The 121,896-nt window shown below is 52.3% G+C and overlaps 1 protein-coding gene across 4 annotated transcripts; it reads left to right on the plus strand.

The window, feature by feature from the left end:
* Window positions 1-15,665: 15,665 nt before the first annotated feature.
* On the plus strand, window positions 15,666-119,048 carry LOC140386578 (hepatic and glial cell adhesion molecule-like). Of its 4 annotated transcripts, XM_072469019.1 has the most exons (7): window positions 42,318-42,581; window positions 49,902-49,967; window positions 85,107-85,254; window positions 88,503-88,847; window positions 109,183-109,452; window positions 112,940-113,065; window positions 113,212-119,048. In XM_072469019.1, exons 3-7 carry the CDS (start codon window positions 85,197-85,199, stop codon window positions 113,247-113,249), a joined length of 837 nt encoding a protein of 278 aa, XP_072325120.1. In that variant the 5' UTR covers window positions 42,318-42,581; window positions 49,902-49,967; window positions 85,107-85,196; the 3' UTR covers window positions 113,250-119,048. The 4 variants fall into 4 exon arrangements, with proteins under 4 accessions (XP_072325122.1, XP_072325120.1, XP_072325123.1 ...); XM_072469021.1 differs by lacking the exons at window positions 42,318-42,581; window positions 49,902-49,967 and adding an exon at window positions 15,666-15,801; XM_072469022.1 differs by lacking the exon at window positions 109,183-109,452.
* Window positions 119,049-121,896: the final 2,848 nt, after the last annotated feature.

Here is a 121,896-nt window from a genome sequence, read left to right on the forward strand (position 1 = left end):
TGGTTAGACCACACTTGGAGCACTGTGCACAATGATGTTCTCCATATATCTTGGTTAGATGACACTTGGATGCACTGTGCAGAGTTTTGGTCTCAATATGCCTTGGTTAGACCTCACATGAGCACTCTCCACAGTCCCAGTCTCCATATACCTTGGTTAGACCAGACCTGGAGCGCTGTGCACAGTCCTGATCTCAATATGCCTTGGTTTGACCACAGTTGGAGAGCACTGTTCTCAGTCCCGGTCTGCATAACCTTGGTGAGACTACATATGGAGCATTGTGTACAGTTCTCGTCTCCGTATACCTCGGTTAGACCCGGCCTCCACATCCCATGGTTAAACAATGTGTTTAGCTCTTTGTATAGTTCTATTCTCCATATCCTCATTAGAGCATAATTTGAGAGCACTGTGCATAATCCTGGTCTTCATACCTTGGTTCATCACACTTGGAGCAATGTGCATAGATCTTGTCTCCATATATCATGGTTACCCACACTTAAAGCACTGTGCACAGTTCTAGTCTCCCTTCATTTTGTTAAACTATACCTGAAGCACTGTGCTCAGTTCTGGTCTCCATATAACTTGGTCAGATCACATCTTGAGCAATGTGCATAGTTCTGGTCTCCATATACCTTGGTTAGACTTCACATGGAGCACAGTGCACAGTTCTGATCTCCGTAAACCTTGGTTAGATGACAGACTGAGCACTGTCCCGGTCTCCATATACCTTGTTTAAACTACACTTGGAGCACTGTGCACCATTTTGGTTTTCACATACCTTGGCCAAATCATGCATGGAGCACTGTGCACAGTTCTGGTTTCCATATACCTTGGTTAGACCATATGTGGAGCACTGTGCACAGTTCTGGACTCCACATACCTTGGTTAGACTACATTTGTGGCACTGTGCACAGTGCTAGTCTCCATATACTTTTGCTAGAATACACCTGGAGCATAGTTCTGGTCTCAATATGCCTTGGTTAGACCACACTTCAAGCAATGTGCATAGTTCTATTCTCCATGCACCTTGGTTAAGCCACACTTGGTGCACTGTGCACAGTTCTGGTCTCCACATTCCTTGGTTAGACCACACATGGAGCACTGTGCATAGTTCTGGTCTCCATATTCCTTGGTTAAGCCACAGTAGGAGCACTGAGCAGTTTCCATATTCCTTATTTAGACCACAGAGTGAGAATTGTGCACAGTTCTGGCCTCCACTTACCTTGGCTAGATTGGAGAGAGAGTTGACTGCGAAAAAGAGACAGCAGGCTGGAATGGTATTGGACACGGGGTGAGAGAGAGAGACAATGTGTGAGGGTGGTCAACAAGGAAAGCAGGGATCAGCAAGAGAGAGAGAGAGATGAGAAGATAGGGACAGAGAGCGAGAAAAGAGGGAAGGGAAAATCAGGAGGAAGAAAAGAGATGATGAGGTGAGAGAAGTGGAAGAGTGAAAAGTAGGAGCGGAAGAAAAGAGGAGAGGAGTGGAAGAAAGGCCTGATGGGCAGGGGAAAGAGATGCAAGAATTGGGAAGAGAAGGGAAGAGAGTATAGTGAGGAAGAGGGGGAGTGGGGAAGGAGAAGTGGAGCGAGGAAGAGAGTGAGAGGATGGGAGTGAAGGGGAGAGTGGAAGTGAGGGAAAGAGGGATGTGAGGGAGAGAGGGAAGAGGGGAGTGAGGCAGAGAGGGAGGAGGGGAATGAGGGAGGAGGGAAGCGAGGAAGAGAGGGAAGTGGGTAGAGAAGGGAGGAGGAAAGCAAGGGAGGGAGGTTGAAGAAGGGAACAAGAGAGAAAGGGGAGAGAGAGAGAAGAGAAGAGTGAGGGGGAGAGAGAGAGACAGAAGAAAGGAGAGTGAAGGGGGGAGTGTGAGGGAGAACAAAGTGAGAGAGGGGCGGAGGAAGTGAAAGAAGGAAAAGGATTGAAGTTAAAGAGATTTCCTCTTTATGAAGAGAAAGAATGGTGCAGGTCATCCCCCATTCCATCAGGAACTAACAAACGCACATAATGCAAATGCAGAACCCTGGGTGCAGACAAAGTCACCCAACCCACTGACACCCCTGACCTGGCTTGGGAAAAACCTCGAGCTCTGTCAGTTGACATTCACCCTGAAGGAGTCTCGGCTCCTTCTGCTCGATTTTGTCCAGTAAGAAACCAGGCAGGAATTTGCCCATTGAGTCATAGGGAAACATTCAAAAATTTCCTCCTGCCTCATCCATTCATTAAACTGCTTGCTTCAGAACAGCCCCTCGGAAAATGTCCACGCTTAAACAATGGGGATTTCCAGTACATTGGACAGAAGTAGTCCTTGTGTGAATAATATTCTCGAAGCCTCTTCGCTGATGAGATTCTTCTCTTCTTCTCTATTCCTTCATGGGATATGGGAATCGCTGGTTAGACCAGCTTTATTCCCCATTCCTAATTGCCCCTTGAGAATGTGGTGGTGAGCCAGAATTTGACCCAGCGACAATGAAGGAACGGTCGATATATTTCCAAGTCAGGGTGGTGAGTGACTTGGCGGGAGACCTCCAGGTGGTGGGGTTCCCAAATTTCTGCTGTTCTTGTCCTGCTAGATGGTAGGGGTTGTGGGTTTGTAAGGTGCTGCCGAAGGAGCTTTGGTGAGTTTGTGCAGTGCATCTTGTGGATGGTACACATGGCTACCACTGTTTGCCGGTGGTGGAGGGAGTGAATGTTTGTGGAAGGGGAAGCAATCAACTAGGACTGCTGTGCCCTGGATGTTGTTGAGCTTCTTGAGTGTTGTTGGAGCTGCACTCATCCAAGCAAGTGGAGAGTATTCCATCACACTCCTGACTTGTGCCTTATAGATGGTGACTTGTGCCTGAAGATGCTGCACAATTGTCAGGCAATGGCCATCTCCAAAAAGAGAGAATCTCTAACCTTGACATTCAATGGCATTGTCATTGCTGAATCCCCCACTATCAACATCCTCATGGTTACCATTGACCAGAAACTGAACTGAACTAGCCATGTCAATACTGTGGCTACCAGAGCAGGTCAGAGGCTGGGAATCCTGTGGCTAGCAACTCCCCTCCTGACTCCCCAAAGTCCGTCCACCATCTACACAGAAATTACATGTTGTCATGTGAGAGTACCTTTCAGACATGGATGTTTAAGCAATGTACCTTTAAGAAAACTGTGATGTCAGAGAGTGGGTGGGGCTGGGCTCAGGTCAGCCATTTTGTAGTTTAATTATGCAGTTTAGTTTTGCAGTTTTGAAAAGAGCTTGTGAGTGTCTGTGTTTTGCAGTGAGCTGGATTTGCTGTGATGTCTGCCATAAAAGACCATCTCTGTATCATTTGGGTGATTTAAACTTATAACAGTGAAGTCTTTAACGTGATGTGATTTTGTTTAAAGGTGTTAAGTCTCTTGGAAGTTTGAAGGAACATTTTAAGGAATTATTTACTTTTGCAATATGTTCTGAGTTATCTTTGAAGTAAGGGGTGTTAAGAGATCCAATATTTATTTAAGATGTTAAGTTGAGTTCATGGAATAAACAATGTTCTGTGTTTAAAAACCCACGTGTCCATAATTGTAATCCCACACCTAGGGGACAAGCCGTGTGCTCGGAAAAGCAACAAATCCATTAAAGGGAGAGGTTGGTTGAACTCCATGATACATTTTGGGGTTCTGAAAACGCCTCGTCCATAACAATGTCTACAGGGGAAACAGTAGTGTTTGAGCTGCTCTTGCAATGAAGTGTCGCTGACACCAAAGACTGAATGGTCTCCCTCAATGCTGCAACCTTTCTATGATTCTATGGCTCAGAATCCTTGAACTCCCTTCCCAACAGCACTGTGGGCGCCCCTAAACCATATGGACTGCAGTGGATCAAGAAGGCAGCTCACCACCACCGTCTCAAGGGTAATTAGGAATGGGTTAATAATTGCTGGTTTAACTGTAATGCACACGTATCCCAAATACAGATACAAAAACAAGATGTACATCCTCACGCACACACACACACACACACACAAAAAAATACATTCTCTCTCACTCTCACTGACTCACTCACACTGAGGCAGAATCACACAGTCACTAACACTCACTCACACACACACTGTCACACAATCACTCACATTTGCCCACACACAGACACTCTCACACATTAACACACATTCATAGACATACTCACAAATACACTCACACAGACTCACTCTCACACAAACACACCCCCACACATACTCATACCGGCACATTCACAAACATACACAGGCATAAACATCCACACACACAGAAACAAACACACATTCATACACACTCTCACATGCACACACATACTCATGCTCACAGAAACATGCACACACACACTCGTGCACAAAATCACACACACACGGAAACACACACATACTCACACTCATGCACACAATCTCAAGCACACACACACGCTTGTGCACTTACAAACACGCAATCACAGAAACATACATACTAACACATACCCAAACACACACGTTCGCTCACAGACTCACGCACCACACATCCACATTCTCACTGACTGACCAAACCACATTCCTCAGTGTACTATCAGAGTGGGAATGCCTAACATTTCTCAGAAGTAAACCGGAAATCTGCGGCCCTAGTTGTGGGTTCTCCAATACCACACTCAACCTGATGGCGTCAATGGGTTTTTAAGCGGCCACAGACTCATCCTGAACATTTCCTCTCACTTTATTGATGTTGAAACCATTTGTCAGAGGCTTCCTGCTCAAAGGGATTGCCTAATTCAGTTGCAGAGCTGGAAGCGTCGTGATTCGGTAGGGCGCTGAATTCCTGAGATGAGGTGGCGGCCTGCAGATCGCAAACACAGTGATTCTGGCTGCCCGTGTAAGACAGCTCTCAATGTCTGACCGGCAGAGCAAATCCACTCGCAGGAACATGACAACTTAGGGCTGAGGAGTGGGAAGGGGCCTTTGAGCCCGCTCCGCTGCCATTCAATAAGATCATGTCTGATCTCACCACCACTTTCCTGCCTGCGACTCCCTGCCCATCAGATATCTGTCTCACTCAGCCTCGAGTATGTTCAGTGATCCCCACAGTCTCCACTGCTCTGCCAAAGACAAACCACCCTCTGAGGGTGGTTTTGATCTTGGCCGCGAGGTTTGCTAGTGTCACACGGGAGGGTTTAAACTAGTATGGCAGGGGGATGGGCACCGGAGCAATAGGTCAGAAGGTGAAAAAATTGAGGGAGAACTAGGAAATAGGACCATTTTTCATTTCATTTAATTTTCTATGGCTCTGAGGAAGAGCAGACAGGGAGATGTTGCTGAAAACAGCGGGACTGGTGGCCTGAAGTGCATGTGTTTTAATGCAAGAAGTATAACAGGTAAGACAGATGAACTTAGAGCTTGGATTAGTACTTGGAACTATGATGTTGTTGCCATTACCAGGGGCCTGGTTGAGGGAAGGACAGGATTGGCAGCTAAACGTTCCAGGATTTAGATGTTTCAGGCAGGATAGAGCGGGAGGAAAAAGGGGCGGAGGAGTTGCGCTTCTGGTTAGGGAGAATATCACAGCTGTACTATGGTACATCGGTTCATCGGTACGCTCGACTCATCGATCGACAATTCCAACGCGCCACAGCAAAAACCCGCACCGACCTCCTCAGAAGAAAAACATGGGACACAACCGACAGACTACCCTTCGTCGTCCAGTACTTTCCTGGAGCGGAGAAACTACGACATCTTCTTCACAACCTTCAACACGTCATCGATGAAGATGAACATCTTGCCAAGGTCATCCCTACACCCCCACTACTTGCCTTCAAACAACCGCGCAACCTCAAACAAACCATTGTTTGCAGCAAACTACTCAGCCTTCAGAACAGTGACCACGACACCACACAACCCTGCCATGGCAATCTCTGCAAGACGTGCCAGATCATCGACATGGATACCACCATTACACGTGAGAACACCACCCACCAGGTACGCGATACATACTCGTGCGACTCGGCCAACGTTGTCTACCTCATACGCTGCAGGAAAGGATGTCCCGAAGCGTGGTACATTGGCGAGACCATGCAGACGCTGCAACAACGAATGAACGGACATCGCGCGACAATCACCAGGCAGGAATGTTCCCTTCCAGTCAGGGAACACTTCAGCAGTCAAGGGCATTCAACCTCTGATCTCCGGGTAAGCGTTCTCCAAGGCGGCCTTCAGGACGTGCGACAACGCAGAATCGCCGAGCAGAAACTTATAGCCAAGTTCCGCACACATGTGTGCGGCCTCAACCGAGACCTGGGATTCATGTCACATTACATTCATCCCCCACCACCTGGCCTGCGAAATCCTACCAACTGTCCTGGCTTGACACAATTCACACCTCTTTAACCTGGGGTTACCCCATCTCTGGATCTGTAAAGATTTAATGACCTGCTGATGCTCACATTCCGAGCATTGTCTGGCATCTTTGAATTTGTCTATATATATGTTTCTGGAACATACCTCTTCATTCACCTGAGAAAGGAGCAGTGCTCCGAAAGCTAGTGATATCGAAACAAACCTGTTGGACTTTAACCTGGCGTTGTAAGACTTCTTACTGTGCTCACCCCAGTCCAACGCCGGCATCTCCACATCGTACTACGGTAGGTCACCTAAGAGGGCAGCGAGGCTATATGGGTAGAGATCAGGAATAAGAAGGGTGCAGTCACAATGTTGGGGGTTTACTACAGGCCTCCCAACAGCCAGGGGGAGACAGAGGAGCAGATAGATAGACTGATTTTGGAAAGGAGTAAAAGCAACAGGATTGTTGTGATGGGAGACTTTAACTTCCCCAATATTGACTGGGACTCACTTAGTGCTAGGGGCTTGGACGGGGCAGAGTTTGTAAGGCGCATCCAGGAGGGCTTCTTAAAACAATATGTAGATAGTCCAACTATGGAAGGGGCTGTACTGGACCTGGTATTGGGGAATAAGCCCGGCCAGGTGGTAGAGGTTTCAGTAGGGGAGCATTTCGGGAACAGTGACCACAATTCAGTAAGTTTTAAAGTGCTGATGGACAAGGATAAGAGTGGTCCTCGGATGAATGTGCTAAATTGGGAGAAGGCTAATTATAACAATATTAGGCGGGAACTAAAGAAAAAGATTGGGGTCGGATGTTTGAGGGTAAATCAACATCTGACATGTGGGAGGCTCGCAAATGTCAGTTGAAAGGAATTCAGGACCGGCATGTTCCTGTGAGGAAGAAGGATAAATATGGCAAATTTCGCGATCCTTGGATAACGAGGGATATTGTAGGCCTCGTCAAAAAGAAAAAGGAGGCATTTGTCAGGGCTAGAAGACTGGGAACAGACGAAGCCTGGGTGGAATATAAGGAAAGTAGGAAGGAACTTAAGCAAGGAGTCAGGAGAACTAAAAGGGGTCACGAAAAGTCAATGGGTAAATAGGGTTAAGGAAAATTCCAAGGCTTTTTACACGTACATAAAAAGCAAGAGGGTGGCCAGGGAAAGGGTTGATCCACTGAAGGACAGGGGAGGGAATCGACGTGTAGAGCCAGAGGAAATGGGCGAGGTACTAAATGAATACTTTGCATCAGTGTTCACCAAAGAGAAGGAATTGGTGGATGTTGAGTCTGGCGAAGGGTGTGTAGATAGCCTGGGTCACATTGAGATCCAAAAAGACGAGGTGTTGGGCATCTTGAAAAATATAAAGGTGGATAAGCCCCCAGGGCCTGATGGGATCTATCCCAGAATACTGAAGGAGGCAAGAGAGGAAATTGCTGAGGCATTGACAGAAATCTTTGGATCCCCACTGTCTTCAGGTGATGTCCCAGAGGGCTGGAGAATAGCCAATGTTGTTCCTTTGTTGAAGAAGGGTAGCAAGGTTAATCCAGAGAACCAGGGGCCGGTGAGCCTTACGTCAGTGGTAGGGAAATTACTAATTCTTCGAGACAGGATCTACTCCCATTGGGAAGCAAATGGACGTATTAGTGAGGCAGCATGGTTTTGTGAAGGGGAGGTTGTGTCTCACTAACTTGATAGAGTTTTTCCAGGAGGTCACAAAGATGATTGATGCAGGTAGGGCAGTGGATGTTGTCTATATGGACTTCAGTAAGGCCTTTGACAAGGTCCCTCATGGCAGACTTTACAAAAGGTGAAGTCACACGGGATCAGGGGTGAGCTGGCAAGATGGATACAGAACTGGCTAGGTCATAGAAGGCAGAGAGTAGCAATGGAAGGGTGCTTTTCTGATTGGAGGGCTGTGACTAGTGGTGTTCCGAAGGGATCAGTGCTGGGAGCTTTGCTGTTCGTAGTACATATAGATGATTTGAAGGAAAATGTAACTGGTCTGATTCGTAAGTTTGCGGACGACACAAAGGTTGGTGGAATTGCGGATAGCGATGAGAACTATCAGACGATACAGCAGGATTTAGATCGTTTGGAGACATGGACGGCGAGATGACAGATGGAGTTTAATTCGGACAAATGTGAGGTGATGCATTTTGGAAGGTCTAATACAGGTAGGGAATATACAGTGAATGGTAGAACCCTCAAGAGTATTGACAGTCAGAGAGATCTTGATGTACAGGTCCACAGGTCACTGAAAGGGGCAACACAGGTGGAGAAGGTAGTCAAGAAGGCATATGGCATGCTTGCCTTCATTGGCCGGGGCATTGAGTATAAAAATTGGCAAGTCATGTTGCAGCTGTATAGAACCTTAGTTAGGCCACACTTGGAGTATAGTGTTCAATTCTGGTCGCCACACAACCAGGAGGATGTGGAGGCTTTAGAGAGGGTGCAGAAGAGATTTACCAGGATGTTTCCTGGTATGGAGGGCATTAGCTATGAGAAAAGGTTGAATAAACTTGGTTTGTTCTCACTGAAACGAAGAAGGTTGAGGGGCGACCTGACAGAGGTCTACAAAATTATGAGGGGCAGAGTCAGAGTGGATAGTCAGAGACTTTTTCCCAGGGTAGAGGGGTCAATTACTAGGGGGCATGGCTTTAAGGTGCGAGGGGCAGGGTTTAGAGGAGATGTGCGAGGCAGGTTTTTTACACAGAGGGTAGTGGATGCCTGGAACTCGCTACCGGAGGAGTTGGTGGAAGCAGGGACGATAGTGACATTTAAGGGGCATCTTGACAAATACATGAATAGGATAGGAATAGAGGGTTACGGACCCCGGAAGTGTAGAAGATTTTAGTTTAGACGGGCAGCATGGTCGGCGCAGGCTTGGAGGGCCGAAGGGCCTGTTCCTGTGCTGTACTTTTCTTTGTTTTTTGTTCGTTGATGCAAATCATTTCCCCGCATCTCCACCTTATTTCTGAACCATGTCCCCTACTTCCAGTCACCCTCCCTCCACTTTGACTCCCACAAAGGGAATAGGGTTGCCAACTGTGATTAAACATATTCCTGGAGGTTCATCACATGACCCGCACCTACATAAGCTCCAGCCATTGGTCGGCCAACTCGTCCATCTTTGTAGCGCGCTGCCCCCCCCGTACCAACTGGAAAACACTAAAACCGGTGGCCCCAATTGGATGATGCTCAACCGTCAACTGAACAGTCCTTTATTCCCCCATTTTCAATATTTTCACAACAGATGTCAGAAAATGGTCAAAAGCCGGATGATATTTTTCCCGGGTCGCACCCAATATTGTCCTGGAGGTTGATCTTCAATTCCTGGAGACTCTATGCCAGTCCTAAGAGGAAAAGTCCTTGCTTCACCCACTCCTCTCAGTTCTCCGTCTCGGTTCCCCAGTTTGGTCTCAGAGACTGTGACAAACTGTGCCTTCCTGCTAACACCGTGAAAAATTAACCTGGGGCAGTCAGGTGTGTGGGTGCTGCTGGATAGGCTAGGCCAGCATTTATTGCCCGCCCTTAATTGCCCTTCAGAAGGTGGTGATGATCCACCTTCTTAAACCACTGCAGTCTATGTGGTGTAGGTACACCCACTGTGCTGTTCGGGAGTCAGTTCCAGGACTTTGACCCAGTGACAGTGAATCATAGAATTTACAGTGAAGATGGTGGTCATTCAGCCTGATGAGTCTGCGCGGCCCTTGGCAAGAGCAGCCTACTTCAGCCCATGCCTCCACCTATCCCCATAACCCAGTAACCCCACCAAACCTTTTGGACACTAAGGGGCAATTTATCATGGTCAATCCACCTAACCTACATATCTTTGGACTGAGGGAGGCAACCGGAGCATCCGGAGGAAACCCACGCAGACACATGCAGAATGTACAAACTCCACGCAGTCACCCGAGGCTGGAATTGTACCTGGGTCCCTGGAGCTGTGAGGCAGCACTGCTAACCATTGTGCGACAGTGCCACCCAGAGAAGGGACGCCGAATATTTATCCAAGTCAGCCTGGTGCAAGGCTTGGAGGAGAACCTCCAGGTTGTGATGTTCCCAGTTATCTGTTGCTCTTTTCCTTCTAGATGGTAGCGGTCATGGGTTTGGAAGATGCTACCTGAGGAACCTTGGTTTTCAATGGCTTCAACTGTGAGACTGAAATATTAAATGTGTTTTACAATTTAATTGTGCATCATATTTCCCTGATTCAACATAAAATAACACTATATTTGCAATTCACTCATTTGAAATCATGCAAAAAATAATTCAGCAAATATAACGCAACCCAAAGACCGTGCAGTACTTGCCCTGTGAGTGTTTGATTGGGACAGTGTAGAACAGTGTTTTTCAAACTTTTTTCCCAGGACCCACTTTTGTTAACCGGCTGATCTTTGGGATCCACGCCAGCCGACCTTTGCAACCCATGCAGGCCGATGTTCGCAACCCACACCGGCCATCCTTCGCGATCCATGCCCGCCGACCTTCGTGATCCACGCCGGCCGACCTTAATGATTCATGCTTGCTGACCTTCACGACACATGGCAATTGACCTTCGTGACCCACGCCGGCTGACCTTTGAGACATACGCCGGCTGAGCTTCACAACCCACGCCGGCCAACCTTTGAGACATGTGACATGTTCGCTTCCCTTTAGTAAGAAAGGGGAGCCTGCTTGGTCCTCACGATCACACTCCAATCAGGTTCACAGGAGAGGGCAATGCACATATCGGGTGCAGACTTCAGCCGGTTCCTTTGTGCTGTCTTCATCTTTATTTAAACGGAAAATCCAACCTCACACATGTAGGTGGTCATGAAGGGCAATAGCAACATTATGCCTGTTTTACTCAGCGTGGATACTCCTGGGAGATACGATACCAGAATGCTAACAGCCTCATCGGCTTTTGGCATGTTTTTAATCTGCTTTCACAGATCAGGTACAGTAAATGTTTTAATTTGGAGTCAGCTCGAAGTTAATAACTGACTCTGGGGTTTCAAAACCAAAAGGAATTTTTCATACACCGCTTCTTTTCAAAATCTGAAACTTCTCCTCTCATTTTCCGGTACTTCCCAGCATACAGCTTTGTATCTGTATTTGCATTGGCGCAATTGACAAAACCATACCTTAAGAAATCACCTTGATGCTGCTTTGTTCCCAGTCAAGTTTCTTCTTTGGAGGCTGTTAACCAGAAGCCCTGGAGCTTTGTACAAAGCTAACACTAGCACTGTTCCGTCCTGTCCTGGACCCTGCTGAGCAGCTCTCTCCAGCAGATTCTGTTGTGAGATCCTGTTCAGTGGGTACACTGCCTATTTGAGTTTCTTGCCATCTCTTCATCTCTTGCCATCAACCTAACCTCGGTTGTTGGCAAGATTCTAGAATCCATTGTTAAGGATGAGATTTCTAAATTCTTGGAAGTGCAGGGTCGGATTAGGACAAGTCAGCATGGATTTAGTAAGGGGAGGTCTTGCCTGACAAACCTGTTAGAGTTCTTTGAAGAGATAACAAATAGGTTAGACCAAGGAGAGCCAATGGATGTTATCTATCTTGACTTCCAAAAAGCCTTTGATAAGGTGCCTCACGGGAGACTGCTGAGTAAAATAAGGGCCCATGGTATTCGAGGCAAGGTACTAACATGGATTGACGACTGGCTGTCAGGCAGAAGGCAGAGAGTTGGGATTAAAGGTTCTTTTTCGGAATGGCAACCGGTGACGAGTGGTGTCCCGCAGGGTTCAGTGTTGGGGCCACAGCTGTTCTCTTTATATATTAAAAATCTAGATGACGGGACTGAGGGCATTCTGGCTAAGTTTGCCGATGATACAAAGATAGGTGGAGGGGCAGGTAGTATGGAGGAGGTGGGGAGGCTGCAGAAAGATTTAGACAGTTTAGGAGAGTGGTCCAAGAAATGGCTGATGAAATTCAACGTGGGCAAGTGCGAGGTCTTGCACTTTGGAAAAAAGAATAGAGGCGTGGACTATTTTCTAAACGGTGATAAAATTCATAATGCTGAAGTGCAAAGGGACTTGGGAGTCCTAGTCCAGGATTCTCTAAAGGTAAACTTGCAGATTGAGTCCGTAATTAAGAAAGCAAATGCAATGTTGTCATTCATCTCAAGAGGCTTGGAATATAAAAGCAGGGATGTACTCCTGAAGCTTTATAAAGCATTAGTTAGGCCCCATTTAGAATACTGTGAGCAATTTTGGGCCCCACACCTCAGGAAGGACATACTGGCACTGGAGCGGGTCCAGGGGAGATTCACACGGATGATCCCAGGAATGGTAGGCCTAACATACGATGAATGTCTGAGGATCCTGGGATTATATTCATTGGAGTTTAGGAGGTTGAGGGAGATCTAATAGAAACTTACAAGATAATGAATGGCTTAGATAGGGTGGATGTAGGGAAGTTGTTTCCATTAACAGGGGAGACTAGGACCCGGGGGCACAGCCTTAGAATAAAAGGGAGTCACTTTAGAACAGAGATGAGGAGAAATTTCTTCAGCCAGAGAGTGGTGGGTCTGTGGAATTCATTGCCACAGAGGGCGGTGGAGGCCGGGACGTTGAGTGTCTTTAAGACAGAAGTTGATAAATTCTTGATTTCTCGAGGAATTAAGGGCTATGGAGAGAGAGCGGGTAAATGGAGTTGAAATCAGCCATGATTGAATGGTGGAGTGGACTCGATGGGCCGAATGGCCTTACTTCCACTCTTATGGTCTTACTTTTAAGAAAATGATCCATCTTCACAGTCCTTGCCAGCAGCTAGAAAATGGAAGTAGCTCTGCTCCGTAATTTGGCATCATAAGCACGTCCATGAAGGGCGTTTGACGTCAGGTATACGTACTGGGTGTGTGACCTGCTCTCAGCTGCTACTTCCAGCTGGTAGACGCCACACAGCATCATTTACTTCTCATTTAAAAGGAGAAGTGGTCATTGGTCGCTTATCCCATGATCGGGACGACCATGGGAATAGCGCAACCGATCGCACTGCGATCCTCACGACACCTACCCATGACCGGCACTTTGAAAAATCCTGGTTAGAGGGAGCTTTACTCGTTATCTAACCCCGGGCTGTATCTGTCCTGGGAGTGTTTGATGGAGACAGTGTAGAGGGAGCTTTACTCTGTATCTAACCCCGGGCTGTATCTGCCCTGGGAGTGTTTGATGGGGACAGTGTAGAGGGAGCTTTACTCTGTATCTAACCCCGGGCTGTATCTGCCCTGGGAGTGTTTGATGGGGACAGTGTAGAGGGAGCTTTACTCTGTATCTAACCTTGTGCTGTACCTGTCCAGAGAGTGTTTGATGGGGGCAGTGCAGAGGGAGCTTTATTCTGTATCTAACCTTGTGCTGTACCTGTCCTGGGAGTATTTGATGGGGACAGTGTAGAGGGAGCTTTACTGTGTATCTAACCTTGTGCTGTACCTGTCCAGAGAGTGTTTGATGGGGGCAGTGCAGAGGGAGCTTTATTCTGTATCTAACCCCGTGCTGTACCTGTCCTGGGAGTGTTTGACGGGCCGGTTTAGAGGAAGCTTTACTCTGTATCAAACCTTGTGCTGTACCTGCTAGCCACAATCGGTCTGCCCATTGACAATATTGGATTATTACCCCTTCATCTGGAACTTAATTTGTGGTTTGGATTGACCTGGGAACGTCAACATAATCCCTGTCCCTCATTTCGGTAAGAAGAAGAATTGGTGTGAGTCAGTCATGTGGTGTGTCTGTGAGAGCATCAGTAACATGAGCAACAGGCCATTCAACTCCATCAGCCTGTCGATCATAGCCCATCTTTGAACTCAATTGCACCTTCCTATCCTGTGTCTCGATTCTCTCTCAGTGCCCAGAAAACGATCAATCTCAGTGTGGAACATACTCAGCGACTGAGTCGGCACCTCTCCCTGGGGAGAGAATTCCAAAGATTCACAATCCTCTGAGTGCAGATATTTTGCACAATCTTGATCCAAAATGCAACACCCCCCTCCCCCTTCCCACCCACCAGCTCCAGACTCTCCAGCCAAGTGGGGCGAGGAACATCCTCTCGGCATCTCCCATTTCATCAGGATAGATGTGTACATACACACTATCTGTATATATATGTATGTCTGGACACTTATATTTGTTGAATTCAATATATAATGGGCTAGGTTCTCCAGTCCCCCAGCCGTGTGTCTGTCGGCCACGCAACGTTTGCGAGAAGGATTCCTGGCAATGGGATTTCACATTGTGGCCACCTTTTGCCGCTGGGTAACCCACAGGTGGGGGGCCGGGGGATGGGGCAACCCTCTCTCTTAGCCATGGCGTGCACAGCAAGATTCCAAAGAGAAAACAGCCATATGAGGATTCATGGGTCATTTGTCCGTGTCTGTTTATGTTTCGTGATGTTGGCTGAGGAGATCGGGGGGTGGGGGATCTCCTCTTTCCTTTAGCCCCCGTGCACAGCAAGATCCCACAAGCAGCAACTGGACACCGTGCAGATTCCCTGTGTGTGTGACTTTTTATCTCTTCCTCTCGCTCTCTTTCATTCAGCTCTTACAGCTTCAGGGCTAATTATTTTTTTTAAATAATGTTTATTGAAAGTTTTCATAAAATATCAATAACAAAATGAGAAAGAAAAAAGAACCCAACAGGGTTAAGTACAAAACACAATCTAAAAAAGCAACCCCCCAAACCCCCTCCCCCATATCTAAATAATAAATTAACATTCACACCCCGACTTAAGACAACAGGTGTATACACCCCCTCAGACGCTACCCCTGTAAATAACATAAACAAAAATAAAGTAAACCACCCCCTCACCCCCGACGTGTGCGAGAACTCTCCGGCTTGGTCTAACTTGGCATGAAGCCAGCTGACCAGGCGCCTGAATTCAGAGTTGCTGCTTTGCCGGATACACTTCTCCTTAGGGAGCTGTGCCCTCCGCAAACAGACAGCAGCTCCCTCTCTTGCTTTGTTTCCTGTTGGCTTCGAGCACGCACGTCCTTGGCTTCACTTCAAAGTTGACGTTGTCTACATTGTAAACAAAAACGTTGATTCATACTCTTGGAAAGGCTCCCTTGGTGAAGTGCTGGGTACCGGCTCAGGTTTGTGAAACAGCTGGCCAACTTCCCCCACCCCCTTAAAGAGGCCAGACACCAGACTACCTGGAACCAGAACGCAGAGAGACAGAAAGAGAGAGAGAGTATGTGAACACTCAGAGTTGAGGTTGTGGGGAATTTATCATTGGGAGTTCAGCAAGCAATTAATGCAATACTTCCTTCATGCTTTAGGCTGGGATTTCACCTGACATACACACGCAAACTTACAAAATACCCATGAGGGAAGAGAGAAAAAAATCCCTCCCCTGCACAGCGTGTTATTCTTAAGAGAGCAGATGTGGGATCGAGGTGTCCGAACCAGACGAAGATTTGAAAAGGGAGGCAGTTTCAATCCGAGATACTCTGTACTTGAGCTGACGGCCTAAAATGGGGTGGTGTTTCTGAGTGAGGGGATCCAGGTGCATCTCCCCAGGAAAAGGTATGTCTCCTTTTAAGCTTTGAGCTTTGACAAAGGGCCATCCAGACTTGGACCGGAAGCTCCCTTCTCTCTCCACCTATGCTGTCAGATGCTGAGATTGTCCAGTATTTTCTGTTTTTGTTTCAGATTCTGCAGTAATTTGCTTTTGTCTCCCTTTTAACCCTGCCCAGTTCTTTGCAATGACTCCCTCCTGCCCTCCACCCACCCCCCACACTGCCTCTGTGATGAACCTGACACGGGCCAAGTGGGTTCGATGTTGCCTGCGAGATAGGCCTGCAACATCTCCAGAGTCTCCTCGGCTCCCTCGCCATTGGGCTTCCGTCTCCCGGGCCAATCTGGCAAGACAGGAGATGGCTTAAATGCAAATTGCTGTGGACGCTGGGACCATAGAATTATAGAATTCCTCCAGTGCAGAAGGATGCCATTCAGCCCATCGAGTCTGCACCGACCATCTGAAAGAGCACTCCAACCTAGGTCCACTCTCCCACATTATCCCCGTAACCCCACCTGCACATCTTTGGACATTAAGGGGCAATTTATCATGGCCAATCCACCGAACCTGCTCCTTTGGACTGTGGGAGGAAACTGGATCACCTGGTGGAAACCCAGGCAGACACGGGGAGAATGTGCAAATTCAACACAGACAGTTATCCAAGGTCGGAATCTAACCCCGGTCCCTGGTGCTGTGCGGCAACAGTGCTAACCACTGTGCCATCGTGCCACCCCACATATCTGAATCAGAAAAAACCAGAAAATACTCAATCTCAGCAGGTCTGACAGCTTCTGTGGAGCGAGAAGGGAGCTCACGTTTTGAACTGGGATGACTCTTTGCAAAGCTGAAGAGGACTGGCAATTGAATTCAATTTGGGGGGGAGCAGACACGTGGAGCAGTGGGGCTGGATAGAGGGCCAATGATAGGTGTAGATTGACAAGGATGTCATGGACAGAAAGACAAAAGGAATGTTAATGGGGGTGATCCTGGCTGTGAAGCACTGCTGCCTCACAGCGGCAGGGATCCGGGTTCAATTCCAGCCTCGGGTGACTGTCTGTGTGGCGTTTGCTCTCTTCCCGTGTCTGCGTGGGTTTCCCCCGGCTGTCCAGGCTTCCTGCCACAGTCCAAAGATGTGCACTTTAGGTGGATTGGCCATGCTAAATTGCCGCTAAGTGTCCAAAGGTTAGGTGGGTTTAGGGGGATAGGAAGGTGAGTTACTCGCCTCAGGATCCCTAGGCTTTGACCTGCCCTGGTAGCCACAGTATTAATATGGCTCGACCAGTTCAGCTCATGGTTAATGGTAACCCCAGGATGTTTATTGCCCACCTTGGGTTTGGTGAAGAAGGAAGTAAAACCTTGGAGAGGGGCAGAGGGATTTACTGGAATGGTTCCAGTTAATGTGGAAAGACTGGGAGAAGCTGGGATTGTCCTCTTTGGAGCACAGGAGGTGAAGGGGGAGATTTAATCAAGGCTGTTCAAAATAACGAGGTGGGATTTAAATAGAGTAAATAAGGAGTAAGTGTTTCCAGTTGGCAGGAGGACAGATAACCAGAGGGGACACAGATTGAAGAGAATCGCTAAAAGAACCAGACGGTAGGGCGATAGGAGAGAATATTTTTTTCTACACAGCGAGTTGTTGTGATCTGGAAGGTGCTGCCTAAAAGGGCGGTGGACGCAGATTCAAGAAGAACTTTCAAGAAGAGGGACCGGACAAATGTTAGACCCGGACAAATTTGCAGGAACAATTGCGGAAAGAAAGGTGTCGGGGGGGGACGGAGGGTCGGGACTAATTGGATAGATCTTTCAAAGGGCCTGCAAGGGCATAAAGGGGCTGAATGGCCTCCTTCAGTGTTGTACGATTATCTGATTCTAAAGCTGACACCTGAAAGTGGGTCATGGGGCCCTCAGTATTGTCATTGTAAACCGTGTCAGGTTGTCAGGCACAAAGTTCAGTTCCTCCCTTACGCAAATGCTGGTAAATGCTTTTGGAACATTTCCCAACAGGAAAGCACTCTCACATAGGTTAATTCCGTGAAGTTCTTTGGAAATGTATTTACAGTTGAGGCTTGCTGGGAGAGGCCCGGTATTTCCTGAAGGCCGAGATGCCTCAGCGTTACTGCATTGTCATACAGTAACTGAATAGAAGAATTATCTGGAATTTGCTTATACTCCCTTGTCAGGGGAATTATACTCAACGCTAGTCAGAATGTGCCATGTCACGCTGACCCGGAGTTTCTGTGGGAAGACGTGCCTGCAGTAAGGACAGCCTGATATGGTCTAATCTGGTCCTTCCTGTCAGTCGCTGACATCCCGAGGGCTCTTCTGTGCCTCGAGCTTTCCCTGTCATTCATTGAGACCATGCTTAATGTGAATCTTAACTCCGTCACCCTGAGATGTGCTGGCTCCAATTTTAAAATGTGGAGATGCCGGTGTTGGACTGGGGTGGGCACAGTAAGAAGTCTTACGACACCAGGTTAAAATCCAGCCAATTTTAAGGTTATTTCCCCTCTCCACCTGTTCTGGACACTTCCCCTTCCCCCAAGCCCCTCACCACCAGAGGCAATATTTTCTCTCTATCGAACATGCCGACATATGAAATAGGAGCAGGAGGAGGCCATTGAGCCCCTCGGGCCTGCTTCGCCGTTGAATAGGATCATGGCCAATCTGTTTGTGTTTCAAACTCAACACTGTTTGTCTGCCACCCCCCCCCCCCCCCCCCCCCCCCCCCTCCCCACCAAGATAACCTTTGATACCCTTGCCTAACAGGAATCCATCTACCTCCGCCTGATAAATATCCATTGACACCTGCCTCTACTGGCTTCAGAGACAGGAAGATCCAAACTCGCACATCCCTCTGAGAGAACAAAAATTCTCCTCATCTCTGTCTTAAAAGGGCGGCCCCTAATTTTAAAACGATGTCCCCTAGCTCTGGACTCAATCACAAGAGGAAATATTGGCACAAATCAGCCACCGCGTTGCGCAGGGACCAGGACTAGCCTGGGGCCCTGGATTCCTAGTCCAGTAACTACTACATACTATTATTACGGTCCCGGACCAAACCCCAACAATGGCTAGAGTATTTGACAGAAACCTCAATATTAAATTTAAAATTTGTAAGAGAGGAAAGGATACCATGTTCCAGGAGTGATTCCACACAAAATATGGATATTATATCAGAGAATCCCTACAGTGCAAAATGAGGCCATGAGGCCCATCAAACCTACACTGACTCTCCAAAAGCGCCCCTACCTCCAGTCTATTCCCGTAGCTCCACCTAGGGGCAATTTAGCATGGCCAATCTACCTAGCCTGCACATTTTTGGACTGTGGGTGGAACCGGAGGAAACCCACCTAGACACGGGAAGAATGTGCAAACTCCACACAGTCACCCGAGGTCAGATTTGAACCTGGGTCCCTGGTGCTGTGAGGCAGCAGTGCTAATCACTATGCTATCCTGCCATAGATATATTAAAACCAACTATGTTTTCTTAAATGAATTTAGAATACCCAATTATTTTTGTTTTCCAATTAGGGGGCAATTTAGTGTGGCCAATCCACCTAACCTGCACATCTTTTTGGGTTGTGGGGGTGAAACACACGCAGACATGGGGAGAATGTGCAAACTCCATCCGGACAGTGACCCAGGGCCAGGATTTGAACCCGGGTCCTCAGCGCTGCAGTCCCAGTGCTTACCACGGCGCCACATGCCGCCCTAAAACCAACTATGTTGCGAACACAGTATTAAAATATTTTTAACATCACCCAAGAAAAACAACTTACAATTAGCTCTTAAGCAATGCTACTCAATACAATGACACAATAACCCTTAACTGCAATCTTTATTCCCACTCAAACACCAAAACCATTTCAGCTCTCAATCCACTTTTAAATACTTTTAGCACTCAGGAATACTTGTTGTACAGAGATGTCTTGAATGCTCCAATTTGAGAAAGAAAAATCTTTTGAGACTAACACCCTGTCAGAACAGTGCAGAATCTCTGGCTGTAATTTTTTCAGAAAACTGCTTCTCAACTCGCTTTCCACCGACAGATGAAGTCTGAACCTTAACAGCTAACTGCTTCAACTCCTGGCTCTTCCCATTAACAACATTATCTCACGAAACTGAACATAAAGTCTCTGATTAACTATTCTGCATGGAACCTTCTTAATATAAATAAACGTCCATTAGCCCAAACTTTTCAGGTGGTTTAATTGCACCTCTGGCTCCAAAAACACTAGCTGGCTTGAGAACCAGGATTTTAAAAAACTCTACTGCAGCAGTCAAACACACACCAACCCAGGCTTTTAACCTTTACTGCATCAAATACATATAATACAATATATTTAGAAAATTCATATAGTCATCACAGTGTTAACTCCAATCAGAGTATTGGCACAGACAATGATGTACGCAGGGTTTTGTGAATTGTGATATCAGGACTTACACTATAAACTTAAAAAAAAAATTTAGAGTACAAAATTCATTTTTCCCAATTATGGGGCAATTTAGCGTGGCCAATCCACCTAGCCTGCACATTTAGGATAATTGAAGTCCACCATTAGCACTACTCTATTCCTTTTACGCTTTTTGAAATTAGGTCCTCCATCCCCTTCGCACACACTGACATCTAGCAGTGTAATAGCTGCTGTCCTGTTTCTTCATTCCAGCAAAACAGACGGTTCCAGATCTGTTCCCATATCATTGGTCAATACCGTCTTTTATTTCTTTCCCCATGTTTGACATTAAACTGAATCTGGACTGCAAAGCTGTTAAGTGAATTGAGTTAAACACTGGTGTGTGGGAGAGGGATTCTGAGCTTGTTGTAGCTAATTAAGTGCTGTTCATAATCTCAGCTGATTCTTCAAGACTGTTGAGAATGTCTTTACAATTCATATAGTGACTGTCTTTGTATTGGGTGTCTAATATAGAAAGAACTAATGTGGCAATTAGTGATTTGGGACGCATGCGGATGTTTTATTTATTACCCTTTTCACCCTTTACTATGTTCCAAAATTCTAATTAAAATATATATATTTTTTTTTTTTAAATTTAGAGTACCAAATTAATTTTTTCCAATTAAGGGGCAATTTAGCGTGGCCAATCCACATACCCTGCACATCTTTGGGTTGTGGGGACGAAACCCACGCAAACACGGGGAGAATGTGCAAACTCCACACGGACAGCGACCCAGAGCCGGGATCGAACCTGGGACCTCGGCGCCGTGATGCAACAAGGCTAATCCACTGCACCACCGTGCTGCCCCTACACTATAAACTTGAAGCCTATCAGGCAGTGGCTTTCCCCAAATCTGTCCCCTGTGCTGAAGCCCCGTTGGGAATATCACCAACATTATCTTAGAAGGATCCTGTGAATCAAGTGGGAGGATGAAACATGAGCATCCTCCAAGTTGCATGCCAAACAAGTAGAGGTGATGATCATCTCACATCAGCTGGGCTGGACACAATGTGTCGTCCAAGTCCACGCTGCCTGAAGTGAGTGCCCTTGAGGGGGTTGGGTGGTGGTGGGGTGGATTGGTGGTGACCAATCGAGTAAAAAATGGTGCCGAATTGACCAGAGCAACAACTGTGTGAGAGAGACCACACAACCCTGCCATGGTAATTTCTGCAATACGTGCCAGATCATCGACATGGGTACCACCATTACACGTGAGAACACCACCCACCAGGTACGTGGTACATACTCGTGCGACTCGGCCAACGTTGTCTACCTCATACGCTGCAAGAAAGGATGTCCCGAAGGTGGTACATTGGCGAGACCATGCAGACGCTGCGACAACGGAAGAACGGACATCGCGCGACAGTCGCCAGGCAGGAATGTTTCCTTCCTGTCGGGGAACACTTCAGCAGTCAAGGACATTCAGCCTCTGATCTCCGGGTAAGCGTTCTCCAAGGCGGCCTTCAGGACACGCGACAACGCAGAATCGCCGAGCAGAAACTTATAGCCAAGTTCTGCACTCATGAGTACGGCCTCAACCAGGACCTGGGATTCATGTCGCATTACATTCACCTCCCACCATCTGGCCTGGGCTTGTGAAATCCTACCAATTGTCCTGGCTTGACACAATTCACACCTCTTTAACCTGCGATTATCCCTCCCTTCAGTTGCTCCATCTGGACCTGTAGACTTAATTACCTGCAAAGATGTACATTCAAAGTATCATATTGCATCTTTGATTCTATATATATGTTTCTGGAACCCACCTCTTCATTCACCTGAGGAAGGAGCAGTGCTCTGACAGCTAGTGATTCAAAACAAACCTGTTGTACTTTAACTTGGTGTTGTAAGACTTCTTACTGTGCTCACCCCAATCCAATGCCAGCATCTCCACATCATGAGAGAGAGAGAGACAGACAGACAGACCAACAGACAGAATAAGCGGGCAGGAAGAAGGCAAAGAATCCATCCCCACTTGGATTGGCTAACATCAGAAGTGTTCACTGCGGGTGCACCTGGAAGGCTAAAATAGGCATCACAAATCACCTGCAAACCCACACATAGCACATACATCTCATTTGAATCCAGCCATCTGAAAAGAAAGAATCGCCCTCGACATCTGGGGCGAAATTCTCCGTTATCGGCGCAAAGTCCGCCGATCGGCGCAAAAAACGGTGCAAATCCGACCAGCATCCCGCCGCCAAAAACATCGCGAAGTCTCCGGCCCGAAATGGGCTAGCAGCGACGTGACGGGATCCGCGCTTCCTCACGTGGTTCACACCGTGCAGCGTCATACACGCCGCACGGCGTGACGGCTCATAAGGACGCGCTGCTCCCCCCCACCCGACCGGAACACCCGACCGGAACACTCGACCGGATGGCCGGCCGCTGCTCAGCCCCGAGGTTCCAGTCACGGGATGTGGAGGCGCTCCTGGACGCAGCGGAGCAGAGGAGGGAGGCCCTGTATCCCAGGCACGGCCGCAGAGTTGCCCCACGTCACAGCCGGCGTCTGTGGAGGGAGGTGGCAGAGGCCGTCACCGCTGTGGCCCTGGCACCACGGACAGGCACCCAGTGCCACAAGAAGGTGAACGGCCTCGTCAGAGCAGCCAGGGTGAGCCCCCCCCCCCCGCCCGATATTCAAATCCCCCATATCCCCCCTCCCCCATATCCCCCATATCCCCCACCCCCCATATCCCCCCTCCCCCATATCCCCCCTCCCCCATATCCCCCATATCCCACATATCCCCCCTCCCCCAGATCCCCCATATCCCCCTCCCCCACATCCCCCTCCCCATATCACCCCTCCCCCATATCCCCCCTCGTCCATATCCCCCCTATCCCACATATCCCCCCTCCCACAGATCCCCCATATCCCCCTCCCCCACATCCCCCTCCCCCATACCCCCCCTCCCCCAAATCCCCCATATCCCCCTCCCCCACATCCCCCCTCCCCATATCCCCCTCCCCATGTCCCCCATATCCCCCCTCCCCCATATCCCCCCTCCCCCATAGCCCCATATCCGCCCTCCCCCAAATCCCCCTCCCCCATATCCCCCATATCCCCATATCCCCCCTCCCCCATATCCCCATCCCCCATATCCCCCCTCCCCATGTCCCCCCTCCCCCATATCCCCCCTCCCCCATATCCCTCCTCCCCATATCCCCCATATCACCCTCCCCATATCCCCCATATCCCCCCTCCCCATATCCCCCCTCCCCCATATCCCCCATAACCCCCTCCCCCATATCCCCCATATCCCCCCTCCCCCACATCCCCCCTTCCCATATCCCCCGTATCCTCCCTCCCCCATATCCCCCCTCCCCCATATCCCCAAGTGAATCCAGCCCTAACCTTAACCTCTGCAATACACGCGCAACCAATGGCGTGCATTCATATACCTGCCTAACACTGTTGCCTTTTACCCCTGCCACCACCCCCCACAGGAGAAGCGCGCACACAACAATAGGGAGCATGTGAGGACTGGATGAGGCCCCGCTGATGAGAGGCCACTGACCGAACACGAGGAAAGGGCCCTGGAACTGGCTGGCGGACCTGAGGACCGGGAGGTTGCTTATGCAGAGGTCGGGGCGTATTAGCAAGTGAGCCACCGACAGCCCGTCCCCATATCCCCCCTCCCCTATATCCCCCTCCCCCATATCACCTGATCACTGCCTGCGTGTCTAACCATGCATGCTTCATTGTGTATCGCAGGAGCAAACGTCGAGGCACCCATCCCCGCAGATGCACACCGCCCGCAGGCTGCCCCTCGGAGGTTACGGGAGACGGAGAGACCCGGACCCTCCGGCATGCGACGCCCGCAGGATGCCCCTCGGAGGCCACGGGAGGCGGAGAGACCCGGACCCTCCGGCATGCGACGCCCGCAGGATACCACTCGGAGGCCACGGGAGACGGAGAGACCCGGACCCTCCGGCATGCGACGCCCGCAGGATGCCCCTCGGAGGCCATGGGAGACGGAGAGACTCGGACCCTCCGGCATGCGACGCCCGCAGGATGCCCCTCGCACACCACGGGAGATGGAGAGACTCGAACCCTCCGGCATGCGACGCCCGCAGGATGTCCCTTGGAGACCACGGGAGACAGAGAGACCTGGAGCAACAGGGCGACGACGCCCCCGTCTCGTGCGGGTGCGACGACACAGGCGTGTGCCACCCAGCGACGAGAGGGGCAGCCACAGGCCCCTGTCACAGCCGAGCCAGGACACCACTACCCAGGACACCACTACCCAGGACACCACTACACAGGACACCCCTACCCTGGACACCCCTACCCGAGACAGCACTACCCAGGAAGACGAAATACCGGACAGTGACACAGAGTGGATGGGTGGAGACGAACCCCCACCCCAAAGTGCCATGGACTCAGAGTGGGACGAAGAGCACGACACAACGCCACTGCTGTCACCAACACCCTCCACCATCGCAGAAACACTCACCTCGGTTGGGCACTTTAGTGATGAGGCGTCTGGTACACTCACTGGTGCGCACAACACAGCCGTCCCGGTACAGCAGGTGGAGGTAGGAGCAGCAGAGGGGCCGGGGGGTCGGAGGGCAGCCCAGCTCATGCGAACATCTGCCGCCCAGATGGATCCCGGGTTCCTGGAGTTACCACACCCACCCATAGATCCGATGCAACCACCGAACCGGAGACGAGGGAAGAGGGTGACGGCCGGCTTGCGGCGGCTGCAGTCGCAGGTGGAGGAGTCCACCCGCGTCCAGGAGCTGGGAGTGGTGCCGGTCATGCGTGCCACCCAGGCCGACACCGCACGGGTGGCGTCCGCGGTGGAGGCAATGGGTGCGACGGTGTCAGGCACGGGGAACGGTTTGCGAGGCCTGGGGCTTTCCGTGCAGGCGGCGTCTGTGGCCCAGGACATGGCTGCCCTCTCACAGGAGGCCATGAGCCAGTGCCAGCGCCAGATGGCAGAGGCACTCAACGCCATGGCCCAGTTTCAGTAGGCCACAGCCCAGTCTCAGCAGTCCATAGCCCAGTCTCTGCAGGCCATCGCTGAGGGCATCGGTTCCATTGGCCATGTGCGAGCCGGCGTCGCACAGTCACAGACAGGGTTTGCCAATCCCCTGGGCTCCATGGCTGCAAACCTGCAGACCCCTGTCGATACCAGCACGGGCCTCCAGAACTGGCAGCGCCAGATGTCGGGGGGACGTCGGATGGCCAGTCCGTTCGCATCCCCCACCCATGTAGAGGCCTGGGGGCCATCAGGCACCCCGAGGGAGGAGGAGGTGCTGTGGTCCGTCCCGGGTCCCCCTGTAGGGGAGGTCCCGGAACACCGCGACACCTCCGTCTCCCCCCCTTCCGTCCCAGGTGCATCGGGTGGGCAACGGGCAGGACAGACTGGCAGCTCGCCATCCCAGTCGCTCGGGCCGCAGCCTGGCCCATCTAGGCCAGGACGCCCCAGGATACGGCCGCCAAAGGGATCCCGTGTCAGAGGGCAGGAATCACAGGAGTCCACCTCCAGTTCTGCTGTACCGTCTGGGGAACCACGTAGACGTAGTCAAAGGGCCCGTAAGTCCAAACAATTAGACACTGAGTAAGTTGGCACGGGTGCAGGGCACAGATGTGTTTTAGGGGCTAGGGCACGTGCATGAACTCCTTTGGTTATTAAAGTCAATGTTACACCTACAGAAGCTGCCTTTGTGCTCTGTCCAAAGCGTGCGTGGGTGTCATGTACGTTGAGCGCAAGTGTGTGTGTGTGAGGGGTGGTCTTACCTCAGCCCCAGGTGAGTCTGCCCCCTTCCCCCTGGGCCGCCATCAACATCCCCCCGGGCAGAGGACGGGACCGTGCGCTGCAGTGTCACAGCCGCATGCAGGGATGGTCCGGGTGGATGGTGGTACTGTGGCCATGGGTCAGACATAGTCCAACGATGTGGAGCCAGGAGCTCATCGCAGGGCGGGTTGTCATCATCCTCCATGGCCTGCAATAGACACGCGTCCGCCAGCAACTGTGTGAGCCCAGCCGTTGTGCCGCAGGTAGATCGGCAATGGGGGGGGTGGTGTGCATGCGGGTGGGGTGGGTGGGGTTGGGGAGGGGGGTGAGGGTGCTGGGTGGGTGGATGGGTGGGGTGTGTGGGTGGTCGGCTGTTGCCATGGTGTGCAGTCTGTGGCCATACTACTCGATTCCCACGCCCATCTAGTCAGTGAAGCGGGCGGCTATCAGCCTGTCCCGTGCCCGCTGGCCCAGCCTGTAACGGTGGACAGCCACCCGCCTGTGTCTAGCCCATCTGCCCTGACCATTGCCCCCATCCCCCTCATCTGGGGAGGACTACGCCTCTTCCTGCTGCTCCTCCACTCCGCCCTCCTCTGCCTGCGGCACATCGCCCCTCTGCTGGGCTATATTGTGCAGGACGCAGCACACCACAATGATGCGGCCGACCCTATCTGACCGATACTGGAGGGCGCCCCCAGAGAGGTCCAGGCACCCGAAACGCATCTTCAGCACGCCAAAGCAACTCTCTATCACTCCCCTTGTCGCTACATGGGTATCATTGTAGTGGTTCTCCGCCTCATTGCGTGGCCTCCGTATAGGCGTCATCAGCCACGATCGCAATGGGTAAGCCCTGTCGCCCAGCAACCAGCCCCTCAGCCAGGGATGGCGTCCCTCGTACATGCCGGTGATGGATGACCGCAACAACACGTATGAGTCGTGTACACTGCCTGGGTAACGGGCGCAGACGTGCAGGATCATCATGCGGTGGTCGCAGACCACCTGTATGTTCATCGAATAGGTCCCCTTCCTATTGGTGAACACGGCCCTGCTATCTGCAGGTGGCCTCACGGCGACGTGCATCCCATCAATCGCGCCCTGGACCATGGGGAACCCCGCCACGGCAGAGAAGCCCACGGCCCGGGCATCTTGGCCGGCACGGTCCACAGGGAAGCAGATGTAGCGGTGCGCCATGGCATATAGGGCATCTGTCACTGCCCGGGTGCACCGGTTCACCGATGTCTGCGATATGCCGGACAGGTCCCCACTCGGTGCCTGGAATGACCCCGTTGCATAAAGGTTCAGGGCCACCGTAACCTTGACGGACACGGGGAGAGGGTGTCCCCCGCCAGTGCCACGCGGTGACAGGTGTGCCAGCAGGTGGCAGATGTGTGCCACAGTTTCCCGCCTCCTCCTGCATTCCCGGTCCGTGAGGTCCTGGTATGACTGCCCTCGGGTGCCTCCGTTGCCGATGGGCCGCGACGTCCTCCTCCCTCTCCTCGTCCTGTCGGTCAAGTGTCCCTCCAGCCTGGGCGGCTGCCGCCTGCCCCTCTGCGGCAGCCTGCGCCGCCTCTCTGGCACGCTCCTCCTCCTCCTCCTCCTCCTCATCCAGGGCAACATAGACATTAGCGGCTGCCGCCACGGCGGCCAACATCGCTGGATGATCGGAAAACATGACGGCTCGGTGGGGGTGGGGGAGGGGGACGACGACGACATGTCATCATTGCCCATACCCCCTCCTTCCCCCAGCCAGGTAGCATGGACCGCATGGGTCCAACTGTTGGAGGCTGGCACCTGGCCAGGTGGACCAACTCACTTGCCCTCGCACCCCCCCCCTCCCCGGCACGGACCCCCCATCCCCCTCCCCGGCACGGGCCCCCCATCCTCCTCCACGGCACGGACCCCCCATCCTCCTCCCCGGCACGGACCCCATCCTCCTCCCCGGCACGGACCCCCCATCCTCCTCCCCGGCACGGACCCCATCCTCCTCCCTGGCACGGACCCCCCATCCTCCTCCCCGTCACGGACCTCATCCTCCTCCCCGGCACGGACCTCCCATCCCCCTCCCCGGCACGGACCTCCCATCCCCCTCCCCGGCACGGAACCCATCCTCCTCCCCGGCACGGACCCCCCAATCCCCCTCCCCGGCACGGACCCCCCATCCCCCTCCTCGGCACGGACCCCCCATCCCCCTCCCCGGCACGGACCCCCCATCCCCCTCCCCGGCACGGAGCCCCCATCCCCCTCCCCGGCACGGACCCCCCATCCCCCTCCCCGGCATGGACCCCCCATCCCCCTCCCCGGCACGGACCCCCCAACCCTCTCCCCGGCATGGATCCCCCAATCCCCTCCCCGGCACGGACCCCCCATCCCCCTCCCCGGCACGGACCCCATCATCCTCCCCGGCACGGACCCCCCATCCCCCTCCCCGGCACGGACCCCCCATACCCCTCCCCGGCACGGACCCCCCATCTCCCTCCCCGGCACGGACCCCATCCTCCTCCCCAGCACGGACCCCATTCTCCTATCCGGCACGGACCCCCCATCCCCCTCCCCGGCACGGACCCCCCATCCTCCTCCCCGGCACAGACCCCATCTTCTTCCCCGGCACGGACCCCCATCCCCCTCCCCGGCACGGACCCCCCATCCCCCTCCCCGGCACGGACCCCATCCTCCTCCCTGGCACAGACCCCATCCTCCTCCCCGCCACGGACCCCCCATCCTCCTCCGCGGCCCTCCCCGGCACTGACACCCCCCTCCCGGCACTCCCCCGGAGCCCAGCCCACTCTAACCCCCCCACCCATCCGCCACACACACACACACTCACAACCCTAGACACACCTCTTCCCACACATTCAGACTGCGGCCACGCCATCGCCTGCCCAGCGGCCAACCCCCCAGGCCATCACCCACCTCCACGCTGGTCGGCGTGAACCTGGAGCACAGGTTGACGCCGATTAAAAGGAGGTTTGATTTATGTCGGCGTGACCCGTCATCACGTCGACGGGACTTTGGCCCATCCGGAAGGGAGAATATCGGCAGGCCCAAAATCGGCTGCCTTGCGCCCACCCGAGCCATTCTCCGACGTCTGCAGCGCCATTAACGCCCCGCCGACTTTATCCCTTCGGAGACTTCGGCAACCGGCGGGGGCGGGATTCACGGCGGCCAACGGCCATTCTCCGACCTGCTGGGGGTCGGAGAATGACGCCCCAGGAGTTTGTTGCATGATGGGTTGGACCATGTATTTCCTGACCTTCTTTCTTGTCTTGGCAACAAGGAAAGGTTTACATTTCTGTATAACGTTTCCCCACCTCAATGCATCTTGTAGCCTTCTAGAGCCAATCAAGGAGTTTTGAAGTGTCGGCAGTCTTGTAGTTTGAGAAATGGGGCAACCATTAAACACACAGCAAGATCCCAGAGACAGAAATGTGATAATGACTAAGTACTCCATTTTTGGAGAAGGTGGTGGGTTTATTCGTCATCCCACTACTCTGGGGATGACACCTGAACACTTTTTACAATTAGAGTCATGGCATCCTCTGAGATCAAATGAGAGGACAGAACCACTTTAGTGGTTCGTACAATAATAATAATAATCTTCTTTAGTGTTGCAAAAAGGCTTACATAAACACTGCAATGAAGTTACTGTGAAAATCCCCCAGTTACCACACTCCGGCGCCTGTTCGGGTTCGCTAAGGGAGATTTCAGAATGTCCAATTCAACTAACAAGCACGTATTTTGGGACTTGTGGGAGGAAATGGGAGCACTTGGAGGAAACCCACGCAGACATGGGGAGAACGTACAGACTCCGTACAGTGACCCAAGCTGGGAATCGAACCCGGGCCCCTGGCGCTGTGAAGCAACAGTGCCAACTACTGTGCTGCCGTGCCGCCCTTAAAGAAGGCACTTTCAAAAGTGCAGCAATCCCTCATTACTGACCTTCTGACAGTGCAGCACTCCCTCAGTACTGACCATCTAACAATGCAGCACTTCCTCAGTACTGACCCTCTGACAGTGCAGCACTCCCTCAGTACTGACCATCTAACAATGCACTACTCCCTCAGTACTGACCCTCTGACACTGCAGCACTCCCTCAGCACTGACCCTCTGACAGTGCAGAACTCCCTCAGTACTGACCCTCTGACAGTGCAGTACTCCCTCAGTACTGACCCTCTGACAGTTCAGCACTCCCTCAGTACTGACCCTCTGACAGTTCAGCACTCCCTCAGTACTGACTCTCTGACAGTGCAGAACTCCCTCAGTACTGACCCTCTGACAGTTCAGCACTCCCTCAGTACTGACCCTCTGACAATGCAGCACTCTCTCAGCACTGACCCTCTGACAGTGCAGAACTCCCTCAGTACTGACCCTCTGACAGTGCAGCACTCTCTCAGCACTGACCCTCTGACAGTTCAGCACTCCCTCAGTACTGACCCTCTGACAGTTCAGCACTCCCTCAGTACTGACCCTCTGACAGTTCAGCACTCCCTCAGTACTGACCCTCTGACAGTTCAGCACTCCCTCAGTACTGACCCTCTGACAGTGCAGCACTCCCTCAGTACTGACCCTCTGACAGTGCAGCATTCCCTCAGTACTGACCCGCTGACAGTTCAGCACTCCCTCAGTACTGACCCTCTGACAGTTCAGCACTCCCTCAGTACTGACCCTCTGACAGTGCAGCACTCCCTCAGTACTGACCCGCTGACAGTTCAGCACTCCCTCAGTACTGACCCTCTGACAGTTCAGCACTCCCTCAGTACTTGCACTGGGCATGTCGTCCTGAATTTATGGGATTTGGGAATTGATACGGGGGTCAGTGGTGTTTAAATGGAAATTAGATAAGGAGGAGGCTGGTTGTGGTTGTCAACGCCAACATTGACCTGTCGGGCTGAATGGCCTCCCTCTGTGTTGTGGATGCTGTGAAACTCAGGTATATTGTTATCTGAGGGAGGTTGGTCTGAGATCCCCGTAACCTTACCTTTAGTGTCCTGCCAAACCTCAGCGATATTGATTTAAAATGAAACACAGACTCTGTGGGGTAGTGCAGGTTAGGGGACGGCAGGGCGCGGAGGGGTTCCGAAGGGCTTGCCTCCCAAAGCATCTTTGCCAGACTGGGAGAATCCTGCACTTCATTCACTTCGACCTCTTGACGAGTGAATCAGCAGGCTATTAATAGCTGGTTGTCTCACCTTCGACGTGCGTGGGCCCTCTGTTGTCACTTGTGACTACAGTAATCTCCAGCATGACTCAGACTTCTCCCTCATAAGTCAGAGCAGAGTTTGCGTCGAACGCGGGCACAGCTCCAGCTGCAGAGAATGAGGAACTTTCAGATCTCAAGCACGCGCGCTCGGACGCAGTGTCCCAAAGGGACACACAGCCCAGTGAGTACTTCAGGAAGTGATCTGATCATGGTATCAACTCCACTTTTCTGCCTGTTCCCCCTTAACCCTTGACTCCCTTAGAATCATAGAATCTCTACAGTGCAGAAGGAGGCCATTCGGTCCATGGAGTCTACGCTGAGCCTCCGAAAGAGCACCCTAAATTCGGCCCATTACCCCTCCCCCTCCCCCTGACCCCACCTAACCTTTTGGACACTAAGGGGGAATTTATCACGGCCGATTCACCTAACACACCCACCTGTCTTTGGACTGTGGGTGGAAACCGGAGCACCCGGAGGAAACCCACGCAGACACAGGGAGAACGTGCAGGCTCCGCAAAGACAGTGACCCAGCGGGGAATGGAACCCGGGACCCTGGTGGTGTGAGGCAGCAGTGCTAACCACTGCACTACCACACTTGTCGATCAAGAATCTGTCCAACTCGGCATTGCATCTGTTGTGACTTGCAGCGACCTCCCTCCCCCCGCATTCCACAGAGAGAGTTCCAAAGATTAATGACTCCTGAGTGACAACATTCCTCCGCACCTTTATTTCAAACCGAAGACTTCCTACCCCAAAACTGTGTCCCTCCTTCCCATTCTCGATCCCCCACCGCCACCAGGGGAAGCATCCTCTCAGCACCCACCCTGTCAAGCACCCCCTCAATATGATCACCTCTCATTCTTCTAAACTCCAATTAGAAAAGGTCCCGACCTGCCCAAACTTTTCTCATCAGACAAACCTCTTCATCCCAGGAATCGGCTCAGTGAACCTTCTCCAAACTGCTTCCGATACGAGTTTATCCCTCTTTAAATAAGGAGAGCAAAGCTGTACACAGTACTCCAGGTGCGGCCTCACCAATACCCCTTACAGGTGTCGAAAGTCCCTATTTTTATCATCCGACCTCCTTGGAATAAATGACAACATTCCATTTGCCTTCCTGATCACTCGCGGCGGACTATCCTTTTCATGATTCACGGACGAGGACACCCGGCACCCCGATAACAAACTGGTAACTTGTTTTAGCGAGGCTAGTTTACGGGTTGCATATTGACACCAGGCGATTAGGAAGGCCTGCTACCCCCTCCCGCCCCTTCCTCTCACCTCCTGTTAGTTCATTGCCCATTCCCCGAATGCCCTGAGGAGGTGACGATGGGGTCTCCTATTGAACGCAGTTCTGCCTTGACCAAGGCAGAGAATGGTGAAGAGAGGGAGGTGGCATAGAGAAAGAGGGAAGTGAAAAAGAAAGAGAAAGGCAGAACAGAGAAAGATAGATTTAGAGCGAGAGAGAGAGAGCGAGAACTGGAGCGTCCTGGAGGAATTGGGAACAAAAAAGACAGATAGAGAGAGAGAGAGAGGGGAAGGAGAGGGTATTTCAGATTGGGAAAGTGGGAATTGAGAATGGGAGAAGGATAGGAAGAGAGATAGAGAGTGGAAGGGGAGGAGCTAGTGGGTGAGGAGTTCAAACCGAACAGTACACCGAGTGAATGCTGTCATGGGATGATGCAGATAAGCCTGAGATGTAAATGACCGAGGGAGCCAGAGAAGATTCCGGAATCTCGCCTCTCCTTCAGACTTCCCAACGTGGTTACGGTCATAATGTGGTGAACCTGTGGGAGTTTGTTTTGAAACCTCGTGCTCAGCAGAAAGCTGAAAGTGACTATATTTTAGTTCCCCTTGCCCCTGTTGATCACTGCGACCGGCACACTGCCCTGTCAAAAAGTCCCCAACCTATCTATCCCTCTGGTAATCAAGACGACAGCAGACAGGCAGTTATCTTCTCGGCAGCCCTGTTACTCCACGCGGGACCCCTCTCTGTAAGTGAAACAACAAATCTATCAATGGGGTTTCAGCCACTGTTGGATTGTTTAAAGGGGGATCTGTGATGAGGAAGGATTCTGTGTCAAGGGAGCGGGCGTGTGTGTCAATGTTTGAGCTCATCTGTTGTAGAAATCCTCACCCAAACACCCTGTCATCACCAGGCTAATTTACTCCTTCCTGAACTTCTCTAATTTTCTCTAAACTTCAGCTAATCCAAAACTGTGTTGCCCTGTATCCGAACTCGCTCTGAGTGCTGGTCACTCCAAGTGCTCTCTGGCCAGGTCCATCATCACCTCAGTTTTAAACATCGTGTCCTTGTGTTCAAATTCTCTGGCCCTCTCCCAATCTCTGTAACCACCTCCAGTCCTTACAACTCGCTCTATCTCTGTATCCTCCTCCAACCCATACAGCCCTCCCTATCTCTGTTGCCTACTCCAGTCCCTACAACCCTCCCTATTTCTGTCACCTCCTCCAGCCCCTACAACCCTCCCTATCTCTGTCCCCTCCAGCTCCTGCAACCTTTCCTGACACTGTAATCTCCTCCTTGCAGCCCAATTTTCCCTAACTCTTTAACATCCTGCAGCTCCTACAACCCTCCCTATCTCTGTTGCCTCCTCCAGCCCTACAGCCCTCCGTATCTCTGTTGCCTCCTCCAGCCCCTAAACCCCTCCATATCTGTGTTGTCTACTCCAGCCCCTACAACCCTCCCAATCTCTGTAACCTCCTCCCTCCCTTTCTCTGCAGATAATGCTGTCCCCAGGCCTCTGCTGATTAGTCCTTCTGCGTGGTACAGGCTGTGGGTTTGGAAGGTGCTGTCGAAGGAACCTTGGTGAACTGCTCCTAGTGCATCTTATGGATAGTACCTTGATTGCTATTTGGAGCAGGGAGATGCTCTCTCTCTCTCACTCTCTATCCATCTATCAAATACAGATTATGCTGTTAAGGCTAGCTGCAAAAACAAATACCCCAGAGTCTCAAAATTCAGGGATTATCTACTCGCCGGGTTTGAGATGGTTAAAGGATTCAATAGGGTCGACAGGAGGATCTGTCTTCTCTGCTGGAGGGCGTGGGTGGAGATCCAGGAAGAGTGGGAGGGCGGGGAATGAACCTTTAAATTTGAACCAGGTCATTCAGGGGCCACAAAGGGGAGTGGAAATACAGAACTTTCTCGTTTCCTCGCACGAAGGGGGTCAATTGGAAACTTCAAAACTGAGATTGGTGGGCTTTTATTGCTCGGGATAAGGAGGAAAGCCCTGATGATGATCTTGAGGTAATGATTAACCGGGGTATTGCCGTAACCACATGTAATAACCCTCACAAGACCCATGGGGACACTTCAACTGATTGCCCCGTGCGATTCGTGGAACACGAGCTCCCCCGCTAGTCCGGCCCACAAAGCTGGGGCCTGTAAATTTGTCTTATGTCAGTGAGACTAGAGTTCTGGTTCACCGCTGGTGTTGTTGCCTTCCCAGGATTCATGTGCTTCTGCCTGTGCCGTGAAGTAGTACCCCCTGCCCTGGAAAATCACACAGAGCTTGGCGGGGTACAGCATCCCGAACTGCACGTTGTTCTTGTATAGGGCCGCATTGGCTGTGTTAAATTCCGCTCGACGCTTGGCCAGGTCTGCCCTAATGTCCTGGTACACATGGATCGAGTGTCCCTCCCACTTACAAGAACGTACGTGACTTGCCCAGTTCAGGATCTTTTCCCGGTCTTGGTACCGGTGCAGTGTTTGTGATGATGGTCCGCAGCTCCTTCCTGGCTTTGGGCTTTCGCCGGAGTGACCTGTGGGCTTCGTCCACCTCTGGGGGCTTGGGGAAGCTTTCTCCTCCAACAAGTTTGCTCAGCATCTGGGCCACGTATCTGTAGGGTTCCTGCCGTCGGTACTCTCCTGTAGGCCCACAATGCGGAGGTTTTGGCGGCGCCACCAATTCTCTTGGTCTTTGACCTTCCCCCTTAGTGAACCTTGTGTCGTCACCAACCTCGCCATCTCTGTCTTCAGTGAGGCAATCTGGCCACTCTGGTCGGTCGCGGTCTTCTCCAGCTCTCTGATCGTCACCTCCTGTGTTTCCAATTGCCAGCACCGTTTGAAGGGGAACCACTTTCACCGTTGCCATCATTTCAAGCTAGCTGGCGTCTCTGAGCACTTGGAGCTTCTGTGTTCGGAGGTCCCTGCATTAATTTATCGGAGGTTGGCCGAGCATATGTCCTGGTGGCCAATCCTGTTCTGGCTTGGTCGAATCCTCGTCGCCCCGCGTGTTCGTCATCGCCTCAATGTTCCCCTCCAGACTTTTGCTGATTGTGCCATCCTTTCAGTTCCTCAGATTGTTGCCTGGCATGTCTCGTTCGTTGTGGAGGAGGATGGTTTATTTTTAACCTGGGTTTAGTGGGTCTCTTTTGGGGCTAAAAGTCCTAATTTCAAGTTTCCAGGAGAACAGCCACCTTTTGTGTGTTTGCTCAGCACGTCTCTGTCACTGGACCCTCATAAAAGGATGGCCTGGACTGGGACCGGCACGGTGGCACAATGGGTTAGCACTGCTGCCTCACAGCACCAGGGACCCGGTTCCATTCCGACCTTGAGCGACTGTTTGTGTGGAGCTTATACATTCTCCCCATGTCTGCGTGGGAATCCTCCAGTGCTCCACTTTCCTCCCACAGTCCAAATCTGTGCAGGTTAGGTGGATTGGCCATGCTACAAATTGCCCCTCAGTGCCCAACGGTTTAGATAGGGTTACAGGGAGAGGGACGGGGGAGTGGGTTTCTTGAATCATGTTTAACTGTGCTCGCAGGGAGCACGGCGGCACAGTGGTTAGCACTGCTGCCTCATGGCGCTGAGGACCCGGGTTTGATCCCGGCTCTGGGTCACTGTCCGTGTGGAGTTTGCACAATCGCCCCGTATCTGCGTGGATCTCACCCCCACATCCTAAAAAGGTGTGCAGGGTAGGTGGATTGGCCACACTAAATTGGCCCTTAATTGGAAAAAAAATAATTGAGTACTTTAAATTTATAAAAGAAAAACTTTGTTCCTCTGGCCTCCTGAGCTTTTCTTACCACAGAAGTAAAAAACAGTTTAGGCAAGGAATCTTATTTCCCCATCTTCATGTGTTTTCTTCCTCCTGGGAGGCCGGCCTGATTGTCCGCTTCCTGTCCCGAAACTGCAGTTCAACTAGCGACCGAAAAAGAAGAGGCCCGTTATTGGGAATGCAGTGAGTGAATGAAGATAAGATATAGGAGCAGAATTAGGCCATTCGGCCCATCAAGTCTGCTCCACCATTCGATCATGGCTCGTCCCCATTCTCCTGTCTTCTCCCCATAACTCCTGATCCCCTTATTAATCAAGAACCTATCTATGTCTGTTTTAAAGACACTCAGTGAGTTGGACTCCGCAGCCTTCTGCAGCAAAGTGTTCTACAGATTCACCACCCTCTGGTTGCAGAAATTCCTCCTCACCTCTGTTTTAAGGGATCGTCCCTTCAGCGTGAGTCTGTGCCCTCGGGTTCTAGTTTCTACTATAAGTGGAAGGTTAAGTTAAAACACAGTCAGCTAGGCTGTGAGGCTCACCCCATGTTGGAAGACACATCCTTGCTGTCTTTGATGTGGGCCTGAGAGTGAGAGATCATAAATCCAACATTCCTCTCTTGTCAAGTTTCCAGTGACTGCCATAAATTCATCAAAGCTGCCAGAAGGCACAATAATGATCCAACACGGTCGGGAAAACTTTGTCACCTCAGGAAGTCCCAAAGCTCAATATCGCCAATTGGGTACTTTGAGAAGTGCAGTCACAGCTGACAAGCAGGAAATGTGCACACAGCAAGATCCCACTAACAGCAATGCATAAGTAGCCTTAACATCGTTATTTCTTTAAGTAGTTTTGCAGCGAAGGGTAAACATTGAGAAAGGACATGAGAGAGGGAGAGTGACCCTTGTTCTCCATTTTAGATAGGAGGGTTGCGGTCCAACTGAGATTTTAGATGGATCCTCCAGTTAATGTCTCGTTTGAAAGACAGCATCTTCAAAAGTGCAGCACCTCCTCAGTACTGACCCGCCGACAGTGCGGCACCTCCTCAGTACTGACCCGCCGACAGTGCGGCATCTCCTCAGTACTGACCCGCCGACAGTGCGGCACCTCCTCAGTACTGACCCGCCGACAGTGCGGCACCTCCTCAGTACAGACCCACCAACAGTCCGGCACCCCCATCAGTACTGACCCACCAACAGTCCTGCACCCTCTCAGTACTGACCCGCCGACAGTGCGGCACCTCCTCAGTACAGACACACCAACAGTCCAGCATCCCCTCAGTACTGACCCACCAACAGTCCAGCATCCCCTCAGTACTGACCCACCAACAGTGCGGCACCTCCTCAGGACTGACCCATCGACAGTGCAGGGCTCCCTCAGTACTGACCCACCAACAGTCCAGCACCCCCTCAGTATTAACCCACCAACAGTCCTGCACCCCCTCAGTACTGACCCACCAACAGTCCTGCACCCCCTCAGGACTGACCCGCCGACAGTGCGGCACCTCCTCAGTATTGACCCACCAACAGTCCAGCACCCCCTCAGTACTGACCCACCAACAGTCCAGCATCTCCTCAGTACTGACCCACCAACAGTCCGGCACCCCCTCAGTGCTGACCCACCAACAGTCCAGCATCCCCTCAGTACTGACCCACCAACAGTCCAGCACCCCCTCAGTACTGACCCACCAACAGTCCAGCATCCCCTCAGTACTGACCCACCAACAGTGCGGCACCTCCTCAGGACTGACCCATCGACAGTGCAGGGCTCCCTCAGTACTGACCCACCAACAGTCCAGCACCCCCTCAGTATTAACCCACCAACAGTCCTGCACCCCCTCAGTACTGACCCACCAACAGTCCTGCACCCCCTCAGGACTGACCCGCCGACAGTGCGGCACCTCCTCAGTATTGACCCACCAACAGTCCAGCATCCCCTCAGTACTGACCCACCAACAGTCCAGCACCCCCTCAGTACTGACCCACCAACAGTCCAGCATCCCCTCAGTACTGACCCACCAACAGTGCGGCACCTCCTCAGGACTGACCCACCAACAGTCCAGCATCCCCTCAGTACTGACCCACCAACAGTGCGGCACCTCCTCAGGACTGACCCATCGACAGTGCAGGGCTCCCTCAGTACTGACCCACCAACAGTCCGGCAGCCACTCAGTACTGACCCACCAACAGTCCAGCATCCCCTCAGTACTGACCCACCAACAGTGCGGCACCTCCTCAGGACTGACCCATCGACAGTGCAGGGCTCCCTCAGTACTGACCCACCAACAGTCCGGCACCCACTCAGTCCTGACCCACTGACAGTGTGGCACCTCCTCAGTACTGACCCACCGACAATCCGGCACCCCCTCAGTACTGAGCCGCCCGCCGACAGTGCGGCACCCCTTCAGTACTGACCAACTAACAGTGCAGCAGCCCCTCAGTACTGACGCACCAACAGTGCTGCACCCCCTCAATACTGACCTACCTACAGTGTGGCACCCCCTCAGCACTGACCCACCGATAGTGCAGAGCTCCCTCAGTACTGACCCACCAACAGTGCAGCACCCCCTCAGTACTGACCCACCGATAGTGCGGCACCCCCTCAGGCCTGACCCATCGCCAGTGCAGTGCTCCCTCAGTCCTGAGCATCTGACAGTGAAGCACACACTCTCTGACAGTGCGGCACCCCATCAGGACTGACCTTCTGACTATGCAGCGCTCCCTCAGCACTGACCTTCTGAGAGTGCAGCACTCCCACAGCAGCACTGCTTCAACATTAACCTTCTGACTGTGCAGCAGTCCCTCAGTACTGACCCTCTGACAGTGTAGCAGTCCCTCAGTTCTGACCCTCCGACAGTGCAGCACTCCGTCGGTACTGACCCATCGACAGTGCAGTGCTCCCTCAGTATTGATCCTTCAACTGTTTAGCGCTCCCTCAGTACTGACCATCTGACCGAGCAGCACTCCCTCAGGACTCACCCTCTGACAGTGCAGCATTCCGAGTTATGACACTCTGAGAACACAGCTTTCCCCCAGTACTGAGCAACTGACAGTGAAGGACACACCCTCTAACTGTGCAGCCCCCCCCCCTCAGCACTGACCTTCTGAGAGTGCAGCGCTCCCACAGCAGCACTGCCTCAGCATTAACCTTCTGACACTGCAGCACTCCCTTGTACTGACCTTCTGATAGTGCAGCACTCCTTCTGTGCTGAATCTCTGACAGTGCAGCACTCCATCAGTATTGATTCTCTCACAGTGCAGCACTCTCTCATTACTAACCTTGTGACAATGCAGCACTCCCTCAGTACTGCTCCTCTGACAGTGCAGCACTCCCTCAGTACTGCTCCTCTGACAGTGCAGCACTTCCTCAGTTCTGACCCTCCTGACAGTGCAGCACTCTCTACTAACTTTGCATCAGTATTCACCAAAGAGAAGGAATTGGTGGATGTTGAGTCTGGAGAAGGGTGTGTAGATAGCCTGGGTCACATTGAGATCCCAAAAGACGAGGTGTTGGGCGTCTTGAAAAATATTAATGTACATAAGTCCCCAGGGCTGGATGGGATCTACCCCAGAATACTGAAGGAGGCTAGAGAGGAAATTGCTGAGGCCTTGACAGAAATCTTTGGATCCTCACTGTCTTCAGGTGATGTCCCGGAGGACTGGAGAATAGCCAATGTTGTTCCTTTGTTTAAGAAGGGAAGCAAGGATAATCCAAGGAACTACAGGCCGGTGAGTCTTACGTCAGTAGTAGGGAAATTACTGGAGAGAATTCTTCGAGACAGGATCTACTCCCATTTGGAAGCAAATGGACGTATTAGTGAGAGGCAGCATGGTTTTCTGAAGGGGAGGTCATGTCTCACTAACTTGATAGAGTTTTTCGAAGAGGTCACAAAGATGATTGATGCAGGTAGGGCAGTGGATGTTATCGATATGGACTTCAGTAAGGCCTTTGACAAGGTCCCTCATGGTAGCCTGGTACAAAAGGTAAAGTCACACGGGATCAGGGGTGAGCTGGCAAGGTGGATACAGAACTGGCTAGGTCATAGAAGGCAGAGAGGAGCAACGGAAGGGTGCTTTTCTAATTGGAGGGCTGTGACTAGTGGTGTTCCGCAGAGATCAGTGCTGGGACCTTTGCTGTTCGTAGTATATATAAATGATTTGGAGGAAAATGTAACCGATCTGATTAGTAAGTTTGCAGGCGACACAAAGGCTGGTGGAATTGCGGATAGCGATGAGGACTGTCAGAGGATACAGCAGGATGTAGATTGTCTGGAGACTTGGGCGGAGAGATGGCAGATAGAGTTTAATCCGGACAAATGTGAGGTAATGCATTTTGGAAGGTCTAATGCAGGTCGGGAATATACAGTGAATGGTAGAACCCTCAAGAGTATTGCAAGTCAGAGAGATCTAGGTGTACAGGTCCACAGGTCACTAAAAGGGGCAACACAGGTGGAAAAGGTAGTCAAGAAGGCATACGGCATGCTTGCCTTCATTGGTCGGGGCGTTGAGTATAAGAATTGGCAAGTCATGTTGCAGCTGTATAGAACCTTAGTTAGGCCACACATGGAGTCTTGTGTTCAATTCTGGTCGCCACATTACCAGAAGGATGTGGAGGCTTTGGAGAAAGTGCAGAGGAGATTTACCAGGATGTTGCCTGGTATGGAGAGCATTAGCTATGAAGAGCGGTTGAATAAACTCGGTTTGTTCTCACTGGAACGACGGAGGTTGAGGGGCGACCTGATAGAGGTCTACAAAATTATGAGGGGCATAGACAGAATGGATAGTCAGAGGCTTTTCCCCAGGGTGGAGGGGTTGATTACTAGGGTGCATAGGTTTAAGGTGCAAGGGGGAATGTTTAGAGGAGATGTACGAAGCAAGTTTTTTTACACAGAGGGTAATGAGTGCCTGGAACTCGCTGCCAGAGGAGGTGGTGGAAGCAGGGACGATAGTGGCATTTAAAGGGCACCTTGACAAATACATGAATACGATGGGAATAGAGGGATACGGACCCAGGAAGTGTAGAAGATTGTAGTTTAGTCGGGCAGTATGGTCGGCATGGGCTTGGAGGGCCGAAGGGCCTGTTCCTGTGCTGTACTTTTCTTTGTTCTTGTGACAGATCAGCTCTCCCTCAGTAATGACCCTCAGCCAGTGCAGCACTCCCTCAATACTGGCCCTGACAGTGCAGCACTCCCTCAGTCCTGACCCTCTGACAGTGCAGCACTTCCTCAGTACTAATCCTCTGCCAGTGCAGCACTGCCTCAGAGTATTAACCCCTGACAGTGGAGCACTCCCTCAGTACTGACCCTCTGACAGTGCAGCACTCCCTCAGTACTAATCCTCTGCCAGTGCAGCACTGCCTCAGAGTATTAACCCCTGACAGTGGAGCACACCCTCAATACTGACCCTCTGACAGTGCAGCAGTCTTTCAATACTGGTCAGATTGCTGGGGATTTTCCCTTGTATTTAACCCCATGCTGTACCTGTCCTGGGACTGTTTGACGGGTACAATATTGAGTTAAATGTTGTGATCTTATGAAGATTTCCATTTGCTAATGTAGGACGTTTAAATAAACGTGCGTGAGCGAATAATGAAGCAGAGTTTGGGATTCTTTGGAATGCAATTTGATTGCACAAATTGGGGTTATTTCATTGACAAGCCATTCCAGGTGTTTCGAGTCATCCTGTAATCTCTGTATAGCGCAGAGAGAACCTTTGTGGAAGTTACCACTTTGGTTTCAGGAAGTTGAGCTATTTATGACCAGTAAACAGACGCTGTTTCGATTGTCCCTTATCAGAACTTTGCAGCAGCCTTGTTATGCATCTTGCAAGCACTGTTGACAGTGAATAGTGGCCCTGCTGTTTTGTCCTTGTTTGCAAAATGTCAGAGCTTAGCGTTGCAGCGATCACACTGTGTGGCGAGGGCGCCGCGGTGGGAATAGCTGCAGCAGAGCCCACGTGGGCACAAGCCCCCCGTGACTGTGCTTTGGGAGCCTCGGGCACTTCCACATGAGCCCCGCACCTCGCCCACGCCTCCCTGCAGCATCACAAACGTCACACCCTCGTGCCCTGTGGCGGACGTGTCAGGGGGCCACCCAGGCTGCCAGGGCCACTCACTGTCGCTCTCGGCAGGGTGATGGTAAGTAGCTGCAGATGGTGCAGGGCGGTTGGGGCACATTCATCCAAGGTGCCGATGCTTTGTACAGTCAACGCAGGGTTTCAAATAGTTCACTGCCGATCAGAGAAAGACAATTAATACTCTTTGGAAGGAGCAGTAAGTGTACAGTGGCTGGACGAAGTGACGGATGGAGACAGCACACCAATTCGCTTTGAAACAGTAATCTGTCAACATAATAGACGACAGGAGTGACAACACTATAAGGTAATAATCTTTATTGTCACAAGTGGGCTTACATTAACACTGCAATAAAGTTACTGTGAAAAGCCCCTAGTCGCCACATTCAGTGCCTGTTCGGGTACACTGAGGGAGAATTCAGAATGTCCAAATTACCTGACAGCAAGTCTTTCGGGGCTTGTGGGAGGAAACCTGAGCACCTGGAGGAAACCCACGCAGACACGGGGAGAACGTGCAGACTCCGCACAGACAGTGACCCAAGCCGGGAATCGAACCTGGTACCCTGGCGCTGTGAAGCAACAATGCTAACCACTATGCTACCGTACCGCCCCATCTCATTGGCTGTTAACCTCCGGACAGCCCATATTGCGAACAAACTTTCTAGTGTTAAAGGCTGCTAAGTGAGGATGTTATTGCTGGTGAAACAGACTGTGCTTGATCAGTGGGGTGAATAACTCCATGCGAAGCAACAGAACTGAGGGATTTCACCCCCCCCCCCCCCCAACCCCATCCACCCCGCCAAGGAAGCTGAAGGCACAATCACCAGTAGCAGAGCGATGGGAGTCGGAGGTTGCTCAAGGGGCCAGAATTAGAAGAGGGCAGAGATCTTAGAGAGTTGTAAGACCGGAGGAGTTTACAGAGATAGGGAGAGTTGGAGGATGTTACAGACATAGGGAGGGTTGTAGGAGCTGCAGGAGGTTACAGAGATGGGGGGGGGGCAGGGTGGTGCAGTGGTTAGCACTGCTGCCTACAGTGCCAGGGACCCGGGTTCAATTCCGCTCTTAGGTGACAGCCTGTGTGGAGTTTACATGTTCTCCCGTGTCTGCGTGGGTTTCCTACGGGAGCTCTGGTTTCCCCCACAGTCCAGAGAGGTGCAAGTTAGGTGGCTTGGCCATGCTAAATTGCCCCTTCATGTCTCCAGGTTAGTTGGGGTTATGGGGTATCGGGTGCGGGATTGGGCCTCGGTAGGGTGCTCTTTTGGAGGGTTGGTGTAGACTCAATGGGCCGAATGGCCTCCTTCTGCACTATAGGGATTTTATGATTGTAGGGGCTGGAGAAGGTCACAGAACCACAGAATACTACAGTGCAGAAGAGACCCTTTGGCTCATCGAGTCTGCACTGACACATGAAAGACCCTGAACTGCCCACCGAATCCCACTGGCCAGCACTTTGCCCATAGCCTTCAATGGTATAGTGTGCCAAGCACTCATCCAGGTACTTTTTAAAGGATGTGAGGCATCCCGTCTCTACCACCCTTCCAGGCAGTGCATTCCAGACCATCATATTCTTTGGGTAAAATAGTTTTCGTCAAATCCCCCCTAAACCTCCCATCCCTCACTTTGAACTTGTGTCCCCTCTTAACTGACCCTTCAGCCATGGAGAACAGCTGCTCCCTATCCACCCTGTCCATGCACCTCAGATTCTTGTATACTTCAATCAGGTCACCCCTCAGTCTTCTCTGCACCAGAGAAAACAGCAAAAGCCTATCCAACCTCTCTTTATAACTTAAATGTTTCGCCCCAGGCAACATTCTGGTGAATCTCCTCTGCACCTCTTCCAGTGTAATTACATCCTTCCTATAATGTGGCAGCCAGAATTGCACGCTACTCCAGTTGTGACCTTACCAAAGTTCTATACAGCTCCATCACGACCTCCCTCCTTGTGTAATCCATGCCTCGATTGATTACAGAGATAGGATAGTAGAAGCTGCCGAGTTTTCAGCGATAGGGAGGATTCTAGGGGCTGGAGGAGGTTACAGGGATAGGGAGGGTTGTAGGAGCTGCAGGATGTTACAGAGACGAGGATTGTAAGGGCTGGAGGAGGGAATGTAGATAGGGAGGGTTGGTTTGACTGGAGGTGATTACAGGGAGAGGGAGAGTTATAGAGGCTGGAAGAGGTTACAGAAATAGGGGAGGTTGTAGAGACTGGAGGAGATTACAGAGATAGGGAGAGATGTAGGGGCTGGAGGAGGTTACAGGGAGAGTGAGGGTTGTAGGGACTGGAGGAGGTTACAGAGATCAGGAGATTTTAGGGGCTGGAAGAGGTTACAGAGCTGGGGAGATTTTAGAGGCTGGAGGGGGATACAGAGATAGGGAGGGTTATAGGTTCTGGAGGAGGTTATAGAGATAGGTTACAGAGATAGGGAGGGTTGTCATTTCTGGAGGCGGTTACAGAGATACTGCTCTGCTTCCTATCTGTTTTCCCCATCGTCTCTCTTCCCTTCCTCTGCCTCGACCTGCATTTCCCCATCACATCTTTATTTTGTTTTATTTTTGTTCAGTCTCTCTCTCCTTATCATTATATAGGTCAATTAATTTCACTTCAATGTAAGGGGGGGTTTCATGGTCAAAAGATTGCAGATGACCAGAAGATTGGCTGTGTGGTTGATTGTGAGGAGGAGCCCCCAGGAAGGTAGCAATGGATGGAATAATGACCAATGAAATTCCACCTGGAGAAGTGTGTGGTCCCAGGCTGTGGAGGCTGGACAAGGCAAGAAATGGTGGGATCCTTAGAGGGTGAGAGACACCGAGGGACCTTGGAATGCATGTCCATAGGTCCCTGACGGTGGCAGGTGAATAACGTGGTTTGGAATGCGGGATTCTTTCCTCTTATTGGCTGTTGTATCGAATACAAGAGCTGGGATGTGATGCTGGAACTGTATAAACATTGGTTAGACCACAGCTGGAGTACTGTCTGGAGTTCTTGCCACCGTGTTATGGGAAGGAAGTGACTGTACTAGAGAGGGTACAGAGGGGGATGGCAGAGAGGGTTGACTGGGCTGGAGTATTTTATTCATGAGGAACAATTGGACGGCCTGGGGTTTTTTTTGCAACAGAGGGGCCCAGACAGAATGGAGAGGAAGCAACTGCAATATTCTGGGTCTTTCCCATTCTCTACTTACTGCCGTGTTTCTCTCACTCTCTCTCAGCTAATTATTTCCTCAACCTCCATCTTTTACCGTCTCCCTATCACTCTCCCTCCTTCATTCCCAGATATTTCCTGCCTATATCCTTGTTTTCCACCTCTCCTCCCAGCAACATCGAGGCTAGACATTAAAGTCTGTTACAGGTTATGCTCAGAGTACATTAAAAATCTTAGATTATGGGCAGTGTTGGCAAGGCTGGCATTTATTGATTTTTTTTTTTTAAATTTAGAGTACCCAATTAATTTTTTCCAATTAAGGGGCAATTTAGCATGGCCAATCCAGCTACCTTGCACAATATTTGGAATGTGGGGGCGAAACCCACGCAAACACGGGGAAAATGTGCAAACTCCACACGGACAGTGACCCAGAGCCGGGATCGAACCTGGGACCGTGATGCAGTGAGGCAGCAGTGCTAACCAGTGCGCCACCGTGCTGCCCCTAAGGCTGACATTTATAACTCATCCTTTTGTAAGAGTGTGGGCCTTTGCGAACCAAAATCGTAAATAAGTGTGTTGTTGGGTCTCTTCAAATGGTCGTTTCGTTTTTTTTTAACCATTCATAGGATGTGGGCTTCACTGGCTAGGCCCAACATTTAGCCAATCCCTAATTTCCCCTTGAGTGGTGGTGAGCTGCCTTCTTCAGCTGCTGCAGTCCCTGAGGTGTAGGTACCCCACAGTGCTGTTGGGGAGGGAATTCCAGCAACACTGTAGGAACGGCCAATATATTTCCAAGTTGGGATGGCGAGTGTCTTGGAGGGAAACCTCCAGGTGGTGATGTTCCCAGGTATCTGTGCCCTTGTCCTTCTATCCCTGGAATCTAATAGAATCCCTACAGTGCAGAAGGAAGCCATTTGGACAATTGAGTCTGCACCGGCCCTCTAAAAGAACACACTACCTCGGCCTACTCCCCCGCCCTATCCCAGTAACCCCATGCATTGGTCATGGCCAATCCACCGACCCTGCACATCTTTGGACTATGGGAGGAAACTGGAGCACCCAAATGAAACCAAGACAGACACGAGGAGAAAGAGCAAACTCCGCACAGACAGTCCTCCAAGGCCAGAATCGAACTCAGGTCCCTGGCGCTGTGAGGCAGTAGTGCTAGCCACTGTTCCAGGTGGTAGTGGTCCTGGGTTTGGAATGTGCTGCCTCAGGAGCCTCGGTGAGTTCCTGCAGTGCATCTTGTAGATTGTTCTTGTGGCTGCCACTCTTTATCGGATATGGAGGGAGTGAATGTTTGTGGAAGGGGGATCAATCAAGCCGGCTGCTTTGCCCTGGATGTTTTCGAGCTTCTTGAGTATTGTTGGAGCTGCACTCGTCCAGGCAAATGGAAAATATTCCTGACTTGTGCCTTGTAGCTGGTGGACAGGCTTTGGGGAGTCAGGGGAGAGTTCCTTACCGCAGGATTCCTAGCCTCTGACTTGCTCCTGCAGCCACAGTATTTATATGGCTGAGTCCAGTTCAGTTTCTGGTCAATGGTAACCCCCAGTATGTTCATGTTCGGCGATGGTGATGCCATTGAATATAAAGGGACGATGGTTAGATCCTCTTTTGATGGAGATGGCCATTGCTTGGCATTTGATTTTTTTTTGGAAGATATTTATTTCAAACACATGTAACAACAACAAAATATAAATTTCACACTCCATACAATCAACCGCCACAGTTTGTACAACTTTTCGCATTTTATGCCTCCCCTGCCACTCCCCGCGACAAACAATTCCTCAAATAGTGTCATGAACAACCCTCACGCAACTCGAAGCCCTCCACTGACCCCCTCAACTCAAACTTAGCTACTTTAACCGGAGAAAGTGGGACAAATCCCCCAGCCAAGCTGCCACCCTTGGCGGCGTATCCGACCTCCAATTTAACAGGATCCTTCACCGGACCATCAGAAAGGCGAAGGCCACAACATTGGCTTTCTCCCCTCCAGAAGCTCCAGCACTTCCGATACCCCCAAAATCGGCACCATTGCGTCTGGCCTGACCTCCACTCCCACTTTCTTAGATAGCGTCCCAAACACTGCCTCTCAATAGCTCTCCAGTTTCTCGCAGCCCCAGGACATATGTGCATCATTGGCCGTCCTCCGCCCACATTTCTCACCCATCGGTCACCCCCTTGAAGAACCCACTCACCCTCGCTCAAGTCATATACCTTATCCACAACTGTGAACTGAATCAAGCTCATCCTCAAGCAGGAGGAAGTGAGTTCACCCGCTGCATCGCCTCACACCACAGCGCCCAAACTCCTCCTCCCATTTATTCTTGATCCTCGCCACTTGCTCCCACAACCACCCTTAGATATCTCCAATCCTGCCCTCCCCAACTCATCCGGGAGCAGCAGTTTCTCCAACAGAGTGTATTCCGGCAGCTTTGGAAACACACTCCACTCCTTACGCACAAAGTCCCACACCTACAGATATCTAAACTCACTGCCCCTCGGCAACTCAAACCTGCCTGCAGCTCATCCAGGCCCACAAACAGGAAGATCGGGGAGGTTCTGAAAAACCTTGGCAACACATTCATCTTTACCACCTGTACCCTCCCTGCCAGCATCAAGTGCAAAGTGTCCCACGTCTTAAAATCCCCCTTAGCCTCCTCCACTAAAGTTGTCCGATTCCACCTGTGCATCGTAGCCCACTTTTGCCAGGCCTGGTAGTCAGTAGACATGCTAATCTTGGAGAGAACCTCTTCCCCTACACCTTCCACACCACTTTTCTGCCGGAACTACCCACTAATGGGTATAAAGTGCCCAAACCAATGCCATTGAGCTGGAGCTGCCCTGTGTGCGACCATTCACTCCATTGCCTGGTACTTGTAGGTGCGAATGTTACTTGCCACTTGTCAACCAAGGCCTAGATATTGTCCAGCTTTTACTGCATTTGGACATTTCTGAGGAGTGGTGAATGGTGCTGAACATTCTGCAGTCACAGCGAACATCTCCACTACTGACCTTATGTTCTAAGGAATTGGGTAAGGATGGCAGGTTTCCTGCCCTAAATGGATATTGCCAAAGCAGTTGGTGTATCAACAACAACCTTACAGCTTCCTGAAAACCTTATTAAACTTTGGATTCCATTCCAACTCTCAGACTGCCTTACAGGGATAGTCACTGAATTATTTGCCCAACTCGCTGTATTACTGGCTAAGGAAGCTAGCTATGATGCCAGCATATCCTGTGTGCGCACAACGCATGATGTGCAATTCATGGAATGCAGAGCAGTACAGTCGAGAAGGAGGCCATTCAGCCCATCAAGCCTATGCATTTCAATTCAGTTTGTCCCCCACTTGTTCCTTGCATCGGCAGAATTGTCCCCACCTTCGACTATTTATTCAATTCCCCCTTTCGAAGGCTCCTGTTGAACATGTATCCATGGCCTCGACTAGAAGCGGCCTTGTAAATCCAAATAATCCGTTATATAAGTTAACACTTCCTCCTAACTTTCGTCCCCAATGTGCCAATTACTCTGTTTATCGATCCTTCAGCTGTTCAAACTAGTTCCTCTTTATTTCGCCTGGAGAAACCCTTCATGATTTTGAATGCGTCTTTTAAATCTCCCCTCACCCTTGTCTGCTCTCGGGAAATAACCCAGTCTTCCCCCATAGACAGTTTTTAAAAATTATTTTGTGGGGTAGGGGTGCAGCATTTTAAAAACTATGTCAGGTTCACTGATATCCCTTTAGGGAACGGAATCTGCCGACCCTTACCCAGCTTGGTCTACACGTGAGTCATGGACCAGGAGGATGGTCAGCTCAGGCCTACCGATTACCGTCAGCATCGCCACAACGTTACCACGGACCTATTCCGTGGAACTTGCCAGGGCTCTCCCAATGGAATTCGCTCAGGTTAGAAAAACCCACCAGAAAATCCCCCAAACTGCTTGACTTAAGAGATCCCGGCAAGCTGACTCACTTCCAACTCGATGACTCACCATTAACTTATGTCCAGGAATCTGTACTGAGGCAAACAAGATCGATACTCGAGATGAGGAACTGGGAGGAGACGAGAAAAGAAGCAGGCAAGGGAACCAGAATTAAAAAGGGATATTTCGGTCTGGGGCCCCACGGCTTGAGAAAAACTCTCAGGCTTTTTGTTTTGAACGCCACCAGGCCTGGCATTAGGGATTCCACACAACCGCAGGCAGAAGTGACATCCTCCTCTCCTCCTCAGGCAGAACGATCACAAACTGGGTGATCCCACTTCTGCATCAGGGGAGGTGGTGGCCTGGTGGTAATACCACTGGACTCAGGCTAATTCCCTGGGGAAAACAGACGGAAAATACTGGGGGGGGGGGGGCGGGGGGGGAAAAACCTCCGCAGGGCTCAGAGAGATATGAAAACAAAACACATTTGTCTCTCTCTCTCTCCAGCTTTGGCGACAAGCCACTCGGAGTGTTAACTCTGTTTTTATCTCTCTCCACAGACGCTAACCAGGCCTTCTGAGATTTCCCAGCACTTTCTGTCTTTATTTTGGATCTCCAGCATTGCGGTATTTTTTGCTTTTATTTTAATGCTCGGTGGGGCACGGGTCTGATCCCACCACGGCAGCTGGTGGAATGTAAACTCAATTCTTTAAATCTGGAATTATAGAAAGCCAATCTCAGTAATTCTAATTCTGTTCCCGTATTTAGTCGTGCACTAAGGCAAACATCAGTCTGCCCCATAGCAATTCCTGGCACAAGTCCCCAGCCTGTAGCTGTGGGCTTTTAACTTCAGGGGCGCCACTCCACGTCAAGTGCGGCTGAGCAGGAGGCTCTCCCACTCTCACTGACAGCCTTTGGCATTTGTGGAAGAATTTGCAGGTTGACGCACCCAACTTGTTTGACCGCGTATGAACGCACCTTCCTTGGCCACCAAGTCCGAGGGTGGGACTCAAACCTGCAGCTTCTGGCTGAGAGGCAGGCACACACTAGCCCACTGCATCACAAGCCATCCAATCTCTGTAGCGGTCACCATGAAACTATTTTCGATTGTCATTAAAAAAGACCCATCTGGTTCCTTTAGGGAATGGAAATCTACCGTCCTTACCCTGTCTGGCCTACATGTGACTCTCGACCCAAGGCAATATGGTCAACTCAGAACTTCTCCCCCGCCCCCCGAAATAGCCCAACAAACTACTCAGTTCAAGGACAATTAGGGTGGGCATCAAATGCTGGCCCAGCCCAGCGACGCCCAAATCCAATCAACAATACAGGGGAAACAAAGGACCACAGGCCTGACTCCCCCAGCTTCCCATCATCGGTCATTTTAGTTCTACGCCCCACTCCCACCCTGACCTCTCTCTTGCCTTCGGCATGCGATGGAGCTCATTGCAAGTTGGAGGAACAACCCACCTCAACCTTTTGACTGGGCACTTGCAGCTTCCGCACTCAATGTCAAGTTGAACAATTCTGGTTTATATCCACTGCTCCCATTTTTTTTTAGAGAGACGGCTAATGGTGCCAATTCCGCTGCTGCCATTCACACCTGGGGCGCGATTCTCCAGCCCAGCGCTGGGCCGCAGAATCGCACAACTACGCCACGCTGCCCTGATGCCAGCAGCGCGATACTCAGGCACGGAGAATCTGTGCCGGCGCGTTTGGCGTCACGCCGGTCGTGGGCCGCTGTACGAGGCCGGGCTGCCGATTCTCCGGCCCGGATGTGCCGAACAGCCGCTGCGGATAAAGCAGAGTCCCACCGGCACGTTCACTACCTGGTTGCTGCCGGCGGGAACTCTGCGCAAAGGGTCGGGATGGCGGCCTGTGTGTGGGTGGGGTGGGGGGGGGGGTGCTCCGATGGGTCTGGCTCGCGATTGGGGCCCAACAATTGGCGGGCCGGCCACTCCCCCCCCCCCCCCCCCCCCCCCCCACCCACCCCCCCGCCCCCCCCCACACACACGAATGTGTGAAACGCAACGGCGTTCACGACGACGCGGACACTCTGTCCTCCTGCGAGCGGAGACCGCGCCCCTGGTCTACCCACCAGCGATTGTTTGGTATAAGAGCAAATGGATGCCCAGTTTGAAATCTGATGTATCATCACAGCTTCCACAGTGACATCGGCTGTACTTCCTCACACCCCACTTCTTTTCAGAACCTTTATTCCTCTCCCAGATCCTCCATCTCTTCCATATCTGGTTGGATGATGCAGCCTCGCGCTCCAGCACTCCTGATTTTTCTTTCTTATTCCTCAATCGAGAGGGAGCTTTACTCTGTATCTAACCCCGTGCTGTACCTGTCCTGGGAGTGTTTGATGGGGACAGTGTAGAGGGAGCTTTACTCTGTATCTAACCCCGTGTTGTACCTGTCCTGGGAGTGTTTGATGGGGACAGTGTAGAGGGAGCTTTACTCTGTATCTAACCCCGTGCTGTACCTGTCCTGGGAGTGTTTGATGGGGACAGTGTAGAAGGAGCTTTACTCTGTATCTAACTCCATACAGTGCCTGTCTTGGGGAGTGTTGGATGGGGACAGTGTAGAGGGTGCTTTATTCTGTATCTAACCCCGTACTGTACCTGTCCTGGGAGTGTTTGTGTGGGGACAGTGTAGAGGGAGCTTTACTCTGTATCTAACCCCGTGCTGTACCTGCCCTGGAGTGTTTGATGGGGACAGTGTAGAGGGAGCTTTACTCTGTATCTAACCCTGTGCTGTAACTGTCCTGGGAGTGTTTGATGGGGACAGTGTAGAGGGAGCTTTACTCTGTATCTAACCCCGTGCTGTATCTGCCCTGGGAGTGTTTGATGGGGACAGTGTAGAGGGAGCTTTACTCTGTATCTAACCCCGTGCTGTATCTGCCCTGGGAGTGTTTGATAGGGACAGTGTAGAGGGTGCTTTACTCTGCAGAAGGAGCTCTTAATCTATACCTAGCCCTGTGCTGTACCTGTCCTGGTAGTGTTTGATAGGGACAGTGTAGAGGGAGCTTTACTCTGTATCTAACCCCGTGCTGTACCTGTCCTGGGAGTGTTTGATAGGGACAGTGTGGAGGGAGCTTTACTCTGGATCTAGCCCTGTACTGTAACCTGTCCCAGGAGTGTTTGATAGGGGACAGTGCAGAGGGAGCGTTAGTCTGTATCTAACTGAGACTTTAACCATTGATGATTTATGGCTGCTTGCCAACCAGAAAGGACAAATTGCTTAATCTATAGAAACTGAGTCTGTGTCTGTGATTGAAGGGTATGTGATCTGGGTTTTTTTTTGTTGAATATTTACCTCTCCCAGGAGAGGCCTAATCTTTGGGGGTGGAGCAGGGGTTGTGGTGTGTGGTGAAGCCAAAAGGTTTCTCATGAGGCAGGATTTTTACAGCACATAGATAATCATCTCTGTGTGTCTGTACCTTGGTCTGTTCATTCACACAGTGCACATCAGTAAACGTGACCCTTTCTCTCTGCTTGCTGATCAAATACTTTGAGGTGAAGCAGAATTGCTCGATGATATCCTTCATTAAATCTTCAAACCTTACAGCACAGAAGGAGGCCATTCTGCCCATGTCTGTGCCGGCTCTTTGAAAGATCTATTGGATTGGTCCGAACACCCCTGCTTCTCTTACCCAAATGGTTCCTGCCAATTTTGCCCCTTCAAATATATTTATTTTTGCAAGTTACTATCGAATTGACTTCCCAGGTCATAACTCACTGTGTAAAAAAAATAGAAAAACGTTCACATGACCATACATTCACTGGCTAGAGATAGATAGAGAGTTAGATAGAGAATGGGAGAGTGGGAGAGATAAAGGGAGAGATGGACAGATAGTGAGTGAGAGAGAGAGAAATAGATAAAGAGAGAGAGGGACAGTGGAAAAGATAAAATATATATATTTCTTTTAAAATTTAGTTTACCCAATTAATTTTTTCCAATTATGGGGCAATTTAGCGTGGCCAATCCACCTATCCTGCACATCTTTGGGTTGTGGGGATGAAACCCACTCAGACACGGGGATAATGTGAAAACTCCACACGGACAGTGACCCAGAGCCGGGATCGAACCTGGTACCTCAGCGGGTGTGAGGCTGCAGGGCTAACCCACTGTGCCACCGTGCCGCCCCAAAAAGATAAAATATAAATAGATTGAGTAAGAGAGAGCAAGGGATAGATAGACAGATGGATAGATATGGGGCGGGATTTTCCAAAAATGGGGCTATGTCCTCATGTCAGCGTAGAAACGCTGGTAATTCACTCTGGACTTTCCTTAAGATTCTCCTACCTGCAGGGGGGCTAGCAGGGCCCCGGAGTGCTTCTCGCAGCTCTGGCTGCGGATACGGAGCCCTGCACTTCCGGTCGGGAATCCGCGTATGCGCACGGCGGCGGCCTGACAGACTCGGACTGCGGAGCAGCTGCAAAAATGTAGGTCCCCCCGGGATCACGTGCACCCACGGGCCTGTGAGGCCCGATCGCCCCGCTGGCCGTCCATGAGGCCCCCAGTGATCGATCGCCCCGCTCCCTACCAGGGCAGCCGCAGACTGTTTCCGCAGCCGTCACCGGCCGTTTACCGCCGGCCGATTATGTGGTTAGAACCACTCCTTCGGGTACTCGGCCAGTTTTCCTTGGCGCATGCGCGGGAGTGCCAGCATGTGCTGGTGCCATCCCCGTGCCTGCTCAGAGGGCTTTGTTTCCGCACTGGCAATGGCGGACTGCTACATCCGCCGGTCCGGAACAATAGAGAGCCGCCACGGCACAGGCCCCGCCCAGGGATCGGTGGGCCCCGATCGCAGGCCAGGCCACCGTGGGGGCACCTCCCGAGGCCAGATCTCCTCCCCCCCCCCCCCCAAGAACCCCGGAGGCCGCCCGCGCCGCCAGGTCCCGCCGGTAAGGACCTACTCCAATTTACGCCAGTGGGACTGGCAAAGAATGGGCGGGACTTCGGCCCATCGCGGGCCGGAGAATTTGGGCGGCCCCGGGGCCCATTGAGTCGCGTTGGTCCCCAACATTCTCCGAGGCGGGCGGCGCGATTCACGCCGGGGCAATTTGGGGGGGGGCGGAGAATTCAGAGGACGGCGGGGGCAGGATTCACGCCGACCCCCGGCGATTCTCTGACTTGGCGGGGGGTCGGAGAATCATGTCCCCATATCAGGTTGCCTTCTTGTTCAATCCACAATCATTTCCATCCTATTTGTGGGTTTATGCTGATATACACACGGGGGAGTATTTATTTGTATTGTGTGCAGTTGTCAGTCTATGGCTGGTGAAGGATTTCAGTTTGAACTCGTTGGTGTTAATGGATGCAGGATGTGAGCTGGGAGTACTCGATGAAAGTGGTTGGGGGGAGAATTGAAGGATAGTTGGTCTAATTTCCTGGTGCTAATTTCACTGACAAGTCACTCTAAAGTGGGTAATAAGCCATTTGGGAACACAAAACAAGATAATGACCTGCTCCGAACAGGACAGGCTCACATGTTCGTGCGGAGCTCACATGAGGCTTCCTGGAAATGATAATAACCTTAACCCTATCAGAGCAACAGTAACTGATCTCTCACTCTCCCACTCTCTATATCTCACACTCTCTGTATCTCCCACTTTTCCTCTCTCGCTCCCTCTCTCACTGTTCCCTCTCTGTCTCTCCCCCACTCTGTCTCTCCCCCCACTCTGTCTCTCCCCCACTCTGTCTCTCCCCCACTCTGTCTGTCTCTCCCCCACTCTGTCTGTCTCCCCCACTCTGTCTGTCTCTCCCCCACTCTGTCTGTCTCTCCCCCACTCTGTCTGTCTCTCCCCCACTCTGTCTGTCTCTCCCCCACTCTGTCTGTCTCTCCCCCACTCTGTCTGTCTCTCCCCCACTCTGTCTGTCTCTCCCCCACTCTGTCTGTCTCTCCCCCACTCTGTCTGTCTCTCCCCCACTCTGTCTGTCTCTCCCCCACTCTGTCTGTCTCTCCCCCACTCTGTCTGTCTCTCCCCCACTCTGTCTGTCTCTCCCCCACTCTGTCTGTCTCTCCCCCACTCTGTCTGTCTCTCCCCCACCCTGTCTGTCTCTCCCCCACTCTGTCTGTCTCTCCCCCACTCTGTCTGTCTCTCCCCCACTCTGTCTGTCTCTCCCCCACTCTGTCTGTCTCTCCCCCACTCTGTCTGTCTCTCCCCCACTCTGTCTGTCTCTCCCCCACTCTGTCTGTCTCTCCCCCACTCTGTCTGTCTCTCCCCCACTCTGTCTGTCTCTCCCCCACTCTGTCTGTCTCTCCCCCACTCTGTCTGTCTCTCCCCCACTCTGTCTGTCTCTCCCCCACTCTGTCTGTCTCTCCCCCACTCTGTCTGTCTCTCCCCCACTCTGTCTGTCTCTCCCCCACTCTGTCTGTCTCTCCCCCACTCTGTCTGTCTCTCCCCCACTCTGTCTGTCTCTCCCCCACTCTGTCTGTCTCTCCCCCACTCTGTCTGTCTCTCCCCCACTCTGTCTGTCTCTCCCCCACTCTGTCTGTCTCTCCCCCACTCTGTCTGTCTCTCCCCCACTCTGTCTGTCTCTCCCCCACTCTGTCTGTCTCTCCCCCACTCTGTCTGTCTCTCCCCCACTCTGTCTGTCTCTCCCCCACTCTGTCTGTCTCTCCCCCACTCTGTCTGTCTCTCCCCCACTCTGTCTGTCTCTCCCCCACTCTGTCTGTCTCTCCCCCACTCTGTCTGTCTCTCCCCCACTCTGTCTGTCTCTCCCCCACTCTGTCTGTCTCTCCCCCACTCTGTCTGTCTCTCCCCCACTCTGTCTGTCTCTCCCCCACTCTGTCTGTCTCTCCCCCACTCTGTCTGTCTCTCCCCCACTCTGTCTGTCTCTCCCCCACTCTGTCTGTCTCTCCCCCACTCTGTCTGTCTCTCCCCCACTCTGTCTGTCTCTCCCCCACTCTGTCTGTCTCGCCCCCACTCTGTCTGTCTCTCCCCCACTCTGTCTGTCTCTCCCCCACTCTGTCTTGTCTCTCCCCCACTCTGTCTTGTCTCTCCCCCACTCTGTCTTGTCTCTCCCCCACTCTGTCTTGTCTCTCCCCCACTCTGTCTTGTCTCTCCCCCACTCTGTCTGTCTCTCCCCCCCTCTGTCTGTCTCTCCCCCCCTCTGTCTGTCTCTCCCCCCCTCTGTCTGTCTCTCCCCCCCTCTGTCTGTCTCTCCCCCCCTCTGTCTGTCTCTCCCCCCCTCTGTCTGTCTCTCCCCCCCTCTGTCTGTCTCTCCCCCCCTCTGTCTGTCGCTCCCCCACTCTGTCTGTCGCTCCCCCACTCTGTCTGTCTCTCCCCCACTCTGTCTGTCTCTCCCCCACTCTGTCTGTCTCTCCCCCACTCTGTCTCTCGCTCTCCCACTCTGTCTCTCGCTCTCCCACTCTGTCTCTCGCTCTCCCACTCTGTCTCTCGCTCTCCCACTCTGTCTCTCGCTCTCCCACTGTCCCTCGCTCTCCCGCTCTCTCTCGCTCTCTCTCGCTCTCTCTCGCTCTCGCGCTCTCTCGCGCTCTCTCGCGCTCTCCCGCTCTCTCGCGCTCTCTCGCGCTCTCCCCGCTCTCTCGCGCTCTCCCGCTCTCTCGCGCTCTCCCGCTCTCTCGCGCTCTCCCACTCTCTCGCGCTCTCCCACTCTCTCGCGCTCTCCCACTCTCTCGCGCTCTCCCACTCTCTCGCGCTCTCCCACTCTCTCGCGCTCTCCCACTCTCTCGCGCTCTCCCACTTTCCCATTCTCTCCCCTGCTCTCTCACTGTTCCCCTCGCTCTCATTCTCCCACTCTCTCTCTCGCTCCCCCACTCTCTCACTCATTCTCCCATTCCCTTTAACTCTCCCACTGTCCCTCGCTCTCCCACTGTCCCTCGCTCTCCCACTCTCTCTCGCTCTCCCACTCTCTCTCGCTCTCCCACTCTCTCTCGCTCTCCCACTCTCTCTCGCTCTCCCACTCTCTCTCGCTCTCCCGCTCTCTCTCGCTCTCCCGCTCTCTCTCGCTCTCCCGCTCTCTCTCGCTCTCCCGCTCTCTCGCGCTCTCCCGCTCTCTCGCGCTCTCGCGCTCTCCCGCTCTCTCGCGCTCTCTCGCGCTCTCGCGCTCTCCCGCTCTCTCGCGCTCTCCCGCTCTCTCGCGCTCTCCCACTCTCTCGCGCTCTCCCACTCTCTCGCGCTCTCCCACTCTCTCGCGCTCTCCCACTTTCCCATTCTCTCCCCTGCTCTCTCACTGTTCCCCTCGCTCTCATTCTCCCACTCTCTCTCTCGCTCCCCCACTCTCTCACTCATTCTCCCATTCCCTTTAACTCTCCCACTGTCCCTCGCTCTCCCACTGTCCCTCGCTCTCCCACTGTCCCTCGCTCTCCCACTGTCCCTCGCTCTCCCACTGTCCCTCGCTCTCCCACTGTCCCTCGCTCTCCCACTGTCCCTCGCTCTCCCACTGTCCCTCGCTCTCCCACTGTCCCTCGCTCTCCCACTGTCCCTCGCTCTCCCACTCTCTCTCGCTCTCCCACTCTCTCTCGCTCTCCCACTCTCTCTCGCTCTCCCACTCTCTCTCGCTCTCCCACTCTCTCTCGCTCTCCCACTCTCTCTCGCTCTCCCACTCTCTCTCGCTCTCCCACTCTCTCTCGCTCTCCCACTCTCTCTCGCTCTCCCACTCTCTCTCGCTCTCCCACTCTCTCTCGCTCTCCCACTCTCTCACTCATTCTCCCATTCCCTTTAACTCTCCCACTGTCCCTCGCTCTCCCACTGTCCCTCGCTCTCCCACTCTCTCTCGCTCTCCCGCTCTCTCGCGCTCTCCCACTCTCTCGCGCTCTCTCGCGCTCTCTCGCGCTCTCGCGCTCTCGCGCTCTCCCCGCTCTCTCGCGCTCTCCCGCTCTCTCGCGCTCTCCCGCTCTCCCGCTCTCTCGCGCTCTCCCGCTCTCTCGCGCTCTCCCACTCTCTCGCGCTCTCCCACTCTCTCGCGCTCTCCCACTCTCTCGCGCTCTCCCACTCTCTCGCGCTCTCCCACTCTCTCGCGCTCTCCCACTCTCTCGCGCTCTCCCACTCTCTCGCGCTCTCCCACTTTCCCATTCTCTCCCCTGCTCTCTCACTGTTCCCCTCGCTCTCATTCTCCCACTCTCTCTCTCGCTCCCCCACTCTCTCACTCATTCTCCCATTCCCTTTAACTCTCCCACTGTCCCTCGCTCTCCCACTGTCCCTCGCTCTCCCACTCTCTCTCGCTCTCCCACTCTCTCTCGCTCTCCCACTCTCTCTCGCTCTCCCACTCTCTCTCGCTCTCCCACTCTCTCGCGCTCTCCCGCTCTCCCGCTCTCTCGCGCTCTCCCGCTCTCTCGCGCTCTCGCGCTCTCTCGCGCTCTCCCGCTCTCTCGCGCTCTCCCGCTCTCTCGCGCTCTCCCACTCTCTTGCGCTCTCCCACTCTCTCGCGCTCTCCCACTCTCTCGCGCTCTCCCACTTTCCCATTCTCTCCCCTGCTCTCTCACTGTTCCCCTCGCTCTCATTCTCCCACTCTCTCTCTCGCTCCCCCACTCTCTCACTCATTCTCCCATTCCCTTTAACTCTCCCACTGTCCCTCGCTCTCCCACTGTCCCTCGCTCTCCCACTGTCCCTCGCTCTCCCACTGTCCCTCGCTCTCCCACTGTCCCTCGCTCTCCCACTGTCCCTCGCTCTCCCACTGTCCCTCGCTCTCCCACTGTCCCTCGCTCTCCCACTGTCCCTCGCTCTCCCACTGTCCCTCGCTCTCCCACTGTCCCTCGCTCTCCCACTGGCCCTCGCTCTCCCACTGTCCCTCGCTCTCCCACTGTCCCTCGCTCTCCCACTGTCCCTCGCTCTCCCACTGTCCCTCGCTCTCCCACTGTCCCTCGCTCTCCCACTGTCCCTCGCTCTCCCACTGTCTCTCGCTCTCCCACTCTCTCCTCGCTCTCCCACTCTCTCTCGCTCTCCCACTCTCTCTCGCTCTCCCACTCTCTCTCGCTCTCCCACTCTCTCTCGCTCTCCCACTCTCTCTCGCTCTCCCACTCTCTCTCGCTCTCCCACTCTCTCTCGCTCTCCCACTCTCTCTCGCTCTCCCACTCTCTCTCGCTCTCCCACTCTCTCTCGCTCTCCCACTCTCTCTCGCTCTCCCACTCTCTCTCGCTCTCCCACTCTCTCTCGCTCTCCCACTCTCTCTCGCTCTCCCACTCTCTCTCGCTCTCCCACTCTCTCTCGCTCTCCCACTCTCTCTCGCTCTCCCACTCTCTCTCGCTCTCCCACTCTCTCTCGCTCTCCCACTCTCTCTCGCTCTCCCACTCTCTCTCGCTCTCCCACTCTCTCTCGCTCTCCCACTCTCTCTCGCTCTCCCACTCTCTCTCGCTCTCCCACTCTCTCTCGCTCTCCCACTCTCTCTCGCTCTCCCACTCTCTCTCGCTCTCCCACTCTCTCTCGCTCTCCCACTCTCTCTCGCTCTCCCACTCTCTCTCGCTCTCCCACTCGCTCTCCCACTCTCTCTCGCTCTCCCACTCTCTCTCGCTCTCCCACTCTCTCTCGCTCTCCCACTCTCTCTCGCTCTCCCACTCTCTCTCGCTCTCCCACTCTCTCTCGCTCTCCCACTCTCTCTCGCTCTCCCACTCTCTCTCGCTCTCCCACTCTCTCTCGCTCTCCCACTCTCTCTCGCTCTCCCACTCTCTCTCGCTCTCCCACTCTCTCTCGCTCTCCCACTCTCTCTCGCTCTCCCACTCTCTCTCGCTCTCCCACTCTCTCTCGCTCTCCCACTCTCTCTCGCTCTCCCACTCTCTCTCGCTCTCCCACTCTCTCTCGCTCTCCCACTCTCTCTCGCTCTCCCACTCTCTCTCGCTCTCCCACTCTCTCTCGCTCTCCCACTCTCTCTCGCTCTCCCACTCTCTCTCGCTCTCCCACTCTCTCTCGCTCTCCCACTCTCTCTCGCTCTCCCACTCTCTCTCGCTCTCCCACTCTCTCTCGCTCTCCCACTCTCTCTCGCTCTCCCACTCTCTCTCGCTCTCCCACTCTCTCTCGCTCTCCCACTCTCTCTCGCTCTCCCACTCTCTCTCGCTCTCCCACTCTCTCTCGCTCTCCCACTCTCTCTCGCTCTCGCTCTCGCTCTCCCACTCTCTCTCGCTCTCCCACTCTCTCTCGCTCTCCCACTCTCTCTCGCTCTCCCACTCTCTCTCGCTCTCGCTCTCTCTCTCGCTCTCGCTCTCCCACTCTCTCTCGCTCTCGCTCTCCCACTCTCTCTCGCTCTCCCACTCTCTCTCGCTCTCCCACTCTCTCTCGCTCTCCCACTATGTCTCGCTCTCCCACTCTCTCTCACTCACTGTCTGTCCCATCCTCTCTCAATCTTTCAACTTCTGTCTCTTCCACTCTCTGTCTCTCCCACTCTGTCTCTCCCACTCTCTGGGCGCGATTCTCCGCTCCCGCGACTAAGTGCCCGCGCCGTTGTGAACGCCGTCGAGTTTCACGACGGCGCGAAACGGCCCCGATCGCGATCGATTCGGGGCCCGAAAATGGGCTGGGAGCGGTGCCGCGAGGAACTCGGGGGGGGGGGGGGCGTGGCGCGAAAGCAGCGTCGTAAGCGCGCGACGCCCGAATGACGCGGGGATGCGCCATAAATGGCACGATCCGCGCACGAAAGGACCAAGGAGGAGGAGAAGGAGGAGAGATGGCTGAGCCCCGACGAGCCGCACCGAGGTTCCGGGACACGGACCTGGACACCCTCCTCGATGAGGTTGAAAACTGAAGGGACACCCTCTGCCCAAGACGTGGGCATCGCCAGCCGCCCAGCACGGTGGCGTGAAGTTGGCACCGCTGTGAGCGCTGTGGGGCACACACCCCGGTCCGGCGAGCAGTGTCGGAAGAAGCTGCATGACCTCACTCGAGCTGCCAGGGTAAGTGCCATGATAGTGCCCGCGGGTCACAACCAACCCCCCTCCCCCTCCCCCGGGCACGAGGGGAGGAAGAGGGGTGGGGTTCAGGGTGCACAACATTGTACTTGACCCACATGAGCACCGTGACCCCCCCTGGAGGCCATGGCGTGGCTCCAACTGTCTCCTTACCCAGAATTAATATAGCCTATATCTGCACGGCCTGGGCCAGCAGCCGAACGTCCAGGGTCGTCTCGGCCAAGACACAGCCGACCATCTCCACCCTCGAGCGCACCCAGGGATGCACGCCACAGGGTGGCAGTCGGTTGGACAGGAGGGCCATCATCTCAGTATGGGACGCTGGACGGGGACGCACATACGACGGACAGAGACAATACTGAGGGGCACAGGACGGACAGTGACGATGACGCACAGAGAACGGCCACACAGTCCACGGATTCACCTGGAGGGCAACATGACATGGGCCGCATGCACCTTGCCAGGCCATGAGGGGGAGCAGAACACACCAGACTTCCTGACGGATGATGACCTCGAGCTAGCGGTACTGCTGTCTCCCACACCATCCACCATCGCAGAGACACTCACCGTGGTTGTGCAGATAAGTGATGAGGCTCCCGGGTCACGGTCTGGTGCGCACCACACAGCCGAGCCGGTACAGCAGGTGGAGTTTGGAGCAGCCGAGGGGCTGGACGGTCAGAGGGCAGCCCAGGCCCAGCAAATAGCTGACACCCAGACGGTTCCCGGGTTCCTGGATGTAATTGACCCACCTGGACAACCGATGCATGTGGACACCGAGCGACTGAATACCGGGATGAGGGCCATCTTCCAGGACCTGCACACGCAGTTGGAGGAGTCCATCCACATCCAGGATCAGGGAGTGGTGCCGCTCATCACAGCCACCCAGGCCGAAAGTGCACGGGTGGCGTCCGCGGTGGGGGCAATGGGTGAAACGGTTGGCCATTGGTCGGGTTCTGCAAGGCGTTGGGCTTACCGTGCACGCGTCATCCATGGCCCAGGAGAGGGCTGCCCTCTCACAGGTAGCCATGCGCCAGAGCCAATACGACATTGCCGCCGCTCTCCGGGCCCTGGCCGAGCCTCACCATGCCATGGCCCGGTCCCAACAGGCGATGGCACAGTCCCAGCAGTCAGTCGCGGAGAGTATAGACTGCCTGGTGCACGTGATGGATGGCGTAGCACACTCACAGGTTGAGATAGCACAGTCCCTGGCAGGAATGTCGCGTTCCCTGGGCTCCGTCTCTGCGAACATTCGGACCATGGTCGATACCGCTGCAGGCCTCCAGGACTGGCAGTGCCAGGTGTCGTTGGTGCGACGGGGCTTGTCTCCAATCGCACCTCCCTCCCACAGTGAGGCCCGGGGACCACCGGACTCCCCGAGGGAGGAGGAGGTTCTGGGGCCCGTCCTGGTACCTCCAGCAAGGGACGTCCCGGCACACTCGGCCTCCCCCCGTCCCATCCCTGGCGCATCTGGTGGGCAGCGGGCAGGACAGGGTGGCACCACGGCATCCAGCATGCCCGCCGAGCAGCCTGGCCCATCGAAGCCGGGCCGCCACAGGAAACGTGTGCCGATGGGGAGCCATGTCGAAGGGCGTGATTCTCAGCAGTCCACCTCCACTCCTGCTGTACCATCTGGGAACACACCTAGACGTAGTGGTAGGGCCCATAAGGCAAAGAAGTTAGGCACATAATAAGTTGGCACGGGTGCAGGACACAGTTTAGTTGTAGGGGGTAGGGCATCTGTATGTGAATGTCACAAATAAACACACTGCTGCACTTAACTTGTAAGACTCTGTGCTATGTCCGGTGCCAGGGGGCTCGTGAGGGTGACCGAGTGGCGCTGTGGTTAACGAGCGGTTCAACGTCGGTGACGGATGTGCTGTCCCTTTCCCCCCTGCCTCCCAAAATCGGACACCGTAGTCCTCGGCACTCCAACGCCAGCTACCCCACACGGGCACGTGATGAAATGCCCGTTACGAAGGCTGTGACCACCGGAGTGCATGGTTCAGCTATAGCCATGAGTCAGACCTTGGCCAGCGAATCTGAGCTCGCAGCTCATCGCAGAGCGGGCCGTCATCATTCGACATGGCACTGATCACAACCGCTTGCACAATCATCAATGTTGTGCAATCCCGTAGTGCCGCAGTGGTAAGGTGATGTGGAATTGGTACCATGAATGCGGTGCAGGGGGGGGGGGGGGCGGGGGGGTGGTGTGTGCTGTGTGGTGCCCGTGTGCAGGACTGATGGTGCAAGTGGCAGTGTTCAGCGAATCCCTCCCCCACGGTGCGTGAACTGTGTGGCCACCAACGCGTTGCGTGCCCGCTGTCCTCGACGGTGAGGTCGTGCAGCCTCCTGGACGTAACGAGCAGCCGGGCAGTGTCTGTGTCCTGCACCCCTCCCCCACCCTGATGCACGCCATCCTCCTCCTCCTCCTCTTCCTCCTCCCCTTCGTTTGCATTAGCTCCAGTGCCGTCGGGTCCTCCCTCCGACTCCTCCACCAGGGCATCTCCCCTCTGCATGGCAATGTTGTGCAGCGCACAGCAGACCACAACTATGCGACCGACCCTGTCGGGCCGGTACTGCAGGGCCCCTCCTGATCAGTCCAGGCATCTGAAGCGCATCTTCAGCAGGCCGAAGCACCGCTCCACCACACCCCTGGTTGCTGCATGGGCCTCATTGTATAGGCTCTCCACGTTGGTGTGAGGCCTCCGTATTAGCGTCATCAGCCATGACCTCAATGGATAGCCCTTGTCGCCCAGCAACCAGCCCTCAGCCGGGGGGGTGGGCATCCATCGAACATTGCGGGGATGAACGACTGTGCCAGAATGTAGGCTTCATGCACACTGCCGGGGTACTTTGCACACACGTGCATGATCTTCATGTGGGGGTCGCATGAAGGACACCCTGGACCATCGGTATCCCAGCCACCTTGGCGAATCCACGTGCCCGTGCTTCCTGCTGTGCTCGGTCCTCGAGGAATTTAATATACCTGTCCGCGATGGCACACAAGGCGTCAGTCACGGCCCTGATGCACCTGTGGACCGATGCCTGTGATATCTCGGATAGGTCCCCGCTCAGCGCCTGGAAGGAACCGGTAGCGTAAAAGTTTAGGGCCACCGTCACCTTGACGGAGACTGGTATCGTGTGTCCTCCACCAGTTCCAAGTGGTGCGAGGTGCGCCACGATGTGGCATATATGTGTGACCGTCTCCCTGCTGAACCGTAGTCTCCTCCTACATGTGATGTCGCTGAGCAGTGAGGAGGTGAGGGCCTCGAACGACATTGTGTCACGGTACACCCTAGGCCTTGCTGGACGCCTGTGGCGCCCTGGCACCACCATCAGTGGCTCCTCCTCCTTCTCCTCCTCCTCCCCCCCCCCCCCCCCCCAGCACTTCAATATCAGTGCCCGCCTCTTGTGCATTCCTCGCCGTCGGGGGGTCAATGTTCCCCTCGGCATCCCCCTGGACATTCCGGGCCTGAGCGCCTGCGGCCTGCACGGCGATGACGGGCCACTCCGTGGCCATCTCCTCTGCTGCAGCAGCAACCGCTGCATCTGCAGCCACTGTGGGCCACCTGACTCTACGCTGCCGGATGGCAAACCCCAGAGCTGCGGCTCCAACCACGGCAGTGAACATCGCTGTCTGGTTGGCATACATGGTGACCTGCAGGAGGGTGGTGGGGGGGCAGAGAAACAAAATGTTACACGGAGGTTCTTCCACACCTTGTCAGCTGGGCTGCATGGGATCCCTGTGTGCCCCGGTGGCCTGGTCGGGCTGCAGACAAGCAGCCAGCCTAACACCTGGTCACTGTCTGCGCCCAAAGGTCAGTTCACACCGTACTGCTCACCAGTGTGCCAGTCGCCTGTGCCCATCAGCCACACGACAACCTGCGGCCGTGTCCTTGTCACCGTCCTGCCATATCAGGGCGGCTGGCATGTGGCATCCGCGAATGGATGACACCCTCCACTCCCTCCCTCACCCCCACCTCCACTCCCTCCCTCACCCCCCCCACCTCCGCTCCCTCCCTCACCCCCCTCCCACCTCCCCACACTCCCTCCCCTCCCTCCCACCTCCCCACACTCCCTCCCCTCCCTCCCACCTCCCACACTCCCTCCCCTCCCTCCCACCTCCCCACACTCCCTCCCCTCCCTCCCACCTCCACACTCTCCCTCCCCTCCCTCTCACCTCCACACTCTCCCTCCCCTCACTCCCACCTCCACTCCCCTCCATCACCCCCCCTCCCACCTCCACTCCCTCCCTCACCCCCACCTCCACTCCCTCCCTCACCCCCTCCCACCTCCACTCCCCTCCATCACCCCCCCTCCCACCTCCACACTCTCCCCTCCCTCCCACCTCCACTACCTCCCTCACCGCCCCACCTCTGCTCCCTCCCTCCCCTCCCTCCCACCTCCCCACACTCCCTCCCCTCCCTCCCACCTCCACACTCTCCCTCCCCTCACTCCCACCTCCACTCCCTCCCTCACCCCCCTCCCACCTCCACTCCCTCCATCACCCCCCCTCCCACCTCCACACTCTCCCTCCCCTGCCTCCCACCCCCACACTCTTTCCCCCCCTCCAACCTCCACACTCTCCCTCCCCCCCACCTCCACACTCTCACTCGACCCCTCCCACCTCCACTCCCTCGCTCGCCCCCCTCCAACCTCCACACTCTCCCTCCCCCCCCACCTCCACTCTCTCCCTCACCCCCCTCCCACCTCCACACCCTCCATCACCCCCCCTCCCACCTCCACACTCTCCCTCCCCCCCCACCTCCACACTCTCCCTCCCCCCTCCCACCTCCACACTCTTTCCCCCCCCCCTCCAACCTCCACACTCTCCCTCCCCCCCCCCCCACCTCCACACTCTCCCTTCCCCCCTCCCACCTCCACTCCCTCGCTCACACCTCCACACTCCACCCCCCCCGTTGTCCGCAGCGTTCTCTGGGAAGCCGACCCGGGCTGCAGGAGTTCCGGAACAGTCCGCTCACCACCTCACTGCTCAGCGTCAGCCAACACGACTGGCTGACGACTTTATTTACCAGGCGTGATCGCGACGGCGTGAACTAGGGTCACGCGTCGGGACATCGGCCCATCCGGGCTGGAGAATAGCGGGGGTAGCGGAGAATCGCCATTTTGGGTGTCTTGGGCGAATCTCCGGCCTGCGCCATGCAGAACCCGACGGGGCCGATCTCGCCGCTTGGGTGCATCGCGGGAGGGCGTCGGACCGGCGTCGCATGGAAAAATGGCGCGATCAGCGATTCTCCCAACCGGCGCGGCATCGGAGAATCACGCCCTCTGTCTCTCCCACTCTTTCTGTCTCTCCCACTCTTTCTGTCTCTCCCACTCTTTCTGTCTCTCCCACTCTCTCTGTCTCTCCCACTCTCTCTGTCTCTCCCACTCTCTCTGTCTCTCCCACTCTCTCTGTCTCTCTCCCACTCTCTCTGTCTCTCTCCCACTCTCTCTGTCTCTCTCCCACTCTCTCTGTCTCTCTCCCACTCTCTCTGTCTCTCTCCCACTCTCTCTGTCTCTCTCCCACTCTCTCTGTCTCTCTCCCACTCTCTCTGTCTCTCTCCCACTCTCTCTGTCTCTCTCCCACTCTCTCTGTCTCTCTCCCACTCTCTCTGTCTCTCTCCCACTCTCTCTGTCTCTCTCCCACTCTCTCTGTCTCTCTCCCACTCTCTCTGTCTCTCTCCCACTCTCTCTGTCTCTCTCCCACTCTCTCTGTCTCTCTCCCACTCTCTCTGTCTCTCTCCCACTCTCTCTGTCTCTCTCCCACTCTCTCTGTCTCTCTCCCACTCTCTCTGTCTCTCTCCCACTCTCTCTGTCTCTCTCCCACTCTCTCTGTCTCTCTCCCACTCTCTCTGTCTCTCTCCCACTCTCTCTGTCTCTCTCCCACTCTCTCTGTCTCTCTCCCACTCTCTCTGTCTCTCTCCCACTCTCTCTGTCTCTCTCCCACTCTCTCTGTCTCTCTCCCACTCTCTCTGTCTCTCTCCCACTCTCTCTGTCTCTCTCCCACTCTCTCTGTCTCTCTCCCACTCTCTCTGTCTCTCTCCCACTCTCTCTGTCTCTCTCCCACTCTCTCTGTCTCTCTCCCACTCTCTCTCTCACTCTCCCACTCTCTCTCTCACTCTCCCAATCTCTGTCTCTCTGACTCTCTGACTCTTGCACTCTCTAGCTAGCCTACTCTGTATTTTCCCACGCTCAAGCGAAACAATGCCGGTGAATAGCGGATTGGGCCAAAAACGAGAAACGCGGTAGGCGCCAAACAGTTTGCGATGCAACCGGCTCGCTCCCCTAGGCGAAATTGGGATCTCGCATTGCGAGAAACCAATTATCACAACTTATTTTTTGATATAGAGTACCCAATTAATTTTTTCCAATTAAAGGGCTGTGGTGAACGTATTCACCTGAATATGAGCTGTCTGTATAGTACTTTGCCCTATGGCCAGGAAATGATAATACGATCTACTTCCAGGTATTGTACTAGAACCCCGGTGGGCTCCGCCTCTGGCTCTGCCCCCCCGGGGCGATATATAGACCTGCCACCTGTGGGCGGCACTCATTTGTACAGCAGATACCGGCAGGCAAGTTCCTGGATAATAAAGCCTTATGTTCACTCGTTCTCATAGTCTCACAGCGAATTGTTGGTATATCAGGGGCAATTTAGCGTAACCAATCCACCTACTCTGCACATCTTTGGGTTGTGGGGGTGAGACCCACGCAACCACGGGGAGAATGTACAAACCCCACACGGACAGTGACCCAGAGCCAGGATCGAATCTGGGAACTCGGCGCCGTGAGGCAGCAATGCTAACCACTGTGCCGCCCCAATTATCACAACTTAAGCCCTATTTCCATACAATTAATGGGTGCGATCCCATATCCAATGGCCTCTCATGATTCAGCTTCACGCTGGTGCCGATTAGTACTCCTTTTTAAAAACGTGAACCTGGCGGAAGGGCTTCTTTGGGGAGCCGAGGAGGTGATTAGCCGTCTTTGCTCACAGGCAAAGAGCCCTGGGGCGCTAGTCTTGCACCCCAGTGCTCGGCGGGGGAGAGGAACCCTCGATTGGGGAACCCTCTGCAGGGGTGGGCCATTATGAGAGGGTGGGGGGAGACACTGGGGGCAACCGCACGCGGCACTACCATGCCAATACCTGGATCCTCCACCCGGCTGCCCCACCAATGACCCATAACCCCCATCAACTGCCGAGGCCTCTGGCCATTGAAGGCTATTGCTGAAAGGGAATTGGTAATCGTGGTTAAGTGAGTACTTCACACAACCCAAGTGGATTCCGTGGGAGGCGGGCCATTTAGCATGTGGAAGTCATTGCCTAGCATCCCAATCACACCATGATAAGCAGCAGCCAGGGGATGGGACACAGCTCCGGGAACATGTCCACGGCCAGAGAGCAAGTGCGTGCCACGGGGAGGGGCGGGAGGGATGCTGGCAGAGACGGACAAAGAGTTCTGAGGTCGGCCCGCATTGTGGAAGAAAGTGACCGAGGCATCATACTGCTTGTGCACAAGGGTGTTTATTGTGTATAGCAATTCCCCCCTCCCCCACTCCCGCCCACCCCCTGGTGCCCTCAGTAATCCTCGATGTGCTTGGCCCTCCTAGCTCTACCACTACATCAAAGTTTGTCCCCGGGTTGCACATCAGAGGTGGAGGCAGCCAGCTGCTTACCACACCCTGTGGCCTTTGATGCCCGTGGCAGGCATCCTCTGGGGGCTCTGGGTTCGGAGGGCTCAGGCTCATGCACAGCCGTGTCGCCCAGTCCCATGTGCTGACTTCAAGATGCAGCCTCATCAGAGGGGTGGAACTCTGAGGAGCTGATGGCCACCACCGCCACTCCATGGGATGGATCCGGGTTGCGATCCAGTGTCCTCTCCTCTTGGTTGGTACCCAGAGGGCCATGGGGTTCACCTTGGGACAGAGGGGCAGCTGGTTCGAGCCCTGACTGCCACTGCATCATCTTGCTCTGCCAGCCCTGGCGGCTCTCCATGGTCTGCACCATTGTACCATCGCCCTCAGTGATACTCCTCAGTGAGCGGGACATGTTCTGCAGCGCTTTGGCAATTCCCACCTCTGACTGGGACAAGGTCCGCAGTGCCTCGGCCATTCCCATTTGAGAGCGATACAGGTCCCCCAGAACCTCATCAAGGTACTGGGTGACATCCCCCAGCAAGGCAGACATTCTGCCGAGACCCTCAGCCATGGCCATCATCGACTGCGCGACACCTTGGACACCTTCACTAATGGCGCCAATGTCATGCACCAGGCTGTCACTGCGGTCGCCACCCTAGCAGTGTTGGCCTCAGTGCCATGCATTGCCGGCGACATCTCCTGCGCCCATAGCCTCTGGTGCTCCTCCAACCAGCTGTGGACTTGCTAGAGTGTCGCTGACATCTCCCTCTTACCGTCATGACCACACCCTGGTGCCTCCATCAGCTCTGGGTCTACCTCTTCCACAGGTTCAGCATCAGGCTGAGACTCAGCTGGGTCCTGGGATCCAGCAGACCTCCGATTGCTGTCTCGCCTGGGGGTTCCTGCCTCCACCAGATATACATCAGCAACTATGTGGTGCTCACCAGATTGTGCACCAGAAGCGGCGGCGTCCGGTCAGCACAGTAGCACAAGTGAATAGCACTGTGGCTTCACAGCGCCAGGGTCCCAGGTTCGATTCCCCGCTGGGTCACTGTCTGTGCGGAGTCTGCACGTTCTCCTCGTGTCTGCGATGGTTTCCTCCGGGTGCTCCGGTTTCCTCCTGCAGTCCAAAGACATGCAGGTTAGGTGGATTGGCCATGATAAATTGCCCTTAGTGACCGAAAAGGTTAGGGGGGGTTATGGGGATGGGGTGAAAGTGAGGGCTTAAGTGGGTCGGTGCAGACTTGATAGGCTGAATGGCCTCTTTCTGCACTGTATGTTCTGTGTTCTAAGCCTGACGACGACCATTTCCCACTGAGGTGCGTGTATCTGTGCTGGTGGAGGGTGGGGATGACAACTGTTGACGCCTTGATCGTGTCTTCCTCGGAGCTCTCCTCCGAGGTAAGCTCTTGGGAGGCTGGAGAGGGGGTCATCCTGGATGGGCTGGCGCTGTTGGCTGGAGGGCCTGCGGGAAAATGGACAGTGGTCAGTGGGAGGGATGGGTCAGTCAGTAAGGCAATAACAACTAACGTTTGACAGGTCCTTTGGCTGGGACCGGTGGTTCCTCACCTCTGCGGCCTCCGCCAGCCTCCATGCCATTGATCGCCCTGTCCTTGGCCACCCCAGTTACCTCCAGGGTTCGCTCCTCAAACAAGGTGAGGATTCTTATGTCTGGCACCCCTCCACCAGTCTGGGCCCTCCTCTGGCGATTGTGGGAGAGCTTGTCCTGAGGTGACAAGAGAGAGCATTGTTAGCCACACATGTGGTTCACTGTGGTGGGGGCATGTGTGAAGGGAAGGTTGGGGGGGTTGAAGGGAGAGGGGGTGGAGGGAGGGTTGGGGGTCGCATGGAGAGTTGGAGGGGTGGATGCTCGCATTGGGGGGAAAGGTCCTGGTCGGGTGGGGGGAGGTGGTGTTGGTGTTTACTCACCCGTGCTGCCCGGTGTAGATCATCAACCTTTTTCCGGCACTGGAGGCCAGTCCTCCTGGTCACACTCTCCAAGCTCAATGCCGCCGCCATCTCGTCCCAGGCAGCACTGGCTGTCCTGTGGCGGACCCTCCAGGATCCTCGGGGGAACAGGACATCCCTCTTGGCGTCCACTGTGTCCAGGAGCCTGGCTAGATTTGCATCCCCGAATCATGGAGCCGATCTCCTGGGCGCCATTGTTGTGAGCTGGCCGGGGTTGGCTGAGCGAGAGCTTTTTAAGTGCTGCTCGACCTTGTTAGCGGGGAGCTATGACACGGCAAGTGAGCCCAGAAGGTGGGAAAGCAGGCAGTGAGGAAGAGGTAAAAATTTTACAGATGGATATAGAAAGGTCAGGAGATTGGGTCAAAATTTGACAGATGGAGTTTAGTGTAAATAAGTGCCAGTTTATCCATTTTGGCCGAAAAAATTGAAAGGCAAATTATTATCTAAATGAAAAGTAGATTCAAAATGCGTCTGGGCAGAGGGATCTGGGTGACTTTGTTCATGAATCACAGAAAGTCTGTACGCAGCTACAGCATGTAATTACAAAGGCAAATGGAATGTTGGCATTTGTTGCAAAAGGATTGGAGTGTAGAAGTAGAGAAGTGTTGTTGCAATTGTATCCAGCTTTGGACTCGTTATTTGAAGAAGGATGTGGTGGCATTGGAGGCAGTTCACAGGAGGTTCACCAGATTGATTCCAGAGATGAAAATGTTGACATACGAGGAGTTTGGGCTTATACTTGCTGGAGTTTAGAAGGATGAGAGAGGATCTAATCGAGATGTATAAAATGCTAAATAGGATTGGCAAAGTAAACGTAGACCAAATGTTCTCCCTGCGGGGCAATCTAGAACAAGAGGTCACAGACATAGGTTGCGAGGCGGTCGATTTAGAACTTGAGAAGCAACTACTTCTCGCAGAGAGTGGTGAATTTGTGGAACTCGCTGTCCCATAGTGCGGTGGAATCAGAGTCATTAAATGGTTTCAAGAAGGAGATAGATATATTTCTCATTTAAAAGTGGGTTAAAGGAATATGGGCAACAGGTGGGGAAGTGGATTTAAGACCAGGAAGAGATCAGCAATGATCTGATTGAATGGCGGAGAAGCTCAAAGGGCTGAATTGCCTACTTCTGTTCCTAATTCTATGTTCCTATGTTCCCCACACCGCGCCTGTATGGCTGCAATGCAAGGTGTTAAAGCTACAACGTTATAATATCAGCGTCGTATAGTAACGCGGAAATGGTCTCTATCTGGTTGCTGCCCTCTTCAGAGCCTTCTGACCCACTGCGGACCAGGCTGATCACGAGGTGGCCGTGGACAGAAGAGAAACAGAGGTGTTGTCCTCTCCTCGCACCCAGGAGCTTGAGCGGTCTCTACAAGCAGACATCACATGCACATGACTGCATAGCATAATAATGAAAGGTTGGCCAGAATCCTCCATTGAGCTTCTCGCGAACTCTGCATATTCCTTTCATTCAGAGAACAACTAACCATACAAGATGGCCTAATCCTGCGTGGCCAATGATTCCCCCTGCCCTCCAACGGTACTACATTAAACAGCTGCACGAAGAGCACCCTGTGTTGGAAGCAACAAAATCCAGGGCCAAAGAATGGCTATACCGTCCCTCAGTGAACAGTGATATAGACCGGGAAGTCTCAAGCTGGTCACCTTGTAATGCGCTAAAGCCTCACCAAGCAACGGAACCGTTATATCTGCATGAGGTCCCAGACCTCATGTGGGTGTTCACAGTGGCTGATATTTTTCAGTAGAATGAGAAGCAGCACTTGGTCCTTGTAGACTCATACTCTGGGTGGTTTGATATCGGCGACCTTCTGACCGCAATCAGCAGTTCGGTGATAATCGAGCTCAAGAAACATTTTTCCGCGCATGGCGTCCGCAGAGGCGCATAATGGATGATGCTCGATAATTCTCCGCTGCGGAGTTTCGGAATTTTGCACACCCTTGGGTCTTGGAGCACGTCTCAAGCAGCCCTCTCTGCCCACAGTCAAACGCAAGCAGGAGGAGTGGTAAGCTCAGCCAAACACCACTGGGGAAAAATGTATGTGAGACCACACTGACTGCTGTACAGTGTTACATAGCCTGTGTAATCATCCATGACCGGGACTGCCCTTGTTCACACAGCAACGTGTTTCCAGGCTCAGTCGGATCATGACCCCACTGCCAAGGCTCTGTTGCATCCCAAACTTGAATCTAATGTACAAGATGTACTGTTTCAACACCGACTTCATGACAAGGCACATTACGATTGACATGCTCATAGCCTCAGCCCCCTAGCACCAGGATAAACCATCTTGATCCGTACCGCACGTAGTCATGACCAGTTGGTGGTGATCAACAGCGAGGCCCCGCAACCCAACAGCTATGTTGTAGCTTCCATCGGAAAGCAATAACTACGCAATCGCCATCCCTTCTTGCGGATATCAGAGTTATCACCGATAGCTGATGCTACGACTCAACCGTCCTGCCTTGACCAAAACTCTCCACACCCACGTTCATGCAGACCCCATTCGGAGTCCAATGTGGTGGGTCCCAAGTCTCTACAACACACAATGGCCGGGATTCTCAAAGCCGGCGCCGGGGGCGTGCGAATCCCGCCATGCGCCTCTGACGCTGGGCCGCCGATTCTCCAGCGACCGGAGAATTGGCGGCAATCGCGCCGGTGCGGTCGGCGCGGCGCCGGTCGGGGGCCGTTGAAAGTGGCCCCGGCGGCGATTCTGCGAGCTCGACGGGGCAAGTGCCCGCCGTCATTTGCGTATCGTTTGCGGGACCTCGGAATTCTGGCTGCGGGAACCGTCATGGTGGGGGGGGGGGCAGGGGGAGCCGACTCCGGGGGCGGCCTCCATGGTGGCCAGGCCCGTGATCGGGGGCAACTGATCGGCGAGCGTGCTAATTCCAGGTGGGGCCTATGTTTCTCCGTGCTGGGACCCTGCACGGTGACGGCCGTAGAGCGCATGCGTGGACCAGCGCCAGCCGTGGCGCACGCATGCGTGGACCCGCGCCGGCCGTGTATGGCCGGCTTTCGGCGTCGGATCAGCGCACAGCACTCCGCCGCTGTTCTAGCCCCCGAAGAAGGGGAGAATTACTGGGCCTGCAGGCCCATTGACACCGGAGTCGCTCGCGCCAGTTTTGACGCCAGCATCATTTCGGAGAATCCCGGCCAACATGTCTCATGAGTCAGCTAAATGGACACAGGCCATAGAGCAGACATTCCTCAACCTGTCGGTGTTATCACACGTTCTGGGTGTCTGAGCAGGCCCAACACATGATATTGGGATTTTGTCACTGTTTGGACATATCGGATTTTCAGGGGATTTGCAGGGTAGATGCTGAGAGGATGTTTCCTCTTCTGGGAGTGGCTCGGACCAGCGGGCGTAGTCTCAGAGTAAGGGGGTCACCCATTTCAGACAGAGGAGGAAGTTCTTCTCTCAGAAGGTAGTGAATCTGGGAATTCTTTACCACTAAGAGCTGTAGAGCTGGGTCGTTAAGCATGTTCAAGGCTGAGATAGACATTTTGATTTTAATCTGTAAGGGAATCAAGCGTTATGAGGATAAGATTGGGAAAGTGGAGTTGAGGATTGTCACATCAGATCAGTCATGATCTCGTTGAATGACAGAACAGACTCAATGGGCCAAGTGGCCTACTTCACCTCCTATGTCTTATAGTTTTATGGTCTTATGGACACGGTGACGTCTCGCGTCGTGTGGTGGGAGGGCCTCGGGCAGAGCCCAAGTGTTTTCTTACAGCTGCAGAGTTGATTCAGTAAACCTTCTGTTATTACAGACCTTGTTGCAGTCAGTGTCACAGAGCGCCGTGGAAACTGTACCCACAGCCCCAACCTGTAGAATCCCTCCCTCCATCCCCTCAAACTCACCCACCTCCCAAATACTTCTCTTAAAATCCTCTCCCAAAGAAAATGCAACCTTTTGACCTATCTCTCTCTCCCTCTCTGACCAATATCAATTGCCCTTCAACTGGATCTCTCATCCTTTGCCACTGACAAGTTTGAAAGGCAGTTTTTAAAACGTCCTGTTTTTTAATTGGGTTACTGATCATATCATTTTCCAGTCAACCAGACTGAATTCCCAGTTGTCAGCCTTTTTCTTTTACTTTTAGTTTCATATTCCTTTCAATCTCAATCCAGCTATTGGTTTCAAGATGAAACAGCTGTTCCTGACTCAGCCCATGTGATATAAAGCACAGGAATATTCTTGGGCAGGTCACCCAGCCTTGCTGTGCCTCCGATCAGGAATCTATCCATCCGACAAGGTGAGGAAGTTGCCTCTGCTTCATGGAGGGAGAGGGGGACGGGGACGGGGTCTCCCACGATCTCCCGAACATTGCTGCCTCCCAGTCGGCACGGGCGAGGGTCACTTGTTCTGAGGGAGAGGTGAGTATGGAGGGTTACTGAGCAGGAGGGGGGTTGCAGGGTGTTTTGGGGGGGGGGGTTACCATACAGCTTGAGTAGAGGGGCTGCAAATTCACGCCCCCCCCTCCTCCCCAATCCCCTTGTGCTGAAGCCTCCTCATTTTGTAACCGGAGGGGGAGGGATTGGGGAGCGAGAGGTGCACAGGAAGATCCCACAAGCCGTAATTCGATCAACGGTCGCAAAGTTTTTTTTTTCTGACCCAGAGATGGCAGAGGAGGAATGTATCTTGGGCCTTCACTCCAACCTCTCAGGATAGCCGGTGAACATCTCCCCCCAGCCCCACCCCATCCTCTCCACTCCACGTGTCCACCAATGGGATTTATTTCAAACCTGGCGGGGGTTGGGGTGCAGACATGACCCTTGGTGTTACCTTTCATCCAAAGGGAGTTTTTAAGATCCGGACCAGCAAGGTGGTCAGTGGCGGGCTCGAGTACAAGGTGATAAGAATTCAAATCTCACAGGTCCAATCTACAGTGCATCTGTCTGCCAGTTAAAATCAGGCTTTACAGTGTGGGGAAAGGGTCTGGTTTCCCATGTGTGCTGTTGGTTTACTGCATCTTTGAACTAGTCAGTGTGGAATTTCTAACTACAACTATATGGAAGAGGAACTGGTTAGATAATTCAGCCTACATGCTTAGAATTTGGACATTGCGGTGGAGGAGGGGAACATCTCGTCATCCTGCCTGTAAATGTGCCTCAGATCTCTCTCTCTCACCCCTCTTTCCCCTCCCCCTCTCTCTTCCTCTCTCCCCTCGCTTCCTCCCTGTCTCTCCCCCTCTCTCGATCCCTCTCTTTCAGTCTCTCTCTTAACTCCCCACTCTCTGCCTTTTTCTTGTGCCCTGCCTCTCTTTCCCCCTCTCTTCCTCCCTATCGCTCTGCCTTTTTCACTCCCCTCTCTCCCACCTTCTCTCTTTCTCTCTCACTCGCTTCCTCTCTTGCTGTCTCTATATCCCTGTCTCTTTCCTCTCTCTCTCTCTCTCTTTCCCTCTTTCTCTGCCTCTCTCTCCACCTCTCCCTTCCTCCCTTCTCCCTCTCCATCTCTGCCTTTCTCTCTCACCCCTTCCTTCCCACACTGCCTACCTCCCACTCTTTCTACCTTTCTCTCCCTGTCTCTCTTCTTCTTTCCTCCCTCTCGCTCTCTTCCTGCCATCCTCCTCTTGCATCTCTACTTATTCTCTCCCTTCGATTCTCTATCCTGCTCTCATCCTCTCTCTCTGGTTTAGCACAGTGGGCAAAACAGCTGGCTTGTAATGCAGAACAAGGCCAGCAGCGTGGGTTCAATTCCCATACCTGCCTCCCCGAACAGGCGCCGGAATGTGGCGACGCGGGGCTCTTCACAGTAACTTCATTGAAGCCTACTTGTGACAAGAAGCGATTATTATATTATTCTCTCTCTCGATCTTTCGACCTCCCATCCCTCTCTCTATCGGCCTCTCTCCGTTTCTATTTCTTTCTCATCAATCTCTCTCCCAGTCTGTTTCTGTCTCTATCCCCCTTCCCCCTTTATTCTCCCACCATCCCTTTCGACCTCCCCTTCAATCTCTCTCCCTCTCTTGCACATTTCCTCCTCCTCCTCTATCTGCCCCTTCCCCTGCTCTTCCCCTGTCAGGCAGGCTTTCAGGGAGCTAGGATGGAAGCTCAGAACTAGAACAAACAGAGTTGTTATCTCTGGGTTGTTGCCCGTGCCACGTGATAGTGAGATGAGGAATAAGGAGAGAGAGCATTTAAACACGTGGCTACAGGGATGGTGCAGGCGGGAGGGATTCAGATTTTTGGATAACTGGGGCTCTTTCTGGGGAAGGTGGGACCTCTACAGACAGGATGGTCTACATCTGAACCTGAGGGGCACAAATATCCTGGGGGGGAGATTTGTTAGTGCTCTTTGGGGGGGTTTAAACTAATGCAGCAGGGGCATGGGAACCTGGATTGTAGTTTTAGGGTAAGGGAGAATGAGAGTATAGAGGTCAGGAGCACAGATTTGACATTGCAGGAGGGGGCCAGTGTTCAGGTAGGTGGTTTGAAGTGTGTCTACTTCAATGCCAGGAGTATACGAAACAAGGTAGGGGAACTGGCAGCGTGGGTTGGTACCTGGGACTTCGATGTTGTGGCCATTTCGGAGACATGGATAGAGCAGGGACAGGAATGGATGTTGCAGGTTCCGGGGTTTAGGTGTTTTAGTAAGCTCAGAGAAGGAGGCAAAAGAGGGGGAGGTGTGGCGCTGCTAGTCAAGAGCAGTATTACGGTGGCGGAGAGGATGCTAGATGGGGACTCTTCTGCCGAGGTAGTATGGGCTGAAGTTAGAAACAGGAAAGGAGAGGTCACCCTGTTGGGAGTTTTTTATAGGCCTCCTAATAGTTCTACGGATGTAGAGGAAAGGATGGCGAAGATGATTCTGGATATGAGCGAAAGTAACAGGGTAGTTATTATGGGAGATTTTAACTTTCCAAATATTGACTGGAAAAGATATAGTTCGAGTACAATAGATGGGTCGTTTTTTGTACAGTGTGTGCAGGAGGGTTTCCTGAAACAATATGTTGACAGGCCAACAAGAGGCGAGGCCACGTTGGATTTGATTTTGGGTAATGAACCAGGCCAGGTGTTGGATTTGGAGGTAGGAGAGCACTTTGGGGACAGTGACCACAATTCGGTGACGTTTACGTTAATGATGGAAAGGGATAAGTATACACCGCAGGGCAAGAGTTATAGCTGGGGGAAGGGCAATTATGATGCCATTAGACGTGACTTGGGGGGGATAAGGTGGAGAAGTAGGCTGCAAGTGTTGGGCACACTGGATAAGTGGGGCTTGTTCAAGGATCAGCTACTGCGTGTTCTTGATAAGTATGTACCGGTCAGACAGGGAGGAAGGCGTCGAGCGAGGGAACCGTGGTTTACCAAGGAAGTGGAATCTCTTGTTAAGAGGAAGAAGGAGGCCTATGTGAAGATGAAGTGTGAAGTTTCGGTTGGGGCGATGGATAGTTACAAGGTAGCGAGGAAGGATCTAAAGAGAGAGCTAAGACGAGCAAGGAGGGGACATGAGAAGTATTTGGCAGGAAGGATCAAGGAAAACCCAAAAGCTTTCTATAGGTATGTCAGGAATAAGCGAATGACTAGGGAAAGAGTAGGACCAGTCAAGGACAGGGATGGGAAATTGTGTGTGGAGTCTGAAGAGATAGGCGAGATACTAAATGAATATTTTTCGTCAGTATTCACTCAGGAAAAAGATAATGTTGTGGAGGAGAATGCTGAGCCCCAGGCTAATAGAATAGATGGCATTGAGGTACGTAGGGAAGAGGTGTTGGCAATTCTGGACAGGCTGAAAATAGATAAGTCCCCGGGACCTGATGGGATTTATCCTAGGATTCTATGGGAGGCCAGGGAAGAGATTGCTGGACCTTTGGCTTTGATTTTTATGTCATCATTGGCTACAGGAATAGTGCCAGAGGACTGGAGGACAGCAAATGTGGTCCCTTTGTTCAAAAAGGGGAGCAGAGACAACCCCGGCAACTATAGGCCGGTGAGCCTCACGTCTGTAGTGGGTAAAGTCTTGGAGGGGATTATAAGAGACAAGATTTATAATCATCTAGATAGGAATAATATGATCAGGGATAGTCAGCATGGCTTTGTGAAGGGTAGGTCATGCCTCACAAACCTTATTGAGTTCTTTGAGAAGGTGACTGAACAGGTAGACGAGGGTAGAGCAGTTGATGTGGTGTATATGGATTTCAGCAAAGCGTTTGATAAGGTTCCCCACGGTAGGCTATTGCAAAAAAATACGGAGGCTGGGGATTGAGGGTGATTTAGAGATGTGGATCAGAAATTGGCTAGCTGAAAGAAGACAGAGGGTGGTGGTTGATGGGAAATGTTCAGAATGGAGTACAGTCACAAGTGGAGTACCACAAGGATCTGTTCTGGGGCCGTTGCTGTTTGTCATTTTTATCAATGACCTAGAGGAAGGCGCAGAAGGGTGGGTGAGTAAATTTGCAGACGATACTAAAGTCGGTGGTGTTGTCGATAGTGTGGAAGGATGTAGCAGATTACAGAGGGATATAGATAAGCTGCAGAGCTGGGCCGAGAGGTGGCAAATGGAGTTTAATGTAGAGAAGTGTGAGGTGATTCACTTTGGAAGGAATAACAGGAATGCGGAATATTTGGCTAATGGTAAAGTTCTTGAAAGTGTGGATGAGCAGAGGGATCTAGGTGTCCATGTACGTAGATCCCTGAAAGTTGCCACCCAGGTTGATAGGGTTGTGAAGAAGGCCTATGGAGTGTTGGCCTTTATTGGTAGGGGGATTGAGTTCCGGAGTCGGGAGGTCATGTTGCAGCTGTACAGAACTCTGGTATGGCCGCATTTGGAGTATTGCGTACAGTTCTGGTCACCGCATTATAGGAAGGACGTGGAGGCTTTGGAGCGGGTGCAGAGGAGATTTACCAGGATGTTGCCTGGTATGGAGGGAAAATCTTATGAGGAAAGGCTGATGGACTTGAGGTTGTTTTCGTTGGAGAGAAGAAGGTTAAGAGGAGACTTAATAGAGGCATACAAAATGATCAGGGGGTTGGATAGGGTGGACAGTGTGAGCCTTCTCCCGCGGATGGATATGGCTGGCACGAGGGGACATAACTTTAAACTGAGGGGTGATAGATATAGGACAGAGGTCAGAGGTAGGTTCTTTACGCAAAGAGTAGTGAGGCCGTGGAATGCCCTACCTGCTACAGTGGTGAACTCGCCAACATTGAGGGCATTTAAAAGTTTATTGGATAAACATATGGATGATAATGGCATAGTGTAGGTTGGATGGCTTTTGTTTCGGTGCAACATCGTGGGCCGAAGGGCCTGTACTGCGCTGTATTGTTCTATGTTCTATGTTCTTCTGTATTTCCCCTCAAGAAGTCGGCAAATGACTTCCGGGTGCGGCGATGACCAGCTAAATCGCACGTTTCGGCACCTCCCGTTTTAACGGACTTTTGGGCTCTTATCGGGAGCCCCAACGGCAATTTTCGAAGGCTAAACCCACTGTGAGGCGACATAGAAGGGAGTCTCCCCGGATGTGAATGGACAGAAGAGATAATAGTGGCCAGATTGCGGAGGATCCTCTGGAGCAGCGGCAAAGAAGGGAAGTGAGAAGCAAGATGGCGGCGGAGGGAGGCCAGTTGGTATGGGGCCTGGAACAGCAGGAGTTCCTCCGGCGATGTGTGGAGGAGCTCAAGAAGGAGGTGCTGGCGCCGATGCTGCAGGCGATTGAGGCGTTAAAGGAGGCGCAGAAGACCCAAGAGATGGAGCTCCGTGGAGTGAAGGCAAAAGCTGCCGAAAATGAGGACGAGATACAGGGCTTGGTGGTGAAGACAGAGACGCACGAGGCACTGCATAAGAGGTGTATGGAGAGACTGGAAGCCCTGGAAAATAGCTCGAGGAGGAAGAACTTAAGAATCTTGGGTCTTCCCGAAGGGGCAGAGGGAGCGGACGTTGGGGCGTATGTGAGTACGATGCTCCATACCTTAATGGGAGCTGAGGCCCCGACGGCCCCCTGGAAGTGGAGGGAGCGTATCGAGTCCTCGTGAGAAGACCAAAGGCAGGAGAAATACCTCGAGCAATAGTGGTGAGGTTCCACCGCTACAAGGACAGGGAGATGGTCGTGATATGGGCAAAAAAGACACGGAGCAGCAGGTGGGAGAACGCGGTGATCCGCGTGTATCAGGATTGGAGTGCGGAGGTGGCGAGAAGGAGGGCGAGTTTCAATCGGGCCAAGGCGGTGCTCCACAAGAGGAAAGTGAAGTTCGGAATGTTGCAGCCGGCAAGACTGTGGGTTACACACCAGGGTAAACACCATTACTTTGAGACGGCAGAGGAGGCGTGGATATTTATTGAAGAGGAGAAGTTGGACTAGATTTGAGAGAGTGTTTGAAATGAAGTAGCGAGGTGGTGGCAAGGGACTGTGAATCAGATGGGGGAAAATTTTCTTTCCCCTCGAAGGGGGGGACACAAAGAAATGTGGGCGCCGGTGGGGAAGGGGAGGGGGAAGGAGAGAGGGAGCTGCGCCATCAGGGGCGGGGCCGAGAGGGAAGCGTGGGCTTTGTTCCCGCGCTATGGAAAAAGGAACCCAGGGCTGGACCAGTCCAGATCTAGGACCGGGAGGAGGCCGGCAGCGGCCAAGGTGCTTAAGGGCTTTATGGAGCAGATGGGAGGAGTGGATCCCTGGAGATTTACTAGACCAAGGAGGAAAGAGTTTTCCTTCTTCTCCCATGTCCACAACATGTACTCCCGGATAGACTTCTTTGTCCTGGGAAGGGCGCTGATCCCGAAGGTGGCAGGAACGGAGTATTCGGTTATAGCCATTTCAGATCATGCCCCACATTGGGTAGATCAGGAAGTAGGAGAGGAAAAGGAGCAGTGCCCACTCTGGAGATTAGATATGGGACTATTGGCGGACGAGGGGGTATGTGTAAGGGTGAGGGGATGTATTGAAAGATACCTAGAGGTCAATGATGACAGAGAGGTCCAGGTGGGAGCGGTCTGGGAGGCGCTGAAGGCAGTGGTTAGAGGGGAGCTGATCTCCATAAGGGCCCATAAGGGGAAACAAGAGGGTAAAGAAAGGGAGAGACTGTTGGGGGAGATTTTGAGGGTGGATAGGCAATATGCGGAGGCTCCCGAAGGGCTATACAGGGAAAGACGGAGATTGCACACGGACTTTGACTTGTTGACCACGGGTAAGGCAGAGGCACAATGGAGGAAGGCACAGGGAGTGCAGTATGAATATGGAGAGAAGGCGAGCCGGCTGCTGGCCCAACAACTTAGGAAGAGGGGGGCGGCGAGAGAGATCGGAGGGGTTAGAGACGAGGAGGGAAAGATGGAATGGGGAGCGGAGAGGGTGAACGGGGTGTTTAAGGTATTTTACGAGAGGCTATATAAGACTCAACCCCCGGAAGGGAAAGAGGGAATGATGCGTTTCCTAGACCAGCTGGAGTTCCCGAAGGTTGAGGAACAGGAGATGACAGGACTGGGAGCGCAGATTGAGGTGGAGGAGGTGGGAAAAGGAATTGGGAGCATGCAGGCAGGGAAGGCCCCGGGACCGGATGGGTTCCCGGTGGAGTTCTATAGGAAATACGTGGACCTGCTGGCCCCACTTCTGACGAGAACCTTTAATGAGGCTAAGGACAGGGGGACACTACCCCCGACGATGTCGGAGGCGACGATATCGCTGATCCTGAAAAGAGACAATGACCCGCGGCAGTGCGGGTCATACAGGCCTATTTCCCTCTTGAACGTAGATGCCAAGGTGATGGCGACGAGGATAGAGGACTGTGTCCCCGGGGTGGTGCATGATGATCAAACGGGGTTTGTTAAAGGGAGGCAATTGAATGCTAATACACGGAGGCTGTTGGGGTGATGGTGATGCCCCCACCGGAGGGGGAGGTGGAGATAGTGGTGGCGATGAATGCAGAGAAAGCATTTGATAGAGTGGAGTGGGACTACCTGTGGGAAGTACTGAGGAGATTTGGATTTGGAGAGGGGTTCATTAGATGGGTTAAGCTCCTGTACAGGGCTCCGGTGGCAAGTGTGATTACAAATAGGCAACGATCTGACCACTTCCGACTATATAGGGGTACAAGACAGGGATGTCCCCTGTCCCCGTTACTGTTTGCGTTGGCAATTGAGCCATTGGCCATCGTGCTGAGGGGCTCTAGGAAGTAGAGGGGGGTACTTAGAGGAGGAGAAGAGCATCGGGTGTCATTATACGCGGATGATTTGTTGTATGTCGCGGCCCCAGTGGAGGGGATGCCTGAGATAATGCAGACACTCAGGGAGTTTGGAGAATTTTCAGGATATAAATTGAATATGGGGAAGAGTGAACTGTTTGTGATGCACCCCGGGGAACAGGGCAGGGGAATAGACGATTTACCGTTGAGGAGGGTAACAAGAGATTTCCGGTATTTGGGATCCAGGTGGCCAGGAACTGGGGAACCTTGCATAAGCTTAACTTGGCACGACTGGTAGAGCAGATGGAAGAGGTCTTTAGGAGGTGGGACATGGCACCCCTGTCACTGGCGGGCAGGGTGCAGGCGGTTAAAATGGTGGTCCTTCCGAGGTTTCTTTTTGTGTTCCAGTGCCTCCCTGTCCTGATTACAAAGGCCTTTTTTAAGAAGGTGGACAAGAGTATTATGAGCTTTGTGTGGGCTGGAAAGACCCCAAGAGTAAAGAGGGGGTTCCTGCAGCGCAGTAGGGATAGAGGGGGACTGGCACTGCCGAGTCTAAGTGATTATTATTGGGCCGCCAACGTGTCAATGATATGTAAGTGGATGAGGGAAGGGGAAGGAGCGGCGTGGAAAAGACTGGAGATGGCGTCCTGTAGGGGAACTAGCTTAAAAGCACTGGCGACGGCGCTGTTACCGTTCTCCCCGAAAAAATACACCACAAACCCAGTGGTGGTGGCAACTCTGAAAATTTGGGGGCAGTGGAGACGACATAAGGGAGTGACGGGTGCCTCAGTGTGGTCCCCGATAAGGAACAACCATAGGTTCGTCCCGGGAAGGATAGATGGGGGATTTAAATCTTGGCAGCGAGCAGGAATTGCGACATTGAAGGACATGTTCTTAGACGGGACGTTTGCGAGTCTGGGAGCACTGACAGAAAAATATGGGTTGCCACCTGGGAATGCATTTCGTTATATGCAAGTGAGGGCATTTGTGAGGCAACAGGTGAGGGAATTTCCGCAGCTCCCGGCGCAAGAGATCCAAGACAGAGTGATTTTGGGGGCATGGGTGGGTGATGGCAGGGTGTCAGATATATATAGGGAAATGAGAGACGAGGGGGTGACGATGGTGGAGGAGCTGAAAGGAAAATGGGAGGAGGAGCTGGGGGAAGAGATAGAGGAGGGGCTGTGGGCAGGTGCCCTAAGTAGGGTAAACTCTTCGTCCTCGTGTGCCAGGCTCAGCCTGATACAATTCAAGGTTCTACACAGGGCGCATATGACTGGAGCAAGGCTGAGTAGATTTTTTGGAGTGGAGGATAGGTGCGGGAGATGCGCGGGAAGCCCGGCGAACCACACCCACATGTTCTGGTCGTGTCCGATATTGCATGGGTTCTGGGTGGGTGTGGCAAAAGTGATCTCGAAGGTGGTGGGGGTCCGGGTCGAACCAGGCTGGGGGTTAGCTATATTTGGGGTTGCAGATGAGCCGGGAGTGCAGGAGGCGAGGGAGGCCGACGTGTTGGCCTTTGCGTCCCTAGTAGCCCGGCGAAGGATTCTACTTATGTGGAAAGAAGCTAAGCCCCTGGGTGTGGAGGCCTGGATCAACGACATGGCAGGGTTTATAAAACTGGAGCGAATAAAATATGCACTATGCACTAAGAGGTTCGGCTCAGGGGTTCACTAGGCGGTGGCAACCGTTCCTCGACTATCTCGCAGAGCGATAAGGGAAAATAGGAAAGACAGCAGCAGCAACCCAGGGGGGAGGGGGGGGGGCGGGAGGGCTCATTTGGGTCTTCAGGGGTTTTATGTGTGTGTTTATATATTAGTTATTTACATTTGATTTCACAAAGTTACTATTTCAGTTATTATTTCTGTTGTTTCTTATTTTGTTGTTGGCAGTTGCCGTTAGGTAGCATATTATTTATTTAAAAAACGATCAATGTGTATATTATTACAAAGTTGTAAAATGGGAAATTTTTGTTTGATCGAAAAACTTAAATAAAATATATATTTTTTTAAAAAGAAGTCGGCAAATCCCTAATGGCAAAAAGCCCCCTCTCAAGACATGACAGTCGCTGAACTCTGTGCGGCCAGCCCCTGGCAATGGGCCCAGGTCTGCAGAGGCCTCACTAACCACTGCCTTGTGATGTTCACAGGACTTTCTGGTGTCCAGAGAATACTGGATGGGGACAAATGGGGAATCTGATTCAACGTGATTTAACCAGCTCCGGACCACTCATTGACACATGGATATAAGACAGACGTTGCCTTTGGTGATTATTGGCATCATTCTCCTACTGACAGGTGGGTGATCTGACTGATTAGATTCTGAGGGGATGGATGTTGGAAGGATGTTTCCCCTCTTGAGGGGACTCTAGGACAAGGGGGCACTGTTTTGACAATGGTCTCCCACTGAATTCGGAGATGAGGAAGAATTCCTTTTCTCAGAGGGACGTGAGGGTTGGATTCTCTCTCCCCGGATAGCAACAGAGGCTGAGTAGGTCACTGAATATGTTAAAGGCTGAGTTAGACTGATTTTTGATGGACAAAGGAAAATGGTGTCCAGGTCACAATCTGATGAGATGTGATCGTATTGAATGGTGTAACAGGCCGAGGGGCCGAATGGCCTCCTCCTGCTCCTGTTATTCTATACATTAAACCATCCAAAGCCTTTGATTAGATTCCAGTCTGTAACTCACTCCTGGGTATCTGTTATTCTATATATAAACACCCAAACCCCTCAATTAGATTCCAGTCCGTAACTCACTCCCGGGTATCTGTTATTCTATACATAAACCATCCCGAACCCCTCGATTAGATTCCAGTCTATAATTCACTCCCGGGTATCTGTTATTCCATATATAAACACCCAAACCCCTCGATTAGATTCCAGTCTGTAACTCACTCCCGGGTATCTGTTATTCTATATATAAACACCCAAACCCCTCGATTAGATTCCAGTCTGTGACTCACTCCCGGGTATCTGTTATTCTATGTACAAACCAGCCTGAATACCTCAATTACATTCCAGTCTGTAACTCACTCCCGGGTATCTGTTATTCTATATATAAACATCCTGAACCCATCGACTAGATTCCAGTCTGTAACTCACTCCCGGGTATCTGTTATTCTATATATAAACATCCTGAACCCATCGACTAGATTTCAGTCTGTAACTCACTCCCGGGTATCTGTTATTCTATATATAAACATCCTGAACCCATCGATTAGATTCCAGTCTGTAACTCACTCCCGGGTATCTGTTATTCTATATATAAACATCCTGAACCCATCGATTCGATTCCAGTCTGTAACTCACTCCCGGATATCTGTTATTCTATATATAAACCACTCCAAACCCCTCGATTAGATTCCAGTCTGTAACTCACTCCCGGGTATCTGTTATTCTATATATAAACCACCCGAACCTCTCGATTAGATTCCAGTCTGTAACTCACTCCCGAGTATCTGTTATTCTATATATAAACCATCCTGAACCCATCGACTAGATTTCAGTCTGTAACTCACTCCCGGGTATCTGTTATTCTATATATAAACATCCTGAACCCATCGATTAGATTCCAGTCTGTAACTCACTCCCGGGTATCTGTTATTCTATATATAAACATCCTGAACCCATCGATTCGATTCCAGTCTGTAACTCACTCCCGGATATCTGTTATTCTATATATAAACCACTCCAAACCCCTCGATTAGATTCCAGTCTGTAACTCACTCCCGGGTATCTGTTATTCTATATATAAACCACCCGAACCCCTCGATTAGATTCCAGTCTGTAACTCACTCCCGAGTATCTGTTATTCTATATATAAACATCCTGAACCCATCGACTAGATTTCAGTCTGTAACTCACTCCCGGGTATCTGTTATTCTATATATAAACATCCTGAACCCATCGATTAGATTCCAGTCTGTAACTCACTCCCGGGTATCTGTTATTCTATATATAAACATCCTGAACCCATCGATTCGATTCCAGTCTGTAACTCACTCCCGGATATCTGTTATTCTATATATAAACCACTCCAAACCCCTCGATTAGATTCCAGTCTGTAACTCACTCCCGGGTATCTGTTATTCTATATATAAACCACCCGAACCTCTCGATTAGATTCCAGTCTGTAACTCACTCCCGAGTATCTGTTATTCTATATACAAACCACTCCAAACCCGTTGATTAGATTCCAGTCTGTAACTCACTCCCGGGTATCTGTTATTCGATATATAAACCACCTTGAACCCCTCGGTTAGATTCCAGTCTATAACTCACTCCCGGGAATCTGTTATTCGATATATAAACCACCTTGAACCCCTCGATTAGATTCTAGTCTGTAACTCACTCCCGGGTATCTGTTATTCTATATGTAAACCACTCTGAACGTCTTGATTAGATTCCAGTCTGTAACTCACTCCCAGGTATCTGTTATTCGATATGGAAACCACCCGAACCCCTCAATTATATTACTGTCTGTAACTCATTCCTGGCTGTCTGTTGATCTGTTTATTAAACCCCTCAACCCCCGATTAGATTCCAGTCTGTAACTCGCTCCCAGGTATCTGTTGTTCTATTTAAAACCACTCCGAACACCTTGATTAGATTCCAGTCTGTAACTCAGTCCAGGTTATCTATTATTCTATAAATAAACCACCCTGAACAGCTCGATTAGAGTCCAGTCTGTAACTCACTCCTGGATATTTGTTATTCTATATATGAACCATCCCAAACCCCTCGATTAGATTCCAGACTGTGATTCATTCACAGGTATCTGTTATTCTATAAATAAACCACCTTGGACAGCTCGATTAGATTCAAGTCTGTAACTCATTCTTGGGTATCTGTTTTTCTCTATGTAAACTGCACCCCTCCCCAAAAACACATCAGTTAGATTCCAGTCTGAATCTGTAACTCAGTCCTGGTTATCTGTCCTGCTTAGTTGGAATCCAGTTTTGAGTAAATTTTCAGCCCCGAATCTAAGGAAGGACGAGCTGGCCTTGGAAAGAGTCCAGAGGAGGTTCATAAGAATAACCCTGGAATGAAGAGCTTGTCGTATGAGGAACGGTTGCGGACTCTGGGTCTGTACTCGTTGGGGTTTAGAAGGATGAGGGGGGATCTTATTGAAACTTACAGGATACTGTGAGGCCTGGATAGAGTGGACGTGGAGAGGATGTTTCCACTTGTAGGAAAAACTAGAACCAGAGGGCACAATCTCAGACTGAAGGGCCGATTCTTTAAAACTGAGATGAGGAGGAATTTCTTCAGCCAGAGGATGGTGAATCTGTGGAACTCTTTGCCGCAGAAGGCTGTAGAGGCCAAATCACTAGAGTGTCTTTAAGACAGAGATAGATAGGTTCTTGATGAATAAGGGGTTCAGGGGTTCTTGATGAATAAGGGGTTCACAGGTTATGAGGAGAATGCAAGAGAATGGGGATGAGAAAAATATCAGCCATAATTGAATAGCAGAGCAGACCCGATGGGCCGAATGGCCTAATTCTGCTCCTATATCTTATGGTCTAATCCCTCTGCTTTTCAGGTGTAGGGCTGTGCCTGAACGTGAAACTGAAGGAGGGAAACATTTACGGCATCAGTGGCCAGTCCATTAACCTCGAGGCCACCTACCTTGTGGAGTCTTCAAACAAGCTCCACAGCATCACCTGGAAAGTTGACAAGGCGGGTCCCACACGAATCCTGCAGTACATCATCAGCAAAAATAAAACACTCACTTCAACACCATATCGCAACAGGATCAGGTTTGACAGCAACACCGGCTCTCTCATCCTCCTCGACTTCACCCCGAGTGACCGAGGCACCTATCAGATCATTGTGACTGCTGATGATGGGGCGGAGGACAAAGCTTCGACAGAGGTGACCCTTTACGGTGAGTGGGCTCAAGGGTGCAGACACGGTGGTCACGAATGACAAGGGGAGTTAGTTGTAGGCAGCTGGCCAACTGTGATGACTGGGTTTGATAGGGCAGTCAGAGATGGCCAATTATGACGAGTGGAGTGAATTGTGTCAACAGCTGGCAAACTGTGATTATTGGATTTAATAGGGCAGGCAGAGATGGCCAACTATGGTGAGTGGAATGAATTGTATCAACAGTTGGCCAACTGTGATGACTGGGTTTAATAAGGGAGGCATAGATGGCTAACTATGATGAGTGGAGATAATGGCATGGACAAAGGTAGTGAGGTATGGCCAGCAGGGTTAATGGTGTCATCAAAGGTGCCCAAATAAAGGGCAGCACGGTGGCGCAAGTGGTTAACACGGTTGCCTCACGGCGTCGCGGTCCCAGGATCGATCCCGGCTCTGGGTCACTGTCCGTGAGGAGTTTGCACATTCTCCCCGTGTTTGCGTGGATTTCGCCCCCACAACCCAAAATATGTGCCGGATAGGTAGATTGGTCATGCTAAATTGCCCCTTAATTGGAAAAAATGAATTGGATACTCTAAATTTTCAATAAAGGTGCCCAAATATGTTGAGTGCGGTTATTGCTGTGGGTAGAAGTGGCCAATTATTATGAGTGCTGTTAATCATGTCAAGGTTGGTGGCCAACTGGTTAATGAGTTGATGGTGGCCACTGGGGTTCACGGTGAGGACAGAGAGGGCCAACTGTGATAAATGGGTTTAGTGATGTGGAAAGAAGTGGCCAGCTATAGTTAGTGAGGATACTGGTGTAGACACAAATGGTCAAATATAGTCAGTGTGGTTTATCATGTGGACAGAGGGTTAATGTGGACAGAGGTGGCCAACTAGGATCTGGAAGGTTTATGGTGTAAGGTAATGAGTAACTTAGTAAATTTCCATTGAACTCTCACAGATGGTATCCAATATGTTCCCAAGGATAAGGTGGAAGCTTAGCAGATTTTTGCTGTACCTGCCTGGGAGTGATTCATGGGGACAGGGTACAGAGAGCTTTACTCTGTATCTAAGCCCGTGTTGTATCTGTCCTGGGAGTGTTTGATGGGGAAAGTGGAGAGAAAGCTTTACTCTCTATCCAACCTCGTGCTGTACCTGGTCTGGGAGTGTTTGAATCAGACAGTGTAGAGGCAGCTTTACTACCGGTTTGATGGGGACGGTGTTTGATGAGGACAGTGTTGAGGGAGCTTTACTCTCTCCCTAACTAACCCTGTGCTGTTTCTATCTTGGGAATGTTTGATGGGGACGGTTTAGAGATTTAATCTGCAACAAACCCCATGCAGTATCTATCCTGGGAATGTTTGATGGGGACGGTGTTAGGGGAGCTTTACTCTGTATCTAACCCCGTGCTGTACCTGTCCTGGGAGTGTTTGATGGGGACAGTATAGAGGGAGCTTTACTCTGTATCTAACCCATGCTGTACCTGTCCTGGAAGTGTTTGATGGGGACAGTGTAGAGGGAACTTTATGTTCTATCTAACCCAGTGTTTTATCTCCTGGAAGTGTTTGATGGGGACAGTACAGAGGGAACTTTACTTTGTATCTAACCCCGTGCTGCATCTGTCCTGGGATTGTTTGATGGTGACAGTGTCGAGGGAGCTTTACTATGTATGTAATCCCGTGCTTTGTGGGTCCTGGGAGTGTTTGATGGGGGCAGTGTTGAGGGAGCTTTATTCTGTGTCTTAGCCTGTGCTGTTTCTGTCCTAGAAGTGTTTGATGGGGACAGTGTAGAGGGAGATTTACTCAGTATCTAACCTTGTGTTTTACTTGACCTGGGAATATTTGATGGGGACAGTGTAGAGAGAGATTTACTCTGTATCTTACCCCGTGCAGTACCTGTCCTGGGAGTGTTTGATGGAGGCAGTCTAGAAGGAGATTTAGTCTGTATCTAACCCCATGCTGTACCTATCCTGGGAGTGTTTGAAGAGGGCAGTGTAGATGGAGCTTTAGTCTGTATCTAACCTTGTGCTGAATTGGTCCTGGGAGCATTTGATGGGGACTGTAGAGGGAGATTTACTCCATATCCAACCCATGATGTAACTGCCCTGTGAGTGTTTCATGGGGACAGTGTAGAGGCAGCTTTTCCCTGTATCTAACCCCTGTGATACACCTTGTCTTAGGAGTGATTGATGGGGACAGTGTAGAGGGAGCTTTTCTCTGTGTTTAACACCGTGCTGTACCTCTTGGGAGTCATTGATGGGCACAGTGTAAACGGAGTATTACTCTGTATCTAACCCCATACTGTACCGGTCCTGGGAGTGATTGATGGGCACAGTGTAGAGGGAGCTTTGCTCTGCATCTAACTCGCTTTGAACCTGTCCTGGGAGTGGTTGATGGGCACAGTGTAGAGGGGGCTTTGCTTTCTGTCTAACTCGCTTTGAACCGGTCCTGGGAGTGGTTGATGGGCACAGTGTAGAGGGGGCTTTGCTTTCTGTCTAACTCGCTTTGAACCGGTCCTGGGAGTGGTTGATGGGCACAGTGTAGAGGGAGCTTTACTGTGCATCTAACTCGCTTTGAACCAGTCCTGGGAGTGGTTGATGGGCACAGTGTAGAGGGAGCTTTGCTTTCTGTCTAACTCGCTTTGAACCGGTCCTGGGAGTGGTTGATGGGCACAGTGTAGAGGGAGCTTTGCTTTCTGTCTAACTCGCTTTGAACCGGTCCTGGGAGTGGTTGATGGGCACAGTGTAGAGAGGGCTTTGCTTTCTGTCGAACTCGCTTTGAAACGGTCCTGGGAGTGGTTGATGGGCACAGTGTAGAGGGAGCTTTGCTTTCTGTCTAACTCGCTTTGAACCGGTCCTGGGAGTGGTTGATGGGCACAGTGTAGAGGGAGCTTTGCTCTGCATCTAACTCGCTTTGAACCGGTCCTCGGAGTGGTTGATGGGCACAGTGTAGAGGGGGCTTTGCTTTCTGTCTAACTCGCTTTGAACCGGTCCTGGGAGTGGTTGATGGGCACAGTGTAGAGGGGGCTTTGCTTTCTGTCTAACTCGCTTTGAACCGGTCCTGGGAGTGGTTGATGGGCACAGTGTAGAGGGGGCTTTGCTTTCTGTCTAACTCGCTTTGAACCGGTCCTGGGAGTGGTTGATGGGCACAGTGTAGAGGGGGCTTTGCTTTCTGTCTAACTCGCTTTGAACCGGTCCTGGGAGTGGTTGATGGGCACAGTGTAGAGGGGGCTTTGCTTTCTGTCTAACTCGCTTTGAACCGGTCCTGGGAGTGGTTGATGGGCACAGTGTAGAGGGGGCTTTGCTTTCTGTCTAACTCGCTTTGAACCGGTCCTGGGAGTGGTTGATGGGCACAGTGTAGAGGGGGCTTTGCTTTCTGTCTAACTCGCTTTGAACCGGTCCTGGGAGTGGTTGATGGGCACAGTGTAGAGGGAGCTTTGCTTTCTGTCTAACTCGCTTTGAACGGGTCCTGGGAGTGGTTGATGGGCACAGTGTAGAGGGAGCTTTGCTTTCTGTCTAACTCGCTTTGAACCGGTCCTGGGAGTGGTTGATGGGCACAGTGTAGAGGGAGCTTTGCTCTGCATCTAACTCGCTTTGAACCGGTCCTGGGAGTGGTTGCTGGGCACAGTGTAGAGGGGGCTTTGCTTTCTGTCTAACTCGCTTTGAACCGGTCCTGGGAGTGGTTGATGGGCACAGTGTAGAGGGGGCTTTGCTTTCTGTCTAACTCGCTTTGAACCGGTCCTGGGAGTGGTTGATGGGCACAGTGTAGAGGGAGCTTTGCTTTCTGTCTAACTCGCTTTGAACAGGTCCTGGGAGTGGTTGATGGGCACAGTGTAGAGGGAGCTTTGCTTTCTGTCTAACTCGCTTTGAACCGGTCCTGGGAGTGGTTGATGGGCACAGTGTAGAGGGGGCTTTGCTTTCTGTCTAACTCGCTTTGAACCGGTCCTGGGAGTGGTTGATGGGCACAGTGTAGAGGGGGCTTTGCTTTCTGTCTAACTCGCTTTGAACCGGTCCTGGGAGTGGTTGATGGGCACAGTGTAGAGGGGGCTTTGCTTTCTGTCTAACTCGCTTTGAACCGGTCCTGGGAGTGGTTGATGGGCACAGTGTAGAGGGAGCTTTGCTTTCTGTCTAACTCACTTTGAACATGTCCTGGGAGTGGTTGATGGGCACAGTGTAGAGGGAGCTTTGCTTTCTGTCTAACTCGCTTTGAACCGGTCCTGGGAGTGGTTGATGGGCACAGTGTAGAGGGAGCTTTGCGCTGTATCTAACCCCATACTGTACCGGTCCTGGGAGTGGTTGATGGGCACAGTGTAGAGGGGGCTTTGCTTTCTGTCTAACTCGCTTTGAACCGGTCCTGGGAGTGGTTGATGGGCACAGTGTAGAGGGGGCTTTGCTTTCTGTCTAACTCGCTTTGAACCGGTCCTGGGAGTGGTTGATGGGCACAGTGTAGAGGGGGCTTTGCTTTCTGTCTAACTCGCTTTGAACCGGTCCTGGGAGTGGTTGATGGGCACAGTGTAGAGGGAGCTTTGCTCTGCATCTAACTCGCTTTGAACCGGTCCTGGGAGTGGTTGATGGGCACAGTGTAGAGGGGGCTTTGCTTTCTGTCTAACTCGCTTTGAACCGGTCCTGGGAGTGGTTGATGGGCACAGTGTAGAGGGGGCTTTGCTTTCTGTCTGACTCGCTTTGAACCGGTCCTGGGAGTGGTTGATGGGCACAGTGTAGAGGGAGCTTTGCTTTCTGTCTAACTCGCTTTGAACCGGTCCTGGAAGTGGTTGATGGGCACAGTGTAGAGGGGGCTTTGCTTTCTGTCTAACTCGCTTTGAACCGGTCCTGGGAGTGGTTGATGGGCACAGTGTAGAGGGAGCTTTGCTTTCTGTCTAACTCGCTTTGAACCTGTCCTGGGAGTGGTTGATGGGCACAGTGTAGAGGGAGCTTTGCTTTCTGTCTAACTCGCTTTGAACCGGTCCTGGGAGTGGTTGATGGGCACAGTGTAGAGGGAGCTTTGCTTTCTGTCTAACTCGCTTTGAACCTGTCCTGGGAGTGGTTGATGGGCACAGTGTAGAGAGGGCTTTGCTTTCTGTCGAACTCGCTTTGAACCGGTCCTGGGAGTGGTTGATGGGCACAGTGTAGAGGGGGCTTTGCTTTCTGTCTAACTCGCTTTGAACCGGTCCTGGGAGTGGTTGATGGGCACAGTGTAGAGGGAGCTTTGCTTTCTGTCTAACTCGCTTTGAACCGGTCCTGGGAGTGGTTGATGGGCACAGTGTAGAGGGAGCTTTGCTCTGCATCTAACTCGCTTTGAACCGGTCCTGGGAGTGGTTGATGGGCACAGTGTAGAGGGGGCTTTGCTTTCTGTCTAACTCGCTTTGAACCGGTCCTGGGAGTGGTTGATGGGCACAGTGTAGAGGGAGCTTTGCTTTCTGTCTAACTCGCTTTGAACCGGTCCTGGGAGTGGTTGATGGGCACAGTGTAGAGGGAGCTTTGTTTTCTGTCTAACTCGCTTTGAACCGGTCCTGGGAGTGGTTGATGGGCACAGTGTAGAGGGGGCTTTGCTTTCTGTCTAACTCGCTTTGAACCGGTCCTGGGAGTGGTTGATGGGCACAGTGTAGAGGGAGCTTTACTGTGCATCTAACTCGCTTTGAACCAGTCCTGGGAGTGGTTGATGGGCACAGTGTAGAGGGGGCTTTGCTTTCTGTCTAACTCGCTTTGAACCGGTCCTGGGAGTGGTTGATGGGCACAGTGTAGAGGGAGCTTTGCTTTCTGTCTAACTCGCTTTGAACAGGTCCTGGGAGTGGTTGATGGGCACAGTGTAGAGGGGGCTTTGCTTTCTGTCTAACTCGCTTTGAACCGGTCCTGGGAGTGGTTGATGGGCACAGTGTAGAGGGAGCTTTGCTTTCTGTCTAACTCGCTTTGAACCTGTCCTGGGAGTGGTTGATGGGCACAGTGTAGAGGGAGCTTTGCTTTCTGTCTAACTCGCTTTGAACCGGTCCTGGGAGTGGTTGATGGGCACAGTGTAGAGGGAGCTTTGCTTTCTGTCTAACTCGCTTTGAACCGGTCCTGGGAGTGGTTGATGGGCACAGTGTAGAGAGGGCTTTGCTTTCTGTCGAACTCGCTTTGAAACGGTCCTGGGAGTGGTTGATGGGCACAGTGTAGAGGGAGCTTTGCTTTCTGTCTAACTCGCTTTGAACCGGTCCTGGGAGTGGTTGATGGGCACAGTGTAGAGGGAGCTTTGCTCTGCATCTAACTCGCTTTGAACCGGTCCTCGGAGTGGTTGATGGGCACAGTGTAGAGGGGGCTTTGCTTTCTGTCTAACTCGCTTTGAACCGGTCCTGGGAGTGGTTGATGGGCACAGTGTAGAGGGGGCTTTGCTTTCTGTCTAACTCGCTTTGAACCGGTCCTGGGAGTGTTTGATGAGCACAGTGTAGAGGGGGCTTTGCTTTCTGTCTAACTCGCTTTGAACCGGTCCTGGGAGTGGTTGATGGGCACAGTGTAGAGGGGGCTTTGCTTTCTGTCTAACTCGCTTTGAACCGGTCCTGGGAGTGGTTGATGGGCACAGTGTAGAGGGGGCTTTGCTTTCTGTCTAACTCGCTTTGAACCGGTCCTGGGAGTGGTTGATGGGCACAGTGTAGAGGGGGCTTTGCTTTCTGTCTAACTCGCTTTGAACCGGTCCTGGGAGTGGTTGATGGGCACAGTGTAGAGGGGGCTTTGCTTTCTGTCTAACTCGCTTTGAACCGGTCCTGGGAGTGGTTGATGGGCACAGTGTAGAGGGGGCTTTGCTTTCTGTCTAACTCGCTTTGAACCGGTCCTGGGAGTGGTTGATGGGCACAGTGTAGAGGGGGCTTTGCTTTCTGTCTAACTCGCTTTGAACCGGTCCTGGAAGTGGTTAATGGGCACAGTGTAGAGGGAGCTTTGCTTTCTGTCTAACTCGCTTTGAACGGGTCCTGGGAGTGGTTGATGGGCACAGTGTAGAGGGAGCTTTGCTTTCTGTCTAACTCGCTTTGAACCGGTCCTGGGAGTGGTTGATGGGCACAGTGTAGAGGGGGCTTTGCTTTCTGTCTAACTCGCTTTGAACCGGTCCTGGGAGTGGTTGATGGGCACAGTGTAGAGGGGGCTTTGCTTTCTGTCTAACTCGCTTTGAACCGGTCCTGGGAGTGGTTGATGGGCACAGTGTAGAGGGAGCTTTGCTTTCTGTCTAACTCGCTTTGAACCGGTCCTGGGAGTGGTTGATGGGCACAGTGTAGAGGGAGCTTTGCGCTGTATCTAACCCCATACTGTACCGGTCCTGGGAGTGGTTGATGGGCACAGTGTAGAGGGGGCTTTGCTTTCTGTCTAACTCGCTTTGAACCGGTCCTGGGAGTGGTTGATGGGCACAGTGTAGAGGGGGCTTTGCTTTCTGTCTAACTCGCTTTGAACCGGTCCTGGGAGTGGTTGATGGGCACAGTGTAGAGGGGGCTTTGCTTTCTGTCTAACTCGCTTTGAACCGGTCCTGGGAGTGGTTGATGGGCACAGTGTAGAGGGAGCTTTGCTCTGCATCTAACTCGCTTTGAACCGGTCCTGGGAGTGGTTGATGGGCACAGTGTAGAGGGGGCTTTGCTTTCTGTCTAACTCGCTTTGAACCGGTCCTGGGAGTGGTTGATGGGCACAGTGTAGAGGGGGCTTTGCTTTCTGTCTGACTCGCTTTGAACCGGTCCTGGGAGTGGTTGATGGGCACAGTGTAGAGGGAGCTTTGCTTTCTGTCTAACTCGCTTTGAACCGGTCCTGGAAGTGGTTGATGGGCACAGTGTAGAGGGGGCTTTGCTTTCTGTCTAACTCGCTTTGAACCGGTCCTGGGAGTGGTTGATGGGCACAGTGTAGAGGGAGCTTTGCTTTCTGTCTAACTCGCTTTGAACCTGTCCTGGGAGTGGTTGATGGGCACAGTGTAGAGGGAGCTTTGCTTTCTGTCTAACTTGCTTTGAACCGGTCCTGGGAGTGGTTGATGGGCACAGTGTAGAGGGATCTTTGCTTTCTGTCTAACTCGCTTTGAACCGGTCCTGGGAGTGGTTGATGGGCACAGTGTAGAGAGGGCTTTGCTTTCTGTCGAACTCGCTTTGAACCGGTCCTGGGAGTGGTTGATGGGCACAGTGTAGAGGGAGCTTTGCTTTCTGTCTAACTCGCTTTGAACCGGTCCTGGGAGTGGTTGATGGGCACAGTGTAGAGGGAGCTTTGCTCTGCATCTAACTCGCTTTGAACCGGTCCTGGGAGTGGTTGATGGGCACAGTGTAGAGGGAGCTTTGCTTTCTGTCTAACTCGCTTTGAACCGGTCCTGGGAGTGGTTGATGGGCACAGTGTAGAGGGGGCTTTGCTTTCTGTCTAACTCGCTTTGAACCGGTCCTGGGAGTGGTTGATGGGCACAGTGTAGAGGGGGCTTTGCTTTCTGTCTAACTCGCTTTGAACCGGTCCTGGGAGTGGTTGATGGGCACAGTGTAGAGGGGGCTTTGCTTTCTGTCTAACTCGCTTTGAACCGGTCCTGGGAGTGATTGATGGGCACAGTGTAGAGGGGGCTTTGCTTTCTGTCTAACTCGCTTTGAACCGGTCCTGGGAGTGGTTGATGGGCACAGTGTCGAGGGAGCTTTGCTTTCTGTCTAACTCACTTTGAACCGGTCCTGGGAGTGGTTGATGGGCACAGTGTAGAGGGAGCTTTGCTTTCTGTCTAACTCGCTTTGAACCGGTCCTGGGAGTGGTTGATGGGCACAGTGTAGAGGGAGCTTTGCGCTGTATCTAACCCCATACTGTACCGGTCCTGGGAGTGGTTGATGGGCACAGTGTAGAGGGGGCTTTGCTTTCTGTCTAACTCGCTTTGAACCGGTCCTGGGAGTGGTTGATGGGCACAGTGTAGAGGGGGCTTTGCTTTCTGTCTAACTCGCTTTGAACCGGTCCTGGGAGTGGTTGATGGGCACAGCGTAGAGGGGGCTTTGCTTTCTGTCTAACTCGCTTTGAACCGGTCCTGGGAGTGGTTGATGGACACAGTGTAGAGGGAGCTTTGCTTTCTGTCTAACTCGCTTTGAATCGGTCCTGGGAGTGGTTGATGGGCACAGTGTAGAGGGAGCTTTGCTTTCTGTCTAACTCGCTTTGAACCGGTCCTGGGAGTGGTTGATGGGCACAGTGTAGAGGGAGCTTTGCTCTGCATCTAACTCGCTTTGAACCGGTCCTGGGAGTGGTTGATGGGCACAGTGTAGAGGGGGCTTTGCTTTCTGTCTAACTCGCTTTTAACCGGTCCTGGGAGTGGTTGATGGGCACAGTGTAGAGGGGGCTTTGCTTTCTGTCTGACTCGCTTTGAACCGGTCCTGGGAGTGGTTGATGGGCACAGTGTAGAGGGAGCTTTGCTTTCTGTCTAACTCGCTTTGAACCTGTCCTGGGAGTGGTTGATGGGCACAGTGTAGAGGGAGCTTTGCTTTCTGTCTAACTCGCTTTGAACCGGTCCTGGGAGTGGTTGATGGGCACAGTGTAGAGGGAGCTTTGCTTTCTGTCTAACTCGCTTTGAACCGGTCCTGGGAGTGGTTGATGGGCACAGTGTAGAGAGGGCTTTGCTTTCTGTCGAACTCGCTTTGAACCGGTCCTGGGAGTGGTTGATGGGCACAGTGTAGAGGGAGCTTTGCTTTCTGTCTAACTCGCTTTGAACCGGTCCTGGGAGTGGTTGATGGGCACAGTGTAGAGGGAGCTTTGCTCTGCATCTAACTCGCTTTGAACCGGTCCTGGGAGTGGTTGATGGGCACAGTGTAGAGGGGGCTTTGCTTTCTGTCTAACTCGCTTTGAACCGGTCCTGGGAGTGGTTGATGGGCACAGTGTAGAGGGAGCTTTGCTTTCTGTCTAACTCGCTTTGAACCGGTCCTGGGAGTGGTTGATGGGCACAGTGTAGAGGGGGCTTTGCTTTCTGTCTAACTCGCTTTGAACCGGTCCTGGGAGTGGTTGATGGGCACAGTGCAGAGGGGGCTTTGCTTTCTGTCTAACTCGCTTTGAACCGGTCCTGGGAGTGTTTGATGAGCACAGTGTAGAGGGGGCTTTGCTTTCTGTCTAACTCGCTTTGAACCGGTCCTGGGAGTGGTTGATGGGCACAGTGTAGAGGGGGCTTTGCTTTCTGTCTAACTCGCTTTGAACCGGTCCTGGGAGTGGTTGATGGGCACAGTGTAGAGGGGGCTTTGCTTTCTGTCTAACTCGCTTTGAACCGGTCCTGGGAGTGGTTGATGGGCACAGTGTAGAGGGAGCTTTGCTTTCTGTCTAACTCGCTTTGAACGGGTCCTGGGAGTGGTTGATGGGCACAGTGTAGAGGGAGCTTTGCTTTCTGTCTAACTCGCTTTGAACCGGTCCTGGGAGTGGTTGATGGGCACAGTGTAGAGGGAGCTTTGCTCTGCATCTAACTCGCTTTGAACCGGTCCTGGGAGTGGTTGATGGGCACAGTGTAGAGGGGGCTTTGCTTTCTGTCTAACTCGCTTTGAACCGGTCCTGGGAGTGGTTGATGGGCACAGTGTAGAGGGAGCTTTGCTCTGCATCTAACTCGCTTTGAACCGGTCCTGGGAGTGGTTGATGGGCACAGTGTAGAGGGGGCTTTGCTTTCTGTCTAACTCGCTTTGAACCGGTCCTGGGAGTGGTTGATGGGCACAGTGTAGAGAGGGCTTTGCTTTCTGTCTAACTCGCTTTGAACCGGTCCTGGGAGTGGTTGATGGGCACAGTGTAGAGGGGGCTTTGCTTTCTGTCTAACTCGCTTTGAACCGGTCCTGGGAGTGGTTGATGGGCACAGTGTAGAGGGGGCTTTGCTTTCTGTCTAACTCGCTTTGAACCGGTCCTGGGAGTGGTTGATGGGCACAGTGTAGAGGGGGCTTTGCTTTCTGTCTAACTCGCTTTGAACCGGTCCTGGGAGTGGTTGATGGGCACAGTGTAGAGGGGGCTTTGCTTTCTGTCTAACTCGCTTTGAACCGGTCCTGGGAGTGGTTGATGGGCACAGTGTAGAGGGGGCTTTGCTTTCTGTCTAACTCGCTTTGAACCGGTCCTGGGAGTGGTTGATGGGCACAGTGTAGAGGGGGCTTTGCTTTCTGTCTAACTCGCTTTGAACCGGTCCTGGGAGTGGTTGATGGGCACAGTGTAGAGGGGGCTTTGCTTTCTGTCTAACTCGCTTTGAACCGGTCCTGGAAGTGGTTAATGGGCACAGTGTAGAGGGAGCTTTGCTTTCTGTCTAACTCGCTTTGAACGGGTCCTGGGAGTGGTTGATGGGCACAGTGTAGAGGGAGCTTTGCTTTCTGTCTAACTCGCTTTGAACCGGTCCTGGGAGTGGTTGATGGGCACAGTGTAGAGGGGGCTTTGCTTTCTGTCTAACTCGCTTTGAACCGGTCCTGGGAGTGGTTGATGGGCACAGTGTAGAGGGGGCTTTGCTTTCTGCCTAACTCGCTTTGAACCGGTCCTGGGAGTGGTTGATGGGCACAGTGTAGAGGGAGCTTTGCTTTCTGTCTAACTCGCTTTGAACAGGTCCTGGGAGTGGTTGATGGGCACAGTGTAGAGGGAGCTTTGTTTCTGTCTAACTCGCTTTGAACCGGTCCTGGGAGTGGTTGATGGGCACAGTGTAGAGGGGGCTTTGCTTTCTGTCTAACTCGCTTTGAACCGGTCCTGGGAGTGGTTGATGGGCACAGTGTAGAGGGGGCTTTGCTTTCTGTCTAACTCGCTTTGAACCGGTCCTGGGAGTGATTGATGGGCACAGTGTAGAGGGGGCTTTGCTTTCTGTCCAACTCGCTTTGAACCGGTCCTGGGAGTGATTGATGGCCACAGTGTAGAGGGGGCTTTGCTTTCTGTCTAACTCGCTTTGAACCGGTCCTGGGAGTGGTTGATGGGCACAGTGTAGAGGGGGCTTTGCTTTCTGTCTAACTCGCTTTGAACCGGTCCTGGGAGTGGTTGATGGGCACAGTGTAGAGGGGGCTTTGCTTTCTGTCTGACTCGCTTTGAACCGGTCCTGGGAGTGGTTGATGGGCACAGTGTAGAGGGAGCTTTGCTTTCTGTCTAACTCGCTTTGAACCGGTCCTGGAAGTGGTTGATGGGCACAGTGTAGAGGGGGCTTTGCTTTCTGTCTAACTCGCTTTGAACCGGTCCTGGGAGTGGTTGATGGGCACAGTGTAGAGGGAGCTTTGCTTTCTGTCTAACTCGCTTTGAACCTGTCCTGGGAGTGGTTGATGGGCACAGTGTAGAGGGAGCTTTGCTTTCTGTCTAACTTGCTTTGAACCGGTCCTGGGAGTGGTTGATGGGCACAGTGTAGAGGGATCTTTGCTTTCTGTCTAACTCGCTTTGAACCGGTCCTGGGAGTGGTTGATGGGCACAGTGTAGAGAGGGCTTTGCTTTCTGTCGAACTCGCTTTGAACCGGTCCTGGGAGTGGTTGATGGGCACAGTGTAGAGGGAGCTTTGCTTTCTGTCTAACTCGCTTTGAACCGGTCCTGGGAGTGGTTGATGGGCACAGTGTAGAGGGAGCTTTGCTCTGCATCTAACTCGCTTTGAACCGGTCCTGGGAGTGGTTGATGGGCACAGTGTAGAGGGAGCTTTGCTTTCTGTCTAACTCGCTTTGAACCGGTCCTGGGAGTGGTTGATGGGCACAGTGTAGAGGGGGCTTTGCTTTCTGTCTAACTCGCTTTGAACCGGTCCTGGGAGTGGTTGATGGGCACAGTGTAGAGGGGGCTTTGCTTTCTGTCTAACTCGCTTTGAACCGGTCCTGGGAGTGGTTGATGGGCACAGTGTAGAGGGGGCTTTGCTTTCTGTCTAACTCGCTTTGAACCGGTCCTGGGAGTGATTGATGGGCACAGTGTAGAGGGGGCTTTGCTTTCTGTCTAACTCGCTTTGAACCGGTCCTGGGAGTGGTTGATGGGCACAGTGTCGAGGGAGCTTTGCTTTCTGTCTAACTCACTTTGAACCGGTCCTGGGAGTGGTTGATGGGCACAGTGTAGAGGGAGCTTTGCTTTCTGTCTAACTCGCTTTGAACCGGTCCTGGGAGTGGTTGATGGGCACAGTGTAGAGGGAGCTTTGCGCTGTATCTAACCCCATACTGTACCGGTCCTGGGAGTGGTTGATGGGCACAGTGTAGAGGGGGCTTTGCTTTCTGTCTAACTCGCTTTGAACCGGTCCTGGGAGTGGTTGATGGGCACAGTGTAGAGGGGGCTTTGCTTTCTGTCTAACTCGCTTTGAACCGGTCCTGGGAGTGGTTGATGGGCACAGCGTAGAGGGGGCTTTGCTTTCTGTCTAACTCGCTTTGAACCGGTCCTGGGAGTGGTTGATGGACACAGTGTAGAGGGAGCTTTGCTTTCTGTCTAACTCGCTTTGAATCGGTCCTGGGAGTGGTTGATGGGCACAGTGTAGAGGGAGCTTTGCTTTCTGTCTAACTCGCTTTGAACCGGTCCTGGGAGTGGTTGATGGGCACAGTGTAGAGGGAGCTTTGCTCTGCATCTAACTCGCTTTGAACCGGTCCTGGGAGTGGTTGATGGGCACAGTGTAGAGGGGGCTTTGCTTTCTGTCTAACTCGCTTTTAACCGGTCCTGGGAGTGGTTGATGGGCACAGTGTAGAGGGGGCTTTGCTTTCTGTCTGACTCGCTTTGAACCGGTCCTGGGAGTGGTTGATGGGCACAGTGTAGAGGGAGCTTTGCTTTCTGTCTAACTCGCTTTGAACCTGTCCTGGGAGTGGTTGATGGGCACAGTGTAGAGGGAGCTTTGCTTTCTGTCTAACTCGCTTTGAACCGGTCCTGGGAGTGGTTGATGGGCACAGTGTAGAGGGAGCTTTGCTTTCTGTCTAACTCGCTTTGAACCGGTCCTGGGAGTGGTTGATGGGCACAGTGTAGAGAGGGCTTTGCTTTCTGTCGAACTCGCTTTGAACCGGTCCTGGGAGTGGTTGATGGGCACAGTGTAGAGGGAGCTTTGCTTTCTGTCTAACTCGCTTTGAACCGGTCCTGGGAGTGGTTGATGGGCACAGTGTAGAGGGAGCTTTGCTCTGCATCTAACTCGCTTTGAACCGGTCCTGGGAGTGGTTGATGGGCACAGTGTAGAGGGGGCTTTGCTTTCTGTCTAACTCGCTTTGAACCGGTCCTGGGAGTGGTTGATGGGCACAGTGTAGAGGGAGCTTTGCTTTCTGTCTAACTCGCTTTGAACCGGTCCTGGGAGTGGTTGATGGGCACAGTGTAGAGGGGGCTTTGCTTTCTGTCTAACTCGCTTTGAACCGGTCCTGGGAGTGGTTGATGGGCACAGTGCAGAGGGGGCTTTGCTTTCTGTCTAACTCGCTTTGAACCGGTCCTGGGAGTGTTTGATGAGCACAGTGTAGAGGGGGCTTTGCTTTCTGTCTAACTCGCTTTGAACCGGTCCTGGGAGTGGTTGATGGGCACAGTGTAGAGGGGGCTTTGCTTTCTGTCTAACTCGCTTTGAACCGGTCCTGGGAGTGGTTGATGGGCACAGTGTAGAGGGGGCTTTGCTTTCTGTCTAACTCGCTTTGAACCGGTCCTGGGAGTGGTTGATGGGCACAGTGTAGAGGGAGCTTTGCTTTCTGTCTAACTCGCTTTGAACGGGTCCTGGGAGTGGTTGATGGGCACAGTGTAGAGGGAGCTTTGCTTTCTGTCTAACTCGCTTTGAACCGGTCCTGGGAGTGGTTGATGGGCACAGTGTAGAGGGAGCTTTGCTCTGCATCTAACTCGCTTTGAACCGGTCCTGGGAGTGGTTGATGGGCACAGTGTAGAGGGGGCTTTGCTTTCTGTCTAACTCGCTTTGAACCGGTCCTGGGAGTGGTTGATGGGCACAGTGTAGAGGGAGCTTTGCTCTGCATCTAACTCGCTTTGAACCGGTCCTGGGAGTGGTTGATGGGCACAGTGTAGAGGGGGCTTTGCTTTCTGTCTAACTCGCTTTGAACCGGTCCTGGGAGTGGTTGATGGGCACAGTGTAGAGAGGGCTTTGCTTTCTGTCTAACTCGCTTTGAACCGGTCCTGGGAGTGGTTGATGGGCACAGTGTAGAGGGGGCTTTGCTTTCTGTCTAACTCGCTTTGAACCGGTCCTGGGAGTGGTTGATGGGCACAGTGTAGAGGGGACTTTGCTTTCTGTCTAACTCGCTTTGAACCGGTCCTGGGAGTGGTTGATGGGCACAGTGTAGAGGGGGCTTTGCTTTCTGTCTAACTCGCTTTGAACCGGTCCTGGGAGTGGTTGATGGGCACAGTGTAGAGGGAGCTTTGCTTTCTGTCTAACTCGCTTTGAACCGGTCCTGGGAGTGGTTGATGGGCACAGTGTAGAGGGGGCTTTGCTTTCTGTCTAACTCGCTTTGAACCGGTCCTGGGAGTGGTTGATGGGCACAGTGTAGAGGGGGCTTTGCTTTCTGTCTAACTCGCTTTGAACCGGTCCTGGGAGTGGTTGATGGGCACAGTGTAGAGGGAGCTTTGCTTTCTGTCTAACTCGCTTTGAACGGGTCCTGGGAGTGGTTGATGGGCACAGTGTAGAGGGAGCTTTGCTTTCTGTCTAACTCGCTTTGAACCGGTCCTGGGAGTGGTTGATGGGCACAGTGTAGAGGGAGCTTTGCTCTGCATCTAACTCGCTTTGAACCGGTCCTGGGAGTGGTTGATGGGCACAGTGTAGAGGGGGCTTTGCTTTCTGTCTAACTCGCTTTGAACCGGTCCTGGGAGTGGTTGATGGGCACAGTGTAGAGGGGGCTTTGCTTTCTGCCTAACTCGCTTTGAACCGGTCCTGGGAGTGGTTGATGGGCACAGTGTAGAGGGAGCTTTGCTTTCTGTCTAACTCGCTTTGAACAGGTCCTGGGAGTGGTTGATGGGCACAGTGTAGAGGGAGCTTTGTTTCTGTCTAACTCGCTTTGAACCGGTCCTGGGAGTGGTTGATGGGCACAGTGTAGAGGGGGCTTTGCTTTCTGTCTAACTCGCTTTGAACCGGTCCTGGGAGTGGTTGATGGGCACAGTGTAGAGGGGGCTTTGCTTTCTGTCTAACTCGCTTTGAACCGGTCCTGGGAGTGATTGATGGGCACAGTGTAGAGGGGGCTTTGCTTTCTGTCCAACTCGCTTTGAACCGGTCCTGGGAGTGATTGATGGCCACAGTGTAGAGGGGGCTTTGCTTTCTGTCTAACTCGCTTTGAACCGGTCCTGGGAGTGGTTGATGGGCACAGTGTAGAGGGGGCTTTGCTTTCTGTCTAACTCGCTTTGAACCGGTCCTGGGAGTGATTGATGGGCACAGTGTAGAGGGGGCTTTGCTTTCTGTCTAACTCGCTTTGAACCGGTCCTGGGAGTGATTGATGGGCACAGTGTAGAGGGGGCTTTGCTTTCTGTCTAACTCGCTTTGAACCGGTCCTGGGAGTGGTTGATGGGCACAGTGTAGAGGGAGCTTTGCTTTCTGTCTAACTCACTTTGAACCGGTCCTGGGAGTGGTTGATGGGCACAGTGTAGAGGGAGCTTTGCTTTCTGTCTAACTCGCTTTGAACCGGTCCTGGGAGTGGTTGATGGGCACAGTGTAGAGGGAGCTTTGCGCTGTATCTAACCCCATACTGTACCGGTCCTGGGAGTGGTTGATGGGCACAGTGTAGAGGGGGCTTTGCTTTCTGTCTAACTCGCTTTGAACCGGTCCTGGGAGTGGTTGATGGGCACAGTGTAGAGGGGGCTTTGCTTTCTGTCTAACTCGCTTTGAACCGGTCCTGGGAGTGGTGGATGGGCACAGTGTAGAGGGGGCTTTGCTTTCTGTCTAACTCGCTTTGAACCGGTCCTGGGAGTGGTTGATGGGCACAGTGTAGAGGGGGCTTTGCTTTCTGTCTAACTCGCTTTGAACCGGTCCTGGGAGTGGTTGATGGGCACAGTGTAGAGGGAGCTTTGCTTTCTGTCTAACTCGCTTTGAACCGGTCCTGGGAGTGGTTGATGGGCACAGTGTAGAGGGAGCTTTGCTTTCTGTCTAACTCGCTTTGAACCGGTCCTGGGAGTGGTTGATGGGCACAGTGTAGAGGGAGCTTTGCTTTCTGTCTAACTCGCTTTGAACCGGTCCTGGGAGTGGTTGATGGGCACTGTGTAGAGGGAGCTTTGCTTTCTCTCTAACTCGCTTTGAACCGGTCCTGGGAATGGTTGCTGGGCACAGTGTAGAGGGAACTTTGCTTTCTGTCTAACTCGCTTTGAACCGGTCCTGGGAGTGGTTGATGGGCACAGCGTAGAGGGAGCTTTGCTCTGCATTTAACTCGCTTTGAACCGGTCCTGGGAGTGGTTGATGGGCACAGTGTAGAGGGGGCTTTGCTTTCTGTCTAACTCGCTTTGAACCGGTCCTGGGAGTGGTTGATGGGCACAGTGTAGAGGGGGCTTTGCTTTCTGTCTAACTCGCTTTGAACCGGTCCTGGGAGTGGTTGATGGGCACAGTGTCGAGGGGGCTTTGCTTTCTGTCTAACTCGCTTTGAACCGGTCCTGGGAGTGGTTGATGGGCACAGTGTAGAGGGAGCTTTGTTTTCTGTCTAACTCGCTTTGAACCGGTCCTGGGAGTGTTTGATGGGCACAGTGTAGAGGGGGCTTTGCTTTCTGCCTAACTCGCTTTGAACCGGTCCTGGGAGTGGTTGATGGGCACAGTGCAGAGGGCGCTTTGCCTACTGTCTAACTCGCTTTGAACCGGTCCTGGGAGTGGTTGATGGGCACAGTGTAGAGGGAGCTTTGCTTTCTGTCTAACTCGCTTTGAACCGGTCCTGGGGGTGGTTGATGGGCACAGTGTAGAGGGGGCTTAGCTTTCTGTCTCACTTGCTTTGAACCGGTCCTGGGAGTGGTTGATGGGCACAGTGTAGAGGGAGCTTTGCTTTCTGTCTAACTCGCTTTGAACCGGTCCTGGGAGTGGTTGATGGGCACAGTGTAGAGGGGGCTTTGCTCTGCATCTAACTCGCTTTGAACCGGTCCTGGGAGTGGTTGATGGGCACAGTGTAGAGGGAGCTTTGCTTTCTGTCTAACTCGTTTTGAACCGGTCCTGGGAGTGGTTGATGGGCACAGCGTAGAGGGAGCTTTGCGCTGTATCTAACCCCATACTGTACCGGTCCTGGGAGTGGTTGATGGGCACAGTGTAGAGGGGGCTTTGCTTTCTTTCCAACTCGCTTTGAACCGGTCCTGGGAGTGGTTGATAGGCATAGTGTCGAGGGGGCTTTGCTTTCTGTCTAACTCGCTTTGAACCGGTCCTGGGAGTGGTTGATGGGCACATTGTAGAGGGGGCTTTGCTTTCTGTCTAACTCGCTTTGAACCGGTCCTGGGAGTGGTTGATGGGCACAGTGTAGAGGGGGCTTTGCTTTCTGTCTAACTCGCTTTGAACCGGTCCTGGGAGTGGTTGATGGGCACAGTGTAGAGGGAGCTTTGCTTTCTGTCTAACTCGCTTTGAACCGGTCCTGGGAGTGGTTGATGGGCACAGTGTAGAGGGAGCTTTGCTTTCTGTCTAACTCGCTTTGAACCGGTCCTGGGAGTGGTTGATGGGCACAGTGTAGAGGGAGCTTTGCTTTCTGTCTAACTCGCTTTGAACCGGTCCTGGGAGTGGTTGCTGGGCACAGTGTAGAGGGAACTTTGCTTTCTGTCTAACTCGCTTTGAACCGGTCCTGGGAGTGGTTGATGGGCACAGTGTAGAGGGAGCTTTGCTCTGCATCTAACTCGCTTTGAACCGGTCCTGGGAGTGGTTGATGGGCACAGTGTAGAGGGGGCTTTGCTTTCTGTCTAACTCGCTTTGAACCGGTCCTGGGAGTGGTTGATGGGCACAGTGTAGAGGGGGCTTTGCTTTCTGTCTAACTCGCTTTGAACCGGTCCTGGGAGTGGTTGATGGGCACAGTGTAGAGGGGGCTTTGCTCTCTGTCTAACTCGCTTTGAACCGGTCCTGGGAGTGGTTGATGGGCACAGTGTAGAGGGAGCTTTGCTTTCTGTCTAACTCGCTTTGAACCGGTCCTGGGAGTGTTTGATGGGCACAGTGAAGAGGGGGCTTTGCTTTCTGTCTAACACGCTTTGAACCGGTCCTGGGAGTGGTTGATGGGCACAGTGTAGAGGGAGCTTTGCTTTCTGTCTAACTCGCTTTGAACCGGTCCTGGGAGTGGTTGATGGGAACAGTGTAGAGGGAGCTTTGCTTTCTGTCTAACTCGCTTTGAACCGGTCCTGGGAGTGGTTGATGGGCACAGTGTAGAGGGGGCTTAGCTTTCTGTCTCACTTGCTTTGAACCGGTCCTGGGAGTGGTTGATGGGCACAGTGTAGAGGGGGCTTTGCTTTCTGTCTAACTCGCTTTGAACCGGTCCTGGGAGTGGTTGACGGGCACAGTGTAGAGGGGGCTTTGCTCTGCATCTAACTCGCTTTGAACCGGTCCTGGGAGTGGTTGATGGGCACAGTGTAGAGGGAGCTTTGCTTTCTGTCTAACTCGCTTCGAACCGGTCCTGGGAGTGGTTGATGGGCACAGTGTAGAGGGGCTTTGCTTTCTGTCTAACTCTTCTGTACCGGTCCTGGGAGTGGTTGATGGGCACAGTGTAGAGGGAGCTTTGCTTTCTGTCTAACTCGCTTTGAACCGGTCCTGGGAGTGGTTGATGGGCACAGTGTAGAGGGAGCTTTGCTTTCTGTCTAACTCGCTTTGAACCGGTCCTGGGAGAGGTTGATGGGCACAGTGTAGAGGGAGCTTTGCTCTGTATCTAACCCCATACTGTACCGGTCCTGGGAGTGGTTGATGGGCACCGTGTAGAGGGGGCTTTGCTTTCTGTCTAACTCGCTTTGAACCGGTCCTGGGAGTGGTTGATGGGCACAGTGTAGAGGGGGCTTTGCTTTCTGTCTAACTCGCTTTGAACCGGTCCTGGGAGTGGTTGATGGGCACAGTGTAGAGGGAGCTTTGCTTTCTGTCTAACTCGCTTTGAACCGGTCCTGGGAGTGGTTGATGGGCACAGTGTAGAGGGGGCTTTGCTCTGCATCTAACTCGCTTTGAACCGGTCCTGGGAGTGGTTGATGGGCACAGTGTAGAGGGAGCTTTGCTTTCTGTCTAACTCGCTTTGAACCGGTCCTGGGAGTGGTTGATGGGCACAGTGTAGAGGGGGCTTTGCTCTGCATCTAACTCGCTTTGAACCGGTCCTGGGAGTGGTTGATGGGCACAGTGTAGAGGGAGCTTTGCTTTCTGTCTAACTCTTCTGTACCGGTCCTGGGAGTGGTTGATGGGCACAGTGTAGCGGGAGTATTACTCTGTATCTAACTCTTCTGTACCGGTGGTGTGGGCCCCTGGGACCCATTGGCATTAATTTTCAAGTTTTCAATTTGCAATGTGAAATCATTTGACTGTTCCTCTTATAAAAGTTGGGGTTAGGTAACAGTGTGATCTCAATCATAAAACTACTTTACATTGATGTCAAAATGCTTTCCTTCTCAGAGCCCATTGAAGGGATCACAATTATCATGGCACCCAACCAGACCAGCTCCATCCGCAACATGACTCTAAGTTGCTCGGTGGAACATGGCACAATGCCCAATTTCTCCTGGACAAAAAATGGGAAAAGTATCATGGAGACGGAGAGACTATCCCTCTGCAATTCAGGACAGAGTCTCACTCTGCACACATTCAGCCTGGAGGACTGTGGAACCTACACCTGTTCAGTGGCAAATCGACTTAACAACCAGACTTACAGTCTGAATTTATTAGGTGGCGAGTTGTTACTTTGTAATATCCACCATCATCTGCATTGTTATCAGAAATTGCCTAATGCTTGATATGATTGTGCAATTGGGCAGCACACAAACAACCACTTTAAAATATTCTTTGAAGCTCATAATGCGTCTCAGTTCTAGATGCTCAGAGTGACGTATGGCCAGACACAGATCCACTCTCTGCTAACGAAAGGAATATGTCCAAGCCACGCACCATTTTTAACTTGCTCAGGACCTCAGGGAGCCTATAGTTCCCTGTTACTCCTCTCCATAACAACACCCCAGCCAATCAGAGTTGATTTACCCACGAATCCGCACCCTTTTCTCCTGTAATCTGAATCATTGTGATTGTTTGAAATTTGGCAACCTTGCCATTGTCCTGGTGAGTGCAAGATGAAAAACTTCAACGACTTGTCTTTCTCCTCAGAAATGTGCAAATGGGAATTTGTCAAATTACGGTGGATGGTCAATTAGAGAGCGTTACAATGCAATTTGCAACAGAAACAGTCCATTCGGCCCATCTGGTCCACGCGGGTCTCCACCCTTTCCCCTTTCATTTCATTCCTATCAGGATATCCTTCGGGGTATTTGCTTGAGCTGAGGACTGGTTAATAGATCAAAAAGAGAGAGGGGGAATAAATGACTGGGATAATGAGGCCTTTGTAAGTGTCGGTGATAGACCTTCAGCTACTTACAATGGAAAAGCGTTAGATGAAGGGGAGTGGATGATCTGATTGAGGTATATAAAATATTAAAAGGGATTGATAAAGTAAACTTCGACCAAATGTTCCCCTTGTTGGGCAATCTAGAACGAGATGTCAAAGTTATAGGTTGAGAAGCGGTAGATTTAAAACTGAGATGAGGAGAACTACTTCTTGCAGAGGGTGGTGAATTTGTGGAACTCGCTGCCCCATAGGGCGATGGACTCTGAGTGATTAAATGGTTTCAAAGGAGATAGATATATTTCTGATAAAAAATCGAGTTGAAGGGATAAGGGGAATAGGTAGGGAAGTGGATTTGGACCAGGAAGAGATCAGCCATGATCTGTCTGAATGACGTAGTAGGCTCGAGGGGCTGAATTGCTTACATCTGCTCCTAATTCCTATGTTCCTATGAGTGTAAGGTATCAAAGCTTGCTGATGATGCAATATTAGGAGGGACAGGGAAGCTACAAGGAGGATACAGCGAATGTGGTGGCACAGTGGTTTGCATTGCTGCCCCACAGCGCCAGGGACCCGGTTTCATTTCTGCCCTCGGGTGACTGTGCAGACCTTGCTCATTCTCTCCGCATCTGTGTGGATTTCCGCTGGTGCCCTGTTTCCTCCCACAGTCCAAAAGTGTGTAGGTTAGGTGGATTGGCCATGCTAAATTGTCCCTTAGTGTTCAAAAGATGTGCAGATTAGGCTGGGTTGTGGGGTTACAAGGATAGGACGGAGAATTGGGCCTAGATCGGGTATTCTTTCGGAGGGTTGGTGCAGACTCGATGGGCTGAATGGCCTCCTGCACTGTAGGTGCACTGTATGGGTGTGGATGGGTCGAGTGAGAAAGCGGCGGATGGAGAGTACCGCGGGGAAATGTGATGTTATCCATATTGGTCAGAAGAACAGAAAAGCTGAATATTTTGTTTCGGGCAATTGAGAGGTTTGAAAATGTTGCTGCTCTGAAGGTGTTGGCTGTCTTGCTGCATGTTGCGCATGCGAGTTGTGGAGCATCCGTTGCTGAATGGATTCGAGACCGAGATCGATAGATTTCTGGGTGCGGAGGGAGTGGGTGGGATGGTGAAGTGAAGGAGAAGATTAGATAAAGAGCATATCATATAATCCCTACAGTTCAGAAGGACGCTGTTCAGCCCATCAAGTCTGTGCCGACTCTCCGAAAGAGCACCCTATCTAGGCTCAGAGGTCAGGCAATCTGAATCACAAAAGGTTGTTATGTAGATACAGCAAGTAATTTGGAAAACTAATAGAATATTATCATTCATTGGGAGCGGAATTGAATACACAATTAGGGAGGTTATGCTTCACTTGTACAGAGCATAGTGAGACCACATTTGGAATATAGTGTACAGGATTCGTCTCCTTATCTAAGGAGAGGTGGAAATGCTTCAGAAGCAGTTCAGAGAAGGTTTACTGGACTGATACCAGGAATGGGCAGGTTGTCTTATGAGGAAAGGTTGGACAGGCAAGGTTTGTATCCACTGGAGTTTAGAAGACTAAGAGGCAACTTGATTGAAACGTATAAGGTCCTGCGGCATCTTTACAGGATGGATGTGGAGAGGATGTGTCCTCTTGTCAGTGTATCTAGAACTGGGGTCACTGTTTTAAAAATAAGAGTCGCCCATTCAATACAGAGATGAAGTGAGATTTTTCCTTTCAGGGGATTGTGAGTCTCAAAGTCTCTTCCTCAAAAGGCGATGGAAGCAGAGTCTTAGAACATTTTTGTTTTATAAATTTAGAGTACCCAATTATTTTTTTTTTTCAATTAAGGAGCAATTTAGCGTGGCCAATCCACCTAACCTACACATCTTTAGGTTGTGGGGGTGAAACCCACGCAGACATGGGGAGAATGTGCAAACTCCACACGGACAGTGACCCAGAGCCGGGATTCAAACCCGGGTCCTCAGTGCCGCAGTCCCAGTGCTAACCACTGCGCCACGTGTCGCTCTGAATATTTTTTAAGGTGATACAGAATCTTGGTAAGCAAAGGGGTGATAGGTTATCAGGAGGGGGGAGGGGCAAATTAGCCGAGCACGCGTTGGGAGGCCAGAGAATCCCACCCCTATAGCACTGTTGGTGACCTCAGGATGCCCCCAAGTACATTTACAGCCAAAGGAGCCCATTGTTCTCCTAGTGCAGTCTCTGTTGTCAATGTAGGAAGTGGCAATTTGTGAACAGCAGTATCCCATAACAGCATTGATATGAACATATAATCTGCTTCCTTTCCAGACCGGGGGGGGGGGGGGGCGTAAGGATGTTTTGGTTTTGTTAGTTAAGTTTCCTTTTAGACATTGTTTTAGTTACAGTCCTCACTAGAGATTGTTACCCCCGGCACTCCTGTTTAATTTCTTGATCCATTTGTTTTATTACAAGAGGAAGACTTTTGCCACTGATGTTGGCTGAGGGGTCAGTATTAGCCCAGGGACCCCCTGGGAATTTTTATGCCCATCTGAGAGGGCCAACAGCCTTACAGTTTAAAATCTTGTCCAACAGACAATATCCATGATAGTGCTGCACTCCTCCAGGACTGGTGCTGGGAGTGTCGGCCTACCTTTATTTCATGCTCAAGTCTCACAAACATCTGACTCGGAATCAGGAGCGCTCCCCATGTAGTCAAAGTGCGCACTTGTGCTTGTGTATTTGTGCTTGTGTATGTGGGTTTGCGTTTGTGTATTTGTGCTTGTGCATTTGTGTGCCCCTGTTTTAAGAATGTGCAAATGATGCCGCTATGATGACCTTATCTATCCTAAATTCATTTCCATTCAGCATCCTCAAACGTCCCGCAGTGCCGAGTAGACCTGCGCACCAACAAGAGGCAACATTACATAATTCCTATCTTAATTGTGACCTTCAGCACACTGTTAACCGGCTTGGTGATATATTCCACAAAAGGTGATTATCTCTTCATGTATTCATTTCAGGGGTTGTGAGATTCCATGTGATTTTAACCCCAACTTGGAAAGAGGCCACATTTTTGTGAAATGTTTCAAATTGTGAATCTATGACAAAGAGTAACCTTTCCTCTATTTTCTTTACAGTGGGTAAAATCGCCCTGCAGAAGAGCAGGTCAAAGTAATGCCCCATTACATTGAGAACCAGGCGACTACCCGCATGAATACATCATGAGACACCCTTACCCCTATAAATATTGCATTTTTATTTTCTCTGACCATATGCATGCTCACCCTGACTGATGCTGCTCCTTTACCATACTGCACACTCACCCTGACTGATGCTGCATCCCTTACCATATTGCACACTTACCCTGACTGATGCTGCATCCCTTACCGTACTGCACACTCACCATCATTGATGCTGCATCCCTTACCGTATTGCACACTCACCCTGATTGATGCTGCATCCCTTACCATATTGCACACTTACCCTGACTGATGCTGCATCCCTTACCGTACTGCACACTCACTGTGATTGATGCTGCATCCCTTACCGTACAGCACACTCACCGTGATTGATGCTGCATCCCTTACCATACTGCACACTCACCATCATTGATGCTGCATCCCTTACCATATTGCACACTCACCCTGATTGATGCTGCATCCCTTACCATATTGCACACTTACCCTGACTGATGCTGCTTCTCTTACCATATTGCACACTTACCCTGACTGATGCTGCATCTCTTACCGTACTGCACACTCACCATCATTGATGCTGCATCCCTTACCATATTGCACACTTACCCTGACTGATGCTGCATCTCTTACCGTACTGCACACTCACCCTGACTGATGCTGCATCCCTTACCATATTGCACACTTACCCTGACTGATGCTGCATCTCTTACCGTACTGCACACTCACCCTGACTGATGCTGCATCCCTTACCATATTGCACACTTACCCTGACTGATGCTGCATCTCTTACCGTACTGCACACTCACCCTGACTGATGCTGCATCCCTTACCATATTGCACACTTACCCTGACTGATGCTGCATCCCTTACCGTATTGCACACTCACCCTGACTGATGCTGCATCCCTTACCATATTGCACACTTACCCTGACTGATGCTGCATCCCTTACCGTACTGCACACTCACCATCATTGATGCTGCATCCCTTACCGTATTGCACACTCACCCTGATTGATGCTGCATCCCTTACCATATTGCACACTTACCCTGACTGATGCTGCATCCCTTACCGTACTGCACACTCACTGTGATTGATGCTGCATCCCTTACCGTACAGCACACTCACCGTGATTGATGCTGCATCCCTTACCATACTGCACACTCACCATCATTGATGCTGCATCCCTTACCATATTGCACACTCACCCTGATTGATGCTGCATCCCTTACCATATTGCACACTTACCCTGACTGATGCTGCTTCTCTTACCATATTGCACACTTACCCTGACTGATGCTGCATCTCTTACCGTACTGCACACTCACCATCATTGATGCTGCATCCCTTACCATATTGCACACTTACCCTGACTGATGCTGCATCTCTTACCGTACTGCACACTCACCCTGACTGATGCTGCATCCCTTACCATATTGCACACTTACCCTGACTGATGCTGCATCTCTTACCGTACTGCACACTCACCCTGACTGATGCTGCATCTCTTACCATATTGCACACTTACCCTAACTGATGCTGCATCCCTTACCGTACTGCACACTCACCCTGACTGATGCTGCATCTCTTACCATATTGCACACTTACCCTGACTGATGCTGCATCCCTTACCATACTGCACACTCACCCTGACTGATGCTGCATCTCTTACCATATTGCACACTTACCCTGACTGATGCTGCATCTCTTACCGTACTGCACACTCACCCTGACTGATGCTGCATCTCTTACCATACTGCACACTCACCCTGACTGATGCTGCATCCCTTACCATATTGCACACTTACCCTGACTGATGCTGCATCTCTTACCGTACTGCATACTCACCCTGACTGATGCTGCATCCCTTACCATATTGCACACTTACCCTGATTGATGCTGCATCCCTTACCGTACTGCATACTCACCCTGACTGATGCTGCATCCCTTACCATATTGCACACTCACCCTGATTGATGCTGCATCCCTTACCGTATTGCACACTCACCCTGACTGATGCTGCATCCCTTACCATATTGCACACTTACCCTGACTGATGCTGCATCCCTTACCATATTGCACACTCACCCTGACTGATGCTGCATCCCTTACCATATTGCACACTTACCCTGACTGATGCTGCATCCCTTACCATATTGCACACTTACCCTGATTGATGCTGCATCCCTTACCGTACTGCACACTCACTGTGATTGATGCTGCATCCCTTACCATACTGCACACTCACCATCATTGATGCTGCATCCGTTACCATACGGAACACTCACACTGATTGATGCTGCATCCCTTACCATACTGTACACTTACCCTGACTGATGCTGCATCCCTTACCGTACTGCACACTCACTGTGATTGATGCTGCATCCCTTACCGTACTGCACACTCACCATCATTGATGCTGCATCCCTTACCGTACTGCACACTCACTGTGATTGATGCTGCATCCCTTACCGTACTGCACACTCACCATCATTGATGCTGCATCCCTTACCGTACTGCACACTCACACTGATTGATGCTGCATCCCTTACCGTACTGCACACTCACCCTGACTGATGCTGCATCCGTTACCATACTGCACACTCACCATCATTGATGCTGCATCCCTTACCGTACTGCACACTTACCCTGACTGATGCTGCATCCCTTACCATACTGCACACTCACCCTGACTGATGCTGCATCCCTTACCATACGGCACACTCACCATCATTGATGCTGCATCCCTTACCATACGGCACACTCACCATCATTGATGCTGCATCCGTTACCATACTGCACACTCACCATCATTGATGCTGCATCCCTTACCATACGGCACACTCACCATCATTGATGCTGCATCCCTTACCGTACTGCACACTCACTGTGATTGATGCTGCATCCCTTACCGTACTGCACACTCACACTGATTGATGCTGCATCCCTTACCGTACTGCACACTCACCCTGACTGATGCTGCATCCGTTACCATACTGCACACTCACCATCATTGATGCTGCATCCCTTACCGTACTGCACACTCACCCTGACTGATGCTGCATCCGTTACCATACTGCACACTCACCATCATTGATGCTGCATCCGTTACCATACTGCACACTCACCATCATTGATGCTGCATCCCTTACCATACGGCACACTCACCATCATTGATGCTGCATCCCTTACCGTACTGCACACTCACTGTGATTGATGCTGCATCCCTTACCGTACTGCACACTCACACTGATTGATGCTGCATCCCTTACCGTACTGCACACTCACCCTGACTGATGCTGCATCCGTTACCATACTGCACACTCACCATCATTGATGCTGCATCCCTTACCATATTGCACACTCACCATCATTGATGCTGCATCCCTTACCGTACTGCACACTCACCATCATTGATGCTGCATCCCTTACCGTACTGCACACTCACCCTGACTGATGCTGCATCCGTTACCATACTGCACACTCACCATCATTGATGCTGCATCCCTTACCATATTGCACACTCACCATCATTGATGCTGCATCCCTTACCGTACTGCACACTCACCATCATTGATGCTGCATCCCTTACCATATTGCACACTCACCATCATTGATGCTGCATCCCTTACCGTACTGCACACTCACCCTGACTGATGCTGCATCACTTATCTTGTTGTATCCTTGCCCCCGTCGATATGCAGGGTGCTCAATATTGAGGGTCTTTGTAAGCCGGTGTTGCTCCTGAAAGTTGACAGGCCCACACCCCTGCTAACCTGGTAAAAGCTTGTTTTGAGGTATTGTCTGCCTTCACAGACCCCATTTTTTACTTAATTATCAAGAAACGGAAAATAATGTTCACATCAGTATTAATGCATGAGGGATTGAAGAGAATGCAGAAGAAAAAAGCCATTCAGCTGTCGGCCCTTGCTCCTTGCACAGACAAAGGCACCACCAGGGTATTTAGTCCAACGCCAGCTGAACCGGAGCATTGTCTACGAAGCAGAAGGCTAGTGAGGAGCGACTCTTCACTGACACAGCGCAGAGGAACTGAGGTTGCGGCCGAAGTATGATGACAAAAAAGGGCAGGCCTTAACCAGATGTTTGGAAGTGGTTAGAGATGTGACCCACTGGAGAACTCAGCAATGGGAGCTGGGGGGGAGAGGTATGGATGAGCGACAATGAAGCTGAGAGCGGGATTGATTTCGAGATGGTACAGCAAAGGGGTATGGAATTCAACCATGTGGATGGTTACGAGTGATGGAAGAACACTCGTGATGTTTGATGTACGTGGATTAACTAAGCTCTATCTCCCCTATCTTCACGCTGCCAGCTCTGATTATGAATGCATCTCCATTCTGAGACTGACAGTGCCCTGAGGTATTTTCCTACCAAGGACGATCGTCCATATTCTCATCATACCCAAAGTTTGCGCCTTAATCCCCCAGCACATGTGAAAGATGCTGCTTCCAGCTGTGTTAAAGTAAAGTTGCCATACTGCCAGATGACCAAAGCTGCTTTGCCCTTTGAGGGGACGGGATGACTGACGGCAATTTAACCTGAGGATCACCACACCTCAGGCAAGAGACAAGGTTGAGAAACCGGGGCTTTCATAGATATCTTCAGCCCATACGGGAATTGAACCCATGCTGTTGGCCTCACTCTGCGTCATGGACCAGCTGTCCAGTCAGCTTAGCTAAGCCAGCTATGTTGTAAGGTGATCTCCTTCATGTCCCCCTGAATGCAACTTGTTTCTCCCCAGGGAGAACAAGCTCAGGATTTTCATCTCTATCTCATTGCCATGTTAGGAATTATTGTATAGTTAGATGTAAGGTACAGTAATTCTAAAACTATTATCCCTGTGTTCAAATCCCACCATGGTTTTGCCATTCCCTATCTCTGTACCCTCCTTCAGCCCCTACAAATCCCTCCCTATATCTGTACCCTCCTCCAGTCCCTACAAATCCCTCCCTATTTCTGTAACCTCCTCCAGCCCCTACAAATCCCTATCCTTGTAACCTCCTCCAGCCCCTACAAACCCTCCCTATCTATGTAACCTGCTCCAGCCCTCTCACCCCTCCCTATCTCTGTAACCTACTCCAATGCATACAAACCCTCCCTATCTCTATAACCTCCTCCAGCCTGTACAAACCCTCCCTATCTCTGCAACCTCCTCCAGCCCTGACAACCTTCCATATCTCTGTAACCTCCTCCAGCCCCTACACCAGGGGCAGCACGGTAGCACAGTAGTTAGCACAGTTGCTTCACAGCTCCAGGGTCCTAGATTCGATTCCCGGCTTGGGTCACTGTCTGTGTGGAGTCTGCACGTTCTCCACGTGTCTGCGTGTGTTTCCTCTGGGTGCTCCAGTTTACTCCCACCGTCCAAAGATGTGCAGGTTAAGTAGATTGGCTATGCTAAATTGCTCTTAGTGTCCAAAAGAAGATTAGGTGGGGTTATGGGGATAGGTTGGCGGTATGGGCTTAGGTAGGGTGCTCTTTCCAAGGGCCAATGCAGACTCAATGGACTGAATGGCCTCCTTCTGCACTGTAAATTCTATGATCTATGAAGCCCTCTCAACCTCCGTAACCTCCAGAAGTCTAGACTAGCAATCATGAAACAATGTACCTATTTTGCACAGAATCTAATATCTTTGATTGTATTTCTGCACTTTAACGCTGAAAACTGTCATGTGTACATTAATTGTGGATTGCACTCATTTTGTGTTGAATTGTGTATTTCTCTGTGATGCCACCTTTATTAAATGTTGAGTTTTATAAAGCCCGTAGTATGCATTCTCCACAGAGTTCCGAACTTCCGACGAGCCTGCTGTTTGGGAGCTGGATCCCAGTTGTTCATGGAACTGATGTCACAGGTTCCCACATTAACCTTTGAAAACTGATCCACAGAGGAGCATGGGAATGGCCAGAGGCCATTCGACCCCCTTCTAGCCTGTTCCTCCATTGATTCAGCTCACAGCGGATTTGTATCTTAACTCAATCCCTCCGCTTTACGCCTGGATCTCTCATTCCCCCTCACTATAAATTCTTCAGGGGTCTCGGGAAGGTTACACAAATGAAAGTTTATTTAGGCAAATAAAGGTAAAGACCTGCAGCACCTAAGACCCAGCCGGGACTATCGATCATGCCAGTCCCAATCCGGGCTGCCTTTGAAACACTAGATTCACAAGCCCCCGCTGCTGGTCCTCCGCTCCTCAGCAGGGGCAGCTGGTATTCCCTGGGCCCCACGGAGGTCAATCGGGTCGTCCCTGGGTCTCCCGAGGGTGATTACATCGATCTAACAACAATCAGTCCCACTCCGTTTTGAAGTTGACAATGAGTTCTCCCACCCTCGACAGTATTCTTTCGGAGTGATGATCAGAAGTTCGTGATTCCCACCCCCTCTCTGTGTGAGGAAGTGCTTCCTGACACCAGTGCTGACAGCCTGGCTCCAATTTTAAGGTTCTATGGTTGATGCACGATCAATTAGACAAAGACGAGAGTTGGTTGCAATCGAGGATTTATTACACGAAGATGTGTGACCTACAGCAGCTGGCGAAATGGCTGCTGTACGGGGAACACACATATTTATATTCTGCCTACTGGGTGGAGCCAGCAGGCAGGGAACTACCCCCGTACCTGTAGTAGAGGGCCTTACCACAAAGCACCTAATATCTACATCAGTGGTGACTACCACATTCACCCCCTGTTAAAATTGAGTCCGGCGGGGGTGGTGGAGAACTATGTACAAGTAGATGTTTTAAAGTACAGAAAAAAAAATTGAGCCCAGTGAATGTGGAGGAGAATTATATAGAAGGATGATGTTTTAAGAGTCCCGATCAAGTTAGAGGTTCAGTCGGTCCGGAGCCTTGATCTGCCGTTGGGAGCGCCGCAGTGATGGCGGCGATTCCGGTGTCGGTCTGGTCTTCGGTGACTCCGGGAGCATGCCGAAATCCTCTTCATCCTCGGGCATGGTCAGGGGGAGGACAGATTGTCCTGGGGCGGGGGTTGCGGCTGGGTGCGCCGGGGGAGGGGAGGGTGGTGCCGGGCTAAGGGGTGTGTGTGTGTGGAACCAGCTGGTGCCAGGTCGCTGAGGGAGACAGTATCTTGGCGGCCATCGGGGTATGCTGCGTCGGCATACTGTGGGTTGGCGTGGTGTAGCTATACCCTCTCAACCAACGGGTCCGCCTTGTGGAGTCAGACGTGCTTACGGAGGAATATGGGTCCTGGAGCTGCGAGCCAAGTCGGGAGCGACACCCCGGATGTGGATTTCCTGGGGAAGGCAAAGAGACGTTCATGGAGTGTGTCATTAGTCGCAGTGCATAGGAGCGACCAAATGGAGTGCAGTGTGTCGGGGAGGACCTCCTGCCAGTGGGATGCCGGGAGATTGCTGGACCTAGGGCCAGCTGGACGGCCCTCCAGACCATCCCATTCTCCCTCTCCACCTGCCCGTTTCCCCGGGGGTTATAGCTGGTCGTCCTGCTCAAGGCGATACCCTTGTTCAGCAGGAACTGACGCAGCTCATCGCTCATGAATGAGGATCCCCGGTCGCTGTGGGTGTAGGGGTGGAAGCCGAACAGAGGGAGGATGGTGTTGAGGGCTATGATGACGGTGGCAGGCGTCATGTCGGGGCATGGGATGCCGAAAGGGAATCTGGAATATTCATCGACCACACTGAGGAAGTATGTGTTACGGTCGGTGGAGGGGAGGGGCCCTATGAAGTCCACGCTGAGGTGTTCAAAGGGGTGGGAGGCCTTCACCAGGCACGCACGGTCTGGACGGTAGAAGTGTGGTTTGCACTCCGTGCAGACCTGGCAGTCTCTGCTGATTGCCCTGACTTCCTCGACGGAGTAGGGCAGATTGCGGGCCTTGAAGTGGTACAAATGTGTTACTCCCAGGTGACAAAGGTTGTCGTGCAGAGTCCGGAGTCGGTCCACCTGTGCGCTGGCACATGTACCTCGGGATAGGGCATCGGGGGGCTCGTTGAGCTTACCGGGGTGATACAAAATCTCGTAGTTGTAGGTGGAGAGCTCGATACTCCACCTCAAGATTTTATCGTTCTTGATCTTGCCCCGCTGTGTTGTTAAACATGAAGGCTACCGACCGTTGGTCAGTGAGGAGAGTGAATCTCCTGCCGGCCAGTTAATGCCTCCAATGCCGCACAGCTTCAACGATGGCATGGACCTCTTTGTCGACGGAGGAATGCCGAATTTCGGAGGTATGAAGGGTTCGTGTAAAGAAGGTTAGGTATGAATTTCCCCAGGAAATTGACCATGCCCAGGAAGCGGAGGACCGCCTTCTTGCCCTCCGGTGTCTTCATGGCCTTAATGGCAGATACCTTGTCAGCATCCGGCTGCACGCCAAACTGTGAAATATGGTCTCCGAGGAATTTAAGTTCTATTTGACCAAAGGAGCATTTGGCCATGTTGAGGCGGAGGCCATGCTCATGGATTCGTCGGAAGACGCGTTGGAGGCGATCAATGTGCTCCTGCGGGGTGGTAGACCAGACGATGATGTCGTCCACATATACGCAAAGCCCTTCGATACCTTCCATCATCTGCTCCATTATTCTGTGGAACACTTCCGATGCAGAGATGATGCAGAGATTGGGCATCAGGTTGCAGCAATAT

The sequence above is a fragment of the Scyliorhinus torazame genome, chromosome 12, assembly GCF_047496885.1.
Source record: "Scyliorhinus torazame isolate Kashiwa2021f chromosome 12, sScyTor2.1, whole genome shotgun sequence".
Lineage (NCBI taxonomy): Eukaryota > Metazoa > Chordata > Chondrichthyes > Carcharhiniformes > Scyliorhinidae > Scyliorhinus > Scyliorhinus torazame.

Excerpts from the sequence above, each read along its gene's own strand:
- LOC140386578 (XM_072469021.1), top strand. The coding sequence starts at position 85,197 with ATGGATATAAGACAGACGTTGCCTTTGGTGATTATTGGCATCATTCTC. Across the intron at positions 85,255-88,502 it reads CATCATTCTCCTACTGACAG|GTGTAGGGCTGTGCCTGAAC; the intron begins GTGGGTGATCTG and ends TCTGCTTTTCAG. Across the intron at positions 109,453-112,939 it reads TTACAGTCTGAATTTATTAG|CATCCTCAAACGTCCCGCAG; the intron begins GTGGCGAGTTGT and ends ATTTCCATTCAG.